This window comes from Gymnoscopelus microlampas, assembly GCF_963454915.1.
Source record: "Gymnoscopelus microlampas genome assembly, chromosome: 4".
NCBI classification, from domain to species: domain Eukaryota; kingdom Metazoa; phylum Chordata; class Actinopteri; order Myctophiformes; family Myctophidae; genus Gymnoscopelus; species Gymnoscopelus microlampas.
In genome coordinates this window covers 22611848-22754873 of record NC_139941.1, presented here as the reverse complement: position 1 = coordinate 22754873, position 143026 = coordinate 22611848, and the positions used below count along the sequence as shown (strand labels likewise).

The 143026-nt window shown below is 41.6% G+C and overlaps 4 protein-coding genes across 5 annotated transcripts; 1 reads left to right on the top strand and 3 right to left on the bottom strand.

Annotated features, from left to right (window-relative positions):
• Positions 1-21377: 21377 nt before the first annotated feature.
• Positions 21378-95500, bottom strand: commd10 (COMM domain containing 10). The gene is made up of 7 exons (XM_084054300.1): positions 95379-95500; positions 93866-93956; positions 93173-93283; positions 87479-87634; positions 83194-83304; positions 24776-24835; positions 21378-22255 (listed from the first exon to the last, which is right to left on the bottom strand). The coding sequence occupies exons 1-7, from the start codon at positions 95405-95407 to the stop codon at positions 22217-22219; spliced, it is 597 nt and encodes a 198-aa protein (XP_083910426.1). The 5' UTR covers positions 95408-95500; the 3' UTR covers positions 21378-22216.
• A 1045-nt stretch (positions 95501-96545) lies between these two features.
• Positions 96546-109719, bottom strand: ap3s1 (adaptor related protein complex 3 subunit sigma 1). The gene is made up of 6 exons (XM_084054295.1): positions 109418-109719; positions 105657-105748; positions 103901-104012; positions 102865-102936; positions 101718-101825; positions 96546-97381 (listed from the first exon to the last, which is right to left on the bottom strand). The coding sequence occupies exons 1-6, from the start codon at positions 109484-109486 to the stop codon at positions 97253-97255; spliced, it is 582 nt and encodes a 193-aa protein (XP_083910421.1). The 5' UTR covers positions 109487-109719; the 3' UTR covers positions 96546-97252.
• Positions 109720-111375: 1656 nt separating this feature from the next.
• On the top strand, positions 111376-119176 carry cdo1 (cysteine dioxygenase, type I). The gene is made up of 5 exons (XM_084055187.1): positions 111376-111579; positions 112985-113062; positions 113805-113956; positions 115131-115300; positions 118124-119176. Exons 1-5 carry the CDS (start codon positions 111410-111412, stop codon positions 118151-118153), a joined length of 600 nt encoding a protein of 199 aa, XP_083911313.1. The 5' UTR covers positions 111376-111409; the 3' UTR covers positions 118154-119176.
• Positions 119177-125821: 6645 nt separating this feature from the next.
• On the bottom strand, positions 125822-142813 carry cep78 (centrosomal protein 78). 2 transcript variants are annotated; one of them, XM_084055808.1, is made up of 16 exons: positions 142729-142813; positions 140066-140334; positions 139337-139512; positions 139155-139227; positions 138918-139021; positions 137836-138010; positions 137243-137356; positions 137020-137084; positions 136770-136875; positions 136163-136280; positions 135283-135325; positions 134586-134711; positions 134351-134428; positions 132801-132982; positions 127585-127753; positions 125822-126955 (listed from the first exon to the last, which is right to left on the bottom strand). In XM_084055808.1, exons 2-16 carry the CDS (start codon positions 140325-140327, stop codon positions 126308-126310), a joined length of 2439 nt encoding a protein of 812 aa, XP_083911934.1. In that variant the 5' UTR covers positions 140328-140334; positions 142729-142813; the 3' UTR covers positions 125822-126307. The 2 variants fall into 2 exon arrangements, with proteins under 2 accessions (XP_083911934.1, XP_083911935.1); XM_084055809.1 differs by having other exon boundaries at positions 125822-126940.
• Between the last annotated feature and the right edge of the window lie 213 nt (positions 142814-143026).

Sequence of the window (143026 nt, the reverse complement as noted above, 5' to 3'; positions counted from 1 at the left end):
CGGATTGTAATTAACCTCTGAATCAGTCATGGGTGTGTTTTGGGTGTAACATTATTGAACCAATCAGAGAGTCATCTCCCATTCCCTTTAAGAACCTTAGAACCATCTGGTACATTGCTATTTTAATAGCAGATTCGGCAAGTTGGAGGAGACATGACTGATTTTATGCTGAGGAAATGGATTTGCTCATGTGCGAATTGAAAGCGTGCAACAATCTACGAGAACAGCATTAATAATGTGATATAATGATGTCAGGAGACGGGGAAAACAAAAGCTCTGAAAACTTAAAGTGGAAACAAGAAGTGGACCATGTAGCCTACCCAATGTGTATGTGCTGCTGCTGGCATATTTTGGGCATGCAGTTCAGAACCACGTATTCCTGCTGTAATGCCTCATTTATGTCCAAGAGACAATGTGGTTAACATATAAACTTAATATTCACATGCTCATTATCAGTTAGGTTCTTTATTTAAACCATGAAACTGAGAAAAAAGCCAGCACACAGTAAATGTCCTTTTCACATAGTATTATTTTACCTCTCCACAGACAGAGCAACGGATGCGTTTCAACCTAACAGGTATTCCTTTTTATTTAAACCACCCATTAAAGAATGACAGGGACGCTGCACGCTCTGTGTGTCGGATATTGACAAACTGTTACTGCTGTCGGCTACATTGAGCAGAGATCAAGAGAAGGCAAGCCAGAAGGTATTGTGTTCACAGCATTCTTACATGAAGAGAGGTAGGCTACTTGAACATATTTTCTATCAGCAATAATGTGTAGGCTGTATATTGAAATAAACTGCGGCAGTGGCGTTCCCAGAAATTACATTTAGGGCAGGCGAGATTTTTTTCTCTACCTACCGCTCCCTCCCTCCCTACTCGGGGAAAAATGTTGGGGGGAAATGTCGGGGGAAACAAGTTAACAACAACACTACACTGACTACAAAACTGAAAAACGTTAATAAAAACAATATGCAAGTATAATCAATCAATCAATTATTCAGCGGTGGTGTCTTCATGTTGTAGTTTAATGGCTCAAGCTGCTCTCAGACTCAGAGCCCCTTTTATGCCGGGTGAGTACAGGTGATGGCCCAGACTCCCACACCTGGCACTCCTGGCACCCCATGAAGTTAAAGGCATACATTTGCATCACTATAGGCGACGTCGCTCTGCTGAATGGATACGGTAGTGATTGGCTGCGTGAATGGACGAGGAGGTCCGACGGCCACTATTCTCTTTGGATTTTTTTCACTGCCTGTTTTTCAGTCTTTTACTTTATTTTCTAGGGGAGGCTAGATTTTAGTTGGGCAGGCAGCCGCCTGCCCTGCCTCTATGGTGGGTACGCCATTGAACTGTGGGCCCTATTTTCGCCGGTGCCTTACCCGTTGGCATCACCCGCTACGAGTGAATTACGCACAAATGAACTGGCACTGTCCCTAAACGGTATCTTGCGGCCGCTATAACGGCTATTCATTATGCCGACTCCGTTATTTGCGCCTGGAGGTGTGCCCGTGGGCGTGTCCCTAAAATTGCTCTTGCCCACACACGTTTAGAAAAGCGCATAGCGAATTCTAAAACCACCCGCTGTGCCAAATTTGTTTGGTGTAGAGTGCGCCCCTGCTGGGCAGGCGCACAACGGCACAACATTCAAAGGCTCGGTCTCTCCTAATTCTCAATGAATCTCTGTGATTCAAATGTTCCTATAATCAGCAGAAGAGTCAATGTGTTGTGTCAATTCCTTGTGTCAATTGTGTTTTTTAAGATCCAGAACACAAGCAGATTGCTGTAATTTAAAGTTCTCTATAACCAGCAATGTGTGAGTGATAATTCTGTGTATCAATTATCATTTTATTCCAAGGCAACGTCGCTCTTCCATGGCCATGGCACATTGGGCGGAGAGGGAGAAGGCGTAAGATTGCACTGCGGATAATGGCTTGCGCAGTCTTCTCTTAAAGGCATTGGCATCTGGCACGGTGATTGGTTTTATTATTGTAACGCCCAAACCACACCTATGCATAACGGGTAGCGCAGGTGTTTTAGGGATAAGGCTGGTGTCTGAAGATAGCACCTTTTGCACGGGAACGCCCCCTTGCACAATGCTAAATCCCCAAATCGTGGGTTTAGCCACTCTTGGCTACAATAGGGGCATCTTTTTCTCTCACTCTTTCTCCTCACCGCTCTTGTCCCCATGCAAAGATGCACAGCAGTGGCTACTTTTAAACTGTTTTCTTATTTCTTATTAGTCATATTCCTATTAATAGGAATAATGAATTAAGTCGCTGGGCTTGAAAATGACAACTGCTTTGGTTGTAAACTAGCAATGACACTTGGGCTGCGCTTAGCGTTGTTTTGTGCTGGGTGTAAGATAGGGCCCAGGGAGTGAGGTTAAGAACAATAGTCTTCATAATGTTGAAGTAAAAGTGAATACAAAAAATAATGAGTGTCTCAGATTTCTTTTTTCAACTGCAATCCAATATGATGGACTACCATTATAAGTAGTAAGATGGACATTCACTGTTTTTTATTCTTGCATCTATATTATTGTTCAGACTAGTCTGCAAAAAGGAACCAAAGAGCAGCTGGAGCTCATGTGGGTTATTCCATATCTGACGTGAGTTGACACGCGTTAAGCCTGTTATACTTCATCCTACGACTGTGTCGTGCATCAAAGTAGACGATCTACAAGCTAACAAGTAAAGCTGCAGTGCGATGAGTTGTGAGCTTGTAGATAGGATATAAATTAAGCATTACATTCTTACTGCTCACCACTGGATCCAATAAAGAAGAAATGTCATATTTCGGAGACACATCTTATTTGTTTCTGTTTACCAGTGTCTGTTCACACATCACATTAGAATGAAATGAGAAAAGGAGATGCAACATTATTCCTATATTTTTGATCCACGATACTACCATCGTGCAGACAGTTACTACAGCAAACAGATGTGGAACCCAAGCCTGTGTATTAATTAGACTACACACTCATACTGTATAAATAAAGCGTACAACAAGCTTTAGCTGCAACTACTTTATGTTGTATTGTCATGGAATTGAACTGTCATGGAACTGTATGTCTGAACTCATCATTCAGACATACAGCTCAAAAGTTCTTAATCTGCAGCACGAGGTCATGCAATATGTAATTTTCACATACTGTAATTCTATCTGACTGGCATGCAAAACTTTTTTTTAATTCACATTTAGACCATTTATGAAGGTACAGCTGTAGAAAGAGAGCAGTAGAGTTTACAGTAGCATGCTGGGTGTTTGGTGCACTGTGAAATCCTGGCTCAGAATAGGGGTCCATTGAGTTAATTTGACACTCAGGAATTTACAGTGATACTGTAGTGTTGTCCGGCTGTAACAGGAGCACAGATGTGAGATGACAGGTTAGTAGGAGAGTACTTCCCCTCTGCTCTCCGTTCTGACCTCTGACCTGCCAGCTCATTTCTGTGCTGCATCCAGTGACAGGACACTCTCTGCTGAATGGTGCACCGCCAAAAATGTTTGACTTCATTAAAGTGAAATTTAACTCATTTCTTGGATTACTGCAGTGGCCTGCTCGTGGTGCACTTCTTCAGACACATTATGGAATTGGAAAGTCTATTTTAATAATGAAAGCGATGACCAATGTCCAATGTCAAGTGCTTGTTTGCTCATTTCTGTGAGGTAGGAACATTTTATTAACCACTTAAAGCTGCACTATGTAACTTTCCTCTTCTACCCCGGATTTGAACCCGGTTTCCTGTGTAAGTGCTGACATTGTTAACATTGAGCTAATAGAGCATGCCTGCTTGCTCAGGGGTTAAATTGAATCTTATCCATCAGGTCAAAATTTGTGTCAGGTCCTGTGTCTAGGTGAGACATGACCTTTGACACAATCTAAACGTCTCAATAGAAGAGCAGGGAGACCAAATACAACCACCGCGATTGTATACGTTATATTGTATTAACATACACTAACTCTACCATACAGTACATATTGGACAAAATTACATGGTATTCATTAAAATAAAAGTTACATAGTGCCGCTTTAAGTCCTATGTACGACAAATAGTGAAAATAGCTACAAGCTTTTCCACATTTTATTTTGCATTTGAACATAATTGTTTTTACCAAAATAGGGATGCCAGGTAAGGGTTTATGTGGTTAATATAAAATGTGTGTGTGTGTGTGTGTGTGTGTGTGTGTGTGTGTGTGTGTGTGTGTGTGTGTGTGTGTGTGTGTGTGTGTGTGTGTGTGTGTGTGTGTGTGTGTGTGTGTGTGTGTGTGTGTGTGTGTGTGTGTGTGTGTGTGTGCGTGCGTGCGTGCGTGCGTGCGTGTGCGTGTGTGTGTGTGTTATGTTGTTGTTTTTTGTTAGTTCTTTGCTGCTCTAGAATTACCCTCTGGGGACAAAAGACTTATTGAATGTAATTTAATTAATTGTAATTCAATGTATTGTAATTCAATGTTGTCAATGGAAATCACTTTAAAGTTCTCACAAGTACAGTACTGTATGGCAGTACAAGTACAAGTACTCGCGTGTGTGTGTGTGTGTGTGTGTGTGTGTGTGTGTGTGTGTGTGTGTGTGTGTGTGTGTGTGTGTGTGTGTGTGTGTGTGTGTGTGTGTGTGCGCGTGTGCGCGTGTGCGCGTGCGCTTGTGCGTTTGTGCGTGTGTGTGCGTGTGTGAATTTTTTTATTTTTTTTTAAACTTTCTCTTGGGTAATAAAATGGTTTTGTGGTTTTTAATCTTCTTCTGTTGTCCGCTTGTGACTTCAGGCTTGGTGGAAAGCTTTGGGCAGAAGCTGTTACTAATTCTCTGCCATGCCACAGAATTCTATGTTCCATCCACGCCTTCAGCTAAAGATGGGCAGTATTTGTGCTACATAGATTTGAAATACGTATTTTGTCATTTCTAATTTACAGGTGTAAAGAAATGTCTATGTAATTTGTAACAAGATACTTCTAGAACAGTAAATATAGCCTACAAAAAAATGTAAGAAACAAAAACAATCAGTAAATCACAGTTAACATTTTCCCCAAAGAGCATTGTAGCAATACATTTAGTTAATGTCAGTTATTTCAATGTGAGAACCAGCAAGTTCATAGAATTACAAAGGAAGTCTGTATATTCATTGCACGTTGTGCATGTTCCCTGAGGAAGTGCTGGGCTTCTTAGAAAATGTACCCAGTTCACATCACCTGACAAGAGTCTGATGTCCAGCTGAGTACATTAAGTCAGAGGATGCAACCGCACCCACTCCCGCGTATCCCACCAATTATGGTATTCTAATGTATTTTGCAACATACTTATTATTGTTATTATTAAACTTCACTTTCATCATTGTATATGTGGATAAAAACAATTTGAACATTAATTATGTATTTCCAGATTTTTTTAGCGTGTCGTGTTCATTACATAGTGTGAGAAGTGTACAAAATACATGTAGTTTATATTAAATATATTCTTTGGCAGTGTTATTTTGTATGTATTGGTGGTAATTGTATTTTGTTACAAGATATATTTTGATGTGTCCTATCCCTGCCTTCAGCAGGAAATTACCGAATATTTTTTTGTATGGAACGGTATTCACACAGAGCAGAAGAACTGCTTTATCATCTTCCCTAAACAAGACTACTGCTACAAATTACCAAGCAGGCCTGTGGCAGCCAGTCATATCCCTCTGTCCTACTTTTCTTCTTTTCATCCTCCCCCTCCTCTCATATCCTCCTGCCATCCACTTCCAATCCTTCCATCTCACTCTGCCATCGCAGCGAGGAAAAATAGCAGAGCTGGGCTTATAGCTCTCAAGTGCTATCGATCAAATATAAATACAGTCCACCACTTCCCCGGGCCAATCTGAACACTGGGGCGGGCAGATGGGAGCCTGCACTGACCGATCTGGCTTCAGCCAATATTGAATAATATCCCCCATCAGAGAGGGAAGCTATTATCTATTTTAACTATTATCATCTATTTCTATTCAATTGCAGAATTTTAATTTGATGGTGTGTCTATACAGCCGGTATGAAATAGCACTTAACCACTTAAACCCTATATGTCCCCCAAGGGTCTACACTAGGCCCTCTGCTTTTTTCTCTCAACATCAAATCTCTTTGCTAAAAATAACAGAAAGGCAGGAAAAAAACCAAAATATCTTTAAGAACTAATATTTATAAAGATATTTTAAGCTTTAAGGGCTACCGAAACAATTCCCTCATCTCTGTAAACAAACGGGTAGTATATAGAAATCAGTAACGGCAGTGAGTATATTATTCAGAAGACAAAACTTTCATATTTTAAACTCTTTCATTGGCTAGATTTCATTTTGCTCCTTAGATGATGGTACAGAAGTTTCCTGCATCTCTCTGTGTAATGATTCATCCTTTTTTTCTTTCTGAGTCTATTAAACTTTTAAGTCGCTGGCCCAGCTCTAGAGTGTGAAATTGATCTAAGACAAAATATATATGGGCAGAAAAAGCTAAATGAATGAATAAATAAAGTGACGGAATAGGATGGTGCCGTATAGGGGCCGTCAGGGGGTTGGCAGACACAGACAGAGATGGAGTCAGACAACCGTATATACACGGTAAATTCCTGAGCGTCAATTTTACTCTAAGAGAGACAGAGAGTGTAAAACTGAGAGACACAGAGATGGAGGCAGAGTGGCAGACATAAGCCTGATTTATACTCGTTCAATGGCGTAATGCGCCGAAAATAACAGATATATAAGCTCACAACGGGTTGCATATAAATTCAGCAATACTTAATGACGGCAGAGACAGAAATTAAAGTGAAACCGAGAGAGAGAGGGGTGAGAGACAGGGAGAGAGGAAGACAGAGTGTGACAGACTGATTTGAGATAGAAGTGAGTGAAAGAAGAATCAGACAGACAGACGGACAGACAGACAGACAGGCAGGCTGACAGACAGACAAACAGACAGAGAGACGAGAGGTCCTGTAGCCCTGAGGCTGCCATTTATGTGGCCACCCTGCTCCATCTGTGTCAGAGACTGTTTACCTGCCACACCGCTGCTGTCACGCACGCACGCACGCACGCACGCACGCACGCACGCACGCACGCACGCACGCACGCACGCACGCACGCACGCACGCACGCACACACACACACACACACACACACACACACACACACACACACACACACACACACACACACACACACACACACACACACACACACACACACCATGGTATCAAGGGCATCACAGAGTGGGGCAGTCATACACGCTGCCCACAGTGACAAAACACAACAACAGCAACGGAACAAGTAACAAAATGAATGACAGGGTAAAAGCAATGACCTCCATAGTACTGCTGTGTACTGATACCGGTGGGGTTTTTGGAAGGTGGGGCGACACTCACAGCTTTTCATACAATAACAATAATCACTGTTAAGGTCAAAACAGGAAGCGAAAACATATGTACATTAATCTAAAGGAAAATAAAAATAAAAGAAACAATTGACATAAAGTCTGTCTGTGTGTCCCACGTATATCTCGAGAACCGTCCGAACGATTGACCTCAAACTCAGCGTCACATTGACGAGGACCCGAGGGTGTGATGTGCCAAGTGAGTCGGTCGATTTGGCGTTGTCCAAAATAAATAAATACATCCACAAATCTTCAAGTTCAACAGGCCCTCTGAAAACGGGTACAACGGGTACAGTGGGCATAACAGGTATAGTAGAACCGGAGGGGCATGTCTTCCCAACTTGCATCGTTCCCGAGTAGTATATTAAGTATATATCATTCTCATGTTTACACAACACCTTTTGAAGGTTTTGTTGATGCCTCGATGCATTCTGCTCAATGGTTTGATCCGTATGAGAAAGGTCCTTATTTGTTGTCTCCCCCCCAAGTTGTAATGAGATCTGCGCCTTTGGCAGCATGGGCTGTGATTTGTCTACTTTTGAATGGATATAATGTACATACAGTACATACAGTACATACATACATACATACATACATACATACATACATACATACATACATACATACATACATACATACATACATACATACACTTCTACAGTCAGTACATAGTACACTACCGATCCGTAAACATCACCAACAGCTGTTGCCTGAACTTCACAGCCCACAGAATGACACACAAAAGAGCGATCACAACCAAATCCCACTTCGTCACGACCTGACACAACAGGCCAACGACACAGTGCTTGTCATCTCTGCAGCCGTTACACACAAAGACAGAGAGAGAGAGAGAGAGAGAGAGAGAGAGAGAGAGAGAGAGAGAGAGAGAGAGAGAGAGAGAGAGAGAGAGAGAGAGAGAGCAAAGACAAAACAAATGACACAAAGAACAAACAACATGAGCAGTGATGTAATGAGAGAGAAGAAAAGACGAAGGGAGAAGATAAAGCTGGTGAGGAGAGAACTCTGAGGAAAAGAATGGCAAAAGAGGAGGACAGACCAGTGATGGAGAGAGAGAGAAAGAGAGAGAGAAAGGGAGGGAGGGGAGAGAGAGAGAGAGAGAGAGAGAGAGAGAGAGAGTTGCGTGCTGACAGTGCTGTCATGTCTTGGCGGTGCCAGCTAGCTCAAACTCTGGAGACATCTTCGGCAGACACTCAGCAGAACCCCATACACGCAGACCAACTGACCTGACAAACACTGACAAAAAGAGGGGAGAATGACTAACAGAAAGAAAAGAACCTCCTAACCTCCTGAGACAGTACCATACATACTGTGCAAACATGTAAGGGAAATAGAAAAGAAAGTTTACATCAAAGCGAAATGGCGACAATGAGAAGGCCGGGGGGGTTTAGACCAGAAATTGCCGTACGTCTGACAAACACCAATCTCTACCAAGACTACCAGGGTCTGGTCAGCTAAATAATATCATAACACAAGAATAATACAATCACTCATTTATTCGAAAATCTGCCCATGCAGCTGGCTAAGCATATATTTTGGCAAGGAGATGTGAAGCAGCTCACAGATGATGCAGCTGAAATGGCAGAGGGGGGAGGGGGGGGGGGGGGGTTATGAATAATGAGTAAAGCCCTGGCCAGCCCTGTTTGGGGTCTGGTAGTGGAGACTACCAGGCTAAATGCCCAGCATCGCCACCCGGGCCAGAGGACCAAAAAAGAAGCAACAATTTTCTGTGCGCCTGCCCATTTATTTCAGCTCCCTGCGCTGCCAACTAGGCACTGCATGGAAACAGAGAGAGAGGAAGGAGGGAGAGACACACAGAGAGAGAGAGGGAGAGAGAGAGAGAGAGAGCGAGAGTTCAATGTTCATGTACAGTACGTGGCAAGAAGCTGAGCAGCTAAATGTGCTAATTATAGTAACACTTTAGGAGGAATGAACTAAATAAAAAATGTAACATTGCATATATCTAGATTCATCAATGTAACAGTTATCTCCACCAGGCGTAGATATTGCTACAGTAGATAGATATTTAGTATGACTTTCCGTAGCTATTTTCGCAAACTACGTCAGCATCATATTTCTTCTGCACGCTGCAAGCAGGCAAAGGGACTCAATTCCCAAATATTTTTCAATTTGGTCAATGACAACTGTATTTTATGTGAATAAATAATTGCAGAGCAATAGTCCCTCCAGGCTATGAGATACGGATTCCGTGAGCCTATGGACTAGAACTAGCTAATTGGGTGAAATCTGTGCATCCGCCTTATGGAATCCATACTAATAACTAGCCAATTACACTCCTGTACGTGCGGTTCATGGGATGTACTGTACCGGTACTAATCAAAGGCAGGCATGCAATGCCCCTCCACAAGCCAAGGCTCCGGACTGAAATGCTAACAAGTTGCATTGTAGTTGATATATGCATGTACAAAAATAATAATCAGCAAATCTCTTAGTTACAAGCTCACTGTATCGTCAAGGACATTCACCACCCCAGCCAAGAACTGTTCATCCCGCTAATACGATCACGGCCATGCAAGGAGGTCTACCGCAGTATCGAAGGCAAGACCACCAGATTTCTGAACAGCTTCCACCCGGCTACCAAGACTGTTGAACAAGGTCTGAACACTGCCTGTCACCAGGCTGGCCTGCCACACTGGCAAACTTTCCTTTGATGGACTGTTTTTCTCTATGTTGGATACCTCCCCTCGTGTGGTTGGTTCCCCTATGCGGTCAGAATCTAGTGACATTGGAGAGAGAGAGAGAGAGAGAGAGTAGTTTGATGTTTGATGTTACAGTGTAAGTATTATTTGGGCTCATGAAAGCCTTTCTGTGGATGATTTGTGAATAGAGAAGTGACTACTGTAAGCAATAAGAGTGTTAGGCTAATCATGAACATATTGCATGACTGAATAAAACCAAGAGCAAATGAAAAACAGTCCTGACTTCAGATGATTCTTTTTTCTCTCCATAATAAATGATTATACTTGATGTTGACAGGTGTCTCAGTTGAGCACATCACACAATGTTGAAGGCTATTAATCTCCAGAAACCACAGAAAAGGGTAGAACTGAAAGACACATTCACAGAGTTGAGTGTCACAAAAACAAAAAAATGGAATGGATAGAGTCAGAAAATTTGATAGATACTAACGTGGTCCATTGGCACAGAAGAGAAAAGAGGCTTTCGGAGGACAGGGAAGATGTGTCTATAAGTGGATAGGGACTTGGGGCTGGAGATGGCAGAGTCACTGGGTCTAGTGGAAGGAACTGGCTGGCTAGAACAGATAATAAAGTTGAGAAGTTGTGGAGTGTCTGTATAGGATCATAAAGCAGGAAGTTGAAAGGACAAACTTTGCAGTGGAGCAGGGTGATTCAACTAATGTTAGTGTAGTAGGTGAGAAAAATGAAACAAAAACAAAAATGAATTCAACAATAACATACGAGGGGACAATGAGTTTATGGGTGTTTTTATCCTTGGTGTGGCAAGGCATAAGTCTTTATAAAGATAACAGAAATACAGAAAAGCAAAGCCAAAAATAGATAGTCGGCTACGGATGAATAAGCATTCAGAATAGCAGACACAACAAACTGTTTTTGTCATGGGGATGAATGAGTCAGAGGGGTCGAAAGCAGAATGATGATTTAGACAACAGCCATAGAATTTTGTCCTGGAAATAAACATTGGGTACTACAGAGCATAAGCCTTAGGCGCCTGGAGGTGTTGTTCAAGTAAACATTTTTTTTGGGTGAGCTACTCCTTTAATAGACTGTTTGGTCAACACCCTTGATTACATGATGTACTATGTAGTGTAGATACATTTATTTAAAATAGGTTAAGTGCATTGACTGCACATTTATAGGTTAAAAAATAGGTTAAAGGACAACTTTTTTTTTATAAGCAAGGTTTATATTTTAACTTGTAATTAAAGTAAATAAAAGATGAGTGTTATTTTTTTTCATTTACTGCTTTCTATAGTTTTAGCAATTTTCGCAATATTTTTTACAGTCGGCGGGGGCATTCTGTCCGGTGCCTAAATATGCCTTTTTTACACAATAAAAAGTTCCTGTGGTCTTTGATGGCCAGATGTGAGTTATTGGGAGCTAGAAGAGCTACTGTAAATAATAATAATAAAGAAAACACCGGGTTATTGTGTTAAAAAAATACATATTTAGCCACCGGACAGAATGCCCCCACCCACTGTAATAAAGATCGCGAAAATTGCTAAAACTATAGAAAGCAGTACATAAAAATGTTTTAACACTCATCTTTTATTTACTTTAATTACAATCTAAAACAAAACCTTTGTTGTAAAAAAAACAAAGTTGTCCTTTAAATGCATTGTTTAGACTCTAGTTTTTATTTATTTTATCATTTATTTATCTGTTTGTTATGTTGGTTAGTATTTTTTTTGAAGAGGACCACAATGGAAATAAGCCCTCATGCTTTATTGTGTTTTCATCCTCGGTGATGCTACTGTATGTATGTTGGGAAAGTGCTCTTTTTATGTGACATCACCAAATAAAATCAATCAATCAATCAATCAAGTTGATTGAGTGTTGCTGTTTTAAAGGTAATTCACGTTTCAACATTTTGAATCTTATTCACATGTCTCATTTCCAGGGCAGCATGATCAACTTTGTCTTGAGGCCAATTTGAGGCCAATTTAAATTTCATCTGACGCACAACCCTTTCAACAAGCACTCTAAAATGACGTATTTTCAATAGAGTCCACCGTCATTTTAGCGAAGTGAAATGATAAAGGGTAAATTGACCTTCAGGCGTACAGAAAGCTATTACCACCAGAACACACCAGCATGAGTCACAATGCTGTAATTCTACGGGTGTAGCTTGTAGTTATTAGTGTCACAGGTGTCATTTAACAGCTCCACCAAAAACTTCATTCTTCTTCACCCACTTACTGTATGCCAAGTCGTTAAACTATATACTGAAAATATTCTACTCTGCGGTACATCTGGAGCACACTCCATGACTCTCACTTTTCAAATCTGGCAATAAATCAGTCTATAAATCAGTTCAGGATTATGGAGCAATAAACTGTTTGGCTGATCAATTTATTGATCTGGAATAAATTATTGAACCACGGCTCAGTATTGTGAATAAAATCTATCAAAATGAGTTTGAGAAGTCTTGCCATTGGACATGTCCTAATGCGTGTTCTCCCTCTGCGAGGTTTCTTTGTTAAACATGAATTAACCACTTGTCAAACTAATGTAGCCTATTATCAGACTCTGACAGAGCATTGTCCCTAGATAATGGTGGTGCTGATGTGAGAGGCTGCTGTCTCCTTCGGTACAATTATTGCCCCAAGAGATACTTAGGCTTTAGAAATGTGCTTGTCATCAAGACTAGCTACTGCTGGTACCATTTAGCGATGCTGCATACTCTAGAGGCCATGGTGCATATTTTGAACTAATCTAGATAGGCAATATAGCCTGCTGTAGGGGCAGAAAGTGACAAGAACAATGAAACCAATGTGGATCATGTTTGCTATAAGCACATAGAGTCCTAGATACATAATGTGTGGTGGAAAAAACGTTCCTGCAATGTAGTCTACTATAGCTGTGGTTCTCAACCTTTTTTGAGCTCTGGACCACTAGCATATTTCAAACAATCCTCAAGGACCACCCAACGTCGTCCCTGCAATAATAATATGTTTTGTATACATTGTGGCTGATACCATTGTTATTGAATTCTGATATTTAGTTGTAGATGCTATTGCACTATATGTGTATTACTGAAAACTCAATAAAAACATTGGAATAATAATGTGTTGTACTGTATATAAGAAGGTCTAATTTCTATTCATGAAATATTTAATTTAATTTAATTTAAAAATAGCATATCTGCTATTTTTGAGAATACCACTGTAACAACATACGTTCTGAAAGAACGTATGTTGCTATATATGTAGCTAAAATCTAAAATGACACAGATGCTTTACCGGTTTTAAAGGGATAATCATGCCATAGACCACTAGTGGTCTGTGGAACTACTAAAGTACATGGCCCTGAATAATGGCTGTCAGAAGGACACTGTTCACAACTGCAGTCTCTTGAGGGTATGTTTTGCATGGAGTTTGCTGCATTGTGCTTTAGCATACCTCAGGGAATCCACCTATTTCTGCAACATGCTGATCTGTGCCACAAACAATCACCTGCAATTATGCTGCGCAACACATTCATTCAGATAATGGGGTGTATATTGCTGACTACGCTTGTCTATTTTGGAGACGTCAGACAGTTGTTGTACAGTGTAATATTGTTACACCTGGCTGCACCACATAATGGAATTGAAGGATTTTTGGTCATTGGGTCATTTCACTGTTCTCTTCAAAACCATCTCAATTAGTTCCCATCCAAATTCTGAGTGGAGACAATATTACACAAGCCAGCGTGTAAAATACTGGGCAGAGGTTGGTAATACTAGCTGTCTCTGTGTTCAGCTATTTGGCTTTCAATACCCACTCAAAAGCTCATATAGACTGTAATAAAAACGTGATGCTAATATAGTGGTACTGAAGGACAGATTGTTTTTGACTCAACACAGATTTCTCTATGCTGACTGCCTCTGTGCTGTTGTCCATTATTTATTAGCTTCTCGTGGGTGGCCAGCTTGTCTCTTGTGAAGAGCTGGTGCTTATGAAAGCAGACTGGTACCATCTATTCCACTTAGGAACATTATTGTGACTCTTCACTATTGTTTATCTTTTACAGACACTCCATGCCTTGGGAAGTGGTGATTGTCAGGCACCAGAGGAGCACTAGACATACAGAAAAGCCACACACACACACACACACACACACACACACACACACACACACACACACACACACACACACACACACACACACACACACACACACACACACACACACACACACACACACACACACACACACACACACACACACACACACACACACACACACACACTGCTTGTACTTGTACAGCTATACAATACTGTACTTGTGAGGACTTTAAAGTGATTTCCATTGACAACATTGAATTACAATAAATTCAATTACATTCAATAAGGCTTTTGTCCCCAGAGGGTAATTCTAGAGCAGCAAAAAAACAAACAAAAAACACACAAAAACAACAACATAAACATCATGGGAGAAACATACTATACAACAGCAACTAAACACTATATAACAAGTATTGAAGTACAATGAGTAAAAAAGTGCAAGAAGTAGAGAATATACAACGTGCAACAATAAAGTGCAGCAATTGCCTTAGGAATGAAGGAGCTTTGAGCCTATAGTAGGGACCATGTAACTCCGCCTAGAGGGCAAACGGTGGAACTCCTGTTGCAAGGGCCCAGGACCCTTTAAGATGTGTTAACCAGCAGATCAGGGCAAACATTTTAATTGATTCAATAAAACATTCATAACCATTTTTGCTGTTTCCATAAAATATCTATAAAAACACGGTGCTTTGTTTCCAGGTATTTGAAGGTATTTTCAAAGCCAACTATGGCAGTCTGAGATGGAGTGGGTGGGTTTTTTCTAAAATCAATCAGCATGTCCTTCGTTTTGTTTATATTGATCTTTACATGAGAAGCTTCACACCAGTCAATACAATCCTCTAAGACCTTCCTGAGTGCGGACTCATTGTTGTGAAGCAGACTGACGATAACTGGAATATTTCATAAGGCTCCTTCAACTGTGTCAGCATACAGTATATACAGTAAGGGGGATACAATACATCCTGAGGAGAACCAGTGGAGTTCCTAAACTATAACCCTAACGTTAACCATCAGCACTACATGTCTAACCTTAACCTAACTCTATAATTCTACCTGTAAATCAAAGTACTAATCCTAAAACAGCCTCATGAAGAGGACCAGCAAAATGTCCTCACATTTTCCTCATGTGTCTATCAATTCAATTCAAAGAAGCTATATTGGCATGAGAAAATGAATGTTTATATTGCCAAAGCAAGTGTCAAATAAAAATATCAAAAACTAGAAAAAGTGCTACTCGGAGCACAGGTCTCCACCAGGTCAGGTAGGATAGTGTGGGGCAGCAATGTTCGGAATTCGCCAATCAGACTGGAATGTGAAAAATCAGGCGGATCGGAAGGATCCGTCTTGATCAGTTGACTATAGAAATCATGTGTACCGTGGTGTTTCATGTTGTCTGGTGTTTGGATAAAATCTGAAGGAGGAGTAATATTAAAAAAAATAGTAGTATATAAGTCGGCCTCCTGGTGGCGCTATAATAGGGCAATGTTGAAAGGGTGGCATTTGTTCGTCAACGTAGTGCAAATGTGCGTGCGAAGTTTCACCGCAATCGGACGCTGCGTTCATGATTTGCAACATTTTGTTCAAAAAGGGCCACTCTTGCAAACTTTAGATGTCAATCTTAGCCAATCAGGATTTTACACAGATCGGTGCAGTTATAGGTAAAAACAGTAATCGGCATGTTATAGCGCCACCATGAGGCTGATTTGAAAATGTTCAAGTGGCATGTCTTCCTCTGCCTAGTGGGAATGTGCGTGCAAAATTTCACGGGAATTGCAAGCTGTGTTCATGATTTGAGGCATTTTGTTCAAAACGGAGCACTTCTGCAAACTTTGGAAGCCATTTTTAGCCAATCAGGATGGAATATGAAAAATCTGAAAGACTTGTTTCGTGTAATTACTATAGAGATACTCTGTACCGATTTGCGTGACGTTTGGACAAAGTCTGTACGAGTACTGTCAAAAAATGTATTTGCAAAAAGCGGCCTCCTGGTGGCGCTATAACAGGCCCATGTGAAAAAATAGGGGCAAAGGTTCTAAATTGGCATCCAGGGAGTGTGTGTGCACAGTTTCGCTACGATCAAGCCAACAGTGCCGGAGATAACCTGTTCACAGACGGACACAAGGACGGACGGACGGACGGACGGACAGGGTGCAAAACATACTCTCTCGCCATGCCTTTCGGCCTGGCGGAGACAATAAATGTATGTACAATTACATCCTTGTAATTATCCTTGTGAGGAGATCAACAAGAGGGCACACACACACACACACACACACACACACACACACACACACACACACAACACAATTACTGTCATATACGTAGGTGTCTGTGAAGCGTCAGTGCATTCATTTTCTTGTCAGCTTATTTTGGTTTACGTGTAAGTGCATCTGTGTGTGTGTGTGTGTGTGTGTGTGTGTGTGTGTGTGTGTGTGTGTGTGTGTGTGTGTGTGTGTGTGTGTGTGTGTGTGTTTGCATCTATGTGTGCCACTTATGTATCTGTATGTGTTCTCTGCAGCCCAGCACTCTGAGTCCTTTGGGACTTCAGCCTTGTATTGACGTTAGTCCATTAGACACCAGTTAGAGCTGGATAGGGCTCAGTAACACTGACCAGCAGCCATCCTGTGAAAACCTGCTGGTTACTATTGATGCGTGTGTGTGTGTGTGTGTGTGTGTGTGTGTGTGTGTGTGTGTGTGTGTCTCTCTCTCTCTCTCTCTCTCACACACACACACACACACACACACACACACACACAAAAGAGCACGCAAACAGTTCTGACAAGTACACATGATGGAGTCAGACAGAAAGACATTTTCTCTCATTGGGACTTGGTGTACTGTGTTGTGCCTGGTCTCAGTGTGAGTCTCTCGGTGTCTTTTTGTGTTGCTGTTTGTGTGTGTGTGGGGGGGGGGGGGGCTCTGCTCGGCCTAGCCATCTGTTCACCATGCTGCGGAACACGGCGCTCTCTCTGGCTGCAGGCGTATTCACGTGGCGGAAAGGAAAAAAGTAAATTGACTAGAAAAAGAAAAAAACATCCACAAAGCGGCGATTTAGGCGTTCAAGCCAACACAAAGTGTTAGAAGTTGAAAGCTCTAGAAAAGTCTAGAAAGGTCTAGACTTTTGACAGTTTCTCACACCTGTATTAAAGAGAACTTACAGATTTTATGACAATCGGACAGACGCTCATTTACGCCCAAATCTGTACAATGCCACTCTCTTTTTCAACAAGGCCATCTACATCTGCAGGCTACTATTCAATTTCAAAAACATTTTGGGGACATGTTTCAACCACTTAATTAAAAGATATTCAACAAAAAAAACATGCAGTAATCCTGGTCACTATACTGCCTCCCCCTGGCCAGCCGGGGCGCCTGATGGAGGGGAAAGGAACTGGTTGGAATAACGTGTTCCTTCCACGCGCTACGTCCAACCAGGGAAACTCTCCCCTGTCAGGTGATAAGAAGGTCAGTTGGCTCTCATGCATTGAAGGAGGCATGAGCTCGGCCCTGGCCTCCCTAAGTTGGCAGAGGGAAAGTAGTGCCCAGGATTACATAGACAATTGGCACTGGGTGTAAATAATGGGGTTACAAAATCGTGGGATAAATAAAAAGATATTCAACAAGTTTGGTAATGTTTGGACAAACTGTGGTTGATTTATGGCCAAATGTGTGCCAGGCCCATGCATGTGTTTGTAACAGGCATGTTCACTGAAGTGTGGTTTGACTCTTTTGAATGAGGCATTGAAACCCAAGCAGCTTTTACAAAGCACCAGTGATTACATTTAAGGACTTTATGCATTAGTTTGGTTAAAAGATTAATACATTAATTTAATCACTGAATTTGAGCACATGATTAATGAATGATAAAATAGACACCAAAAGGGGTTTGATAATTATGTGGAAAATGTTGAGAACCCCTGTTCTACACCTAATAAAATATCAACAGTGTATTTTGATATGCTTGGTCCAATAAGGATCTACAGAGAATGTGGTAACAACTGGACCTATCCATCTAAAATGAGTTTTTCCAAAAATTCAAAATGGTGGAAAATCTAGTTGAGGCAAATTTGTAGAGTGAGGATAGATGGATGCCTGTAGTAAGTGTTGTGTAAATCAGACTCACAGCGTAAGAGTGTCTTGACTTTTCAGGTTTCACAATTTTGACCTTTCATTATAGCACTCCCATTAGACCCATTGGCTTCATAGTTGTTGTGCAAGTACTGCGCACAACTTCCAATCATTGGTGAAAATGTCATGTCTATCATTCACTGTCTCCCAGAAATTTACAAAACCATGGCAGAAGGAGGAAAACCCCCCACAAAATCAAGAGGGTTTCAGCCCTTCAGGATTGAACACCTAAAAGAGAAAGATTAAAAAGTATACATAAAAAGCCAGAACATGGGCATTTCATAAAGTGAGGAGCGTTTTCGATTTAAAATGGACAAGAGAAATGACATTTTCATGCTTGTCATGTGTGAGCGTGATCACTGCTTTTACCATCTTGTGGGGTCCAAATGTTCCAACTTGAGTGTGTCTGTTTGCATCTGCACTGCTGTAAGGTTCACTCTAACATATCCCAAGAGGCAAATACAAGTACTGTAGATGATGGTGTTTTGAAGGTTTCTTTCTTTCTCAGTGGCTTATCTTTCCTGTTCTGCAGTGAGGAAGGCAGCAGCCGTAAAAAGACAAATTTGAGACCAAGTCGTCCATTTTACAATGTGGGATTGTGTGTGTGTGTGTGTGTGTGTGTGTGTGTGTGTGTGTGTGTGTGTGTGTGTGTGTGTGTGTGCACCCATACCTAGTAGTATACGATTAACACAGCTGCTGCCTGCTAAGGTTAGGTACAAGCAGCAACAAATTTGAAGCCATATGGAAGTTGTTTTCCCAGATTCAGCTAAATGAGGGATGTTTCTACTAAACGCTGACTTTGTGAACATGGTGGAAGGCCCACAAAGCATGTTAATTTTCATACTTGGGATCACAGAACAACCACAGTACATCCACAACATTTTGCTAGTGACCACTGGAGTAATTAGGAATTTAGGAATGGAGTAGGCTACCTTGCTAAAGGGCACAACGGTAGAAGTGCCTGCTATACTGTACTGTACTGTCGGGATCAGACTACACAAATTCAGCCCCGAATATGAACGCCGGGAACAACAAAGATGTCTGTGTCGCCCCACAACACCACAACGAAAAGTCTAGAATGTCTTTTTTTTAATTTTCTGCCTGCTGTGAGAACTGCTATAATGTGTTCATTTCGTTGACCAATAGAATGACCAAAAGATGGCATGGTGCCCACTACCCAGGTGCACATAATAAACATGCCGAAGGCGAACAGAAAGAGGGATGCACCTGCTGCTGTCAGGGGGACCTCCCAAACAGAGGAAAAGTGTGTTCAGCTATGGCAACAACGTCCGTGCCTCTTTGAGACTTCTTTGAAGGAGTACTATGATTGACCGAAAAATAAATAGCAGAGGCAGTTCAGAAACCCAGTGAGCAGCTGGAGACCTATGCTAGGTATCATTCCCCTGTAGCACAAGCTGCAATAGTGTCCCGACTACTGTATGTAACGTTATGAGCAGCACAGCTAAGCCTGTGCGTAGCTGTGCCTAGTAGAATAAAGAACTGCGGAAATAAAATGATTTGAGGTGAAACTTGTGATTGATCAGCGTCTTAATTGTAGTGCTGCCAATGTACCGACCAAGACATGGTAATCATTTTTGTCACTTTAACAGACTGTATAGGTTACAACGGGTCTATCGTAGTCTAACAAGGTGACCTAAAATATTGTGTAGTCTGATCCCCATGTAAGCCATAACATTCAGGCTCCCAGTCCCAGTACCGTTGTAAGAAAAACATTTAAGTATACAGTAGGTGAGAGGGTGGACAGCTTTCTGAGTTGGTTAATGGTTAGCTTTAACAACTAAGAAAAGAAAAGTGTACAGTTCACCAGAACAACATTTATACACAGTAAAATCCTGTAAATGTACACGTTAAACAGTTAAATTAAGACTTTTAATTTGCAGCTTATCCAATCAAGCTTTCCAATCTGGAAAGCCTACACGTTGTTATACTTTTAAAACCGGGAAAACATCCGTGTCATTTCAGATGTTGCTATGGTACAGTATGTATGTTTTTTAATTAAAAACAATACGTTTTTTTCAATTTTTTGGGGGATTTAGAGGGCGTTTTTAAAATCGGTCTAAATGGTTTAAATGAGATAAATATAATGAACTTTTTAGATTTAGAGCTCCAAACCAAAGAATATTGGCTGAATATTAATGGGCCCAACAGAAACCTTTTATTTAATTGGTTAAACCACAACATCATCTGCTAAATGACTGTAATGTAAATAATGTAATCATCAGTAACAGGTTTATTGGAAGAGCCGTCAACAATGCTAAGCAATCATTTAGTTTAGTTATATATAAAATCTAATCTTACTAACGGCTGAACTCCATATCAAGGCTAATACTTTCCAGTGAATATAAAGTGCAGGTTTCAAGGGAATGCTGGGTAAAATTAGCTACACTGAGTGAAGCTTGAAATCATATAATAAAGTTACAGCTTCAATAGCACTGATAGATACAATCAGAGTGGAGATCCAGTTAGTGGATAATATTGAATGGTGCTGGCTTCAGTAACAGTACCAGGTAGAATGAAGAGTAGCTGGGAATCTGGGAACCTTTCTTTTCTGCTCTAAAAGGACTGAGCAACTGAGAAACAAAACAAACACACACACACACACACACACACACACACGAGAACACCAGAAGCACGCACGGACGCACGCACACACTCGCAAACAGAGAAGCACTACAACATCCACACACAACAAAGCATGCCGACAGACAGACAGTCAAAGACACACACACACACACACACACACACACACACACACACACACACACACACACACACACACACACACACACACACACACACACACACACACACACACACACACACACACACACACACACACACACACACACACACAGCTAGCATACACGTATACAGACAGATGCACAATGTAGACACACATATACTGTAGTACACATGGATGGAGAGACATGTACAAGGATGCACACGTGCACACATACACACTCAGACAAACAAACTGGAGGCGCTCTGTGCCTGCAAGAAATCCCATCTGGTGATCCAGTGGTCCAGGTTGGCGCTGATGAGAAATAATGAGCCTTCACAACATGGACGGATTTCACCTCCACCTCGAATTTTTATTGAAATCTCGCAGACATTCAATTTGTTCTCAGGCTACAAAGTGGACCGATTTATTTTCATCCTGAGTGGCATATTGACATTTCATTATGGTCTCATTGACATTTCCTTGGGCGTAGGCAAATGGTTAAGTTTCACAATTGTCAGAGAAGCGAATGCATTTCAGGCATATAGTTTCATTGGGGCCACCAATATGCAAGATGCTCCTCTATTGTAGAGCACATTAAGAAAACAGTTTCGTAAGAGTAAATTACATTTCAAATGGACAGGTGGTATATAGCAGTATACCTCTACATTAAAATCTCACTGCATCCTTCCACTGACTAATTAAAGAGACAGACTAATTTATACTCTGTCATGCGATGGTGTCCCACACTGAAAATAGCAGATTTGAATGTTCACCATGTCTCACAAGGCAACGCATTGTGAGCTTGTAGATCAGCTATTTTTTGGCGCTGGACACATGTCATATGAATCAAGTAGATATAAAGCTTCGTGATCCATCAGGAATGCTGAAATCATGCTCATATTCTTTCAGTTGAGATGTTCTCATTATGGAGACAGACGGCAGATCAAAAGGAGCTCATATTGCAGTGAAGTTGCTGCCTCGCAATTAATTATGTAGATGGCTTCTTTGTGACTTCTTTTATAAATCAGTTCCTCTAAGAATGTTTACAGTGTCACAGGACTCTTTCAGCAGCTGGCATAGCTGTCAGCAGCACAATTAGAGCATGTTATGAGTGTGTGTGTGCGTGTGTGTGCGTGTGTGTATGTATGTGTGTATGTATGTGTGTACAATGAGCACCAGGCATCAAGTTAGGGAATCCAACTGCCCTTGCACGGTCTCTAGCTGGAAGTAAACAGAAAGGTTGAGATTGCGTTAAGAGCAAAGACACACACACACACACGCACGCACGCACACACACGCACACACGCACACAGTACAGAACATGAGGGAAGGGATGTCACAGTAGCAGTCAGGCAGAAATGAGCCATTGGAGACATCTAATGTCATGCAACACAACATGCAAGTTCAACCTCCCCACCGACACACGCATGTACCAGGGCACCAGACTTTTTTTCCCCACCACAACCCCAGACCTGTCCCAAAATGCAATTTTAACCGTGACAAATGTATTAATTCATATTTTTTTATTAAAATGTGTATTATTATTTATACTGGTGAAATATGCTTTGGTAATCCTATTTTCATATCATGATTTGTGGCCACAAAAAATTTGATTGCCAGGGGGCTGTGGGGAATAGTGTCATACATGATCAAGATTTACCATGCACAAGAGTTGTAGGAATTACGGTAATGGAAAGTGCCTGCATATTGTCTTGGTGTGGCTTGCGGAGATGAAGAGATTTATTTTAGATGAGTTTGCCTGTTATTTAGATTTTATTAAAAGACCATTATTGGAGTAAAGCCTCGGTCCATCATCTTTCACAGGGGGAGTTACGTCATGGCTCCGTGAAATCAATGCCAGCATGGACAACTGGCTTTAGTGTCAAAGAAAAACCTAAACTCTTGGGAAAATTATGGCTTTTACCCAGATGCCAAAGGTGAAACACTAAAACAATCGATTTACAATGTCTCCTCCATTCACACAACGGCTCCCTTTTAAAAGTCTGTCTGTGCTAGCCTTGGTGCGACAATATCACAGCATCATGTTCCAATTAACATTATTATTTTCTCTTCAATATCACAGTCCAAATCATAACCATAACATCAACTGCTCTATGAAGGGCAGACACATTTTGGTGAACGTAGATGAGAGGCGTTGATCCATGGAAAGGAGACGGCCAAGGTTTGAAGTTAATCACTGCCAGAGCTTGTGGATCAGCAATTTTTGGCTATAGTGTCAAAGAGTTCGCGGTTTGACACTGTGTCTGTTCTCCATCTCTTTCTGCTGTGTTTATGCTCTTCTAATAGCACAGCATGTTTGTAACTAAGTTCTACCCTAGGAGTATGATACATGCAATACGGGCTGGGCTGTCTTATAGGTAACTCTATCATCAATCACCCTTATGTATGCTGATGACCTTGTCGTTCTGAGTCCATACAGTGCAGGGTTACAGCAGCTCTTGAAAGTGTGCTCAAATTATGGCAACGATCATGACATCATATACAATGCAAAAAAGAGTAGTGTCATGATAGTGAGAAGCCACAGGGACAAGAAATTGGTCTTCCAAATTTTTCACTTATGTGACAGTCGTCTTTCTACAGTATATGGCAGTAAATTAAGTACTGTGGCCACATTTTCACTGATGATCTCAATGATGATAGAGATATCTCTAGACAATGCTGCAAACTTTATGCCCAGGCTAATATGCTGCTTCGCAGGTTCAGTATGTGTACAGGTCCTGTCAAGTGTGCACTATTTAAAGCGATTTGCACTCCCCCATGGGTACAGCTTACTTGTGGTGCACATACTGTACCAGTAAGGTAGCATGTGAAGGCTTAAAGTGGCCTACAATGATGCCTTGAGGCTTCTACTTAAGGTTCCTAGATGGCATAGTGCCAGTCACCTGTTTGTAACTTGTGAACTCCATACATGTGAGGCTCTCTTAAGGCACTCTGTGTATGGATTCATGTCTCGTGTGGATGAGTCCAGGAACAGTATTATTGAGGATATAGACAATCCTGGGAAGAGCTGTCTCCGGTACTCATCCAGGCTGCATAAACACTGGAAAGTCAGCCTCTATTTATGATTTTGTGTTTTGTCTAATATATGTATGTACTCTATGGACCCCCTGAGTGTCTGGAATAACGTTTGAATTGAATTGATCAGTACTGCGTACGGTAACTTTTATTAAGCATTCTGCAAACGTGATATTTTTTGTCTGTCTCCTGGCATGAGTTTGGGCACCGCTGGTAGCAAAGCTGGTAGGTTCAAGTCTGGGATAGGTTTGTAACATGTGCAAACAAACATGTGCACACAAATAAATTGTAATTGTAAATTGTACACAAAGTGACACAGACAGGTGGACACAAACACCAATGGAAAAATAAGTAGCAGTCAGTCAGTAGCTTAGATACGCCTCTTATACGGAGACAGTATAGTGACTGAAAGCACAAACTTGAGCTTATTCACACGGCAGCCATTTTACTCTGATGTCATATTCCGGGGAAATGGCCATTGTGTCAATATGGTCAATACGACAGCACAGCTTGCCTTTGTCAGAATAGCTTATTATCTTAATATTCAATATTAGTGACAAAGACAATGATGTTGCTACTCCCCCCCTCCCCCCCCCCACACACACACACACACACACACACACACACACACACACACACACACACACATACACACACACACACACACACACACACACACACACACACACACAGTACATACTGTACCTTGTTGTAGAAGTCAAGCAGCTCCTGGTGGCTGAACTCAACAAAGACATTCTCCTGAGCCTGTAGTGAAAGAGACGGAGAAGAGGTCAAAGTAGCACAGGAGAGAGAGACAGACAGACAGACAGACATTGAACAGACAAGGAGGTCAAAATGGACCCGCACAGAGCAAAGGAGATGAGCAGAGATGAGATTGCTGTGAGCCTAACACAACACAACACACACCAGACAGCCTCCTGTCTGCTTTCACTGTCTGCTTCATGTATAAAATAAAAGTTCCGAATTTCAAATTATATTAGAACATATTGTATGTGGGTGGTAAGGAATTAGTGAGATTACCTGGTGACAGTGAGCAGAATCATTTAGCAATCTGGCATTGATAGATCTGGGCGTTTGTGAGATTACTGTAGCTCCGGACAGATATACAGTACATACAGTACAGACAGACAGACCTTCTTACAGATGGCTACCTCTTCAGTCATGCCTTAAAAATCAGCTCTGTTTGTGACTTTCCTCTACAAGATATTTTTAGCCGCCAGCTGAAAGCGCGGCTCTGTATTCACTCTGACTCTGACCCGACAGATTTCCGACATGTATTCAACACTTTTTTTTGCTATTGGCTGTCCTGGCTGTCCTTCACTACTTCACAGCCAATGGGGAGACACTACTTTAAAGCCAATGGACGGCCGTCCTAGCCAATGGACGGCCGTCGTTTACAGCACCCGCCTTGGTATGTTGTTAGCTGCTAGCATGGCCTGCTACTTGTATTGTGTAACTGCTGGTTCATAATGCAACCTGATAATAATGTCCAAAGCATGTCTGTGAACGTTTACATCCATTACTGTGTTGGCATTAGTTGGGATTAATGATTATTAGCCAAACCAACTTAATATGAGCCGTTAGCGTGTTGCTAAGCTAACGGACGTTTAGCGTTAGCATGCGGCTAACGTTAATGCTAACGTCGTCACCGTGACTGAACTAACAATGTAAACATCTCATCTACAAACTTTATGAACCTTACTGTGGTTAATGTTATCAGTGCTACCCAAGTAGTCCATTGAAAAGTATTATTTTGGTGTATTTTGTGTATTGTAACTTGGACACTGTAACTTAATGGTAGAGGGGGACGCGTTGTACGTTCAGAATGCCTCATGGGTAATGTAGTCATTTTCTGCTATTTCGGTTCTACTGTGATAGACTGTATTGGGGCAAAAAAAGCCTGCCGCTGGCGGCTATATTATGACTTGTCATATCTTGTTTATGACACATTCGCTCTTACGTTTTTTTTCACTCTTCTCACTTAACACTCAAGCTGGTGAAGATTCTTGAGAAAACCGAGAAACCAAGGGCAGCCGTCACTGTATCGCTATTAACCTCACAATGCTGTCACGCCATCGGCGGCACGGGCTGAATGGCAGGACGACACGGACTGAAGGGACGAGCCTTGCAGCAAAGTACACTCAGTGCCATCACGCTGAATGTTGGAAATGGCACAAATTAGCAAAGCTACTGGTCCAGCTGCACCACGATGAATCATCATGAGACAGGAGGGCAAGGGCACAAACAAAGGAAAGAAGGAAAAAAGAAGGAAAGCTAGAGGAAAAACAAGGAAGGAAGGAAGGAAGGAAGGAAGGAAAGCAGAAAGGAAGATAATTTACAAAATGATAACAAATTTGAGTTGTCAGGGCGTTAGAATCTAGCTCAATATTCCCCTCACCACAATTGCTTAACTGCAAGCCAGTTTGGCGCTTGGGTACTACACAGGGCTTAGAGCTGGAAGCCAACTGGCAGGCTGGCTGGTTGGATGGGTGGGTGTATGGAGCGAGGCCATGTGTCACAGCAAATTAATGGCGGAGATAATAATTAGAAGCAACGTTATCATTCATAATGGAGAGCAGAGAGGGGAAATGTTATCTCTTGTCCATGCCCCTGCTCACAGCTCCAGAGCTCAAGGAGAATGTGGGGCAAGGCCTTGAATTAAAAATGCAACTAAAGAAAAAGCTAAATTGTCTGCCACTGCAAATGCAGCCTCTGTGTAAGTCACGCACAGGACATGCCTACGTCTTTTCCAATTATTCCCTGGTGTAAATGAAAAGCCATACACACAAAAACATCACCATTTTGTACGGTTATTTTGGGACAAGTACTGTACGGCCCAATAAGCAGTATAATTGAGTATAAATGCTGTTATGTAATCATCTAGCATGAAAAATGTGTCAAAGTGAATGAAATCCGGTACATACAAATGTAATTCCATAAAGGAACTGGGTACCATGCTAAATCTGTAATCTGACATCATGGGTTGGAGACTTAGCTTATGATTTTCTTTCTCGTCCCTCTCCACCCAGTTTTCTGTTTGTTTTCACTGCAACAGTAGAGCCGCAAAAGAAACGATAAACCAAGGAGGGTAGAGCAGTGTTACATGACTGGTTATTTGGGTCATCCTAAATAGTTAATGCTCCTCCGTTTACTAGGGTCACAGCTATAACATCAGCCTAGTTATCAAGATGAAAAGACAATAAAGAAACCTCTGCCGACTGTGTGTGTGTGTGATGATGATGTATGGATGTACAATACATGTATGTTCAGATCAGTGTGTGTTTTTACAGGCGCTGAGGTGTGTACGGTATCCGTGTATGAGAGACAGGTATGCTGCAAAGGAGGATATGCAGTGTGTGTGTGTGTGTGTGTGTGTGTGTGTGTGTGTGTGTGTGTGTGTGTGTGTGTGTGTGTGTGTGTTAGGTCCATTCAATTGTTCCTCCGGCAGGCAGCATTAGTCGTAGCAGTTCTGAGGGCCTGCCAAGCAACCAGACAGGGCTCTGACAGATCTAGGCTAACACTAATGGGGATAGGCTGTATCACCACCATCATCACAGCTACAGTACATACCACCACAAACACGCACGCACGCACGCACGCACGCACGCACGCACACACACACACACACACACACACACACACACACACACACACACACACACACACACACACACACACACACACACACACACACACACACACACACACAGGATTAACTCACAAAGATAATCACAAATTCACTCACTCACTCACATACACGCTACCAATGCACATAATCATACAGTTATACAGTTATGAATACTAAGGGAGATCAAGCTCAGGGGAGACAATACACAAAACAAAATTGGCCCATTCTAATTCTAGGCGTCAAAGATTTATGAAACACAGCCCTAAATATTCTGTTACATCTCTTGGCAGGAGGTTGACAGCATCTTATTTGACAAAGTGAGTTCAGTGAGAGGATTTTCAGCAGAACTCCCCAGATCCACTGACAAGGTGGATCATTCAATTGTGCGGCATCATACCTACAGTACAGTACACAGGTCTAAATCAGCACTTATGCACCTGAGGAAATACTGAACCATTCAGAGCTCACAGGAGTCACAACTCCCTCTTTCAGTGAACTTCTATGATTATAAACGTTTTTGTTTGTGTGTGAGTTTTAGTATGGGTATGGTTGTTCAGACATGAAGTCGGGTATCAAATACAGGTTTACAATACATTACCCACTAATGCCTGGGCACAGAGGGACACGGTATATGACAGTTATTCAAGATGGCATCATCAACAGGCATTCCTCCTTCATGCCCCTCGAGAGGTTACTGAACACATGAGCTCCAGGCCTGCTGTAAATTAAACATCATCATTAACGTCAGATTTATCAGGCCCACTGTGTTCCATCAGGTAACTGGTATTCCCAAAGCACGTGGAGTGCGTGTGAGTGGGACAGGATGGACTGAGGTGGGGGTGGACATAAAAATGCACTCCTCATCAATTATTTGTGTCCGTGTCCAACAGTATAATAGTATAATAGCACAGATTTGGAACACTCATCAAAGCTGCGGCCGTCTCTTTCTCCATTCCACCCTACGCTGTCTCTCTCAGTCATTATATGATGTTCTTCTGGAGATGTAGAGCATTCTGACAATCCTCATGTGTTTTATGGAGTCTGATGGCGAGGACGGGTGAGGTGCATTATACTGTATGGTGCTAAAAGCACTCCTGGGTTATAGTTGCGTCTCTCTTTTCTATTCCTTTATCCACTCTCCCTTTTCCTCAACCTCCCGTACTTCGTTCACTTTTATCAGTAGTACAAATTCTTCCTCTCTGAGGCACTCCGCCACAGGGCAGAGTCTAAAATATACATGGCAAAGTCCATAATAGATGCATAACAAGAATGTTCTGCAAATTAGGTCCATGGGTCTCACTAGTGTCAATCAATCCTCCATGCGGTACTGTGATTGTATTGCAACTGCAAAGTGTAGTATAGCATATTACAGTACACAACCACTACAATGCATTATAGTCATAATTTAATATATTACTAAATACTTTAGAAGAGTACTATAAAATAAATATAATAAATAAAAATATGATGTCCGTCCGTCCGTGTGTGTGTGTGTGTGTGTGCATGTGTGTGTGTGTGTGTGTGTGTGTGTGTGTGTGTGTGTGTGTGTGTGTGTGTGTGTGTGTGTGTGTGTGTGTGTGTGTGTGTGTGTGTCCGTGTGTGTCCGTCTGTGAACAGCTAATCTCCCGCACCGTTGGGTGGATTGCAGCGAAACTGTGCACACACACTCCCTGGTTGCCAATTCAGAACCTCTGCCCCAAATTTTTCACATGGCCCTGTTATAGCGCCACCAGGAGGCGATTTGTGCAAAACATATTTTTTTACAGTACTCCTACAGATTTTATCCAAACATCACGCAAATCGGTACACAGTATCTCTATAGTCATGTGATCAACACGGATCTGTCCGATTTTCCATATTCCATCCTGATTGGCTAAGGTTGGCTTCCAAAGTTTGCAGGATTGGTCAGTTTTGAACTAAATGCCTCAAATCATGAACGCAGCTTGCGATTTCTGTGAAATTTCACACGCACATTCCCACTAGGCCGAGGAAGAAATGCCACTTGAACATTTTCAAATCAGCCTCATGGTGGCGCTATAAAAGGCCGATTTGCGTTTTTAACTATAACTGCACCGATCTGCTTGAAAATTTGCACACATACTCCCTAGAGGCCAAGGAAAAACATCTGCCCTGCATTTTTCACATTAGCCTTCTATAGCGCCACCAGGAGGCCGACTTATGTAAAACTTTTTTTTTTAGATTAAGCCTTAACATTTTATCTAAATTTCACGCAAATCGGTACACATGATCTCTATAGTCATGTGATCAAGCTGGATCTGTTTAATTTTTCATATTCCATCCTCATTGGCTAACATTGACATCTAAAGTTTGCAGGAGTGGCCCGTTTTGAACAAAATGCCGCACATCATGAACACAGCATCCGATTGCGATGGAACTTTGCACGCACATTCGCACTACGTTGAAGAACAAACGCCACTCAGTACACATTATCTCTATAGTCAAGTGATCAAGATGGATCTGTCAGATTTTTTATATTCCATCCTGATTGGCGAATTCCGAACATTGCTGGCAACAATAACCACAATAACCTACATAACCTGGCGGAGACCTGTGCTCCGAGGAGCACTTTTCTAGTTATTATTATTATTATTATTATAATAGTCAAGTATAGTATACCATAGTAGGCCTACAGTACAGTCTTATAGAAATCCTAAGCCCTTCTTATAGATGGCTAGGATCTACACAGCAGATCCTGTTTAAAAGCCCTATAAAGACAAGACGAGATAAAGCTTGGTGGTACATTTTCACTGATACTTTTGTCATCATTCATGCAGTATTTCATGTTTCCTCTTAAACAAATGCAAACAAACACACAAACAAACTAACTAACCAACCACTGGTAACTTTTGAACAAGATCACTGAACAGCTGGCACACCCTGACACAGTTTAACAACAGTTTGCGTGACCAGTGCCATGCCTTTATTTTATACCTACTGTACAGTAGGATTGTGTTAATGTGTGACTAAGGGGAAGCTTTTGTACTGAGTTGAGAGAAGGGTCAGGCCTTTTATACAGCTCACCTCCTTAACACAGAAACTTATGCAGTGTAAAAACATATAATAAAATAAAAGGCAAAAAGAAACATTTCCAGGAATGAGTGCTCTGCAAAAAAAGAAAAAGAATATTATGATAAGGCTGAGTTATTGGACAGTTTGGCTATCCAATTGGAGTGCTATTTGAGATGTCACCGACACCTCCTGACAAAAACCTTGACAGTAAAAAAAATGAGACGGAGAAAAGGGAGATGAGCTTAAGAGGCTGAACAGCTGGAGTTTGTCGCCCTCCCCAACTCACCACACATCTTTCATAACTTCTTTTGCACAGTTACACACACACACACACACACACACACACACACACACACACACACACACACACGCACACGCACACGCACACGCACACGCACACGCACACACACGCACATGCACACACTGAACATTTCTCTCCTCTTGTCTGACTGATCATTTTTTATCTAGCTAGTTCAAATACCAATGCCTACTTTCTGGCTAACTGTATGTTGTTCAATCTGTCAGTGCCATGCAGCCAGTCTGTCATTCTGTCAACTTAACTGTATGTATCATTTCTCCTTTTGGCATTATGTTCATCTGCCTTCCGGTCTAGCTAGGGGCCTGTCTGTCTGCTTACATGTACCTGCCTACATTTCAGTCTTTCGATATCATGACAACCTTGCAGCAGCCTTCCATCCAGCTATGCTACATTCAGCTGATTTATCAAGAGGCACTCGGTAGGAGGTTGTTTACTCAAGTTTCATTTGTCCATCAATCAGCAAGAATGTGGACAGCATGTCCTGTGGCCATCTCTGTTGGTTTGTGTCCATCTGTCCTCATTGCATCTATGAGAGGGGAGACATGCGAGATAAGAGGGGAGTCGGATTTGAACTCCGGTCCTTGCAGCTTGCACGGATCATGGTCCGTGCGTTAACTTGCTGGTTCTAAAAATAGGTTGTGAGGACCCACAGGGCTCCTTGTGGGGGTTCTACAGCAAAATGAGAAACAACTTATACCCTTAAGCCCCATTTTATTTTTAAGCTATTCGAAAAGGCTATTTTCAAAACATAATGACAAACCTTGACAAATGTTCCCTTATGGGAGTCACTGGGACCCTGGCACAAAATCTTTTCAAATCGGGGTCTGCGGCCAAATACATATCAATTTAGGGGTTCTTGCCATGAAAATGTTTGAGAACCACTGCACTAACTGACTGAGCCACCAGGCACCTCATGTCCTCATTTTAATGTGCTGTATGTGTGCCTGTAACTGTATCATCATTCACACGTTATTGGAAATAAAACATGCCATAAAATGAGCCGTATGTCTCTGAACACAGTTTAGAGTTTAGTGCAATGCTAAAGAAAAAGCAGCATGTGGAGTGCTGTATACATTTAGGATGACACAACCCATTAGTACTGGTATTTATCAAAGACAGAGATGTTGCTGAGCGGTCCCTGTGCTAGTTAGAGAGAGAGAGGGGGAGGGGGGGTAGGGTAATTGGTATGTTTTTGGTATGTTCATATCTAGAGAGAGCAAGAGAGAGAGCTGCTGTTTGTTTAACGTTACCAGCTTAGTTAAATTAAACAATTGTGACAGACATACATTTTTAGACTGTACCTGTATGTGGGTGTCACGAGTCCATGAGAGTGACATTATGTTCGAGGGGGAGCGAGCTACGAAGCTCTGTTTGCCAAAGAATTATGCGATTTGTATCCACCAAAATGTCTAAAAGAAGGTGCAGCAAGGGGCCAACGCGTCCAAATGACTTTACACAAGTTAAGGTCCTAATACACAACAACAGTTAGGCTAAAACGGCTGTTTACCCGAGGACACGTTTACTTTAACACGTTAACACGATAACGTTTGTGGGGATAACAAAATAACATCTCTAATCTGTGAATGCTCATGTGATTTATGTGACTCCTACCTCAGTTAGATAAGTCCAAGGCAGAATGTGACAAATATTGACACCCATATGACTTTGTATATTGGTTCTTTGCCAATACATTATTTTGTGAAATAAACATGTTATATTTCACTGATAGTACTGTACTTGTACTATATTAACATTAACGTTGAAGCTAAATTCCTGATTTCCATGTACTTAAAATCATAGTTTTATTTGATGGCCTTCCTGCCCTGGTATTTGGCCTGTATGACCTCAAAACATTTACAACACCAAAGGCCTTACCCCTAAAATGACAAAGTTTCAGGCCTGTCTAGGACTCTCCAAAATTGATATCAGCATCAGACTCCAAAATCTGCCATCGGTCGGGCTATCGTCATCACAGTCGGTGCAACACTCGGAACTTGGGCCGGTCTCAATAGCTTACCCGACCTTGTTAAGTTCAGACTTGCGTCTTTGGAAGTTCACACTTGCAAGTTCGCCTCCGGAGTACAAACTTCTGAGGACCTCAGAAGTTTGTACCATCTAAGCTCGTCCACCGTGGATATGTTCAGTGCAGATACAGTACTTAAGCTAAAAACGCGTCGCATGATGTTTCACAAGTTCGCGAGGACGCAAGTACAGACAAGTACGCATATAGAGAAACGGCCCTGGGTGTTTCCTTTTTTATTTAACTATGGTGTTTCCTTGGTGAGAGAGAAAAGGCAGAGAAGCCTGTGCCTCTATGATTTATTCAAAATCATTCTTGTTCTTTACTAAAGAGCTGCAGAGACAAGGATACCGATGTAACTGAACAAACACTCTATAGCAGCAATGATTGTTATGGGAATATAGAACATACATCACTTACACTCCCTTTAGCTTAGGAGTCCTTTCTATCATTAGCAGGCAGTTTGTTGTAAATTGCTGAAAGCGATTTTGGAAATACTATTATCAGGACCGTTTCTGAGACAAGACTGATGTTCTATAAACCTCCAAAAGCAACAAAATGCTGATCTAGAGCAGCTTTGTTTGCGTCATTCAGTTAATAGCACACAACCTTTGAATCAGCTTATCTTACAAAACTTGGGGAAATTTCACTAGATTCATATCACCTTAATCTAACCTTAGCTTTAACAGGAACATGCCTACTCCTTACATGTATGAATTGCAGTGAAATGTAATTGGGGACCCAATTAGACATGCGTCTGCGATCAACACTGGTTTGATGTCCAGAATGTGGCCCATGTTGCACGCACGCACGCACGCACGCACGCACGCACGCACGCACGCACGCACGCACGCACACACACACACACACACACACACACACACACACACACACACACACACACACACACACACACACACACACACACACACACACACACACACACACACACACACACAATAATACTCCAAATCCATGTTAATTGATCACCAATCCCAATTCTCAGCACTAGGGCTGCTGTATTTCAGTGCTGGTGCCTCCATCCTCAGCGTTTGTTTTGTTTTATTTAGGTTTCAGGTTGTACTGATAATATAAATCGTTTCTATTTTATTTTATATTCTCAAATTCTGTCACACACACACACACACACACACGCACACGCACACACAGACGCACACGAGCACCATGTTTAATCTTCCCATGACCCTTACTGTGAGACCTGCAACAGTTTCTGAAGAACACTGGTCTGTGGGAGCTCATCCATACATTGTGCAGTGATGTCAACACTAAAAGGATCCACAGAGAACTGGGCCCCATGGCCACCGCAGTGCCCTGTGGCCATCACACAGTGACAGACACCAAACCTCCAAACATCAGCCGCTCACCGAGGGCCTGGCGATTACAATGAACAAGAGCTGTCAAACTCAAACACTGGATGCCGTCAATCACCTATAAGGGAAATACGCATATGCAGAGGAGAGGCGAGCTAGAGAAAAGATAATAAAACAGAAGGAGAGGAGGGGAGAGCTAAAGAATAGAGAATAAAACAAAGTTCTCAGCATGTTTCCAGACTGCCATCAGATTCACAGCATCTATGAAACGGTGTGTTGGAAACTCTTCCCCTCTGCTAAGGGCCCTCCTGTGGATGTACGCATGGGCCCAATGCGTCACTGAGCCACTCTGATCTCCATTGATTGGCAAACCACCTGAGAGGGAGGCGACCTAGAACATTCCATCATTCACAACATTTCTATCATCCTGTCCTTTTTTATCTGGTTTGGATGCTGTTCTAGTTCTAAAATTTCCAATAAAAAAACACAAAAAACACAGCAGGGAGCAAATGAAAATAAATAATAAATACATAGAATAAAAATAGAGGCGTGGTACTTATGCGTGTACACCAGGGGAGACCATGAGAACTTTGACAACAATCAAAAGAAAAACAAGGCAGGCAAAAGCAGTAAACAAACCGAGGCTTTTGTTTTGCTTTGTGTAGAGATAGAAGCTGGGAGTGCGCAGGTTTTAGGCCTGACAGGAGGGGTTTATGTAACACACACACACACACACACACACAAATGCATGCATGTGTACCTTCTGTGACCTCTCACACAGTCTGCTATTTGTTTCAGAGGCTCTGCCTGCAGGTTGAAACAGAATGGAGGGGATGTGTATCCATGTCTCATCTCTGTCGAGATGAGCCCATCGGCCTGTCTCGTTCTTGTCCTCTCAGCTCCTTCCTTGTTGCTCCCTGTTTCACCCCTTCTTTCTCTCTTTCTGTTGTCCTATCACCCCCCCCCCCCCTTTCTCTCTCCCTTGCTGGCAGGGTCTCTGCCCCTTTTCCTGTATTGCAATGGCTCAGGGTCTCTTTGCATCCAGTGACACCCCCCGCGTTATAAACAGCCCATCAGCAAGCCATCCATCCATTTCCTTGGCTGTGGATCAGCATTTTAAGAGAAGGGCTGCCTGCAGTCTCTCTCTCCCTGCATCCCCACATGAATACAGAGAGCCAATTAAGAGAGGAACGGGGCATATGTCTACATGCTCTGGAAAGTCTGGGCCACAGACCCACAGATGAGGGCTGGAGGGAGAGGGAGAAAGGAGACAAGAGAAGAGAGCGAGAAGACATTAAAGAAAGAGAAAGATAGAGATCAACAGGAGAAGGGGAAGAGAAAGACAGAGAAGAGCACAGAATAGAGGGGAGGAAGGATAGTCCTTTAACTAGGCAGTTTATTAACAGTGGGCTTTTCTAAGAAAGACTATACTGAGTTTAACAACACTACTGAAAATATGCTGTAACTTAATAACTTCTTGGGTGGATAATAGTGCCTTTATAAAGTCTTTACTAAACAGACAGTGCCTTCATTTAACACATTAAAACCGGGAGAGCATCTGTAATTTTAGATTTTTGCTATTTTCAAAAATAGCAGATATACAAGCTCACAGCGCACATTGCGCTGTGAGCGCAATGTGCGCTTTTTGAAAATGTTTGAAAAATCTTGAAAGTGTGAGAACTACTGATTTAGAAGGCATTTGTTGAATCGGCCTCAGGTCTTAATGAGTTAACAGCCAACAAACACATAGATCTTACGGAGTCTCATGTGTCTCAATGTTATTAATATTGTACATGAAAAACTATGGCATGACTTTTTCCTTTTTAGCAACAGGAGGCAGTTGATCCTAAACAAATGACATCCTCGGTGGTCGTGGAATAGCACAATGACCATTTTGCCTACTGGTTTTTATCTCACATGGATGAGGACACATCGCGTCCTGTGGTTGTGGGCACGTGTGTTTCTGTGCATCTACCTCCCAGATTATAACACACCACATCCTGTGTTGTGGTCGGGAACAATGGGACCACGGCTGGGGTTCGACCACAGCATGTGGCTTCCACATCCGAATCCTGACGTCCTCTACATGACTCTATGATATGACATGCATCATTACACAACAGGACACGCGAGATCCTCATCCGACATGAGATACTATATGATATGGCTGTTAACTCATTAAGACCTGAGGCCGATTCAACAAATGCCTTCTAAATACTTGATACAGCAGCAGCACAACACATTATGGCCATGGATCACCATACAACATCATATCGTCTCCGTCAGGTGGAAACCTCATATATCCAAAACTGTTACTTTTCAGCAAATTCAAAAATAGCAAAAATAGCAGATCTACAAGCTCAAAAGGCGTTGCTTCGTGCCGTGTTCCGAGCTTGCAGTTCTTTTTTTGTGTGACGTTGTAGTATGATCTTAGTTAGAATATGGAGATATGTTTGGAGGTTTCTGCCCGACAGCAAAGATACTGTATACTCGAGATGATATGACAAAGCACAACAGATTATGGCCATTGTGTACAGTGCAACACAAAATTATAGGACACAAGACAATATAATGTCAAGACATAATACGGTACAAGAGATACAGTTAAGACAGACAGTCAGACACTGGGGTCTACACTCAGGGTCAAGTCAGTCAGTTCCCAGGTTAATGAAATTAAAAACATATAAAGAATCTCTGTGTGTTCCAACACAGAGAACATTGTGGTGTTTCCCTGCTAAGCCACAGTGTCTTCCCACGCACACACGCACTCGCACACGCACGCACAATTATATTATTATACAACTACAAAGTGAGGACTGACTACATTCACTCTTCAACTCTAATTGTACACAGCAACATCAAATGTTAACTCAAGTCAATTAAATTAAATTCACACTCTCAGAGTTAAATTAACACTTAAGACTTTTGTCTGCAACTATCCCCACTAACTCAACCTATACTCCATTATCTGACATTGGAATATAGAGCTATTTAAGACTTATTTTAACAAAACATATAACTTACAGCACTTTTAATCGACAAATTAATCGGAAGGGGGTTCTATTTCTGCATCTTTCTACCCCAAATAAGTCCTCATGAGAACAGAAAGGCAAGCGCACGCACGCGCGCGCACGCACGCACGCACGCACGCACGCACACACACACACACACACACACACACACACACACACACACACACACACACACACACACACACACACACACACACACACACACACACACACACACACACACACACACACACACACACACACATTCATTTACTCATTCACTCTTTCTCTGTCTTTGTCACCATCACACACAGTTGACTGTCCCTAGGTGGGCCAGGGTGGGATTTTCACACGCCTCTGTCCCCACAGTCCATTCAGTACTGTACACTGCCTGGCAGCGACACTCACAAAGGCTGGGATTGTCTGGGTGCACTGGGCCACTTACTGACCTAGAATGGAGGGGACATACACATGCCACTATGAGTCCACATCAACGCCCACCACACACACACACATATCCGGACAACCGGGCCTCATTTCTACATAGCAAAGGCCTACAGACCATGAAGCCTTAATTATACACTGTTGTACGACTACGTATACGCTTAACTTTTAGTACTGCTTATGCTCCCATGAACAAACTGATTTACCTATCGGACTAAATCATAGGCTAGCTATAACAGATTTACAGAATAATTTAACCACTGTTAAATACTCATTGACGTCATCAAGCATGCGTCCAACGATGTAGGCGCAAGGAAAATAAAGCCTGGGGTTAAAAAGAACATGAAACTAGCGGACGGAAATAATTAGTTTCCCCCATTACAAGCAGAAATTGCGTGGACACCGAAGATGAGTGGAAATGGTTAAACAACACTCGTTTGGTCGCCTTTGCAGCTGGAGTTGAATCTAGCTCACTTGGATTATAGCTTTAGATTCTGTAGCAGCTACAAATGACAGGCGTTGCTGTCGCTGGCTTCCATTGAAAATGAATGGAAGACTATAGCATTGTATTTGCCAGTATAAACACAGGATTAATAGTCTTGCTATAGCAGGGACACTTCGATACAGACTGGACGGGTCGGGGGGGAAACCGGCAACCTTCTGATTACCAGATGGCCTTTCGACCCACTCACCTACGGTCTCCCCATAGGGCAGTCAGTGGTGGTTAACTGACTGGCTAGCTAACTACCAAACTGTAGAAACTACACCACCACCACTATATTCACCACCTCTTCTATCGGCGCACTGTGGAAAGTGTCCCAACCAGCTGCATAACTTCCTGCTACGGCAGGTGCAGCACAACTGGCGCAAAGACCTTGCAGCGAATTGTGAGGATGGCTGAGAAGGTCATTGGAGTCTCGCTCCTCCCCATTCAGTACATCTATAAGGATAGATGTGAGAAAGACCTCTGCATCGTGATGGACTCCTCCCACCCCTCCCATGGACGTTTTGATCTCCCGCCACCCAGAGGGAGAACGTTACAGTATACCACTCCATAAGATCAAAAACAACCAGAATGTGCAACAGCTTCTCGCCAGAGGCCATACGACTGTTAAACACTTAACACCCTCCACCCAGTACATCAAGCAAAAACATATTTAACCTTTCTAAATGGCTTTTACGCTGCTTTTAATGCCTCCCTGTTGTCTTTTACTTTTACGTATTGCACTATTTTGCAATATAATTATTTTTTATTATATATATATATATCTCAAATCCTAAATTGCACTTTTCAGTATAGCACTGGTCTCCAATTAAAACGTGTTGTTTGGTGCATGTGTTCTTATAAATGCATGTACCCTGGTCCTAAGAAACCAGGGTTTCATTCTATTGTTTGTGTATTTTTATATATTATTATGGTGTAGACACGGCGATGTGAAAGTGTAGCTAACAACACTGATCCAATGAAGCATCAGGGTCTAACCTGACTGGAAACAAAACTATTACTGTTAATTTAATTTGAATTATTTACTGGAATGCATAGCAATCAGTTAAATCCAAACAATGGATAAACAGTCCAAAGAGCCATATCATCGCTGTCAGGCGTAAACCTTGTAACTGTTTATTCAATCAACCTTTTTTTCCACTACTTTGTTGAACTGTGTAGCTTGTAGATGTGCTATTTTCACTACTTTTGAAAAATGTTGAAAGTGAAAGTTAATGAGGTTAAGTCTGTCTGTGGGTTTTACAGATATTTAACCAATGAAAAGTATTAACAAGAGCTTGTGACTAAATTATTGCTACATTGGATCGACTGGAACACATTCTTTTGTCCACTTCCTGAAAAGTAATGGTTTTGGAGCTACAAGGTTTCCACCCGACAGCAACGATATCCATCTTCCTCTGTCCAGCAGCAAAACATTTAGTTCTAGTCACTCTAATTTAATGTTCCACACTTACCGTATGTTTAATTGGGATCATCTCTGTAATTTAGTTTCGTTTTTTCGTTTTAGTTTTCAATTTAGCAGTCAATTTAAAAAAGTAAAAATGAAATACACAAAACAGGGTTATCACACAGTGTGAACAAACAAATGTGAACGCATGTTGTCATACCTGGCTGCTTTCTCTGACTGCTGCCATTTGGACACAATACACACTACATACTGAATGGCGGCGTCAAAAAAGTCTCTCTATTCAGCTGAGCTGATATGCTATCAGACAGCGGTGATTCATTCTTAATCTATCTGTGCCAGAGCCTTCACTTAAAGTCTGCTGATCAAACTTACTTTGAAGCTTTAAAAAGCAGTCCAACTCAGGCTAGACTAAACTAGTCTGGAGCAGACTCACAGGGACTCAGGCACTTCTACAATCTTCTTAATGAGGTTATCCACCCTCAAAAGGATTGGTTTTTGGTATAATGAGTTAAAGCTTCTCTGCCTCGCTGCTGAATATGGATCACACCTTAAAAGATGAACACGAGGTGGGTAATGGGCTCCTCAGTGTCTTCCATGTCAAACCACCCTCTTTAAAACAACGACACCAGTGGGACCAAAAGATCATAAAATAAGGGTTATGCTCGCCATCTCTGTGCTCAAGACCTTTTGAGTTAATTACAGTCAGGGTGATTTACCATGCTTAAATTGAGGCTAAAAGTGGGTCAAAGACTTTCAGTGTGTGTGCTTCCACAGGGAGGCAGCGTGTTGGACATCTGTGCTCTTCAACGTCTTCTCTGCGTTAACTGGTGATGACACAGACTGCTGCACCACCACCACATCCGCCGCGTTGGCCTCCTAACGCTTTGCAGCTCTGAAGGCGAACGGCACTCATGTATCGGATTTTAATCGGAAACACTCGCGTGCAAGCGTGCAGGCACACGCAGAGCAAGCACACACACAGAGTACCGGCACACACACACACACACGCACACAGACACACACACACACACACACACACACACACACACACGCACACACGCACGCACGCACGCACACACGCACGCACACACGCACGCACGCACGCACGCACGCACGCACGCACGCACGCACGCACGCACGCACGCACGCACGCACGCACGCACGCACGCACGCACGCACACGCTCCATTTTCATCAGGGCCACTAAGCTTTGGAGCTTTTGCGGTGCATCTCTGATGCTTCTGAACTTCAATGGCGGGTCTTCCATGACAGATTGCCCTCCTCTTTCTCCCTCTCTGTGGAGGTGAAGCAGCCATTCAACCACATGGGGACACCCCCACCCGCCAACCCCCCTCTGGGTGAGGTAGCTCCTTTTTCCCCTTCTCTGTGGTGAATAGAGAATAGAGGGCAGTCTGGTTCTGATCAGCATGCTCTAGCCCACACGGCTACAGTGCGTCATCTGAAATGTGCTGTGGTCGCTGCTCTTTCCTTGGCCTTAAAGACTATAAGGCCATATCCATGTATGACGACAGATCCTCTGCCAATATTGCATTTCTAAGATTTATTTATTTTTGTTTCCTGGCATTGATTCATACAGTACATTCAAACCGTATTGACATTTGGAGATCATGTCCCAGCCATGAAGTGTTAGTTGTTCATTGTTGATCAAAAGTAAATCATCAACCAAGGTTGTTTCCATTAATACATAGATAGATTAGATAGATCAATTGATCTTAGGCTAGATTTTTATTTCAGTTTTTTGTATTTAACATTACTTTATTTTATTATTTTAACATTTCATTGTTATCATGACAAACCGCCGAATTTTGGAAACTTTTCTCTATTTAAAGCTCAGCGCATGAGGCACGGTTCTTAATACGCATTTATAATCCATATCACACGTGCAAGAATCCCTCCGCTTTCTTATAAAACCAATCCATATGGGATGAAGGGAGAAAGGAGTGAGCCATCAAGCGTAGCCAACACCAAACCAGCTCCCTCGCTTCCAAACCATCACCATCTTGTCTCTCATAAACTGCTTCATGACCATTTACATGTATATACTGTATATACTGCATAAGCTTGATCACTTGTTTCAGAACCTCTTGACTCTAGTCTTTAAAACTAAACTAAAAAGCATATTTTCTTTCTAAGGAATCCTGATACCTCAGCACCTGTAATCGTGATCAGTCATGAATACTTCCCTAAGAACTTGAAATACTTCTTAGCCTTGTATTCTTGACCCTTGTTTTATTACTGTCCAGTAATCTTGCATTCATGGTTCAGTCGCTCTAGATACATTAACTAGCAGTACTGGAGCAGCAATTGGAACTGTAATCTTATCTGGAACGTGTCTGAGCTCTGAGCCAGGTGGTGTCTGCTGGAGGAGAGGAAAGGCAGATGGAGATCTGGAAGGATGCTCCAGCAACATCACAAGAGGTGCTACTTTTAATCAAACACGGCAGAGTGCTGTGATTCCTTTCCACAAGGAGAAACAAGGTTCCAGTCCAGACATACAGTAACACAACACTTCTCAAAAGAGTGAGGCACACAACTGAGGAATACTGCTCTCTGAGAAGAACACTTAATAACAAATACTGGTAAGAGAAGAGAAGAGAAGAGAAGAGAAGAGAAGAGAAGAGAAGAGAAGAGGACAGGGGGTGAGTGAATTTAGTGAGGGAGTTAGAGTTGGAATGCCAAAGACTAGCAATTTCACTTCATGACAGAAGAGAGGAGGAATAGTTAATCCATTTCATAGTCACCCACCACAGCAGCCTTCATATGTGGTCTGTGGGAGTGGCAGGGGCTGGGGCTGGCCTAGATACATGCAAAATGAATAAAGCCATAATATCCTTTGATACAAGTCTTTGAAACACATACAGCTTAAAGCTGCATCTGTTCCTGGTTTTAATCTGGTTAGGGTATTTCTCTACATGCAGCCAAGTGTGATCGTCATCAGCAGGCGTGACGCATAGGGGGATATGACACCTTCAATGGAACGGGCTAATTTAGCAGAAAATAATATAATTAATCCCCAATTAATTCAATTTCTCGCACACATACTGTATGCATGTCAGCATTTACATTCCACAGCACGAGGGAAGCACCTGAGAACCAAGCCCCCCCCCCCTTTAGTGTGCATCTGAACTAGAGGGTGGGTTTTGATGCTGAGCCCATGCTATGCTCTCGTTCCGCAACAATCTGTGTCCTGTGTGGCCTATTTAGCCCGTCCCAACGTTCTGGCATCTGAAGAGCGGCAGACCTCAAACCGTGCGAAGACTCTCTCTCCCCGCGCTAGTCATTACCATGTTTGTTTATCTGCCACTCGCGCCCTCAGAGGAGCGACCCAGCCTTGTTAAGGAGGGAGAAGAAAGCTTTAAATGTGGAAATAAGGCATACATTTCAGCCTTGTCCCAGGACGATGCGCGGTGCCAAACTATTTTCCATAATGGTGACTTAACGGGGGAGCTAGTCGGCAGAGCGAGGGGCACGTCGCCCTCATTAAAGCACTCGCTCAGGAACAGATTAGTGCTTCATTAACATACAGAGAGAAGCAGGGCAAAATTACCACTCTCCATTTCACAGTCTGAAAGGCAGGCAGAGACACAAGTTAGAGATAAGTAGGGGGGGGCATTGGAGATGGACTCAATTTGGTGGGAGATAAAAATCGATGCACGGCATACAATTTGCTATCAAGGCATCCTAAATGCCCCCCAAAACACACACACATGCACACACACACACACACACACACACACACACAAAACAAGAGGTATGACTGAAATTCATTAGTGTTGTCAGGGGAGGCTAGGGGAGTTGGTCTGGCCTGGACTGGTTCTTGTTTTTAATGACCTGAGTACCACCCACATCAGGAAAGGCCGACTTCCCCTATTACTAATTAGCCCCATGCTAAAAAAGGAAGCAGGCTCGGCGGGACAGTGTGGTGAACAATAAAATGACCTGTAGGCCAGGGTAAACTCCCCAAAGGCCACTATATCTCCAGTCAGCCCCTTAGACCCGCTGTGCTTCGCTGAACCACCAATGTGCAGAGCTTTGAATGGACAACCGTGAGCAAGTACATGTTTATTCAACCCTGTTTTCTGTGATAAGGTGGTTCCGGTTGCCTTCTGTTCATTCATATTCAAAACACAAAGTTCAGGAAACAAGGTAGGCACTGGCATGGGAACATCTAATTAGCCATAACAAACTTTTTACAGTGCGCTGTTGGAGATAATAACATCATAATAATAATGTGGTCCCCACTCCTTTGAGGTATTTGTCACTGTATATTTACATATACGGTGCAATGTGTCCTCTGCATTTAACTCATCCTAAGTAAAAGGAGCAGTGGGTGTTAAGGGGGCAGCGCCCAGGGAGCAGTTGGGGTTAAGTGTCTTGCTCAGGGCGGCTTTTATGCCTTTATGGATAGGACAGTAGGCTGACAGGAAATGGGGAGAGAGAGATGGGGAGTGACACGCAGCAAAGGCCGTCAGGATTGGGACTCGAACCCGCGACACGCTGTCAGGCCACATTGTAGCCTAGGTGCCTGGACTGCTACGCCAGCGGTCCAGGTCGCTCAGGGACACTTCGACGCATAGGCCGGTGCCGGGATGCGAACCAGGGACCTTCTGTTTCCCAGGCGATCTATTCTAGATTCACCTATGGTCGCCATCTGCATTTTGTAGACAGCCTAACTGTCGCAGTCCTGTAATGTGAGTTGCCATTCACCCACATCTTTAAGAACAGAAGTTAAGAGCTACTTACTTCCACATACTGTATCATTTTTAACCTTTAGAATTGTCCTGCCTATTAATTAAACCTTCTGAAATATAAATGCAGAACCTGATCTTTGCAGGCAATTCGGCAAGGGTTACCCTGATTCATGCAGGAATCTCTATTGGATTAGATATTAACTTGTAAAGTCTCTTGTCCTCTCCACCCTTGTCCTGAGACTTACATCCACCTGACTGCCGACTCTCACTGGGCCAAAGCATAATGTAACATTTTAACCTTCATGGGGCATTAAATTGGTGAGGCTACCTTCCACTGCACTCAGCACGATAGAGTGCAACAAAGGAGATTTTCACTTTTGTAACTTCTCATCTCCTCCAACCTCTGGTATCCGACTGATCCAAGAACAGGTTTAAAAACTGTTTTAACCCATGCATGAGGCCTAATTAGTGAAATTACCTGCCACTCTGCCACTGGAATCTCCCAGATACTCCACTTTTCATCACTGTCCTCCTGCTATAGTTAAATAACATACTGGAGTTCTCTGGCTGTTAGTCAAATACCGTGCCCTCCTTTTCTCCTCAGTCTATAACTGATCTCCACTGACACCTTCTCTCTCCATTTCCTGGGCTCCTGCAGTGGGGAGGTGATTATCTAAAGGTTGGCAGGGTCATTACCTACACAGACTGGGGTGACTTTGGCCCGGAGCCCCTCAGAGTGTGAACACGGTGCTGTAGGCTAATGAGGTGTGATTCCTTCTATAGCCTATGTTAAACACAATGCACTGCCATGAACCCAGGCTCACTGTAGCCCAGTCAGCAAGAGTTATTTTACACCAGGATGAAACTTTATTTGGTCTAAGTTTCTCTGTTTTATAGGAATATGCCCCTTAATCAAATCTTGCACTTCACTTACAAGTGCGAAATCAAAGTAAATGGCATGAATCCTAGCAAACAACCGGCAGTGTCACATTATGTACTTGTGATCATTTATACTGTCAAATCTTACACTTCACTTACAAGTGCGAAATCAGAGTAAATTACATGAACCCTAGTCAACAAATGACAGGGTAAATATTTACACTAACTAGCACCCAAAGTAAGTGACATGAGCATGAAAACTTCACCATCGGCTAGTGGGCTGCCTTGCGCTATGGTTTATAAGTGGTTCCAACAGTCCTTGAATACACGCATATTTAATATTGCTCTCCTATTCCATGATCAAAGATAATAGAAGGGAAAATAATGGATGTGCAATTCAGACCAGACCTAGACTCCTGTTGATGGTGAAAGCAGTGCAACACAGTTTAATGAACTCATCCTAAGCCATGAAGCTCAGTCACACCAGGTGAAGATTAGCCTTGTTTGATGTACAGTATCTGTGGTGCAAATCAGTCACTGAGCAAGCTAAAAGTAGACGTAGTTGTCTGTAACTTGTATTACTGAATAACGATGCTTTTGGGTGTGTTTTCATGCTAAGTGCCATTATCATCTGCAATGCAGTGCAACACTCTCATCAAACAGTGCTGTGTGTCACAGCAAACAAGATGAGCCACAATAAAGTAATATCTGTGTGCACCAAAGCAATGCAGGCCTGGAGTAATAACCCTACCGTGGCAAAATAATTGCAGAGACCTAAAATCCTCATTATACTTTGTGGTGTGCCGATGCCATGCTACAAACTCACAGGCAACTTATTATGAGTAGATCGGCTATTTTCGGTGTGTGCGACACAATGTATAAATCGGGCAAAACTCCTACTGATTCCGTCCCAGCCCAAAGTAGACTATGCACTCTCTCTCTCTTGACATTCTTCAAAACTAAAACAGAAAAAATCACTGATTGTACTTTATCACTGAGGTGTGAAATATTGAAGGGAGCTGAAGCAAAGAGGATGTCAACAGTGGAACAGAAGCTTCAGGTGTCAGCTTGATTTCCCAGCTTTCCCGGCCATCCTTTAGTATCTCATGAACGCATCAAAACAGATCCAATGTCTGTCCTCCTCTGTATAACCAACCAAATACCCTCCCCCAAAACTCTATTACCTGTCTTCTGTCTCCTAACCACCAACATTCCTCCACAGGCGAGCATGCACAAATACAAGCATACGTGCAGTCGAGCACACATGCACAGACAGACACCTTATACCCATTTAACCCCATTCTGTCTTCAAACCCATCTATAGCACACCTCAACATCATTGAAAACACACACACGCGCGCGCGCACACACACACACACACACAAACCTATCTTGTCTTTATATTCAAGTTATGACAGTTTGAGAGAGAGGAATCTTGAATCCACTGCTGCCAAGACGGCGCCAGAAATACAAGAGTTGTTTTTCTGCAATGCTTTGACTAGTCTCAGAGTGAGATACGGAGGACTACTGGAGACGAAAGTGGGTGATTTCAGTTAACCCTGGTGGATATGTAATTCCAGAGCTGAGTTTGTCCATTTACCCATGTGGAGCTGCACATTACAGTTTAAAAGTCAGTTCATGTGTTGAGAAGTTGTATTCCCATGTTGTATGGGTGTAATCTAACACCTCAGCCTGCTGTAAGCACTGTAAGCACCTGTAAGCAACACTGTAAGCACCCAAACTCCACAGACGACACAGAGTATTCAATGGCATGGTTGTCTGGAGTTGGAGACATCTTATACGTGCCACAGCCGATGGTGAGACCGGCGTGCGCCTGTGGACAGAATTAGTGAAAAAGTTTCAAAGCGTCACAGATGAGGAGGAACCTCTGAAAAGTGTGTGCATGTGTAATTGTCTCCCTTTGAGTGTTTCTTCCATCGCAGCTGTGACTAAATGGATTGGGAGGTTTTGACGTAATGGCACTGAGGGGTGGGGGGGGGGTGGACTGCCTCGTCGGGAGTAATTGCCCAAAGGCGAAGGAGGACTTTTCCACCCACTGCTCTTCGTCTTCGTCTGCTCTTCCACACCGTCCTATTTCTCCACTCTGCTCTCCACGGCGATGTGTCTGCTTAAAGGCTTCAGAGCCCAGGCGTCTTATCAAGGCTTCCCAGGTCTCTGGGCCTGTCTGAAGAGGAGCTGCTGTCAACCCTGCTCTCTGCTATCACTCCCTTAGCAGCGACAATGAAGCCGACATCCACACTCAAGCAAGCATGCGCAAGCGAACACACACACACACACACACACACACACACACACACACACACACACACACACACACACACACACACACACACGCACACACGCATGCATGTTTATCAGCTCCAAACAAAAGCTTGGCGGCGACTCGAGTCATATTCCAACAGGACTTCAGCAGAAAGAAAAATTGTGCTTAATGGACATAATTGTAAAATGCTTTATGAAAAGTGTCACGAGAAGGCGGCACAGTAAATAGAGTCTGGGTGAAGCTCACAACAAACTGACAGCTTATTTAAATAAGAGGCTAAACACATCCAAATCCTAACCAGGCGGTGAGAGGGATTCACATGAATTCCATTACAGCCAAGCAGTTTATATTTAGGGGAGAAGTGATCATAAAATGGTGGCAGGCATCCAGTGATGCTCTCTTAAAGAAAACAGGTTAATGTCTTTCGAAGCCACATAAATATTGACGCAGACGGCATATCCACCCATCACCAAGTTCTTGTATGAATCGTATTTGTGTTTTCATTCTTCCTTCCCAACCATTGCTCAGCCAACGACCATTGTTGTTATTCTAACATTGTTCCAAAATGTAGAGGTATGTTTATTGTTGCATAGCGGGTTAAACCGAGTATCGGCAACACCGGGGAAAGATTTCTGAGACATGTCATAGGAAAGAAATGTGTAGTGTGATGGAAACTTTAGAACATTACATCTATTGTCATGACAATAAGGAGAGGGGAAGAGAACAGGGTGAGAAAGAGAGGCTGGGGTATGTGATAGGTTCTAGGAGGAGTTCCTTGGTCTTTGTTCATTGTTCTCAGTCTCTGCAGAGGAGATTAACACACAAGTCCAATAAACCACCTGCATTGTAGTTCTTATCAGTGATTCAGGATTAAATCACACCTGCATGCAAGTGCACGCACGCACGCACGCACGCACGCACGCACGCACACACACACACACACACACACACACACACACACACACACACACACACACACACACACACACACACACACACACACACACACACACACACACACACACACACACACACACACACACACACACACACACACACACACACAGCTTGCAGCTGTGGTGAACATTTCATGCTATGACAGGAAAATGTCCTGTTGCTATCCTGTTGGGGTTGAGGTTTGCAAAACAAGAAACCTGTAGGTGTGTGTGTGTGTGTGTGTGTGTGTGTGTGTGTGTGTGTGTGTGTGTGTGTGTGTGTGTGTGTGTGTGTGTGTGTGTGTGTCTGTGTGCGTGCGTGCGTGCGTGCGTGCGTGCGTGCGTGCGTGCGTGCGTGCGTGCGTGCGTGCGTGCGCTTGCATGCAGGTGTGATTTAATCCTGAATCACTGATAAGAACTACAATGCAGGTGGTTTATTGGACTTGTGTGTTAATCACCTTTATGTCATCACCTTTAAGCTGCACTCAAGTGAACTTATGTAGTGTAGTGTTAATAGCTTGGAATCAGAATGATACACCACCATCATCCTCATTGGACCTGCAGTAGCACAGAGAGCCATGGGAGATGTGGGCCTGTCACAATTATTACATAATCGTCTAATCGCAATTCTTTGAGATAATCGCAATTATTTTGTCAAAATCGTCATAATCGTTTCCATGTTGCAAAATGTTTTTCAAGCTGATCTGCAAGCAGATCTACAAGCTTGCACCGCGTTGTGAGCTTGCAGATTGGCTATTTTCACTATTAATGTTTTATAGTATAAAGTTATTAAATATGTCAGTCATTTCTTTGTATATTTAGGTGTCATATCTGGCATGTGCAACTTAAAAGCCTAAAAGCCAAACAGAAATGTAATTTTCAATGACAAAAAGACAATTAAATCGTTAATCGCAATTATTTGTGTGAAAATGAATCATCATGTAAAATGTCATAATCGTGACAGCCCTAGGGAGATGTGGGTCAACTAAGTATACAAGGTTGAATACGAAAGCATGAAAAACCTCCAATGTGCCAACTAGGTTATGAGTCAGTGATGTGAGACAGAACTGAATGAGGTCATAGGATTAACATATCTGTCAGCAGCTGTCAAAGTGGCACTCCCAGAGTTGACGAGACTTTCTTGTTTGTCTTGTACGTACATCCTATACCTAATCCTAACCTATAAGAAAGTTTACATCTATTAAAAAAAATACATGTTTATGCATTTACTTATACTTGCTTGTTGAATGTGGATATGTTGTGAAACGAAGTTTGAGAAAAAGCCTTTGTTCACACTGAGTTCAGCTCTATCAGCCATAAATTTAGCACAACAGAAGAATCATTTCATGTTATAGTGCCACACTACTGCTGCAGTTAGTAAATTAAGTTCTGACTTGTCTTGCCTTACATAAGCAAACGTAATCAGCACTATTTGAATGAATAACCTAGGCCTAATACATTTCAAATAGTTATAAACCGATCAAAAATATTTGGTCTACAGCACATGTTATCTCTTACTACAGAGATAAGTTAGTGGCATGATTACTGTGTCTGTCCCCACCTACTGCACTGCAAGCCATAGAAGCCATGTACACATTACACAAGTACAGGAGCCAACGTGACGACCCCAGGCGGCAACAGCAATTGGAGTTTGACATCCTGGCGGGGGTGTTGCTAGGGGACACCCTTCCTCTTCAATATAGTCTTAGAGTATACACTTAGGCAGGCCATCAGTGGACGGGAGCAGGACCTTTGCCTCACTATTTTATGATCTTTTTCATTTTCCTCCCCAATTTAGTTGTTATGCCTTGCCAATCCCCCAAATGCATAGCCATTGCCACTGCCAACCCCTACAGTTGGTTTGGGGAGGTGTAGACAACCACGTCTACTCCAATACACATAGTCACCAGCCTTTGGAGTTGCCACGTGTCACATTTGTTATTATATACACAGTATGCTGCCATTTTAACTGCTTTTGTTATTAATATTCTCTTTTTCATCTTGCACCTTATGTACATATCCGTTATATCTGCTGCTATTTTAACCTCTTCATTCCATTGCTGTTTTTAACCACGCATCATATCATGCACCTTATGTATTTATTTTACACGGCTCATACTGATATATCTGACTTAAAGTATTGTTCTGTTTCTTTCCTCCTTTCTTGAAACTGCAAATGAAGGGAGCTTGTATGACACAGGTTTTCGCCCACTTTTTTTACACCTGTAAACCAATTCTGAGACAATAAAGTTGAGTTGAGGTGAGTTGAGTCCCTTCTTTTCATCTGACAAGGAGCAGCTGGAGGGCGTAACACATTCATGAGACACACGCTAACCTTCCCAATTCTGGTCGCTGCATAACTCATTCACTGCCTGAGTAAATACATAAATAAAGTCCAGACTGCCAGCTAAGCTTACCTTTTCAACTAGTCACAGAATACTTACCTCCAGTATGATCGATCCCCCTATTGTTGCTAACCACGGAGGGTTTCTCTGAGTAAAACCAGGGATTTTTTTGTGTTATCCTTTTAGCCCAAGGGTATTACTGTACCTCCATGCTATTTAAATCAATCAATCAAAATGCTTTCCCCTACTGGCTTCCCACCCATTAACATGGTCTATCTTCTCCATGGTATTGGGCGGGTAGTTATTTTTAGCGGTGCCAACCGCTCTACACTTGACTCTGTCCGTATGAGCGTCCGCATGAGCGTCCGTATGTTATGTCAGCACGGCAAAGAAGCAACACATACAAACACACGCACACACACACACACACACTTGGAGATTGCCTATGCCATCTCTCCTCTCGGAGATTGCCTATGCCATCTCTCCTCTCATTGGCCACACGTGCCACTGGTTATCAAAGAGGGGTCCAGGGACCCCCAGCGTATGTTATGTCCGTCCGCCCGTTTAGAGCACAGGATTTTAAACAGCTATAACTCCAGGTTGAAGCATGCCACCAAGTCCAAATTTGGTATGTGGACTTACACCACCAATAGGGACGAGCATGAATTGCTGAAGTTATCAAAGCGGGGTCCAGGGACCCCCCGCGTATGTTATGTCCGTCCGCCCGTTTAGGGCACAGGATTTTAAACAGCTATAACTCCAGTTCGAAGCCTGCCACCAAGTCCTAATTTGGTATGTGGACTTACACCACCAATAGGGACGAGCATGAATTGCTGAAGTTATCAAAGAGGGGTCCAGGGACCCCCAGCGTATGTTATGTCCGTCCGCCCGTATGAGCACGGGATGAGCACAGGATTTTAAACAGCTATAACTCCAGTTTGCAGCATGCCACCAAGTCCACATTTGGTATGTGGACTTAGACCACCAATAGGGCCGAGCATGAATTGCTGAAGTTATCAAAGAGGGGTCCAGGGACCCCCAGCGTATGTTATGTCCGTCCGCCCGTATGAGCACGGGATGAGCGCGGGATTTTAAACAGCTATAACTCCAGTTCGCAGCATGCCACCAAGTCCACATTTGGTATGTGGACTTAGACCACCAATACGGGACGAGCATGAATTGCTGAAGCCCCGCCCCCTCTGTCTTCCCATTGGCTGGCCTTTAAACAGCCATAACTCAAGTTCGCAGCATGCTACGGAGTACAAATTTTGTACATGGACTAAAACCACCAATAGGGACGAACTGTAATTACTTAAGCCCCGCCCCCTCTGTCTGCCCATTGGCTGGCCTTTAAACAGCCATCATTCCAGTTTGCAGCATACTACCAAGTACAAATTTGGTAAGTGGACTCAGACCACCAATAGGGACGAACGATGAGTTAAGCCCCGCCCCAAAGGCACCGCTTCCTTCACACAGGGTGTGATTTTTAAGTGTCATTAACAGACAGACATTGGGTTAAGGCTTAAAGGAGTAGCTCACCCCAAAAAATACTTATTTTCTATCAATTACACACCCCATGAAGCCTTGAATTCATGGAGATTTTTTAGTTTTTGTCTCCGGAAAGAGTCTCCTACTGACCGATGACCCGGTCATCAAATGATTGGCTCAGGAATGCGACAGGGGGTGTGTAATTGATAGAAAATATGTAATCTTTTGGGTGAACTACTCCTTTAAAGACTATCTGGATACTGTAGGCATAGCCCAGCTCTTGGCCTGACAATCACAAAGGATAGCATGGAAATCACCTGGAGGATGTATCACGCCTACAATATCCACTGCGTTTGTGTGTTTTATGATGGCCTGTAGGAAATTGTGTGTGTGTGTGTGCGTGTGTGTGCGTGTTGGTTCAGAAGACGGTGTGTGTGTGTGTGTGTAAACTGTATGTGTGTGATGATCTGTGAAAATGTATGCGTGATTGTTTATAGTGTGCATGTATTTCAGAGAGATTATGCATGCGTATGCGTTCATGGGTATGTGTGTGTGTGTGTGTGTGTGTGTGTGTGTGTGTGTGTGTGTGTGTGTGTGTGTGTGTGTGTGTGAGTACGTACAGAATGGTGAATTTGTATCAGTGCTCAAGTGAGCCAAAGCCCTGGAAACAGAGCAGAGCTTGCCTACATAAACAATCCAGTTCTGACACTTGTACTACATGGAGAACAATGGAGATTATTTCTCCACCCACTACCACTGTTATGGCCTATCTGACAAACTGTGAGTACTGCTACTGTTCTTTATGCCTTTGGATGGTGGCGCATAGTGAGTGAGTGAGTGAGTGAGTGAGTGAGTGAGTGAGTGAGTGAGTGAGTGAGTGAGCGAGTGAGTGAGTGAGAGAGAGAGTGTGCAAGGGGGGGGGGGGTCTACAAACAGTTATGTGTACAGTAGACTAACAGTGATGAATAAAACAAACCCCATCAATATGCAAAACCAGACAATCTTAAGGTCTGGTGGTATTTTCAGTAATCTGAGTAGCAAACTCAGGCTACTGGCATTACATTTATGCCTACAATGGGATTACTACATTTGAATACATAACCAAAAGCTTTTGTTTGCACGGTTAGAAATCTGAATAGCTAATCCATCGCCATTCATATCTAAATTTACAATGCTAATATTAGTGTCAGAAAACTTGCCAACAGCTTATGCACTTTTTAAAAGCAACGGGTTGTGCTTAACGCAGCAATAACACTTAGTTGGCCTTCAACAATGCATTATTCAGGCTGTAATGAATGCAACCTTCAAGCTACCATATAACCACCAACACACAGCTGGGAGCAACTTGGATGGCTTTTAAAAGTTGCTCTTAAGATCAGGCCAGATATTCTGAAAACAGTTGGGAATAGAGAGAGAGAGAGAAAGAGAGCGAGAGAGAGATAGAGAGACAGAGACAGAGCATGTGTGAGCGTGTGCGTGTGTGTGCGCGTGAGCACGCGTGTGTATAGACTGAAGCATCATTAGAAGAAGGTCAGTGCGACACCAACATCACTACTTCATAAATAATGCAAAATGATACAGGAATTAGACTTTGTAATTACACCTCTCCATGGTATTAAGAGTGTGTGTATCTAGTATGTGCATGCAGTCTGTGTGTGTGTGTGTGTGTGTGTGTGTGTGTGTGTGTGTGTGTGTGTGTGTGTGTGTGTGTGTGTGTGTGTGTGTGTGTGTGTGTGTGTATGTATCTCTAATTATCTCCAGGAAAACAACACTAAACAGCGTTGCGTTAGTTAGGCGGCCGAGGATGTAGGAATATAGGTCCTCACAATGTCACGCTTCATTAAAATTGGTGTGTGTTTTTTATGTGAATAAACAATGCAAGAAATGAATGAGGTAGGGAGAGAGTGCGCGAGAGAGGAGTAAAAATACGGGTTGTTGCACGGCAGTGCAACGACTGAAATTAGCCCATCTACAAATACTGTGAGCTTGTAGCTGCTATTTTTGCTTTGCAACGCCGTCATACGACGTTGTATGAATTAAGCATGAGTCACCAAGCCTCATGTATGCAAAGTGATCCTGGCAGTGCTGAGTGCACATTCCAGTTGGAATCATGTTCCCTCCTTCTCAGGTCAGCCATAGTGTACGCTGCCACTTCCAATCCGGCAGACACCGCTTTAGCCTCCAACAACACATGGTATTTGGCTGCGCGGCTAATGACATTTAGCACCGAACGGGCAGGGAATGCCTGTCACTCTAATTAAAAGGCACATTCCGCTGTACAGCAAGCTGTTGAACGAACCTCAATTGCCCCCGCTGCAAATCTGGGCGTGAATTATTGAAAAGAGCAGGAGGCAGGACACCTTGATGAGGTTGGCACATATAGCTAGCTGACTGGTCAAATGGGGACAGGCTTGTGGATATAGTTAAAGCAGCACTATGTAACGTTCCTCTTTGTGAGAATGCCCGACTTATCAGCTGGAATCAGTACAGAGGCATGACATTGGTTGCAACCAGAAGGTGTATTTATTTATTTCAGCACCAGCAGCTCTTCACTCCCAGCTCTCCCACTCACAAGTCTTCCTGGAATTACCTGGCAGCAGCCTTTTATACAAAGGTGAGCTAGATTGCACCATTCAAATGAGGGTTTTTTAAAACATACATTAAATACATAAATAAACACAATAAATACATAAATACCTTTAAACCACCAAATATTAAAAATCTCCCTGAACGACACAATGATTCTTTCTTTACACTACTACAACAAACCATAAGCAACTTAAAACACATCACAATCCCCCTCTGCCATCCTGACTTGGTCCAGCCCAATTACTGGAGCAGAACAGCAAAACTTAAACATGTAACTTAGGCTTTAAATGATCACTTAAAATGACATATATTGCACCTAGTATCTATTGCACTCATTCATATTATACACATTGCACCTGCCTGGACAGGACCTCAAAATGTTCAGTTAAAATCTTTATCAATAAACAATACAATTACTGTGCAAAACACAACTGTGCAAATTAATGAAGTGCCAATATGGTGTGCAAATATACTTCAATAAATAAGGGTTACATTATATGTGCAAAAATAAGTAACAGAGGTCCTCTCTGTTACACTCTTTGAATTTGAACAGGGTTTCCTGTGCAAGTGCTGACATTTTTACAATTGAGCTAATAAAGCCTGCCTGCTTGCTCAGGGAATAAATTGCATTGAAGATCGGGCCATGATCATGCAATCTACTGGCCACTCTGCTCTCCTATCGCTCTCCTCATAGGGATGTGTCTGTCAACAGAAAGTGTCTTTTGAGCAGAGGAGCGCTTTGGATATCCAGAGCAGAGGCGGCCAGGGTGAAACACGATGTGTGGCGCTGGGAATAGGAGCGCTTTAACTTAAAAGTTGTACAGTGCAGATTTCAAAAAAACGATTTTTAGCAGCCTCTGCTGGTCATTACCGTCACTGCAGGCCGTTTGTTTATTACTGCGTTACCCAGAATTCCATTCGTTTTCACCGGAAGACGGAAGCGTTTCAAAAAGCGTTCTTTTAATTGTTTTATACGATCTGTGGATCGTTTCTCTTAGCCAGTGGAGCTTTAGTTACCGTGAGCTGTGTTTTCTTTTTCTGTTTTTTTTTTCGTTCTTCAAATCATACAATCTGTTAAAATCAGCGTGAGTTTCCTTTTTGTTATTAGCGCGGTAGTTCCTGGCCAAACAGGAAACCGGTGCAGTAGTTCCTGGCCCAACAGGAAACCGGTGCATTTCCGCTTCCATTTTCCGGCCAGATGACGTCATTTTCGCAGGACAGTCAACCCTGACCAAGTTCAATAGACAAAAAATATAAATAAAAGGCTTTCGGGGGTGAAATTCATGGAGTGGGTGTTGTGAAACATTTGCCACTCACAAAAGATATACAATTTAACTTTAGTTTTATTGAAAAAGTTACCTAGCATTACTTTAACTTTACCATAGAAATACAAGAACACAGCTAAGAACACTTTCTGTGGAAACGGCCCCTTAGGTTTTTGCTTTTTTACCCCTTTTCTCCTCAAATTAGGCGTTATGCCAATTAATTCCTCCCCACACACATTTGTGTGTTGTCACTGCTGTTGTATCCTACTGACTCACCTGCCAGTGAGGAGCCCACCGGGGGGAAGTGAAGCCTCCGTCCTACTCCCCCCAGCCCAACAGACAGGACAACACACTGAACAGTAGGGGTGCAGCAGTTAATTGCACTGATCCGTTTAATCGACTATAAAAATTCAATTAAAATAGATTTTTGGGGAAAATTGTTTATAAAGCATATTATAAAGCATTTTACAATGACTTATAAGGTCAAGGATTAGAATATATATATACTTCATAATTGCTGGACACCCAACATTTCGCTGATTGTGCCAGTATGTTAAGTAACAAATAATCCCTCTTGATTCTCTTGATTCACTTATGGACTGACTCGTTCTTTGGCAAATGAGAGTATTATAATTCTCATTGCTATAATACGTTGATTGTTATTGCGATTGTAAGTGTGTAGATCAGAAGTAGCCTGGGAATCTGCCAGTGCAAAAAAAAAATGCACTCAGCGATTTGGGTCTGGCACCGCTCCATAGAGAATTCATTTCCTGCTCCAGAAGACGGGGGTGACCAATTAGGGCCCAGTATTCAAATATGGGAGACTGTAATTGGTAGTTGGTTTGTAGGTCTAACCAATTGCGTCGAGAGTCATTGTTTTGATCCTTGTTTTGATCCCGCCCCCTTGGAAAAAAAACGTCCTCATAGAAGCACCAGCCACGCAGTGATATAGTCTGGCTACGCGAGGCTAGTTCAGAAGTGGGTTGCGCACATCCAGTTCGTCGCTGGTGCTGGACAGAGTAACAGTTTAAAGGAATAAACGCACAACAGCATTGCTCCTAAAAGTGTTTTTACTTCAAAACACAGAAAGAAGTATAGGTGGTACAGGTGATGAAGGCCATGTGTGGCCGAAACGTTGTACCACCTGAACTACTTTCTATTATTTTCTCAAATCTTTATCCCACGATTTTTGTAACCCCTATTTTTTCACCCAGTGCCAATGCCTAAGCGTGTAATCCTGGGCACTACCTTCCCTCTGCCAACCTAGGGAGGCCAGGGCCGAGCTCATGCCTCCTTCAATGCATGAGAGCCAACTGACCTTCTTATCACCTGACAGGGGAGAGTTTCCCTGGTTGGACGTAGCGCGTGGAAGGAACACGTTATTCCAACCAGTTCCCTTCCCCTCCATCAGGCGCCCCGGCTGGCCAGGGGGAGGCAGTATAGTGACCAGGATTACTGCATGTTTTTTGTGAGGGTACCTACCCTAGGAGACACGGGGAGAACATGCAAACTCCACACAGAAAGGCCCTTTCGCCAACCCCAACTAGGGTGTGGGCACTGATGACGCGGAGAAGAGAACACGCCCCCAGCGCCCACAGCGTCCCCTGCGGGAATCAAACCCAGGACCTTCTAGCTGTGAGGCGACAGCGCTACCGACTGCGCCACCGTCCCCCCACCTGAACTACTTTCTGTGTTTTAAATTATCTGCGACACGTTTCTGTGACGTGTTTTGCGTCACTTCGGTGCGCAGCCCCGTGTGCAAGCTCGTGCGCAAGCTCGTGAGTCAAGCCCATTGGTCAAAACGTTTTCGCTCATTCATGTACCGTGGCCCCAGCTGCAGTACCTAAGAATGGCCAGCATGTCCAATGCGCTTCAACACAAACACTGGGTTCTGGGGGCTTGGTTTTAGCGCCTAGTGCAGGCTGCGGTAAATAGGGCTCCTGGAGTCATACGCCATAGACATGTCATCTATGACATCAGTCATTGTCTGAGATCCAATTTGGAGACAAGTCTGAGATCCACATTGGAGCCACGCCGTTCCCATGTGGATCCGAGATCCACATAATTAGATTTTTTCATCTCTCATCTCTCATCACAATGGTCTTGTAGCCTACGACTGTAATACCATTCATCAATGTAATCGTCATAATAAACAACATTGTAAACATAGACATTAACTGGTAGTTATGGCAGTGACTTAGCAGGTTGAAGCAGTGACAGCTGCGGGAGTACGCTACGCACGCATACACAATGGGTCCGTCCCACATAAAGTAGCATTTTGCCCAATCTGGCCCAGTCTTGGCCCAATCTTTGCCCAATCTAGTTTGACACCCCTGCCTTAGATGTTGCAGTTGAATGATACACAAGACATACGCTAATGAAGAGAGTGGTAGTCGTGAGATGAGATAGAAGGTTGTGACTGGTCTTGTCCATGACAGCACTCACCTTAAACACCATTCTAGGTACAATTGCATGCACAGCAGGCAAGAGTGTTTTAATATTATACTCCTGCACCTCCCCAAAACCTGCACAAGCACAGTTTGCATAATTGAGCTTTGTTCTTGCTCTCGCTGTCAGAAGGCTCAAGACATTACCTTGCTACATCAGCAGCCCTGACAACCACGTAAGGCCCGTTGTTGTTGGTGAGGCAGACTCCCAGCATCACTTGAGGGAATAAAGATCTTTTGATCGTAGTTGTTATGTGACACACACAGTCAAACTGGCAACTATAGTGTCTTTGTCATAACAAGTGCACAGGGGACAGATGAGGACAAAAGAGACAACCGCTTCTACAAAGGTGTTACTTCCGTGAATGACTGCGCACAATGCTTTAGTTGGGAAATGGTAATGCATGCCACCCTCTCCCACCTAGACAACAAGGAGGGGAGATATGCCTCTCTCCCACCAAGGCAAAAACAAAGAGGGGAGATATGCCAGGCTGGTATTTATTGATTACAGCTCGGTCTTCAACATCATAGTCCCCACCCAGCTGGCTAGCAAACTGGATGAGTGGTCTGAACACTGTGATGTGTGCTTGGGTACTGGACTTCTTAACTGCCAGACCACAGGTAGTCAGGGTGGGCAGTCACACCTCCAACACCCTCACCCTCAGCACCGGAGCCCCGCAGGGATGTGTACTGAGCCCTCTGCTGTACTCTCTGCTCTGCTACAACCCAAATCGTACATGGACAGTACGAAAGAAAAGGGGGGGGGGAGAATCGTGCATGGACAATACAAAAGAGGGGGGGGGGCAAATCAAATGGATGTCAGTGGAACTGTAATCATTCCTGTACAGATTGTTCAAACCATTATTGCACAATGTATACATGTTATGCCTTATTGCTATAAACCCAGACACCCAGCCCATTGCTGCTATAGGACTAGGCATTATCTTATCATTATCTTTTTTTTTTAAAATATCTATCTTTATCTTAATATTTTGTTGTATTATTGTTATTGTTATGTTAGCAGGTGTATGTGCTCCTGATAAATCTACACTGTCTGTCTACGTGAATGTCTGCTGAATGTGTGTGTGTGTGTGTGTGTGTGTGTGTGTGTGTGTGTGTGTGTGTGTGTGTGTGTGTGTGTGTGTGTGTGTGTGTCTGTGTCTGTGTCTGTGTGTGTGTGTGTGTGTGTGTGTGTGTGTGTGTGTGTGTGTGTGTGTTTTGTTTTGTGTTGTTTGAAGCCCGCTGGTGACAGACACTGAGGTGGGAGTGTTGGCCCTGGGCCCTGAGCCCCTGACCTAGCTAATTGGTTTTCAATGTTTAAAAAGACCACACCATCAATGAGCAGACTGGTGGTTTGACTGCTTTAACTTTGGGCTTTCGGCACTCTGTATTATTTAAACCCGAAGAGAAACTTTCGGAACCACATGCTTCTCTCAGGCACGCGCACACAGATAGAAACGCATATGGGACGTGTCAGGGCGCTCTCATGCAGAGACATGCTTTTCTGAATTGTGTGCGCACTCACACACACACACGCACACGCACGCTCCCTCCTAACAGACAGAACTAGGCACACTGTGTATTCACAGGGTTGCAAAACACAGCAAAGAGAATATGAAACCAGAGGGCGTTCTAACACTGAATGGGTGAATGAGAGAGAAGACGGTGTGTTTATTGATGCATGCATGAGCAAGGATAACAAAAAAGTTAGACTGACATAAATGACAGCATACTGTATGTGTGGTGTTGAGTGTCTTATTGTGAACCCAGAGCAGAGAGACTGTGCAGAACTATTATGACAGCATGCAACTACAAACAATGACAAACAAGTCAAAGGTCATTTATGGAAACGGGCTGTATTAGATTCAATTTAAACTATACAGTATAGAACAAAACGCTGCTGTGCAGTCTGCCGTCTCCAATTTCACAACAAATTCCCTCAAAACTTCAAACATCTTTACAAAACAATCTTCCCCTTTTACGTCAAGATCTACCCTCTGAAGCCACAACAATATCCACAACAAAGGCAACAAAACAAGTGCCTTTCCCTTATTGCATTTATCCACCGGCAATCATCTTTCATCATGGGGGGTTTTGTTTTGACCAAACAAATATCTGCGTTGTGACCTAGCTTATCTGTGCTACCTTGCTATCAAGCCTGCCTCAGAGGCTTCATGGGGATCAGATGCAATCATGGATATGAGATGTGGGCTTTATTATACAATACATCTATCTGCTCCAATCTCCACTCCCCTTTGCCTGTTTTATTGAAATCCATCTCTGATTAGTCTAGAACCATGTCCTAAAAAAAGGAAACGAACACGAGCGCGAGAATTTCACGGGACCGCGCCCGCCTGCCTCTCCGCCCCTCAACTACTCCACACGTCCCAAATAATCGCCCGCCTCTCATTGAAAATTAATTACATAGGCGCGTCAGCCGCTCCCCATCTGAAACTACCCTTAATTTTCAAGACACCCCTCCTCGAGTTCGAAAAAAACACAACAATGTTTTTTTTTAATATCCCATATGTCTCTCATTAATAAAATGGAATGTTACAAACTTCTATTTTGGGGAAAAAAATAGTTTTTCTTGCAATTATTTAGACCTACCCCAATGTTTGAAAAAGAGCCACATTAGGCCAGTCCGAATAGGGGAAAAGTGACAAAAAAGCCCATAACTTAAGAATGCTCACTCTTATCTTCATCAAATTTGCTGAGGTATGAGCCAGGTGTCTACTCTACATCACCAAAGAGGCCTGCAGTTGGACCGTGGTATGGTGGCATGGATCACAGACCATCTAATCTCTCCAAACAGATTAGCAGAATCTGCACTACTGCCATGAGCACGTAATGTTTGTTGTTAGTAGGAATAAACACAGAAGCACCCGGGAGGAAGGGGACTAAGGAAGGGGAGGAGCCAAACTAAGTTCCTGTTTCAGACAAAAAGGGAGGTGGTTTTATTTTTTACTGAATGGGTTCCCAGATTGCAGACTAACTAACAGTAGACCACAATACGTGACATCTGAGGGCCTCTGGTGCTAAACTATATCGGATCCGAGCGGACACAAGTAGCTAGGGAACAAACACACTCAAATCCTCTGTATTAACTTGTCCATTTGTAACTCCAACAGTGTACAAATGTGACAACTTAGGCTACATTCTCAGAGTCAAATTAACACTGAGTATTTTCCACCAGAGGGAGCTTCCACATACTTTGCACCATGCAGATTCAAAAGCTGTATGGGAAAGGACAGTTTTTTTTATACTCTGCAGCAGTTATGCGGAATGGGTTACAAGCTCCAAGTCCATTCGCTCTATTGTTAACTTTAAGTCCTCCATAAAGTACCGGCAGAATAGCAGCTGGACCAAATAAAGTGAGTTGTAACAGGTTCCATTTACCCATGTTTTCTTTGTTATTTTAGTTGTCTTGCACATTGGAAATTGTACAAATGTATTTATTATTGATATGTACAAATTTACAGTAAGTTTATGCATATGCATTTTGTTAATAAAGATGTCAACCAATCAATCAATCAAAGACTGTGTATTGTAGAGTACGTGGCTCTAAAATCTAAATACAAACTCAGGCACATACACATGTCAAAAGCATGCCAGAATACATACAGATATACACATGTATAGAGAAAGTTTCTTTTTTCCTGCCAGGTGCCAGTCAAACATGCATCGCAACGTGTTGCTTTTAGACCTCAGGCATCTCTGTCTCTCTCTATTCATCGGTGTCTGTCTCTCTCTCTAGTCATGTTCCTGTCATTGCCGTTCCCTCTGTCTGTCTCTGGGTATGATCTGGGATTGGGCGAACGATGAGGCCGGTCTCTATTATTAGCCGCGTAATGGAGGACTAGTGTGGCGAAGGCTCTGACAAGGAGATGATACGAATACTGCTTACTCCTCCGTTCTTCGTGGCTCACCTCCTATATCACTTGGGAGAAAACAGTCGCAGTGCAGAAGCGGGATCGTCGCCAGCTAATGGTGTGACAACGCCATCGCTGCCACAGCGAGCAACGCCTACCATTACTCAACTTGCAGATGTTAATGGTGGAAATGCAACTCAATTCTAAAATAAATGTTGTAGTAGTGGAAGAATTAGTGACACTGTTCAATGCATTGCGCCATGCAAGCAATGGATGATGAGTGAGTGCTGAGTGTTGAATATTGTTTCGTATGAAGAATAACAATTCTTTTGTATTAATGGAAAGGGTGGCGCTTCCAAATAGCACAGTTTTTTCACCTCTCATCACAACTTTCTTGTAGCCTAAAGCTTGGCTCAGACAAAGACTTTTAACTCTCTTAAACATGCACATACTACAAGATAAAAAATGTTTTAAAAAAAAGAATGGGGCATCACACACAACAGGATTGTATAAAGATTATCGGGCTTGCCCGATACGCAGCACACCACACGTGTGCTGCGTTTTTTATTTTCTTGGCCATATTATCCACATACAGTATATGGTGAGTATCCATTGCATCAGCCAATTTGCCGTGCTGGGAGGTAGCTTACCACAAAAACATTCCTGACATATCAGAACCATGTACATCCTTTCACAATGACTGAACTCATTCAATCCGGGAAAGCATCTATGTCACAATCATTTTAATCACTTTAACCTGTGCAAATCTTTGAATACATATATATTTTTTAAGCGAACATTTTTGAGATGGGGGTCGGCGTCCAAATACATATAATATTGGAGGTCCTTGACATGAAAAAGAAGCCACTGGTATAGAAACATACGTATTTCAGAAAACTGTTACTGCAGGGATGCCAGGTGGACAGCGGTTGAAAGATCTACCCCAGATTTGAATCACACACTGAGGGCCTCTAAACAACGCAGAGCCAAAAGCAATTTCACTTACAGCCATAAGGGGCACCACAAATGAACCAAATGTCACAGTTTGTGGCAGAAGCAGGATTCTTTTCACCAAATTAGGTACAAATGGTCTCCTGAGTCATGTGACAATGACCTTCAAACAAGGTTTTGATGCTGAATACCATTTGGCTGTAATTACCTTCAAGAATGAGTCAGCAGGGACTATTTCTTAAAAGAAAACACCATAAATCATCAACTCAACATCCAATCATCCCCAAATTGGAATCGTACAGTATATTGAGCTGGGGACTCTATAGAGCAGACCTCCAAACGCACGTTCTCTTCTGTCTATAGGGGGCACCACAAATATCACGCCGTCTGTTGTACTATTTGTTTCAAACCCTAACCCCATGGCTGACATAGCTGTAGGTAGCCTGGCGGTGATCTGCACTCTGAGGAGCACACTTTTCTAGTTTAGGAGGAAAAGTGGTACTCAAACTTTAACATGGTGGTAATTTGTTCCCCATTATGTTGTGACTCTTTCAAGATAAGCTAAAAAGTGCAGTTTCAAGTGCCCCCACAGAGCATTACTGATTTTGTAGACTGAGTTTTTTTGAGTTTTATCTGTGGCTTTATTCCGTAGTAGTGCTGTCATGTCTGAAATAAAAATGTACCCTTATGCCCAGAGAATACCACTTGGTGCTTTCATCGACTCATTTTTTTTTTTTTTTACCGTCTCTCAGTCCTCCACGGAACTAGTTTCAGGCCTCTTACCTGTTGAGATTGAGTTTATGATTTGACAGCAGCAGAAACAGCACACAGTGATCCTGCAGTAGCTTTCAAACTCAAACTCTACTTTACTGTCACATCACAAGTACAGAGGAGTGGGAGTGGAGTTCTTTTGTGCAAGCTTCTTATGGCTTTCTTGGAGCATTTGGCTTTGGAACAGTTTGGGAGACTCTGATGAACACCCAGACCAAAAATAAAAGATATTCACAACAATTTATCAAGATGCCACCTGCTCTGTACAGTGTGTGTGTTTGTGTGTGTGTGCGTGCGTGCGTGAGTGCGTGAGTGCGTGCGTGCGTGCGTGCGTGCGTGCGGTCTGTGTTTGCTTGCTTGCATGTGCTTGTATACAGTGTACATGCTTTTAGCTCCATTTAGGTCGGCATTTGTTGGTGAAAGTTTGCATTTATATACAGTTTTGGACACATCCGATGTGCATTTAAGCGTATTCTGCAGACGGAGCCTAAAAAGCATCATGTCTACTGTAGGTTGCTTCCTGTATCTATAATTCATGGAGCAGGTTCCAAACAAAGGACTGAGTGTTCGGCTCGCATCAGACAGCTACCGGGAAAGTGACAATAAAAACACCGATCCCTCCTATAGCGGGCTAGCTCAGACCCGCAACCACTGACAGGTATTACAAGGTGTGAATCACACACACACACACACACACACACACACACACACACACACACACACACACACACACACACACACACACACACACACACACACACACACACACACACACACACACACACACACACACACACACACACACACACACGCACACACACAGTTGATAGGTAAGACAGTTGCATGGACAATTCCTACTTTAAGCCTCCCTTTTCTTACACGTCCATTTGTCTCTCTCTCAGACACTGAATATTGCCAGACAGACAGTAAGATTGTGTGTGTGCGCCTGTATGTCTGTGAATTGATGGATCTCTGGCCTACATTATAAGGATCCTGCTAGACAAGCTCAGTTTAGTATATCCTTGTGCTTGTTGATAGGCAGGCTGTCTATAGACATCCACTTAACCCATTAAGACCTGGAACTGTGTCATTTTTAGATTTGAGCTAAAAAGCATTATTTTACACTTTGGGCTATTCAAAAATCATGAAAATGTGTGCAAATCTTCTGAATATATATATTTTTAAAGTGAACATTTTTAACTCAAATCTTTGCTTCTGGGGGTCTCTGGAACAAAATATTTTGATGGGGGTCCACGGCCAAATACATGTCATTTTGGGGGTCCTTGACATGAAAAAGATTGAGCACCACTGATATAGAAACATACGTTTTTCAGAAAACTGTTGAGATTTAGGAGACATGTAGAACCGGCTTCAGGTCTCAATGGGTTAAGAGGACTGTACAGAACAATGCAGCTGTTAGCTAACGGCATTAGTTGTAATAAACTGTCGAGATGTGTTTGACAGTAGGGCTCTATCAGCTTGCAAAAGATGTTCATATTTGTAACGTTTCTATTACAAATTTACATAATAGTACCCAACATGGTACACTTGTCAATTGTTGTCTTTTATAAACAGAGCACTTCTATGACTCATTTTTTTGCTCTCACCGGCATCACATGGGCTTTTTCTTTTCATGTGACAGACAGCACATTAATTCTATTCATTCACTGTAATGTAAGAGGAATTTAAGAAATCCATCATAAGTGCTAGATTGCATCTGGTGTCATTTGCCTTGATTTCTACTCCTCCATTACTGTCATTGTTGGGACACGTGTCCTCTTATTAAAATACTGCAAGGGGTTGATGGCATCAGACACACGTGGCCCTTTTAACAACATAATGTGTCACACGCTACCGTGTGCTCAACGTGATGTCTGTCTTTAACTCTCACCCGAAATGAACCAGATGGAAGGAGGGCTGAATGGTGACGAGGGTGGGGAGAGTGAGAAACAGGTTAGTAAATTAGTAAAGTAGAGCAAAGCCAACAATTTAAATAAGAGAAATTAGTGATTGCAGAGATGTGGAGATAAAGAAAAGCAGAAAGAACGGCTTTCCATGAAAGATACAGTACGTAGCTTGCGTGCTATTTCAGGCAGAGACACTCAAGTTTATCATTCACTGGTCTTCCTCTCTCTTGCTGTCAGTAACACTGAAGCTTGTATCCGCTTGTTTGCTCCCACCAACACCCAAGCACCACCAGTGGGCTCTGCTTTCCCTTAGGGTTCTGTTTCCCCTGGGAGGGTTGTTATATATATCTCTGCTGTCGGGCAGAAACCAGCTAACTCCAAAATGTAAAAATTTCAGGAAATTACTAAAACAAAGTTAGGAGGTTTTGGTCATCATTGATAAGTACAGCTAAATGGACCTCCAAGCTCACAATGAGGTTGGAGGTCAAAAGGGGTGGAGCCTGTAGTCAGCAAAACCAGCTAAGTCCACCCCCCTTTGGTGGATGGAGTTAGCTGGTTTAGCAGAAAGTATGAGGATCCAATGGAGTTAGCTGGTTTTGTCAGAAGCACTTTTTAATACTTTTCATTGGTCCAATATTTTTTTAATCAACACACAGACGTAAAAGGTGTTCCATAGCACTGATTTATGGGGAAAAAATGCAAAAACAGAAAAATTAGGTTTCTGCCCGACAGCAACGAATTATGTATATTATTCTGATAGTAATAATTGCTAAAGACAAAGTGTTCTCTCTCCTGAGTCCTGATTGGATTACATTGCTATCCCGACCTGAAAATGTATTTTCTGTTTACTAAAGAGCTGGAGATGGGGAGAGCCCTGTTACCACTGAACAAACACTTTATTACTACGGGAATATAGAGCTATTTAACATTAATTGTAACAAAATAATATTACTTACACTCCCTTTAATTCTTTGTAATGACCTAATTACGGGGCCAGGCTTCCAGCATGGACCCGTATTGTTATTCGCATTATTCCATTTCTTCTTCTTCTGCCACTTTTGGCAGTTCTGGCTGAACCGTGCAGTCGCTTTTTATGAAACTCGGCCATATGATAGATGGTCATGAAAAACGATCAAGAAATAATTCTCATAATCTTTCGTCAAAAGGTGGCGCTATAGCACTCAATTGAAAAATGCCAACTTTGAACAGGTACAACTCATGCCCTGTTTCACCTACAGCCATGAAACTTCGATGCACACATGCGTCCCCTCATGCTGAACAACTTTCACACTCTGACTTTTGACCTCTGACCTTTAGATCTCCCACCATTTTGAATTATATGAAAAACAGTTAAAACCTATCTCCTCCTGGGATTTTTGAGTAATCTGCACGAAACTTTTTACACATGAACTTTGGACCTATGCCAAAAAACGTTTGCAAAATATTTTCCATAAGTGAAAAAATGAAGCTTTAATGAGCCAATGAATATTGCAGTTTTATGACAATTATTCATCTGCCCCTAACACATACATGCAGACTTACCATTCTTTGAAACTTTGCAGAAATGTAAAGGGCCATTCCAAATATCACTGAAACCAATCTTACTCCAATTGGTCAAACGGGGGCGCTATAGCATTTTTTTGAAAATTGAAACTTTAAACAGGCAAAAGTCCTGCCTCGTTTGGCCGACAGCCATTAGACCTGCTTACACATGTGCCTTGACTAATGAGGAACACATCTATCACGTTGACCAGTAAGCACCGCCCTTAGATTGTCCGCAATCTTGAGCAGTTTGAAAAACACTTAAACCCAGGATTTTTCAGCTATTTGCGTGAAACTGTATGATCAGTGTGATCTCTTTTTTCAGAGGTTTGTCTGTTGGTCCAATAGCGTCCCACTTAAGTGTATGTCTCTCAACCTCAAGGTCACAGGTTCAAGCCTCACTTGGTGCAGACTTAATCTAAGTTGCATTTCACACAACATGACTATCAATGAATACATTTGCAATTGTTAAAGATAACATGAAATACTTAATTGAGTGTTTTTTACATACTTCATTGTGAAAATAGCTTATCTACAATCTCACAACTTTTCAGATAGCAATGAGAGTATGTTTTTTCAATGTATAACATACTTCATTGTGAAAATAGCCGATGTACAATCTGACAACTTTTAATGGTTTGTGAGCTTGTAGATCGGCTACTTTCACTAGTTTTGGTTCTGAGGAGATGTACAATTTCTTCATTGGTAAATGGTTTGTGAACGAGTGATCTTTGTGTTAGTGAAACAGGGGCTTGGGTCATGACAGAAGGCAAGAGTTTGTGATCCTCAACAGACAATATCAGCCTGGACAAAGCTATAGCACTATAGGTAGTGTTGCAGCTACCTAAGAGTGCCTCACGATCGCAAGGTTGCCGGTTCAAGCCTCACTTGATGCAGACTCATTTAAGTTGAATTGCAAAAAACATCACTCAATCTATTCCGTTTCCATGGCTCTCTCTCTGTCTCTTCAATCTATTCCGTTTCTATCTTCAATATATTCCGTTTCCATGTCTCTCTCTCTGTCTCTTCAATCTATTCCGTTTCTATCTTCAATCTATTCCGTTTCCATGTCTCTCTCTTCAATCCTCTCTCTCTCTCTCTCTCTCTCTCTCTCTCGCTCTCTCGCTCGCTCTCTCTCGCTCTCTCTCTCTCTCTCTCTCTCTCTCTCTCTCTGAGGGTCGGCCATAGCTGAGTGGTTAGTGAGCCCGCCTAGGGAGCCAGAGGCTCTGGTTGACCCAGGTACGATTCCAGGCCAGGTCAACAAATGTGTCGATGAAATTAATTTTGTCCCTGAGCAAGACTCTTAACCCCTAATTGCTCACAGGCCCTCATTGGAAACAAGACCGCAAGGACTTTCATGAACTGACCTGTTAAAGGAATTATCATTTCTCTTTCTCTCTCCTGGCCCCGTATTATCGCTGCTTGCAGCTATATTTTATTCATTGATTTCTGGGGAAAGGCATATGTTTCTTTATTATTTATAATGTACATGTTTAATTTAGAGTTTTTAACAACATAACTTCATTAACAACATTGCAATAAGCATTTTGTGGAAATGTAGCATTTGATTTGTTTCATTAGGGTAGAACGTTCCCTCAGTCAGTCATCCGTCTATCTAAGTCAGTGTCATCTATTAAATCACTTAAGCCAAGGACTTCTAATAGTCTTCATTTATACTATCTTCTTATTCCCTCTCTTTATATACACTTATGCCTTTTTTGCCTTTTAATTGTTTGTACTTGATGTTTACTTTATCTTTTTCCTTTTCATCTTTTTGTTTTTGAAAGCACTTTGTAGCCTTGCTTCGAAAAGCACTATACAAAAACAGTGTATTACTATTATTAATATAAATGCCAACCAAATCTTAACACAAGTACCATTAGTAACCTCTGAGTGTGTGTGTGTGTGTGTGTGTGTGTGTGTGTGTGTGTGTGTGTGTGTGTGTGTGTGTGTGTGTGTGTGTGTGTGTGTGTGTGTGTGTGTGTGTGTGTGTGTGTGTGTGCGCGCGCTCATGCATGTGATTGAGATTTGCAACTTCTTCACCTTGTATCTTCATGGCTTTTCCATCAGAGAGCATTCCTTGCCATTTTGCGTAACCGTATTTTTTAAACAGAAAATAAAGTGTCAAACCTATGAGCCTTTAAATCAAGAGGTTTGACACTGAAGAGCGGGAAGAAGAATGGAGACAATCCTCCCACGCGCCAAGCTAAACAGGCAGAATAACACGGGCAGTGTGTGAGCCTGAGCCATAACAAGATGATTATGGTGGTGGCCTCTAGCTAGCGTTGTCTGATACAAAGATAAAGAAGGCGGCGTGTCATATACCAGCCACCGCTGCCAAGGAGAGGAGAGCTGTGTCTGCCTGCCTTCTAATGGAGTTTGGGAGAACAGACAATGTGTTGCAGCTGAATAGCACAGAGCTGTATGGCAGAGTGAAGCTGCAAATAGAAGGCGTGTAGTATGAGCAAAATGAGAGAGCAACAAGTGGACCCACGCTACAGGAGTTGTCGAACTGATGAAGCACAAAATTCGCAGCCCCTGTCAAACTTTCAGGATCAGAGTATCCTGGAAGCAGTCAGGGAAACAAGACTGAGGTGGAGGTTTTCATAGTAATGTAATGTGAAATTCGAAATGGCAGAGAAATCCGATGCTCTATGCAAATGTCACAGACAATTATGATTTGTTTAGTTATTTTAGTACTTGCATTTAAGCCTGGTTTTCTAGGGGTTAAAGGTAGGCATTATTTAATAGTTAAAAGATTCTACACTGTTTAAAGGTCTTAATAGTTTAAATCTAAATAGTGAAATATCTGAAACATTTTGATACTAGTACAGTCAAGAGACACACAGGTAATGTCACATTTAAGCCTGTCATTGCGTCTCAATCACTAACTACCAGAACCACCAGGTTAAAAACCTTGTTGCAGACTCCGAGATAACTGCTTTCATAATACTTTCCCAGACACTTTAGGCAAAGCGTGTGCTTAGGAGGAGTTGCATCTGAGAAAGCCTCTGGGAAAAGTGGTGATACAGGACTTTTGCCCCAATGTTTTAAAGGTATGTGGCAACTTAATTAGCACTAAAGCTGGCTGAAGTCTTGTAGAGTGTTTCTGCCCTAACTAAGTAGCAACGTGCCAGGTTCCTGGATAAGTGGCATTCAAGAGCTTTCGGCCAAGACGCCCATTTTGAAACAGTGTGCATTTTAATGTATGGGTTGGCACTGGCACTAGTGTGTGTGTGTGTGTGTGTGTGTGTGTGTGTGTGTGTGTGTGTGTGTGTGTGTGTGTGTGTGTGTGTGTGTGTGTGTGTGTGTGTGTGTGTGTGTGTGTGTGTGTGTGTGTGTGCAAGTAAGTGGGCATGGGAGAGGGGGGCGGGTGATGGTTGCATTCATAACTGTAGCAGTCCTCTTCTCCAGTATGTGGCAACCCTAGAAGATTGCCAAGGTAGCCAGTCTGTGCCCTATGGTATGTAGACACTGTGGCATCCATTCCACACTGAGCGAGAAAATGGGTAGGGGGGCATGTGTGAGTGACATGTGTGTGAGTGAGTGAGAGAAAAATAGAGAGAGAGAGACCTCCAGTTTACAGTAGTGTTTATGGAAGATAAAACCTGACCTGACACAGCATAAGCCCCTCAACAGATACATTGCATCCAACAGAATGCCACAAATATAATGAATATACACGACAACAGATTGAATCTATTCTTAAGGAGATGCAGTTAGCAGCTTTGGCTGAGGCCAGAATTTAGGAATTTTGTTTACTGGTGGCTATGGTGCTATGTGCTCCTGTGGAGCAACTCACACAGGAGAAGGATACAGTATTCTTAAAATACAGGCTGCAATATGTTTGCTGAAATGTTGCTGACAATTTCTTAATAGAGGTGGAGAAAGCACCCCATGCTCTATCACTGAAGGTCTGTTGACAATAGCAGGGACAGGGTAAAAGATAATTTACAATTATGTGACCGATTATGTGACTAATAAACAACCTATGTTCAGTTCGAAGAAGACTAATGACCTGAGGGTGGCGATAGAGGAGAGGTCATGGGGTTAGTCAATTAGTTAGGGTTCATCTTCCAGGAACCATGAATGCACTCCAAGTTTCAAGGCATTCTGCCCATTAGGTTTTGACTGAGATAACTTTATGATAACTTAAATGATGTGCTAGTGCACGAGTTCCCAAATTTTTCAGCCCACGACCCCAAAATAATGCGGCCATTGACTCGCGACCCCACCTAACCGTGGAGGTAATTTATGCACATAAACTTGGACGTTCGGTGCGCATTTGTAGTATGACTTTTTGACCCAAAATAATTTTGCGACCCCACCGTCAGTGTCCCGCGACCCCAAGTGGGGTCACAACCCCAACTTTGGGAACCCCTGTGCTAGTGGAAAGCTTGGCCTAAGGGTGGCACTAGAGCAGCAGTTCCCAACCTTTTTGGATCAGGGCCCACTTGAAAATCTCGAAAGCGTTAGCAGCCCAGTGAGCCCACCCACCTGACCCCTTAACATGGTAGTCAAGTGCATTCTCAGAGCATGTTTATTTGAATAATTAATCAAATCGTATCAGATTTTTATAAACATGTCACACCGATTGTGTTTAGGGTTGGACCAATGGAACCACACACACTTAAAGTTCATATTTATCAGTATCACAGTGATAACATATACTTGCTGAACGCATTAAGTTTCATAGCAATCTACCCATTTGCATCAGTCAACGAATTACAATCGCACACAATATAATCATTATGAAAAGCGAGAGGCTGATTGGAGTATCCCTCTCACTACCATTATATACCATCATCACAGGACAATACAAGCAGAGAAAGACAATTCTGCAAAGCATGAAATGTGGGATGTCTTAAACAAAAGATACCTTTGGCATTAACCCAGCAGAACATCTCATGAATAAATGCCCACAGCACATGAGAATATGTCTCCATTAACGCAGATATTTGTTTACGCATTTCCTTTTTATGGTGCTGGAGAATGCATTTTCCTTTCATTTGAAGCTAACAGCTGACCTGCGGAGGAATGAAATGAATGGATGTGATTTGGCTCTACTGAGCTGTAATCAGTGAGCCTTGTTTCAGCTGAAATACATTTCACTCGCCTGCATAGTTCAGGCAAGAGGCAATGCAATGCCAAGCTACCAAATATCAGCAAAAAATATCTGGTCTGAAAAATAAAATAAAACATACATCATGCATACTGTACGTTAAACACCTCAGTCTTAAGAACACTTTTACCATTGCTATGGCCTACATTAAAGAGGATGGGTGTGTGGGGGGGGGGAATTAATCATTACTCACAAACAGGGTGTGAAACAGAATGAGCTAAATAAAAGCAGATCACAGGATCAGGACATTTGAGCATAAAAACAGGGGGAGATGTTAACTCAATGGGATTTGAATGGGGGAGGGGAGGACTTGCACTTGGATTTGCCAGGCTGATGGCATCCCTATCTGGGTGTCAAACATGTACCGTGGGTGTGCTAAACAACATCCAAACATCCCCAAATCCCCCAGGCGCCTTTTGAAAGGCAAAGGAATCTAGGAGAGAAGGGACTGAAGAAAACAAGGAAGGGGGACAGAGAAAGAGAGAGAGAGATGGAGAGAAGAGAAGAGAGTGAGAGAGAGAGAGAGGGGAGAGAGTTTCAATAGGTAGGCTATCCTTGGAGCAAATAAAAGCCATGACATCATTGTATGGCACAGAATGAGGAGAGGGGATGCAAAGACCTAGAGAGAAGGAAGAGAGGAAGAGAGAGAGAGGGGGCAAAGACAGAGAGAGAGAGAGAGAGAGAGAGAGAGAGAGAGAGAGAGAGAGAGAGAGAGAGAGAGAGAGAAGAGAGAGAGAGAGAGAGAGAGAGTGCAGAGGACCAACAACCAGCCATTCTGCCTCCCGGGGCCCATCCCAAGGAATGGATAAGAGCTGAACAATACCCTCTCAATGAATGGGATCCAAAATCCCACAGGAGAGAGGGAGAAAAAGAGAGAGGGAGAGAGACCCTTAAATAGATGGGTGCACAATGCAACAAAGCATCTCGGGCCATGTACAGCAAAGGCGAACTGAGAATTTGAAACAGAGCAGTCTTTGTCCTGTCAGACCAGTGGGTGGCACCATGTGAGGGATTTAACCACCCGCCTCGTTCACAACGGAGCTCCCCCGATATATTGATCTGGTCATGTAATTCCACGGGTGAAAAAAAGCAAGAAAAAAAAGATTTGATCTGCCTTGGAAGCCTTGTTTATCGGGGCTGCATGACAGAGGCCTACGAAGAGAAGAAAGGAGAATGAGAAGGGCTTTATGTAACTTCGCAGCGAGGCTTTGCTCTCGTGTTCAAAGATTCCCCGGCTGTTTGTGATGCTGGCTCGGCAGAGACACGTGAGGCAGAGTGGAGCAGTGTTTGGGGAGGCGCTGATCACAGCACCTCCTCGCACAAGTCAAAATGTGGAGTTTAATTGCAGTCTTCATCTCCTGGTGTTGGTAAATGAGGTCGCAGCCTTCGCTGGGAGGGCTCAACAGGCACACGTGTGTGTGTGTGTGTGTGTGTGTGTGTGTGTGTGTGTGTGTGTGTGTGTGTGTGTGTGTGTGTGTGTGTGTGTGTGTGTGTGTGTGTGTGTGTGTGTGTGTGTGTGTGCACATGGTATGTGTGCGCACACGCATGCATGTGTGCATCTGTGTGCTCAAACAAAGAGCTTCTGCTCCTCAGTGATTACAGCACAGGAGCCGAAAGCCAGAACAGAGAAAATAAATTAGAATAACAAGAAAAGAAGTCTTTCATGTCTGATGCTTTGATAACAAAAAAAGAAAAGCAGGTCTCTGCTAACTGGAATTAGTTGCCTTCAAAGTCTACACTATATGGCTGGGGACAAGTTGACATGGAAATCGCACCCAACCAAATGGAACATTCTCTCATGAATAAGTCACAAATGAGGGAAAAGGAGGATGGCGTTTATATTTGGTGTTGTATATTTTTAGAATCTGTGGAAAAGACACCAGGAGGAGAAACAATGCGGAGGTGGAGGGATGCAAATGGAACAGTGCCAAACAAGTTTTACTTTACACACTGATCCGCTGGAATGTGATCTTACAGATAATTCAGTGACACATTTAGATGAACACCACCGACAGTGCTGCCATCTGTCACAGCGGCGGGTACAGTATATGGGACTCAGGTCAGCAGACAAGGTGGTGCCTAAAGCCAGATAAAGTTATAGTTCACACCAGCATGAATGACACAGCCATAACACAAACATACAGTACTGTACAAACTCCGGCTAAGACTACACTGGACGGTCTGTTCTTTATGTTGGCAACGTGAACACATTTCTCTGAACAGGAGGGACATGACTGTCACTGAATATCATTAGAGAGATCTGGTGCCACACCATTGATAGCAACTCTCGCACGCCAACCTGTACACATTGACAGGTTTGCATTATATCCATCTGGGTATCAAAGTGACTTGACCAACCCCCCCCCCCAAGTCACTCTCCAATTGACTGCCATAGGAGCAAGCTGTCTTCACGTCTCCATTTATGCGTTCCTACTAACAATAATGCCTGTTCTACTTAAGATCAAAGGAACAGAAATGACTCTCTCTTCTTCCTTCCATTCAAAAAATAATAATTCTGAGCCAATTTGCTCTTGATTGCAATTCAAAACTCGAAAGAGCCTCATCAACTGTTATCAAGCTTGTCTGAGACTATCAACTGAAGACGTTCTTTGATGTCTGGCCCGGCATATATAGACGGGCAACATTAGCCCAGTAGTCATTATCTTGGGCTTTGGAGGCTAGCATGTCTATATAATAAATACTGATATTGATGTACTGCATTATGAATGCCAGTGTCCCTTGGGGACGGAGCAGCCGCTCGGTTTTATGTCGTAGGACAGAGGAGCGAGAGGGGGCAAGACAGTAAACTGCACAGCAAAGAGAGAGAGAGAAATATAGCAGGCAATTGGAGGACTCTCAAACAGAATGACACTGACTGAGAGTAAAGGACATAAAGAGAGGGGAACTGAGAGAATCAACAATCCATCCAGTGCTTCAAGGTGCTCGTCCATTTTGTACACACAGAGGAGATTGTGAGTAAAGACCACATGCTATGCATTTTGGATATTTTTGGTGCACGACACGACGTGCAACCAAGTATAAATCAGGCATAAGTTTGCCTGTACACAAGTGTAGGGGTTCACATCAGCTGCCATAATTATTTGCCAAACCGGGTGGCACTTATGCAAGATGGATGCTTGTAGGAATTAGTTCCTCATTGGCTACAACTCATTATGCCTTGTCATCAGTCCTCAAGGTTGAGTCCTCTCTGCTGCATGCCAGTATCATACAGGCTTCTTTCAGACACAGGCTGCACATCATTAAACATTCAGGACACTAAAAGTCACTGAAGGCAAGCAGATGTGAAAATATTCACTTAAGTCTTTGTACTGCAGAGTCTGAGGATATAGCAATTTTGTTCTGCTTCCCACTTGTAATTCCTCAAATTCTCAGTCTTCTTGACATTCTTGAGTATTGATTTTAAACTGATCACGCAGGGGTGCCTGGTAGCTTAGCCAGTTGGTGCACAGAGCATATGGTCCTTGTGAGTGCAATGATCCAGGTTTGAGTCCCCAAAATTGTTTTCGATTAGTATTGGTCAAATAGTTGAAACCCCTTTTTTAATCGGTTGCAACGGTTACTGAGAAATGTTCACTGGAAGCTTGTAAGCATGTTGTAGCCATAGACTACAAACAAGACAAATAACGGCGTAGCTCTCGGACTTCATTTGGCCAGTCTGTGACGTCTGTGAACTATGACATCTGTATTATGTTGTCAGAAATCTCCATATTTGGGCATAGTTTCATCCCAATCTGACCTTCATTGACCCTCCATTTTAATTGTGGAGAGACCTCTTGCTTCAATAGACATACATGGGGCATAGTCATACATTACATGCATTAGGAGGCATGGCTCTCCCTACAAAATATGACGGCTGCGATGACGCATCACTCCAATGAACAGCAGTGGCCAGTGACAAAGATGCATAATTTAGGAAGACTAGACCGGTGCCCGTTGTGCACCAGCCTACTCAGGGACGATGCAAGTTGTGAATGCATGCCCCACCCGGTTTAGTAATACAAGTTGTACACGTTGTCAGAGTACCCGTTGTACCAGTCTGTCTGTCTGTGTCCCTTTTATACCCATATATGGAGATCTCTATTTCTGTCTGTCTGGCTGCCTGTCTTTTATGGCAACAAATGGACATCCCCGATATCATCAGTACATGCCCATACATGGGCATGCCCATATATGGGCATATCGGTCGGATATACCACAACAAGAACAACGCAGCAATGGTGGTGATATCTGATGGTTTACGGGCGAAAAGAAAAGGCTTCCATTTGTAACTCAGAGTGTACAAATGGAACCCAATGGACCCTTACAGATACATTTGGTACCATTTGTAAACCCCAGAGTTAAATTACCACTAGAAAATGTATGCTAGAGGAGTCCCTGTGCACATTTTCTATCTGTTTTATGTGCCTGCAAACAAAACAAGCCCCCAAGTAGGTATTTGAGTCAACAAACTGCTTTCTATTTACTCCCAACGGCTCATCTTGTTCAGCGGGAGCTCCTCCTCGGTCGTCCCAAGCAGGAGAGCTGTCAGCCGGGGAGGAGAAAAACACAGGTGTGTGTGTGTCTTTGACAGCTTGTCTATAAACGATCATGTAGTCGTGATAGAACATGCAGTTGCTCCATGTTTATTAATTTCACAACTACAACTTCCAAATTAAAACTTTACGCTAAAGACACTTTTGTCCCAGCAACCAAAATCACATGAATGAAGCGTCGTGGAGAATATATTCGCCTCCAGTGTGAACGCACCTTAATGTATGTAGCATGAGGAATCTAAGTGGATGATATTATTGATTAAAATTGGTTGGTACCTGCTGATGTACAGTAGTTTTACAGGAAGTAATCAAGATCGGATCTTTTGGGCATATATTGTTAAATATGTGCCCAATATGGAGGATATGCTCTAAAAGGGTTAAAGACACATTCTTCATTTTAGCTTGACTCAATGCATGCCCACAAAAACCAATATAAGAAAAGACAGGTGCACTGTTTAAAGGGCATAAGGCGGCTGGCACAGTCTGTGTTGTTGTTCTGCTTGGGAAAGCAGACCATACAACTGGAAACGGCTGCAATCTGCTAATTTGTGGGCAAAGTAAAGTTTCTGCCATTCCATCTGACAGGTGCAGCAAACAGAAACACTGTCTCAAAATTCTACACAGCACACAGTTTGATGCTTCGTCTGTGGATATGGTATCTTGCTACGCTCTGCGTGTCATTGTGAATGCATCCTGTGCTAATGGAATGCCCCCATACTGTACACAGTAAAATCATCTGTGTTCATTTAATACTGAGAGTGTAAGAATGGACCCAAATGGACCTGCATAGCCTATGTAATGGGTATATGATGTCCCATACTGAACAGTGAAGTCCCTCTGCCCTATTTGTCCTGCACCTCCTCCCTTATGCCTCTCTTCCTCTTCTTAGGACCACAATGGAAACAAGCCCTTTTTTTATGTATTATCCTTTTAGTAATTATTGTACTTGCTGTACTGTTTGCAGTTTGTTAATAAAGTATTCAATCAATCAATTATTCATCAATTTGACCCCTTCAGGTTCCTCATATCCATGCTCTTTTTCTACTGCATATCACCCTCCTCAGTAGACGCTGATAGGAAGGATACGGGAGCCTAGCTCAGTAGCTAATCCTTAAGCCTGATTCATGCTTTGTCGTACAACTGCATCATCAATACTGCGCCGAAAATAGCTGACCTACAAGCTCATGCGTTGTGAGCTTGTGTATCTGCGACTTTCGGCGAAAGTGGAAGAGGAGTAGAGGACTATATTCTAAACCAGGAGACAGGGTCCCATGTGACGCAGACATGTTGCATAGTTCTGCACTTAAAAGAGGGCTGTCTCACTTCTGTTGCCAAGGGTTAATATAGGTCATTCTCATCCCATTAAGGGCTGGGGTTGAGGATATTTACTGTTCTGTGTGCACTCACTGCAGCGTTCCCTCACAGCATTTCTCAGTTTTTCCAAGTGTGAAAAGGCACAAAATGGTGCAACGGCAGAAAAACAAAATGCACCATGACTCTTCATTGAAACCAATATAAAAATGAATTCCGGGGGAGCAGCAGCTCCCGTAAGCCTATTGCATGGTTGGGAAAACGCAGGTGTATTGATCCTTTAATTTCCATTCTGTATTCTTGGTTCAGACCACCTGGGGTGGAAAATGAAAAATTTGAAAAGGAAGAGAAATTAAATTGTAACGGCAAAATGGAAATGTGTTCTGCTAAAGAAGCAAGCGTGCAAGCCTCACATTGCATGGTCTCCTTAAAATCTCCTCCAAGGGGGGGCGCTCGGGTGGTGCAGGAGTCAAGTTCCTGCCCACCCCAACACAGAGACTAGAGGTTGAATCCTCCCCAATGTCTCCAGCTTGGCCAACAAATACAACTGGCACGTTCGGGGGAAGGAAGTCAGGCGTGGGGGGGGGGGGGGCAATCTCTGTTGCTGCACTAGTGACTCCTACATGTTGGTCAGGGAATAGCGTGTACCACCGCACGCGTTGCATGCTCCCAGTTTAACTCTTTACTGGAAAGTGAAAAGAAGCGGGCTGGTGGTATCACATGTAACGGAGGAGACATGTGCTCACCTACACCCTCCTCAAGACCAACCCGTAAGGATCAGCAGCGATAAAGGACTACAGTACAAGTAGACTTGGTCATTGACATTGACACTAATGCTGCGCTCACACTACAGGATAATTGGGGAGATTTGCGGTCAGAAACGCCCCTCCCGACAATAGGGGTGGCATTCCCGGTTTCGAGGCTGATTGAAACAGACGAAATGGCCAGATTATCCTGTAGTGTGAGGGGTTCAAAGATCCAAACGTAAACCTCGCGACTGAGAGAGACAATTTTACAATGAGACAGACGTGAAGTGAATGAGAAGACTTTTGATATGTTGCAAGAACACAACTGTCTATACAATGTGTGTGTCTTCCCAGACGCATCACAACCGTTCGTCCTTTGCAACGCAAGTTTAACCAGCTCCATTGTTTACTTCTGCTTCCACATGTGATCACTTGAGATGAGGTGCTACGTTGCTCAGCTAGGCACGATAATCTTAATAATACCCTGTAGTGTGTGATGCGCCATTAGTTTAAAATATTGTGTGTATGTCTATGATTATAGAGAAGATAATCTTATAAGATTATCAGAATCAGAAGCTTTATTGTCACATCACTGGTTTACAGAAGTAAAAAAGTGGGTGAAATTCGTTTTCGTGCATGGTTCCCATCGAATCGTTATTTCCATAGAAAAAAATAAATGGAAGAAGAAGAAGGGGGAGGGCAAGGGGGAAAGGAGATCAAAGTTATCTATATATTTACACATGGTCCCTGAGATAAGATATAAATGTGCGTGAGCAATGCATAGCAGCAGATGTACTGTATACTGTGCATGATATACTTATGGACGTTAGTTAAGGTGCTAGAAAAACACACAATAAAAAAGACAAAAGTCAGTGCGTTGTGCATGGGATTAGGGTGACAAAAATATCAGTGGGTGTCGACCGCATAATCCACATAAATTATCCTTATGTTCATGATGCATGCAACCCATTTCCACATAAATTATCCTTATGTTCATGATGCAACCCATTTTCAAAATCGGTTAGGATTTTAAAACTCCTGTAGTGTGGGCCCGGCTTAAATTGGGAGAAAAATGTGACAAAAGAGCAAAAGAATAGAAAAAGATAAATAAATAATAATACATCTCCTCCAACATGCTGTAGTGATAGGTACCAAACCATGTAATGAAGGAGGTATGAAGCGCCTTGTCTCTCAGCCTCCTGAGGGAGAGTGTTAATGAAGCAGGAGCATGGTCAGATGGGAGAGACTCCATCTTTCTGCTTGGGTTCCACACAATCAATAATACACAGATGGCACCTTGTCGCCTTGCTCTCCTTCTCGTTCCCTTTCCTTATTCTTTTTTTCAACTTAATCTTTGGTTGCCCTCATGCCTCCTTTTCCCTCTCTTTCCTTCCTCCCCCTTTTCCGCTCTTATCCAACTTAGCGGAGATGGTGTGATGACTCTGCATTGTAATGAGACTGACGCTGGCAGTTGCTATTATGGACTTATTTACTTCTCAGTCGTCACAATATTTTGGCATTCTGGAAATAACAGTGCATCATGCACCGTGCAATTCACAAACAGTTTTGACAGAAAGCAAACTTAACTAATCATGAAACTCAGATGGAAAGGAAAACCCCTCAGTAAATTCTAACTCTGAATACAAAGTTAAATCAGGTCGCCCCCCCCCCCCCCCCCCCCCCCCCAGTTCTTATTACGTCTACTAGCTCTGAGAGACCCAGTTCCTCCTGTGAGGCAACAATGACCCCTGCTGTTTAACAGAGGTACTGTAGCGTGCCTCCACTGTGTTTGGTAAAATTGTTGGTGAACTGTAGCTGCTCTCACTGCACCATTAACCAGACTTTCTGGAGCCCCCACCAGCTATATCCAGCTACGCCCACCAAGGGGATCATGTAGGTGGATTTAAATAAATTAATTCCTCTGTCATTAGCCTGAGGAGATCATAGTGGGAAAAACAACCAAGAATATCCTCCCACTGACATGCGCAAAGAGATAAAGAAAAAAAACATAGGGTTTTCTCTAGCTTAAGCCTACAGGCCCAAACATAAGGACGGCATTCATCTAAATGTGTCATTCCTAATTCTATTGCATGTCTGAGTTGGCCCCGTCTGTGGGCAAAGTGCTAAACGTTGTAGACAGTCATCTACAGTATAGTTGGCGATGAAAATCTTCCAGTCGCTCAAAGGCCTGAGATAACTCTCTGCATTATCTATGCAAAAGAACTGCCATCATGGTTGCTATTTATAATCCGTTATGATGATGCCGGGGTACGAATACAATACAACAGTAGTATTCACAGATTGGCAATATACATTTTTTATAAATAAAATTGACAAAATGTTTGTGATGTGACTACGTGTTGTGAGCATGTAGATCAGCTATTTATTAGCTATGATTTAAATAATTTAGACGATTTTTGTGGTTAAGTTGTTGAACATTTGCCTTAGCAGATCTACAAGCTCACAACGCACCCGTTGTGAGCTTGTAGAGCTGCTATTTTTGGTGTTGAGGAAAAAAGGAGCAGACATACAGTAGTACACTGTCTAATAAAAACAACAATATGAAGTAGAATTATTATTATGATTTAACCTTTTATACTTTGGCAATTCAAAAATAGCAGATATACAAGCTCAGAGCTTGTAGATCTGCTATTTTTGAAAAATCTTGAACATTTTTGCAAAGCTTTGAATATACATTTTTTAAGCGAACATTTGTAACTCAAATATTTGCTTCTGGGGGTCCCTGGAACAAAATATTTGTGATGGGGCCAAATACATATCATTTTGGGGGTCCTTGACATGAAAAGGTTTGAGAACCACTGGTATACAGCCCTTCAAACACACACACACAACACATAGTCCAATACTGACTAATGCCCAGCAGAGGGTAGAGGGCCTTGGGGCTTTGGATAATAGGACAGGACTCTGGACCAGTGTTCACCTCCACATCAACAGATACACCACTGGGATCAGTAGGAGGGGTTGGACTGCAGGATGCAGTGAAGGATGGAGAAAGAGGTGGACTGGAGCGCTCTGTCCAGGAAGCATAAACACTGAAGACATCTCTGGATAGAGTTGATAACAACTAAGCGTCTGCCAACTCCATTCTGCCCAGATCTGTGTGTGTGTGTGTGTGTGTGTGTGTGTGTGTGTGTGTGTGTGTGTGTGTGTGTGTGTGTGTGTGTGTGTGTGTGTGTGTGTGTGTGTGTGTGTGTGTGTGTGTGTGCGCTCACGCACATGCATGTTGGTGTGTGTGTGCGCTCACGCACATGCATATGTGTGTGTGTGTGTGTGTGTGTGTGTGTGTGTGTGTGTGTGTGTGTGTGGTGCGTGCGCGACTATACTTGTGAGGACCACATGTCCCCACAAGTTAAGTAGATTATGAGAGATAGATGTCATAGGACCATTTTCCTGGTCCTCACAAGACAAATGGTTGTTTTATCATACAAAAACATATTTAGAGATAACTCTCTAAATATGTTGTGAGCTTGTAGAACTGCTATTTTTCAGTTTTAGGTTAGGGATAAAAATGGCAAAAAAAATCTAAAATGTTGTTCAAAACACTGCTGCCCTAAAATGTTGATGACCTCAAAAGTATGGCAATACAAACCTGTGTGTGTGTGTGTGTGTGTGTGTGTGTGTGTGTGTGTGTGTGTGTGTGTGTGTGTGTGTGTGTGTGTGTGTGTACCTCAGAATCTTCAGTGCGAAGTCCCAGCTGGAGGACGGCGCTGGGAGACTTCAGCTTGGCTCGGCTAGACTGGGCCATCTGCAGGTTCAACTGCCAACCAACATGCTCCAGCTGGATCACATAGACACGCACGCACACGCACACGCACGCACACAAACACACACGCATTTGTATTACATACTTGTGAGGACATCAACATCTTGGGATGCCGATTTTATGAAAAAGTGTATTTCCATTTTTAACCCTAACCCTATATAGCTTAAGGAACCGAATAGAACAGGGCGCCACTACTCCATTGAACTTCAATGGACACGGCCGCCATGTTCTATTCGGCGCGTTCTTGATAGCGATGCGCTGTGAGCTTGTTGATCAGCTATTATCAACTAAGTATAAATCTGGCAAAAACTCAACCCTAACCTATAAAAGTCTAATCCTAACTCTAAACCCAACCCCCTGTTTTTTGAACCATGAAAACTATTTATCAAATTCTACTATACTTGTGGGGACATTTGGCCCCACAAGTATAGTGTACACACACAGACCCACACGCACACAAAAGTGTGAAATAACATTAGTAACTAGTCCCCTCCTAAATCATATTTAAATAAACAACACATATGATGGTTCAATTAGTAAGCTGCCCACAAATTGCAAATAACATAACATGCAGGTCTAACCGGCTGAAGGTGGATTTTAACTACAAGATTTCTTAAGCTATAGCCCCAACAGCCATTGTCCAAAATAATTACTCAAAGTGAACACAAGGCAGAGGCATTGCTGAGGAATATACTGCAGTAACAACTTCACGTCTAAACTTGTGAATCGGCACAGGAAAGCTTTAATTGCTGCTTCACTCTTTCACTGCCAGACTTATTTATGGCTGCGTGCACCCACTGCCAGCGATTTTCTTACCTATTCAAGTAGTCACAGAATATTTATCTCCAGTATGATCGATCCCCTGATGGTTGCTAATCACGGAGGGTTTCACTGTGCTTCCACGAAAAAGAAATGTCATGGCAACCTCTCGTTCGCTTGTTATACGCCGTTGAAAATAGCATGTCTCACCAAAAATACATAGTACAGGATTTTTAAGTAATAAGTTAAGCAGGAAGTGAATGGAGCAGTAAATCTTTGGATCGAGTTATCTCCTGGTTCTTTGTGAAAAAATGAAAATAAATAAAATAAAAAATAAAAAATAAATAAAAGTCGTCATAAGTCGTCCTTGGCAGTGAGGGCGTTATGACGATGTCTCGTCATAAGTCGTCCTTGGCAGTGAAGGCGTTATGACAATGTCTCGTCATAAGTCGTCCTTGGCAGTGAATGAGTTAATGTGGCTAAGATCTGTGTACAAGTATTTCTTGCCGATTTACTGACTGGCAAGCTGATTTACCATGTGCTTCCTCATCAGTCAGCTGCAGCGCTGATAGATTAGAAGCACTGAGCCGAGGTAAGGCAGCTAAGTGTTTTATGATGCGAGAGAGGCCGTATTAATAAACCATGCATGAGTTATAGACACAGAATGTTTCCCCAGCATCGGTAGACAGGTGTGACTACCAGGGAGGGATTGGAACACATTATTCACAACAACAACTTTAGCTGTGGCTTGAAGACCTCAGAACTGCAGCTGTCATGGTTTTTCTGATTTTGAACTTGAAATGACAGTTTGGCTTTGATGCCGAGTAGATTTGATGACATTAGAAATTGCTTCGATGCAATGCTTAATTACGTTGCTTAATTTAGAAATGCGTGGCTGTCGAACAGAAAAACAATTATTACCACGTCTAGCAAATGGTATTGGCAAAGTTTAGATTTTTGCTCACAAAATGGATTTTATGAGAAAGAGAGAAACAGTGAAAATGGGAGGCAGTTTGTCTATGGCATGCTAATGTTGTCGAGTGTTTGAACTCCTTCCACAAGAAGGATACAGTATGTGGCCATGACTAAGGCATCTCTGTGGGATTTTATGATTCACAATTATGTAACACAATACAAACTTATTCGCAATGAGTATCTCCCCCTTACTACCTAGACAATTCCTTTTGTACTAGTAAGTAAGTACGTAATTCTTGAGGGTAAATTCACAACTTGAAAAGATAGGGTCTGACGTGAAATTATTCCTAATGGACCCTTCGCTAAGCCCCACCCACTCCACTCTGTGACTGGTGGTGCGGAGTTAGTCACACCCAGGCCTGGCAGCGCCTGGCAAACTTTGCTTCTCACCCATTGACTTGCATGTTAAATGACGGCTTTTCCCCTTAAAAATAATCGATCATTTCAGCAGCAAGAGCTTCAAAATCTCTTCTAAATCTAGTCAACAAGGCCTGCAGTAGGCTATGCACTGGACAAATGTGCATGACATTATTTCAATAAACTAAAAACACGGGAAATGTTAGAGGGAGTAATAGCCATGGATACACGACGGTCGACTGTCTCGACCGTCATGGATGAACTTCAACCTGGTGTTTGCACTGTCTCCATTTACGGCCCGTACATCTACAGAAACGTTCATATTTCAAATATAAAGTGCTTATCCCATGGCCACGGATGTTACATTTACTGTATGTACGGGTTCTCAAAAGTACCCGTATAATCCGTGTTTGTTCAATAAAAAGCATTTTAATCTGATCGGTGGCCATTTTCTCCATATGCGTTCAACTAAGCGACCCTATCGGTTGGTAGGTGTATTGCACTCTGATACATTATAACTCTATGAGAACATGGCCACCGATCGGATTAAAATGCTTTTTATTGAACAACACAGAATATACGGGTACTTTTGAGAGTCCCGTGCATAATTTTAACATCCGTGGCCATAGCATAAGCAATTTATATTTTGAAATCTGAACGTTTATATAGATGTACGGACCGTAAATGGAGAAAGTGCAAACACCAGGTTGAAGTTGATCCATGATTGTAACAGGAGTTTTCATGTACCGCAGGGTAAGACTACAGTAGCAGTTAATAAATAGACGAACACATGAATGAATATACTTTAACGTGCGCAATTCGAAACAGGCAGCGCTGGGATTCTGAATTGTGTTACGATTACGGTGATTAGTATCATTGACACCACCTGGGCGAGTGAGTCGTGTAACTTTCCCAACATTAAGCTGTGTTCAACAACTCAGGCACAGCCATAGCCTTCCAGTTTAAGCGCAGAATTCAGCTTGGGAAAAGAACCCTCCAGTTGTGGATAAGTGGAATCTGTTGCTGGTTCATAGTCACCATAGCGTTATCGTGGTATTCCTGTTCTTGCTATTATGTTGCAAATGATTGTGTGTGTGTGCGGGCGAAATAACATTGACAGCTATGGCAGGTGACGAAAGTTTGCCAGACCTGTGCCAGGCTAACAACGGTTGCTAAGCTGGCATTGGACAATCGCTTTTGGGGTGGGGTTTAGCGAAGGGTCCATTGCCCTCAGGGCAAGTATTTCTCCAATCTACTTGCCCCATCTAAATTTCTACTTGCCCTGTCAAGGGGGTTCTGTTGCCAGCGAAGTGGCACTCACATTATCTAAAATCCACTGCCTGTTGATTGTGTGTAAAACACAATAAAAAAAAAGGGTATTATCTAATATATTACAATCAATTATTATATGTAATTGTTAGGGATGTCCGATTTTATCGGCCTCCCGATATTATCGGCCGATATTAGCATAAAAATTGATATCGGGAAAATATCGGTATCGGTTTTTGAAAAAAAAAAAAATTTTTTTTTTTTTTTTTTTTTTTTTTTTGCTTTATAAATAAGTTACAGGAGTTCTTACTGTATATGGTGTGTGTGATATGAAATTTGAGCTTACCCTAATCACAATAATCCCCGCATATATCGGTATCGGTTGATATCGGTATCGGTAATTAAGAGTTGGACAATATCGGTATATCGGTTATCGGTAAAAAAGCCAATATCGGACAACCCTAGTAATTGTAGGTGAGAATTGGTTCCAAATTCCATCAATTAACTTATTTGTAGCATGGACAGGAAAAAGCATTATGGCAGACATTTAAAGACATGCCAGACATGCTCAACAGAGCTCCAGAATAACTTTTCCTCTGGTAGTACTGGTGCAGTACTGTTGCTTTAACTGAGACTCAGCATTGCCTGCAAATGACATGATTTGAGAACTTGTAGATCTACAAGTTCTTACGACTTACTATGGATAACTATAGCAATTTCGTTCACCATTGTATTTCTTTCTATAGTTGGTGTGAACTCTGCCACTTGACTATTGAACGATTTTTAAAACTATATTTTTTGTTTTACAGTGTATGCTTATCAGCCTCACCTTCTTTGGGGCAAAGATGTTCTGCCTTAGCCTCTCCACCATCTCAGGGCCAGCAGTGGCCCAAGTCTGGGAGAACACCTCTGCCTTGTCTGGACTCAGATGGACTGCCTCTAGCTGCTGTTGAAGAGATGCCGGCTTCACATTATGATACACTGCCTGGAGACAATACAGATGAGGAGAGGAGAGGAGAGCAGAGGAGAGGAGAGGAGAGTGTATTATCACTGGTAAGACAGAATAAAGCAGTTCAATGGGAGGACACATCTGATGCCAATAAGATCAATAATCTAATTGTTGTTATCTTTTTTTGTAATAAAAAATATTACATGATTGGTCTATAATAGTATTTGGCAAGAATATGACAGGCCTTGCTCTTTTTTGCTGTTCTTGTAATCTGCTACTAAAGCCATCATGTTAAAGATTTAAAAAGGGAATCCATTTCTCTCTAGGCCGGGGCTCTTATTAAAGTATACTGCTGATATGCAATCTACTTCAGTTTGGGATATCATGGGTAATTTTAATACTACAAGATAAGACCCTTATATACTGACGTTATTAAACTAGATCACTGTTGGACTTTTCCTGTCTTGAAACCAATTACAACATATGTGGATAGCTGCCACTGGGGCAAATTGTTTTGGTCTTTGTAAAAGATACTTCTCACAAACAGGATATTATTTGCATCATAACTCAATTAAATTTAGGCTAATCCTTAAAGTAAATGTGGAGGAATGGTTTGTCTCTGGTTCTCTGTAGGTTCTTGCCATGAGCTTATCAAGTTATGTTCCTTTCTGACTGTGTAAAATGATTGAGTGTTCTGTCTTTTGTTTAGTTCAGAGTAGGCTACATACTGATAGTTCTCTTCTGCATGTAATAATGGCTATTCTTAATAAGATCAATGCCCTCAACAGAGTGAGGTGAATTTCCTGCTTAAAGTTAGGTAAACTCGGAAAAACAGGGTTATACTCTAGAGATATTCAGCCATTTGCTAATATTGACTGTGTGGCACACATTAAATGGTTCATAAAGTATGGTTCATAGACCTGCTAGGTCTACTAACTGGATTGTTATTTTATTATTTCCCTTTATTTTGTTCTTTCTAGAATAGAATGTAAAAATCCTTTAAAACATTTTTGACTGTGGCAACTGGCAAGTGTGTCGGGGAAACACTCAGCTCCTCAGAACTGCAGTCAAACCTTCAAAATACAATACAAAACACAACAGTGACCCCAGGTGGCCACTGGCCTCATCAGAGTTCAATACACCCTTTTCCTTACAGCAGCCTAATTACAGGGCCAGAGCTCAGCTCTGGACCTGTTTTGTTATTGGCAGTATTCTGTCACTTCTTCTTTTTCTTCTTCTGCCACTTTTCGCAGTTCTGGCTGAACCGTGCTGTCGCTTTTTACGAAACTCGGCCATATGGTAGATGGTCATGAAAAACGATCAAAAAATAATTCTCACAATCTTTCGTCCAAAGGTGGCGCTATAGCACTCAATTGAAAATGCCAACTTTGAACAGGTACAACTCATGCCCTGTTTGACCTACAGCCATGAAACTTGGATACACATATGCGTCTCCTCATGCTGAACAACTTTCACCCTCTGACTTTTGACCTCTGACCTTTAGATCTCCCACCATTTTGAATTATATGAAAAACAGTCATTGGCTCCTAACTTCTGCATTTTTTCACTTATGGAAATTCCGCCGCCTAGAAGTTGTCGGCAGAGGTCCAAAGTTCAAGTGTTAAACGTTTCGTGCAGATTGCTCCAAAATCCTAGGATTCCATAGATTTTAACTATTGCAGTTTTATGAAAATTATTCATCTGCGCCTAAAACATACATGCAGACTCACATTTCTTTGAAACTTTGCAGAAATGTACAGGGTCATTCCAAATATCACTGAAACCAATCTTACTCCAATTGGCCAAAGGGGGACGCTATAGCAATTTTTTGAAAATGCAGACTTTAAACAGGCATAAGTCATGCCTCGTTCGGCCGAAAGTCGTGAAACTTGCTTACACATGTGCCTTGACTCATGAGGAACACACGTATCGATTTGACCATTAAGCTCCGCCCTTAGATTTTCCGCAATTTTGAGCAGTTTGAAAAATACTTGTTTTTGCCAGTTCTGGCTTAACCGTGCATGCGCTTTTTACGAAACTCGGCCATATGGTAGATGCTCATGAAAAACTACCAAGAAATAATTTTCACACTCATTCGTCAAAGGGTGGCGCTATAGCACTCAATTGAAAGTGCCAACTTTGAACAGGTACAACTCATGCCCTGTTTGACCTACAACCATGAAACTTCGATACACACATGCATCTCTTCATGCCCGACAACTTTTGTGGTCTGACTTTTGACCTCTGACCTTTAGATCGCCCACCATTTTGAATTACATGAAAAACAGCCATTGGCTCCTAACTTCTGCATTTTTTCACTTATGGAAATTCCGCCGCCTAGAAGTTGTCGGCAGAGGTCCAAAGTTCAAGTGTTAAACGTTTCGTGCAGATTGCTCCAAAATCCCAGGATTCCATAGATCTTAACTATTGCAGTTTTATGAAAATTATTCATCTTCCCCTAACACATACATGCAAGACTCACATTTCTTTGAAACGTTGCAGTAATGTAGAGAGTCATTCCAAATATCACTGAAACCAATCTCACTCCCAATTGGCCAAAGGGGGGCGCTATAGCAATTTTTTGAAAATGCAAACTTTAAACAGGCAAAAGTCATGCCTCGTTTGGCCGAAAGTCGTGAAACTTGCTTACACTTGTGCCTTGACTCATGAGGAACACATCTATCGCTTTGACCAGTAAGCTCCGCCCTTAGATTGTCCGCAATTTTGAGCAGTTTGAAAAACACTTAAACCCAGGATTTTTCAGCTATTTGCTTGAAACTGTATCATCTGTGTGATCTCCTTTTTCACAGTTCCTTGTCTGTTGGTCCAATGGCGTCTCCCTTAAATGAGTGCCTCACAATCACAAGGTCGTCAGTTCAAGCCTCACTTGCAGACTTCATTTAAGTTGAATTGCAAACAACATGACTGTATCAATGAATACATGTGCAAATGGTAAAGATAACCTGAAATGCATATTTGAGAGTACATTTTTCATGTATGACATACTTCATTCTGAAAATAGCCGATCTACAATCTCAATCTATTCCGTTTCCATGGTGCTCTCTCTCTCTCTCTCTCTCTCTCTCTCTCTCTCTCTCTCTCTCTCTCTCTCTCTCTCTCTCTCTCTCTCTCTCTCTCTCTCTCTCTCTCTCTCTCTCTCTCTCTCTCTCTCTCTCTCTCTCTCTCTCTCTCTCTCTCTCTCTCTTCTCTCTCTCTCTCTCTCTCTCTCTCTCTCTCTCTCTCTACTTCCTAAATTTTTATCCCACGATTTTGTAACCCCTATTTTTTTCACCCTGGTGCCAATGCCTAAGCGTGTAATCCTGGGCACTACCTTCCCTCTGCCAACCTAGGGAGGCCAGGGCCGAGCTCATGCCTCCTTCAGTGCATGAGAGCCAACTGACCTTCTTGTCACCTGACAGGGGAGAGTTTCCCTGGTTGGACGTAGCGCGTGGAAGGAACACGTTATTCCAACCAGGTTCCCTTCCGCTCCATCAGGCGCCCCGGCTGGCCAGGGGAGGCAGTATAGTGACCAGGATTACTGCATGTTTTTTGTGAGGGGTACCTACCTTAGGAGACACGGGAGAACATGCAAACTCCACACAGAGAGGCTCTCTCTCTCTCTCTCTCTCTCTCTCTCTCTCTCTCTCTCTCTCTCTCTCTCTCTCTCTCTCTCTCTCTCTCTCCTCTCTCTCTCTCTCTCTCTCTCTCTCCTCTCTCTCTCTCTCTCTCTCTCTCTCTCTCTCTCTCTCTCTCTCTCTCTCTCTCTCTCTCTCTCTCTCTCTCTCTCTCTCTCTCTCTCTCTCTCTCTCTCTCTCTCTCTCCCTCCCTTGATGGCTGTGTTGTAACTAGTAAGCCACTAGTAAGCTGTCAAACACACACATTTCCTCTTCTAATTATTGCTGTGTGCTGAGGTTATGCTGCGTTCACACGGGCAGCTACAAAGCTACAGGCTACCATTCTTTTTCAATGGACGCCAGCGACATGAGGAAACAAAGATACATCAGACGTTTGTAGCTACTACAAAAGCTACAACAAAAACGTTAAGCTGGTTTCAACTTCAGCTACAAAGCTACAAATATGCTGTGTAGCTTTGTATCGTTTGTATGTACCAGTCTGAACGCAGCATTAGGTTAGGGTTGGGGTTACGTTAAGCCCACCACACCAGCAGTATTACCACTGAGACCTCTCTGAAGAACAGGCCAAAGCTTAACAATAAAATAATGAATAGATATAAGATGCCGCCCCCTTCAGCAGTAGTGGACAAAGATGGTTCAATTATGAAGACCTCAATTATAGCCACTAGAGGCGACATGGTACACAAATCCTACAAATGGTCTCCTAAGTGGGCACCGGCGTCCTATGTTCACTGGTACGTCCTATGTTTACTGGTACTATATCACGCGAGAGTGTGTTGCTGGGACAGAGAAAGGTCAATAACAAAGTACATTTTCTCCTGATTTGTCTCTCTGAAAAAAAGCCATTATAGTATGAAAATCTTGGGAATGTTGTGTCTTATGACGACCGGGTCCAAATTCTAGTTCAGTGATCATGGAGCTAAAGAACGGTTCAGAAGCTGTGTTCACGTTCACTCTTTTGGAATGAATAGACTCCAACCTGCTTCCGGTCTCCTAAAAAGGCGTCTGCCTACTTCGCGCAGATACGGGAAGTAAACCGGAGATGGTGAGTCTTGCTATTTTTTGTCTTGGTAGTGGATGAGGAGGTTGAGTGGTGGTCTGGGACCAGGAAGGTCCCTGATTCGATCCAGGCTCCACCGACAATTGCTCTGTTGGAAGTGTCCTTTTCTCTTTTTTTTTTTACGTTTTGTTTATTCATTTTTGTTTTTTTACATACTCACAAGTAATATAGTCATTACTGAGGCAAATAAACAGAGTATCTCCAGTCAAGAAAATGATTAAGTAACAGGATAGACAAATATCAAGTAAGAAAAAAGATAAATTGAATAAGGTATAAACAACAACAAAACAAAACAACAACAGACAACAAAACAAATACACAACGTAAAATCTCCAAAAACATGTACGTGTATAGAAAACAGTCTATGGTCTATAAACGCTACATTGAGTTAAGCACAGGTATGGTCATTGAAAGCAGTTATACATGTCAGTGAGGTGATAAGCAGGTATACACCAAGGGTTCATTACACATCAGATTGACTACATCCATATATGCAGGTTACAGGCTCATTCAGGTTCCGTTGGGGGATCAAGTGTAAGATTGTCAACGTGCGATAGAAAAGGCTGCCATGCCTTATAGAATTTTGAGATAGAGCCACGCAATGTGTACTTAATTTTTTCTAATTTTAAAAAGTATGTTGGAAGTGTCCTTGAGCAAGACACTGAACCCCTAACTGCTCCCGATGAGCAAGTTGGTAATATACCTCGCATGGTTCGAACATCAGAGTGTGTGTGTGTGTGTGTGTGTGTGTGTGTGTGTGTGTGTGTGTGTGTGTGTGTGTGTGTGTGTGTGTGTGTGTGTGTGTGTGTGTGTGTGTGTGTGTAGCACATTGCAAAACGCTTCAGATAAAAGCGCTATAGAAATGCAGTCCCTCCTTACCTGTTCCAGGATAAAGGCTGACGTCTCCAGGACTAGATTCAGAGCTTGCTTATCCAAAGATAGAGCAGTCTGCAGTTTATTCTCTTCATCCTCACTGAACACACGCTCACCCTGGAAGGACATTTCAAATAAAGTTTTAAATACATTTTTAAATGATTTGCTTTTGGCATGACCAGCTCAAAATGTCAATTATGAGAATAACATTTTAAAGCATACATTTATTTTTAAACTTATTTTTCTTTAGTTAAAGGTTGGGTAAGTGATTTTCTTTGGTTAGAACAGGAGTCTCTCTCCAGCTCCTTATGAAACAGAAAATGCATTTTCAGATCGGGGTACCAATTTTATCCAATCAGGATAGAGAACTCAGTCAGGATACAGATTAAACAAGTGAAATTGAAAGTGATGACACAAAGAAATGAGCAGACAAAATTGGAACTGGAACACTATGAAAAATTAAGCTGATAAATGTGAGCTCTCTCTTGATTTGACTGAAATTTTGTCCTGAACATATGTATTTACTCTTTATTAAAGAGCTGGAGAGACAGGGAGACACCTGTTACTGAACAAACACTAACACTGCCAAACAATATCACTTACCCTACCTTTAAAATAATACATTTTGTCTGGTTTATAATAATCATGAAAATACCATTTCTGCAACAGTTGTGTTTTTGAAGACACAGAATAACACACCTTCAGATGAAGCTTCTGAATGATGCGGGAGATGAGTCTGGAGAGCTTGTTCACGTCAATCGTGTTGATGAACGTCACTGCTTCTTTTATACTGTATGGATAATGAATCCAAACGCCACAGATAATACCACTGCCTAGAGACACATATTATATATTGTATTAATAGTATGTAATACATAATAATGTATTGCCACTCTGGTATGATGTTAATTATGCTACTCTGGGGTCCAGGCTCAAGTCAAACCCCGGAGTTTGATTGATAGAATACTTTATTAACAGTTTGCAAATAGTACAGTGGTACAAATCGTTAAATTCTGTTTTAAGCTTAGAAGACTTTTCTAGGACCAGTTACAAATTGCAGACAGGTGCTCTTTTATGGCGTTTTTTGAAGGAGGGTTTTGATGTCAGTAGAACAAATTTAACCCCATGTTTTTACCGAATCTGGGTTGAGCGAGATCAGTGGAGCTCCCACTGATGTTGTGCCTGTGTGTGTCTTTCACGTTATTGAAGAAGTTTGACAGGTACATGTCCCTGTCCTCTTCAGTATCTTTTAGACCAGGCCCATTGCAAGTTGCTGTACTCCGTCTTCTACCCTGAGCCATCCCACCCTAGCATAATGAGCAGGGGTTAGGTTAGCCATGGTTCACATGACGCTTGTTACAGTCATGTTTCAGGGTTAGGGTTAGGTGAGTTCTAGGTGTGAGGCCAAGTAGTAACCTGACCAGTTTGTTTTGAGAGGTCTGAAGCTTGTTTTGAATGCCTTAATTCACTGACCAACGAGGAGATCCTCTGCTTAAGAACCCCCCCCAGCCCCAACTGTTTACTGTACTTATATTTTTGATACTAGTGTTTTATTGCTACTAGTGCTGTCTAGGATATAGTATTGTATATTATTGTAATTTGTATGTCTTTAAATGTCTATGAATTGAATACACAGGACCTCAATGGAAACAAGACTGTACTCGTGGTGTTTGTATTTCTGTCTAATAAAGTATTCAATCAATTCAATCAATCAATCAATCCCTTGGTTGACTTTCCTGATTACTTGTGTTGCCATTTTTTCACTGGAAAGATTGTCATCTAAAATACATCCCAGGTAGGTGATTTCTTCTCTCCTCATAAAATTGTCACCAACTTTGACCGTCAAGTCTTTGGCCTTGCAGAGGTTAATTCTGGACACAGTTTTGCCCAGGTGTAATGAATCTGATAGTTTGTTATCAGTGAGCCAGGTGTAGATTTTATCGAGTTCAGACTCAAAGCTATGGGCTTTTTCAGAGCGATGGTCCCAACCACAATAAGGGCAGGCTCAATGTCCCAACAAACTATAGCCTAAAAGCCGATAACAGGAGCAGAGAAAATAAAAACATAGCCAAGAAAAACACTAGTCTCTAACTCTCTATCTATCACTATGGAGGATGCATGGATGCTACACTGTGCAGCCCTGCCAGTCCATAGCTAAGGGTGCTGTCATTGACGAGGCGCTAGCTGTAGATACGATTCAATTTCAGCCTACCTTTGTGTTTCTTTAATAACAGCTGCCATTATTGCCACTTATTGTCTTCCGTTACTTTAAAACAATGTTTGATTTGGTCAGAGCATCATCATAAAGCTACCATGTATCCCTTCCTGTTGCTGTCACAAGACTATGCACGTGAGCGTCAAAGCTGCGTAAAACATACGCTCATTCATGTCACGTCTACTGTAGACTGAAATCTACTCGCTCTGTATTCTGCTGGCTGGCAGATCCGGTCTAGAGCGGATACGGAAACGAGTTGTGTGCGTGTGTGTACCTAAGTATAGTTTACCGGATATAGTAACGTTCTCAAGACCGGATCTGAACACTAAGCAGTAAATGTAAAGCTTGGGGACGCGAGTGTATGTCCACTGTATTATAATGAGCAACATATATCCATATATTCGTTGTGTGAATTGAAATCTGGGGGTAAAAAGATTATAGTTCACTTTTTATCAACTAGTAGTAGGGGACCATGGCGAGGCAGTCATTCTGGCGTCATGGTTGCACATAGATAAATCTATGGTTGCACATTATTTTTAACTCTATGGGTTGCACACACTCTGCGCATGAGCCTTTTTACACTTGTCAAGCCAAGAAAGTTGCGCGCCACTTAAGCAGCAACGACTTTTAGACAGTGGTGGAACTTGAAGTAATCAAATTTTTTACTTAAGTAAAAGTATCAATAATACAATGCAGAAATACTCTGTTACAAGTAAGCCTACAAGTCTGGTATTCAGAATTTACTTGAGTAAAAGTATTGGTATCAAAATGTACTTTTTAAAAGTACTCATTATGCAGAAATCTTCCATTTCATGTTTTGAAAATAGCAGATCTACAAGCTCTGTAGTTGTTAGCTTGTAGAGCGGCTATTTTCAAATAGCCGAAGTCTATATAGGGCTTGGTAAGTGCAGTACTTTAGTACATGTACTAGTTACTTTGCACCACTGCTTTTAGACATAATCATGATACTACCTAAAATACCAAATCGTACAGTAGGCCTATGTCTACTGCATGATCAGACAAGACACATTATTCTGTTTATTGGTTCTTGAGAAAGAAAAAAAAACACTTAAAATATTGATCAAACTTTTTACACCTTTGTTAAACATCAATGGTTCACCTGATCCAATAAACAAGACACTAGACCTCACACACACAAACATTCAATACTTTATTATGTTGCAAAAGGAGGAACACGTGCACAGATTAAAATCAAGAGAAAATAATTTTATAAGACATAAATTCTTTTAAAATATTTGTTTTGCATACAGATAAGAAAGGAAAAAAATACAATTTCAGCATATATAATTTCATCAAACAGCATATTTGCTAGAACACAATTTTCTGCGTCGTTGGTATACTTTTCACAAACCACTTGTAAGGGATGACTTTCCAACACTGTAAGCAGACCCGTTTCAAATTGCTAGTTGAAATGGATTCACTTACACGCCAGGCCCCCCCTTCCCTGGCAATCATTGTTCTTGCCTGGCGCATCAGAACCAACCTGTCCAGAAATTCACACCCTAAACACTCTTAAGTAACTGAAAGGATTTCCATTCAAAACTGAGCCAGGTCTGCACTGTAGCAGCTCAACGTTAAGGGCATGCCTCCAGCTGAGGCACGAGGAATGTACCACTGAAAAATAAATACTAATATTTTTCTCTCAAACTGAAAAAAAGACACATGTAAGACATTCATTTCAAAACAGGAAGAAAAGAGAGAGATAACGCCCAAAAGGGAGGAGTTTTACTTCACACAGTACCATTGAGATTAAATACTTTTGACAAAACTTTGTCTTTGCAGGTTTTGGTAAACAGATTGCATCGCAGTAAACATTGGCTGACGTCTGCAGGTTCAGAATCTTGCTGCCACTATTTGAAGGAGGGTAAGTTTGGCACTTTTATGCTGATGTCACCAATGTTGATGTTTCTGGGCATTTCCGGGAGATTCATGTTCTTAACGGCTGATACAGCACGAGCAGGTGCTCCTGCAATACCGGCCTATACAGACACACACACACAAAACAAAACAAAACACACAAACAGGGTTACTAACCTGACAATAGTCAAACAAACATGCAGTACATCACACTTAAGTTACGTATGTCATGAATCACACAAGGCAGATGTGACGTTCACATTGGACAGACGCACACACACAACACATCATCAAACATACCAAACAGATAACAATCAACAACTGACATAATGCAAAAGCATTGACAACTACTAGAAGAGACAATGTGCAAATGTACATTCAGATGCCTATGTAGCTTTGTATGCACATGCATTATTTGGCTTCTATAATGGTTTGCATCACAACCAGAGCCAATTATGAATCAAGTACATTATTATTGTTGGCGTATTCAGGAGTAGTGGACCTTTATCAAAAGGCATATGGAACATTTCTTGGAACCCACTGGACTCTTGAGGACCAATAGGGTAAAAATGGAGAGAACCGGGTAAAGCAGAAAAAATGGGTTTGAGTGTGGAAAGGGAAATGATGTTTTAGATAGACAGCATAGAATGTTTGTATAGATTCAGAAAACCTCAATGGAAAAAAGATAAGGAAAGATATTTAGGCTTACGTTCTTCGTTGATTAGAACATTAATTGAAGTTGATACCTCTAGTGGGGTGGAATGGGTCACTAACCCTACTGGAATGAAAATCTTCTACAATTCAGATGTCTACAGTACACATAAGTTTACTGCAGGGACACAAATAACTATGTTTAGGTGCTAACAATGAGAAGTTTGAATGCCTAAAACTGCGCTACAACAGGACATCTATTCTGAGGGACAATGGAGGTAGCTCACTCTAACACAGTGAATCTCAATGTATTACACGCATATAGGATTTCCAATGAAGCCCATTGGTATTAATTCGTTTTTCTGTACAGTTAAACACAATTTGAGATGTTTTCTTTACTTAAAGAAAACGTAACTTACGTTGCCGAGAATAAGAGGAGACATTTGAGAATCACTGCAGTTAGAGATCTCCCACATGAATCTTTAGCAGACAGACCCAAAAATTATAAGTAGCCTAATCCAGGGAGCTGTACTGTATGATTGTTTCCGGTGTTCTCCTTAAACACAAGAATGTAACGTAAAGACTAATTAGAAGTGTGTATACAGAGCGCCTGCTGGCCTAGCGGTCCGGGCGCATACCACATAAGCTCTAATGCCTGACAGCGCATGGGTTCGAATCCCAATCCCAACGACCTTTGCTGCGTGTCATTCCCTGTCTCTCTCTTCCTGACTCATGTCCTATCTTCACTGTGTACTAATAAAAGGCAGAAAAGCCCCAAAAAATATCTTGAAAAAAGTGTGTATACCACAACCAGTTTCGTGGTATCTCTGGCAGTGGAAATTATATTTCCAAATGATGTTACAACCAATTGTTGGACTATACAATGACCAAAAAAAAGAAAACAGGCACATGATCTTCATTTATTTGCATGAGTTATTTTCTCCCTGGTGCATTTCAATGGGCTCTCTGTGTTTTGGGCATTCCTTCACTGAATCCTGTATCTAGTGAGTGGAGTTAGACAGAGAGACCACTGTGGTGTGGATGTTGATCCAGCACATGGGCTCAATGTTCAAGTGTCAGACTAAGGTTACTGGGTTTCCCTTTTGCTTCTTGGCGGTATAGTGCCACAAGATTTTCCGGTAAAGCGCAGAGTGACTCATGGCTGTATAAACAATCACACCATGTTAACACCTGTAACACATTGGAACAGGACGCTGGTTCTCTCCTATACAGGTATATAAAGTCAGAGCACCTATAGATTATGTATGGCTGCTTGATATAAATAAGGCTCTGTAATCCTTGATCCTATGCTGGTTTAGGATCACATTGCTCATGTGGTTCTAAAGCGGGGAGCTTCACAATTTCTTCTCAGGTTAGAGATGACCTGTTCTTAATGCTGCCACCCTTAGATGTACATTATGCAGCTTATCAGAGTCAGTAAAACAGCTCAATAAAAATCACTGCCTCAGACATAATAATGTGCAACTTTTGTGAAATCACACACAAAAGATTGTTCATCTTTAATTGTTGGCTTATAGCTATAATACAATTAATTATATAAAGAAAAACATCACAACAGGGAAAATCTTGTGTTTTTAACTATGGTACAGCAATGCCAATGCATAGCACAGGAATAAGTAAGTAAAAACAACTGCAGCAAGCTGACTCAATACATTGCTGGTAATAGCGTTCAGATTTTTCTCAATTGCTACAACAAGGCACAACTTTGGAAACAAAGTGGGTTCAACACCGTAAATAGGTCTACCTAGTTAGTAATACATATGTCTAGTTGTTGTACCATTTAAGTACTGTATGTGTTTTCTTCTAACCCCCGATCATTATTTTTTAATGTTTGATGGAACAAAAGCATTGGGATACATTTTTGGGTCTGACCTGAAAGATTCCTAATATGTTAGTGACATTGTTTTGCTATTACGTGGTAGGATAAACAGTAAGGCTCAGGGGGAGGGGGTAAACTTAGTTGAAGTTACAGTACTCGGTTGTAAATTTAGCAGTACCTGTGTCTACCTGTCCTGTCTGGTAGACTGAAAGATAAACGTCTGCAAAAAGAGAGAAGAATGGAAAGAACTAGAAAGGGTCAGGAAAAAAGAGAGGAATGAGGAATGTTAAAAAAAGCAGATCAAAATAATCACAGTTTTTCTCCACAGAAGTAGTGATGGAACCTACCATAAACCGCACCTATAGCAAAGATAAGTGATCTTAACCCTCTTCAACCGCAATAGGAACTATAAAAGGTATCTATATTTACAAATATATATATATATATATCACAAATATCAGTCCTCACCAAATGGGAAGAACAGCCGTATTTAGTATTCTACATGGCACGATTGCCCTAAAATTGGTCAACGTCAACTTGGAATTAGCATCAGTGAGTTGTAAAGCACATGTTGCGGTCTAGGGTAGGTTCAAGAGGGAAGAGACAGAGCAGTTCTGATGTTTGTAGAACAATAAAAGCCTTGGCTTACACCATGTCGATCAGAGAGGAGATTCTGTTTATATAAAAAAAAGACAGTACAGCTCAGATGATTAATTACTGCTCCACTACTCTGCAGTCTACAGTTGAAAACTGAGCAGATGCGTTGGTCATAAATGAGCCAGTTATAAAATCAAAGACACATCATTCTCACGAGTTGACCCTTATGTTCAGCACTTTGACATTAGACAGGCCAAGCAAATTAACCCTGAAAGAAACAATTACACGTTTTATGACTGTGGCTTTTGTTCGATACATAGGATAGTGAGAAAGCGGTATTAACCCCCAAAACTATTAGTGGTTATACTATATAGTTTGCCATTTCCATACTAAGGCCACAATTCAAGAATGCTAACATTGTTAGTAAATAGCAAAAAAAGAAAGAAACAAACAAAAAGAGCCAAATCATCAGCACAGCTACGTTTTTTGGTTTTCAAAATCCATAGTATGAAAAATAGAAATGACTTCATGAAATTGTCTCTGGCTGTAACAGTGTTTCTGAGCACTGGATGAACAAATGGTAATGAATTCAAAAGACTTATCCACTAACAGAAGCTGTATGGAAAGCAAAGCGACGCCCTTCATTAGAGTATATACAGTACTGCATATCTAATGCATGGTCCACAGCGAGATATCAGCTCATTGATGTTAAAAATCACATTTGTGGTCTGATTGACTATGAAACTGAAGGCTTATCGAATTAATATAATCTTTATTACCATAAAATTACCATCTTTACTACCAATTACCAAATTACCATCTACAAAAGAAACGTATAACCCACTTCCAAGCCCTTAACACTGCATGTCAAAGTGAGATGGACATTGGACAATGTGTAAAATATAAGACGGTGATTGGGAGACTTTTGATCGAAATTCCAGAGAGGCATTGGATAACATATGGGCGAATGCACCCACCACAGAAATTACAACTTGGTGATTTGATACTGTATGTACAGTATATACACTGAGCAGAACACAGTACAATCCTGAGTGTTACTTTATCCATTTGTAACTCAGACTGTACAAATGTAACCAAATGGTCCATTTGGTTCAATTTGTTTACTCTCAACAATGAGGACTTTCCAGTGTTTAAGGAAGACAATAGCATTGGATATTGTGTGTTCTGTGCTGAGAGCAGTCAGCAGTGCAATAGCAAGAGGTAGGGTCAGAGAAAGGCACAAACAGTTCAGGTGCATCCACACGGGCACTGGAGAATAGCATGCAGGATGCAGCATTCACACATGCCTGCATATACAATACCATGAGGTCATACATACATATATGATGGACCGCCGTGGCCACACTTACCTCCGATTTCTCCATCTTGTTCTGGGCGTCCACCTGTGTTATGATTTCATTCATGTTAGTCTCCAACACCATGCCACCCATCACCATCTCTGCCAGAATGTTGTGGACCTGCCAAATCAGCAAAGAAGGTGTGTTCTAATGTAATTCAAAATATACTTTTTAGAAGGAAAAAAAGCAATCATGTATACACAAACCATTGCACAGTTCATGTTTCGTTTTTATTAGCATTAAACTTATATCTTGTAAACTTGCAATGTTATGGTTGTAACATAGATACAACCTAATGCATCAGAGTGCCGTGGAGTAATATTCTCTGTTACCAGATAACTCACATTATCAGAATATTATTCTGATAATGTGAGTTATCTGGTAACAAAAGCCAGGCCTGAACTTTGTTTTTGGGAAAGTGGATTATTTTTAGCTTTATACCAAATATAGACACATTACTTGCTACACTCCAACCGGGTTCCTGAATCCTCCAATAACATATTATATTGTCGCTGTCGGGCGGAAACCTTGTATGTCCAAAACCTTTCAATTCAATCTTTATTTTAGTTTTTTATATTTATTAAACAAACGAAAGAACCTGCGCTCCAATGGATCCGTCGTTATTATTTAGTCACAAGCTCTTGTACGTTTCATTGGTTAAATATCTATAAAACCTACAGACTTAACCGCATGTCATTATCATTTTTTTAAACTTTTGAAACCATGTCATTATAATTTTTTTTTAAATCTTTCACAATGTGTAAAAACAAATAACAGAAATTACAGATCTACAAGCTCCTAACACATTGTGAGTTTACATCAGCTATTTTCTTTCCTTCTGTGCGACACTGTCATACGACAAAGTATAAAGTAAGGCATTAATTTAGGAAAAAACATAAAAGGTTGAAATATGGAGATACAAGGTTTCTGCCTGTCAGCGATGATATACAGTATAACAACATCATATACGGTCAGGTGAGTTCTTATTTAGTTCTTATTATATATGTAAGAACATTTTTACACAACAAATAGACAATCCCAACAACAACCAAAACCACACAAACAATCACTGGTGTGGCATAACCTGTGAAAATATCATGGGTCAAAGGTCAGAAAAACATTTTGCAACCGATCACAAAAATGTAATGGAATTTCCTACCTTGTCTACATGGAAAATTAAGTCAAGTTCACAGACATTCTCGAAACATTTGTCCAGCGTTTCCACAAATACCTGTAAATGGATAAACTGCATGTAAGTCATTGTTTTGATCACAAATGTGAATCCATGTACAGTAGACTTTACAAAGTGTTAATGTACTTTTTTTTTATCAGCTATAATATTTTACAATTCACTCATTGTCAATTCCCCATTGAGCACTGCATTGACAGTCCCTGTTGCTGCCAGGCTCCACTGTAGGTCTGGGGTGAACAACCACATGCCTCCTCCGTTACATGTGGAGTCACCAGACGCTTTTCATCACCTGACAGGAGCTTCACAGAAAAAGCACTTTCACTTAACAGGTATCCCAACCAATTGGTAGGAGGCAAACACTGCCAACTATGTTCGTTGGAGCTTCCGGCCAATCCACAGGGACCGCTGCCTCTGAATCAAACCTGGGCTTCTGTGTTTTATGCCATCCAGATGACTATCATCGTGTTAATATAGTTAAAAGGTGGTCAGGTGTAAGTGATATTTTTTGGTTTCAAATAACTGTTATATAGCTCTATATTCTGACTGTAATCGCTTGCTATAGAGTGTTTGTTCATTAACAGGGGTTTCCATGTCTCTCCAGCTCTTTAATTAACAGAAAATACAAATCAGGTCAGGATACCAATGTCATCCAATTAGGAGAGAGAACTCTTGCAGGATACAGGATAAACAACTGAAATTGGAAGTGTTTACTCAAAAAACAAGCAGACACAATTTCAAATGGACGATAAAATTGAAGGTGATATGTGGCTTTTCTCCCCCGGTTAAATTAAACTGGCAAACCACCTGGACATTTTCTATTAAAGAGCTGTTACTGAACAAACACTCTATAGCAATGATTATTATCAGTATATAGAGCTTTAATTTTTTAACAATAAACTTTTTGTTTTAACCAAACAATATCACTTACACCACCTTACAGAAAGATGCTTATGGTCATAGTACTCGTCATAGTAATATATACAATAACTGCTGGAACTCTTACCTGGATTAGGTCTAATATTCCCAGTTCGCTCTCCGAGGAGTCTACACAAAACACAAAGTACAGCGTGGCGTAGTGTCTGTAGATCAACTTGTTCTCAGAGCCACCAATTAACCTACAGTAATAGATAAGAGAGAGTAACAGGTAAAAGCATATTGTTAGAGACAGAACTTCACCTAAACAAAAGTTTTGCTATAGCACTATAAACTATCAAGTCAACTTAAGCTGTTCCCTAAAGTAAGTAGAATGTAAGAAGCCGTGAAAATGAATCCCCCAAACAATAACCCATTAGGCCTGTCACAATTATTACATAATCACTTAATCGCAATTATTTGAGATATTCAAAATTATTCATCATAATATCATAATTGTTTCTATGTTGAAAAATGTGATGTGACTCGTTGTGAGCTTGTAGATCGGCTATTTACACTATTTTGTAATACATTTTTAGTATAAAATGATAAAATATGGACTATATTTGCCATTGTACATTATTTATTGGTATTGGTCATTGTCAGTCATTTCTCTGTATATTTAAGTTAATCGTATCTGCCCTGTGCAAGCCTAAAAGCCAAACAGAAATGTAAGCTTTATGTTATGAAAAACACAATTAAATCGTTAGTTGCAATTATTTGTATGACAATGAATTGTCAAGTAAGATTTCTTGATCGTGACAGCCTGATATCAGGAGTGTTCTACTACGCAGCACATTACCCAACATAAGCAGCGTGTTTTATAGCCATGGCACAGACAAAAACATCCATAGATAGGCCTAAACAACAGAATGTTTTAGGTCACAGCGTATTCACGTGTAAAGATAGGGCACATGATATGGTAACAGGGGCAGCTGCTGTTATGGGTATGGAGACATCACCCCTGACTAACCTAGTCAGGTACGATAAGACCACACTGACCTTAGTCTTATCACAAAGTCCCCTTGCAGAAGGCGCTTTCCCACAGAACAGACACATGCACGCAAACAAACAAGCAGAACACCAAACATGCAAACAGGAAGACTCAAAGAAGAAGACAAAGTTCTTTCAGCACCCCATGTAGCTTTCTGAAGGTGGTTTTAAAGAAACCAATACTTGGTATTGGTGATACTTCTAAAAGGCAGAATGCGTGTCATACAATGATGAAGTCGCTGACATTTTTCACTTGGACCAAGTACATGTCACTAGCTATAATTTGTGTTTCTTTACTTTGTATTGCCAAATAATATGCTGTGACGTTATGTTGTAAATTAAATGTTTTAGACTGAGTTTGTAGTACTAACACCTAATTAATTACTACAGTGTATCAGGTGTTGTGTCAGCTGTCTTTGATATAATCATGTAATGTCCTGTAATGAAAGAGTGGCAAAGAAAGCATAGAACAGGGAGAGAGGGAGAAAGAGAGACGGCGTGAGAGAGGAGGGATAGTTTAGCCTGTAATCTAACACCTGGGACCATATTCATTAATGATAAATGAATATCAAACTACCACTACCATTGATCATCACTGAGAAAGCCATTTTCTTTAATGAATACCTTACCTTTCTTTAATACTTTTTAAAACTCTTTGATGCTGCTTCACAGAAAAGAAAAAGTCTACTGTAGGAAATAATGTCATTACATTCAGAGCACACTGGAAATTGCAGCCTAAACATCTCTCTTAAGATTTTAGACGGGCTGAAGCACTAAAGAAAACTTAGCTTGTTCAGTGATGATGAGGATGCATCGGACAGGTCTGCTAAAACATACAGATCCCCAACACTTACATTCCGCCTTCTAGGAAGTTGCAGACGTTCTCGTCTCTCTTCGAGACCAGGTGGAATGTTTCCCTGATGATTTGCTGTTCCGTGTCTTCACTCTGTGGAATGGATGAGGAAAATAGGCAGGAGAAGGCATGATACAATATACACCTCATTAGACACGGTGGAGCATTTTATCCCCCCTGGCCAGAATGAGAAGAATGGAACAATAAACACAGACAAAAGGATGTCATAGAATCCAACCAATGTACAGTAGAAACAGTGTGCCAACATGTGACAGCAACTTGGCTTTGGCCTCTGAGGGCCGAAAATTAAGCTCTGCCTTCAGCCAGGGTTTGTTTTAATAGGGGGAAAGCCATATCCTTTGTTATCCTTCCCATTACCCTTGTCGTATTTAAACAAACCGTCCACTGGCTGTAGAGTCAGTGGCTATGTGTGCAAACTAACCTAGCATTACAGGTTGTCGTGATTGTTTGCACACAACCTCTAATGATCCTCCTGGGGCAGGTTGGCAAGCTGTTAGAATAAATAGGCCTAGGGGGCAAGGTAGACTGAAATAATTTGATTTCTCAAACTACTCAGACACCATACATACTACTCACACACACACACACACACACACACACACACACACACACACACACACACACACACACACACACACACACACACACACACACACACACACACACACACACACACACACCTCACTTTGACCATAGATTTATCAGGCAAGCTGCTGTCAGATAATTTGTACAAAGCCTATCAAGAAAACATTACACAGGAGATTGAAAACATTACACAGGGAATTGAGTACAGTATAATACATCTGTTTAAAATCATGTACTGTGCATCTGCATTTAATTATCCAACAATGAGCCAGCTACAATAAAGGTGTTATGTTGCCTCGGAGTCAGTAATGAGTACATTGAGAGAGTGAGTGTGTGTGTGTGTGTGTGTGTGTGTGTGTGTGTGTGTGTGTGTGTGTGTGTGTGTGTGTGTGTGTGTGTGTGTGTGTGTGTGTGTGTGTGTGTGTGTGTGTGTGTGTGTGTGTGTGCGCGCGCGCGCGCGTGCGAGAGATTCGGGAGACTAGATGCAGCTAGCTAAATCAAGGGCTTAGATTTAGACTTGAATAATTTAACCTGCAAAGCACACAATAAGCCTTGATTCTGTCTCTACTCTCTACACATACATTACACACACATGCGAACACAACCACGGACTTACAATCGTAATATAAACCCGTAAAAGAGATTTAATCGATTACAAAATAATTGATAATTTAATAAAAAATGATTGATTAATAATCTATCCCTATTTTGGGCATATCGTTATAGGCGAAAAGCTTAAAAGAATTTCTAAAATAGTTAGACCGTTATGCGATAAAGTGACAAAGTATAAAAATATAAATAAATAATAAAGTATAGCTATAATCCGATGTATGGGCTGTCAAGGGTTGGTATTGCAACTCTAGATTCCAGATATTGAAAATAGGATCTAAGAGTTGCTTGCAGCTACCAGTAGCCTATCTGGACTGTAATACATGTGTGAATTATGATATCCATCTGCAAGTAAGCCTGTAAATCAGGTTTCAACACAAAGCCCCCAGATGGTGGGTAGGTAGATGTACTTAAAATTCAATTAATTTCTATATTGACATTGTCAGTGTAATTGAGTTGGGTACATTTCACAGCTGGGTACATTTCCTGTCAGCTACTGATATTGGTACTGCTACAAGAAATGAAGTTCACCCATTGAGAATGTTTATGCTTTCATCATGTGTGCAATGGTCTATCTATATCTAGCCCTGAAACATGACTGTCATTCCATGACAGTCATGGTGCCAGTTGCCCCTGGGTTTTCGCGGATTTCTTTTTGTTTAGATTGCCAACTCTCACATGTACATAAACGTTCAGATTTCAAATATAAAGTGCTTACCACAGAGCCACGGATGTTACCTCGCGATGCGGACCACATTAAGCACCCTTATCTCCCGTATTGTTCAATAAAAAGCATTTTAATCCGATCGCCGGCCATTTTCTCCAAATTTTCTCCGATACTTTCAACCATGCGACACCTAATGGTTGGGAGGTGTATTGCACTCTGATACATTAAAAAAAAAAAAAACCTGAAAAAAGGAAATGGCCGGCGACGGGCTTAAAATGCTTTTTATTGAACAATACGGGAGATACGGGTACTTAATGTGGTCCGCATCGCGAGGTAACATCCGTGGCTCTGTGGTAAGCACTTTATATTTGAAATCTGAACGTTTATGTACATGTGAGAGTTGGCAATCTAAACAAAAAGAAATCCGCGAAAACCCAGGGGCAACTGGCACCATGACGCTTGTGTATACAAGCGTCATGTGAACCATGGCTAATCTATATCTATCTATATGTTCTGCTGGGGAAAAAAGAAAAGAAAAAAGAATGATGCTAAGTTCTTCTTAGTTACTCGTGATCATAGTCTACTCCTGTCTCTCTGCATTTGATGTATGCGTTTACCTTGCCCTTGCTTATTGTAAGTCGCTCTGGTTAAGAGCCTCTACTAAATGCTTAAATTATAAATTGTATTAACTGACTATTTTGTCAGTAGAGAATATTATACCAGGACAAAGATAAAGTCACTCCCTGTGGTACTGCCTGTAAGGACACCGGGGCAACCTTGGATATAAATCCAATTACAAAAATAAGCCAACGCAGCTTGCGAGGCAAAATCCATTATGTAACATAAGATTAATTCACTTTCTACACGACAGGTAAATACTAGGATCCGCGGATCGTTGAATCAATGTGGAACCACGAGTCAATCACGAGGGCATCATTAGGTCATGTGACATAAACAGACTGAACTGACTTCACTGATTTCAGTGGTGGAAAGTAATTAAGTACAAGTACTCAAGTACTGTACTTAAGTACAATTTTTAGGTATTTCTACTTTACTGGAGTATTACCAATTTTCAATACTTTTACTTCTACTACATTACATCTCAGAGGCAAATATAGTACTTTAACTACTTTCACTCCACTACAATTATTGGACATTTTTACTATAGTTACTTTGTAGATTTAAAATATTATTACAAAACATACATTAACCACTTCAGCCCTATATAGACTTAGATAGAATGAAAACATGAAATGGGAGATTTCTGCATAATGAGTACTTTCACTTTTGGTATTTCAGTACATTTTGATGCCAATGTTGTACTTTTACACAAGTACATTCTGAATACCAGACTTGCACTTGTAACAGAGTATTTCTGTATTGTATTAGTAGTATTGATACTTTTACTTAAGTAAACAATGTGAGTACTTCTTCCACCACTGACTGATTTGCATGATGGCTCTCAACTTCATATTGGCAAAATTCTACTGAGCAGAGCAACATAAAAACGTCTGCACTCTGCACGCACCGTCTAGGAAATAATATAGGCCAGCTTTGTCTTGCACATGTTTAATAATTCATCGCAGAATGGACAGTGCGGTGGAGACTGACATCTTATACAATAGTATCAATGACGCCATGCAAATGCACACCATGGATGCAATAAAGTTCTAACCATGCAAATATGTCTCAGATTGCTTCTTTGTTTTATAAAAGCTTGTACAGTTGATTACACAATGTACTGTGAAAAGTAGCTTAACAGACCAACACCACAGAACGTTTTAACTAATCTAATATCGGCTTATCAATCACGCCGTGTAACATCATTCGCATGAACGTGCGTGGATCGGATGAAACACATTTAATCTCATGTTACTCACATAGTACTCGTAGAATTTAGAAAGCCTTGGTTTCCCATGGTTGTTGAATATTAGAATGGCTTTTATCATGATGATGGTTGTAGTCGGATGGAGGCGGGGAAGCACAAAGGGATCAGTCTATTAAAGACTGGTGTCTGCCAACCCCCGTGATGAACCCACAATCTATCTGGAATTCGGTACCAGATCTGGATTTGAGGATTAATATGACGGTCAGTTAGCTCCAAGCTACAGGCTACACAGGCTACAGGCTACTACTGCTCCATCCTCTGTCTACGGAAACACTCCACCACGTCAAACGACCATTCATTTCCACCAGCTACAGCTGCCATACTGGAACAAACTGAACGACTGTGAAGAATGCGAAGCTTCCTGAATAGAGTGATCAATAAATTATAGATAGTCAAGATAGTAATACTGTGTGTTTTATATATATATATAGATATATGTATAGATATAGATATAGATATATAGATATATAGATATATAGATATATAGATATAGATATAGATATAGATATATAGATATGCCCAGATATATATAGATATATATGCCCAGATGGTTTTGATGCCCAGTTGCCCTGGTGCCCACATGTCCCTAGTGCCCAGGTGGTTTTGGTGCCCACTTGTCCTGGTGCCAACCTCTTCAGGTGCCCAGTTATCTCCACCCCTAAAGTGCCCACTCGTCCAGGTGCCCACATGTCCCTATTGCTCAGATGTTTTTTGTGCCCAGTTGTCCCCAGTGCCCAGGTGGTTTTGGTGCCCACCTGTCCTGTTACCGATTAAAGACACTTTGATACTACAGTGAAAGATGTCCCAATGGAAATCAGCCACAAGGTGGAGCAAAAGTACATCTGGTACTGATGATGTGGCAGCCCAGACCAAAACTTGGCACCAACTTTTCAAATGTACAACAGAACTTGTGGGCTAGGCTTGACTATCTTCCTCATTTGGGGGAGAATTTCCCATTGGAAAGGATTCTTGATTCACTGACAGATGATTCTTTCTTCTTTTTATTTTTTTCATTACATAATATTGCCATTCAGGGCAGTTAGTTACCATTAGTCACTACTAGACTCTCTGATCCCTTGCTGTGCTACTCTGACAGTTTTCAAACAAAACTCCACTCAACCAACAGTCACTTATCATTTTTATGGATACACACTTTATGGATAAACACATCCTCTTCCACAGAAATATAGAAATGTATTACTATTTATTTCCCTGCAACAATAAGGAAACAACATTAATATTTCATATTTATATTTATATTTAACATGTTTTCAGATGCAAGATATAGCACTATGATAGGCCTACTACTACTACTAAGAAATCGAGAAGCTTTCCTTAGTCCATGGTAGGCCTAATGTGAGTTTTAAAGATTCTTAATAGAAACTTTTTAATATGTTAGTTCGACTATCTATCTGTAATCAAACATTAATAAGAGTTGATTCTTAACTCTTATTTCTATTTTCTATGGTCTTTCTTTCATTGTTGAAACTGCTACCATTGTTTGTGTGGCCCTGGGCCAACATCTTATAGGCTAGGGCAGGCTACTCTATTGTCCATTCAGTGTATGAAGGAGCACAAAAAGAAGCAGCAGCTCTATTGTGAGTGAAATGCCAAAGTAATAGAATCCCACAGAAGGGAATGTTGTAGTGACAACGTGGTGGAAGGAGTTGGGCACAAAGAGGATTAGTCCAAGTTCTCAATGTGTGAGATAAACAACCCCTTTCATTTAAAACATAACAGAAAAATTGGGTAAAATATTGGCTATGATTAGGTATATGGAATTAATGACCAACATTACATACAATATTGTGCATTAATAAGTCAACGTTTATTAGAATAGTATTGTTTGGTGGGCGAGCCAATAATGGTACAGTCCAACACAAGTTCGCCCCCAAATTGCTGCGCTATAAAAGTATACCGCGCTCTCCAGGGTGCATTCACTGCTTTTTACCAAGAGGACAAAACACATCAGAACACCACAGTCATGGAGCAAACCGAAGTGATGAAGCCAGAGACTCTGGACGACCTGATCAAGATGTTGCATGCTATTTTTGAAAGTGACAATGTAAACGTGGAAGAGGTTCAGCACGTAATGGAATCATATGAGAGCAAGCCACAGGAATGGAAGAAATACGCCAATTCCGACCAGTACAGGTATTAACACATTTAATTTGAATTTAGGTCTACAATCAGCCCACATTGCATGGGTGACTGGTTATCAAATTCACTTGTTTTGGTTGGATCTCTCATTGTAGACTAGACTATAGACTGTAGCCTATATATGTTTTGTGTATGTATAGGTCTATCTATTATTCGTATCATGAAAATGAATTAAATAAGTTTTGTCTAGTCATAGACTATGCAAACGCAAACTATTGCGCGCATCCCACTAAAACCGTTGAAGAAAATTCTTGAAATATACACGTCTTCTGTTCATTCATCTGTGTCCATATGAGAATGTTTTTTAATCATGTGTGAACGTAATATTGGTGTTTAACTTCAGATCTGTCGTTGTAAAGCAGCTATTCCAACTATCACTCTCTTGGTGCGACTTGTTTACATGATTGATATTCCAAGCCATGCCCAGCAAATTCTGTTTTTCTGTTTACTTACTTTCCACAACCCCACAACACCAAATCCCACCAGTTCGGTCGTGGTGTTTATGCAAATTATAATTTTCTGTAAACTGTGGTAGGCTACTTTGCAAAGTGTTTTTATAAAATCCTGGAGGAAAAAAAAATCATCAAAAGTGTTTTGATGAGAGAGGAGGAGTACAGTGGAAGGTGGGTGGCTGACAGACTGAATGGATCATCCAATCAGCATTTAGAGACGGACACACACCCCGCTGATGTGCTGGGATTATTGGTTATTGCCCTCCAGGGAGCTGCAGCTGCCTCGAAAATATTTGCCTGTACTAGACGAAAGTGATGTGATGATAGAAACACGCAAATGCAGCAGGCGATGCAGGGAACCCCGCCAATGAAAATGAAGTAATGCAAGTAAAATGTCCATTTGGCTTGGGGCTTTAGTAGATGCAGGAATTAAAAGTTTGTAATAGATATTTGGAGATTTCCTTTTGGTTGTTGTGATTTTCTATAGATAATTCCTGATAATCTGAGCCAGTATCTTTACACATGACTTGTAGAGTTATTACATGTCATGTAGTGTGTTAGATTCATTTTGTAAAATAGAGATGTGGAATTCTGCATGCCTCACACACAGTTGTGGGGAAGCAATATCCTGGTGGTTCTGGTAAAGACTTAGAGTTAGGCGGCTACCTGAACAACATGTTCCAAAGAGGCAGAGCTATATCTTAAGTGTTCTTTGAGATTTAAGTGATTTTATGTTTAGTTAATGTGACTTAAGATTCTCACTCATCACAATTCATTATAATGCATTAAGCTTGAAATAGCCTACCTGTTACATCTTGAAGTAGGCTACATGGATATATGGACGTCCCTGTGCCTTAAATTGTATTTCTCCTTTTCTAGCTGTTTTCCTTACCAGCTGTAAGCTGTATACTGTATGCTGCATTTATAGAAATCTTTGTGTTTTGCAGGTACACAAGGAACTTGGTGGATGAAGGGAATGGGAAGTTCAATCTCATGATTCTGTGCTGGGGAGAGGGTCATGGCAGGTGAGATGTTGACACAAAACCCAAATTAAAATTATTTGAACAGATTATATTGGTCACCTGTAGTTCTTCATTGTCTATTGTTGTTATTAAGACATAAAATAGTAATAACTGCAAAATGCCTGCAAATGATCATGTCTTGTGCCCTCACTGCAGCAAAGAATGGTTCTGAATATGAGCATGGTTGATAACATTCCAGTTGCATATGTGCACGGCCTGGCATGGCATGTTTTAAAAAAGGCCAGCCAGCCAGCCATAAAATGACCCAGGTTTCCTGTGTGCCAGACTGTAATAAAACCATGTTTCCATAATCTTGAAAACAGACTTTAGACTGATATCCAATGCTATCATGCATGTCTTAATATAACAATGTTTAAATGTAGTCTTTGGGTCCAACTTACTTTGATTCAAAACAATTACACTTGATACTAACAAAAGAAAACAGGCAAATAAAGCACTAGAAATAAGAGTTTCAATGTTTATATATGTTTAATTGACAGCAACAATGCCTGTTTGGCAGATGAGATGAGACAAGATAAACCTTTATTAATCCCCAGGGGGAAACTCAGGTAAAGCACAAGCTCTGACACTGTATCGCTGTGTGTGTGTGTGTGTGTGTGTGTGTGTGTGTGTGTGTGTGTGTGTGTGTGTGTGTGTGTGTGTGTGTGTGTGTGTGTGTGTGTGTGTGTGTGTGTGTGTGTGTGTGTGTGTGTGTGTGTGTGTGTGTGAGTTGTACACTTTGCAGTAGTATCCATGACCACACAGACTCCCACTGTTTCATGAAGCTGCTGCAGGGCCAATTGAAGGAGACGCTTTTTGAGTGGCCCGAGGATGAATCCACCATGGTGCAGAAATCACAGAGAATCCTACAGGAAAACAGTGTGGCTTACATCAACGGTGAGAAACTAAAACATTTTTGTTTTGTTTTCCACACTGTCACTGGCACCACCAATAGCTGAGAATGTAATGCAATTGACATAAACAATAATTGCGTCACAGCCTAACCTGTTTGGTGAGGGGGGGTGATATAATGCAACACTTGTTTCAATTGTTGTTTTTCAATTAGCTTTGGATCAGGACTATCATAGATGTATTTTATTGAGTATGACTTTATCGTATCAATGATAGTCTTGGTCTCTACCCCCTAATAGTGACTGGCAATCGTGCGGCAAGCCCATACTTCTCCGTACATGTACAAAAAAAAACATATAAAGTGCTGACCCTGTAGCCACGGATGTTAACTCGACATTCGGAACCTGTGTGTACTGTATTAGTATGTATTTTTCAATAGATATGAGTTTTAATCCCGTCTGTGTCAGATTCTGTCGGAAGTTCCCTATATTCCTCAATGGGCGCATCAGGTGGAAAAGTCAGACTTGGTAAAATACATCTATGATAGTCTTGATCCAAGGCTATTTTTCAATATAAAGTTGTTCAGATGCAAATTAAATCTCAATGACACCTTTGAAACGTGCTGCAGATCATGCAAGAATTCTGAATTGGTTCTGATTTGGCCATAGGAAACAACTGGAAGCTTTTAAGTGTCTCTACTGTACAAGGAAGCAAACATGCTTAGAGATACATGTTATTAAAACAGGAACTGACTCCAGTCCAGTCAGGCTTCTAGCAATGAATACTCGGTAGCTCCCTGTATCACTGACGTTCTCAGCAACTACTCTATCCAATGCATTGAAAGTTATTTAGGTTCCGATGACCAACTATTTAGCCCAAAGCTGACAGCGCCCTAGTGTTATGTTTGGTGTGTCTTTGGTAAAGGCACAAGACTGTTGACCGGAAGCCCCTAACCCCCATCTCACAGCTGTTTGACATGTCAATACTTCACATTCCTGTAGCATACAGTGTATAAATGTGTGATGTGTGTATCTTTGTGTGTGTGTATGTGTGTGTGTGTGTGTGTGTGTGTGTGTGTGTGTGTGTGTGTGTGTGTGTGTGTGTGTGTGTGTGTGTGTGTGTGTGTGTGTGTGTGTGTGTGTGTGTGTGTGTGTGTGTGTGTGTGTGTGTGTGTGTGTGTGTGTGTGTGTGTGTGTGTGTGTGTGTGTGTGTGTATTAGACTCCATTGGCTTGCACCGGGTGGAAAATGCCAGCCATACAGATTGCGCCGCCAGTTTGCACCTGTACAGCCCCCCGTTTCAGAACTGCCAGACCTTTGACCAGCGGACAGGACACAAGAACACCGTCAAGATGACCTTCTGGAGCAAATTTGGAGAAAGGACTCCATTTGTAAGAAACCTTTGTGAAATTTTACCAGTCACACACATTCTCTCTCCTTCAAAACTCAAGGGGACAATTTGGGATTACCCACTGTCATAGTAGAGATAGGTTTCATAAGCGCCCTACTTCCGTGTTCGTCCGTCTTCCTTATGTATGTAAGGACATATAGAGAACTCACAATATGTTAATATCGTAATAAGAAGTCCAAGATATCCAATATTTATCACAATATATTAAAAATTGTGGGTGAAAAGCCAAAGTAATAGAATCCCACAGAAGAAAATGTTGTAGTGACTATGTGGTGGAAAGCATTGGGCACAAAGAGGATTAGTCCAAGTTCTTAATGTGTGAGATAAACAACCACTTTGATTTAAAACATAACCAAACATGTGGGTAAAATATCTGCTATGATTAGGTATATGGAAATGATTATTAACAACATTTATTAAAGTATTGTGCATTCATATCTCAAAGTTTATTCAAATTTTATTGTTCGGTCGGTGACCACCTTTTGTGATAATGGTACAGTCCCACCAGTTCGCCCCCCAAATTGCTGCGCTATAAAAGTACCATGGTCACCAGGGTGCATTGCTGTTTACCAAGAGGACAAAATACATCAGAACGGCACAGTCATGGAGCAAACGAAGTGATGAAACCAGAAACTGTGCAACTTTACAAGTGGCTCCTCATGTTGGATATATTTCCTGCAGTGTCTGCCAGGTGTTTTGCTTTTGTCTGTAACCTCACGTCACCAGGCTGTCCACACAGTAGAAGGCCTGGTTTTCGTTCCGAATTGACCAGTGTGATTTTCTTCCTGTATCCGGCAATTTGCATGCACACATACATACTCATGCAATGTCCGTATCCACTCGAGGCCCAGGCCAGATCAGCAACCTGCAAAGCGAATTGATCCCAGTCTATTTGTGACACTGAACAGGGATTGCCCGTGAAGAGCGTTCACAACATCTGCTAAGGTTTCATACAGGAGAGATATTCTAAAGACCAGCGAATCTGCGCGAACACCCCACACACAAACAAAAATAAAATAATAACAATAATACCTATCATAGATACCGCTGCGGGCCCATGATAATATAGCAATGTTTTCGTTATAGTTACATTCCTTTAATAATCAACGTATGTTCATATTGAACAATCGCGCCACAGATACCTTCATTAATGTATTACTTCCTCTTCCACTTTTAACATGGAAGCACAATTTATACCTATGAGATTAGCCCTAACCTTACACCAGTTCAATTCAAATTACTTTAGAAAAACTGTCATATTCTAAGCCATCCTAAGCATATTCAGAGTGCATAAAAAAGCCAATTTTTAAATGTGTCAATAAAAAATGTAATTTAAACATACGTGGGTTTCATGGCTGAGTACAGAATAGATATGATATAATGTATAATCAAATGTCAGTCTATATCTTTAAGGGGACAAGTGATGCAATTGATGATATCCCTAACAAATCATAAACTCTTTTTACATAGCCACTTGACAAGTCTCTCTGTTCAAAAGTCCATAGTGTGGAGAGAGCAGGCTAAAGGCTGAGACAGACTAAGAGCACTTAAGATTTGATCAATTCACCTATATCACCTGTCATTTATTCATGCACTCAAATAACTATGAGCACGTATTTGAGAGCTTGATGTACTTTGTAGCGCACAACACAGGCATGAAACTAAATATAAATCTGACTATATGACTGTGAGCTTATCTTGATAGTTTCAGACAGTAATAAAGGCAAAGTATTTTTTAAAGCTGTAAAACATTATGCCACAGCTTTCATTGGCCAACATAAAATGGTACAATTCTCAGCCATCCGCAGAGTTTAAAGTTAATGTTTAGAGGTAAGCTAAGATAGGAAGCTGGAGTTGAGTCTATTCACTCGATCAACTTGGCATTGATAAAGCAAAAACATCTCAGCTATTCTAAACTTTAAAATAGCTTACTTCCTCCAAGCTAACGCCAAATCTTTAATCTAACTCAATATATGAACTTCAGCATAAAAAGGCTTTATAATGCCGGACATTTGTGGTTATTATGAAGTCTTTCCAGCCTCATTAAGCACGGCTCTATAAGCAATTTTGGCAGCCCCCCTAGAGTATTTTAAGACACAGTGAACATTTACAGGACAAATGGAAAGTTTCCATTTTATACTCATGCTGGGAATCTGTTTCCAGTTGTTGCCAGATGTTTCAACTGGAACACTGCATTCCACAAGGCAAATTACTTAATAAATGGAGCATTTTTTATCTTATTTTTTATACTGTAGGATGTTAGGTCTTTTCTTTTTGTATGCTTGGACTAAGGTGCTCCTTTGCAGTTGAAAACGCCTACTGTAGATTCTCCTATGGCCAACTTGACAACAGCACTGGCCTTATCAGAAATCTACCAATTGCATAAGTATACCTTGACCACATTTCTAGTACGCGCATCCTATTACAACACACAAGAGATAAGATAAGATAGTATTAGTACATAATGAACTCCACCTACCTGCTTACCTCAACACACACCTCTAGGCTCTAATAGTGTTATTGAAGTTCAGATATATATACAAAAATCACACCCAGTGTGAAGTGGGCGGTGCACTTCAATGACACTATTAGAGCCTAGAGGTGTGTGTTGAGGTAAGCAGGTGGAGTTCATTATGTACTAATACTATCTTATCTTATTTGTTTTTTGTTTTTGTTTTTCAATGTACACTTGATGTGTGGCATAAAGAACTGGAATACATGTGCATGCAAATTAGTACAGTAAATTTACAGGGTCATGGTGCTATAGGTGCTAACTCAGTTTTTTTATTTACTATTTCCATAGGCGAACACAGTGTCACAGGAGAACAACTAACCCAACTGAAGGAAGCAGAAGATGGCAGTTGCATCTAAAGTGACAATGTTGTAAAAATCGAGAGTAAGGGAAACTGCAGAGGAGGCGAAATGTGGACCTGTACTATGACTAAGCAACCCATTTAAAATCAGGAGCGGGCCAGTTCAAAAGGACATGCCAGTAATTAGAATGGCTTTATCACTGCCCAGTGCGAGCTTGGCAAATACTGATGAGCACAGGACGAATGCATGAATAGGCTCGGCCACGGATTGAATCTGCCCTTTGTTTGTTAGGCCAGAGGAGACCCTTTCCCAATAACAACATTCCTGTGTGTCCATGACCTGTACAACCACACTTCTGTACTGTTACGGCCTGTAGTTGAAGGGAAGGGTGTTAGCATTTCAGAGGGGAAATGTTACTTAAAGTATTTCTCTTCAGTCACATAAAAGCCACATTTAGAGAAGAAAGAAACATTCTTTGATAAACAGTCTATGGAGCACTTTTATAGCCTTATTTACTGTTGATTCATGCCACTCGAAATTTGTCTTAACACCTGTTGAAGATTGTGATGAAATGTAACAGCGGATGTATTTATACAGTCTAATTAGAAAATGAGCTTCTTTTTTGCATTATTTTGACAAAAAGTTAAAGCTTTATAGATGTGTTATTTTTTGTAAATGCTATGCCTGTAATTTATTTGCCAACTATTCTGTTCATAGGGCTTTGACAAGGAGTGTTTTAATCGGCAGGCTACTTTAATGTCACTCCAAAATGTGTTTAAATGCAACTGTTAGGAGACTGTTAGAGAGTCTGGGGAGGAGAGATTTAGTTTTATATGCAGACAATGTCTTTAGGGCACAGCTCTTACTTTTGCTCAGGATTTTGGCCCTTTGTTTCAATTATAGCTGTATTTATATACTTTGTAGTTTTGCAACATAGCACCTACTATACCTACTGTAATTTGCATGCATGATTTCTATGATATGTCGAATGACAAATCTGGCCCTGACTGTAGACCATTAAACACTTTTACCTATGTAATAACCAATGTTTCCGGATGTTTTCTTTATTTATATACTGCAGTATATAGATCAAAAATATTCTTTCTAGAAACCAGCTACTATATTTGATGGTTTTAAAAATAATTATTTATTTTAGTAAGTAAGTACACAGAACAGTACCCAACATCGATTAGAATCTGTATGAACTAAACTTAATAATAATAATAATAATAAACTTAAATTAGTTCTAGATCTTTGAGTAGTTTATTGATGTAGATGCAATGCAATCATTGTAGACTAATCAATGTAGATTAATCATTTAAACTAGTAGTTCACCCAAAAAAAATCTTATTTTCTATCAATTACACACCCCATGAAGACTTGAGTTCATGCATTTATTTGTCACATTCCTAAGCCAATAATTTGATGACCGGATGTATTTCCGGTAGGAGACACAAAGAGTCTACTTTGTGTCTCCTACCGAATACAGTAGCATCTTGCCGCCGGTAATCAAATGATTGGCTTAGGAATGCGACAAAAACAAAAATAATTCATGAATTCAAGGCTTCATGGGATGTGCAATTGATAGAACATTTGTATTTTTTTGTACTCTTTAATGATGGTGGATTAATGATACTATAAAGGTACCATAATGATGGCAATGCAGACAAACAAGATATTTATAAGCATGGCATCATAGATATATATAAAGGCTAGATGACTCACCCGCGCTGCTGGCCAATGGAGTACGACGTCGCCACATGGCGGCCATCTTGGGACGGTCATTCATAACATTATGTCTATGGTGCATATACTTTGAAATAACCATAGCGTGCTCAATTTTCATCCGATTTTCAAACGGTTTGGTGTTTTGTAAACACCAATGATGTAGTTATGATATTATTGTATAAAAAAAAAAACATGATTATAATTATAAGTATGCAGTATCATAACTACATCTTTGGTGTTTACAAAACACCAAACCGTTTGAAAATCGGATGAAAATTGAGCACGCTATGGTTATTTATAAGTATATGCACCATAGACATAATGTTATGAGTGACCGTCGCAAGATGGCCGCGGTTGAGCTACGCTTGCGCCGCCCCCTTGAGCCATCTAGCCTTTATATATATCTATGCATGGCACCACTTAATGTCATGTGGTCGTATTGGTTGACCAATGGAGTGTGTTTGTGAGGAGGAGGGACCTCCTGGGATTACATGGAAAAACGTACGTGCAAGAATTCTTGTTTATACAGCATATGTTATCTTGACTAATCAATACATTATGGTTAATGATGTACTAATAGCAGTATTATGGTACAAGTTATTAACCGATTATGTTTGTTCACCTTGCACTTGCTTGGCAAGTAAACAAATATCACATAACCATTAGCTAATAGTGTGTGTATACTGTATGTGTAAGAGGATGAAAAAGAAAAAGACAGACAAATGTGTGTACAAAGCCCTTAATTGCCACGCTCGAGTCAATAGAGGGGTCAGCAAGTTTGGCCTCGGGCCAAGTTATAATTTTTTCCTAAGCCATTCGATGGTGGGCCAGAATACCATCGATACGATACGATATTTGGATACGATATTTGGCTCACAACTTCGATACGATACGCACTTTTTTTATTATGAAAATATATGGAGGAGAAAAAAAGAAAATGCAAACAAATAATTCTGTTTTTGCATTATTCAGACATGCAAACTTGTAGCTTTTCAGCTACAATAGCCGTTTTGAATCCAAATAGTATGACACCTGACCCGAAAAAAAACATGTTGTCACTCTTTTCACTTCGGGGCCGTTTGCATGCCTGATTATTATGATTGTAAAAAAAAAAAAAAATGTTTTTTTTTTTTTTTCAAAAACGATATCTTTTTTTTCCCAAAACGATACATATCGTCGCGAAAACGTATCGCGATATATCGCGGGACGATATATCGGCACACCCCTAAATAATAACTATATTGCTATAAAAGTCAATTAATAAAGAGGTGTGTGGTATAACTACACATAGAAATGCGTGTGGAATCAACCAGGTGCATACATAAAGGCTTGTGTAATCATTTTGTGTAGGCCCCATCCTTGAATGTGGCACTTGTAGGATATTTAGTTAATCAAAAAGCATTGTATCTGGGTACAGTCCTACTCGAACAAAAAGCTTCAAGGTGTCTCTTAGAACAGAGAGAAACAATGTATTGTTTAAGGCATTGAAACACAGTTTTGGTTCGGATTTTGTGAGAGATGTTTTTCATCAGAAAGTTATAAAAAGTTGCATTCATTCTACCTAGTGTGATTTGCCGGGCCAGATTTTATCGCTGGCAGGGCCAGTTCTGGCCTACGGGCCACCTGTTGCCTACCACTGCAATAGACTATGGATAGAGCAATTAAACTTTATACTTTACGTTCCTCCAGCCAATTACACTTAAATGAGGGTGATGCAAACATCCAAAAATCAGGAGTTGGGTACACTCCCAATATGTTAGTCCAAGGGCCAAATATCACAATGAATGAGTTCCGTCTAATGAGTGTCTTTCAGAATTAACTTCAAGTGCAAAAATGTGTTAAATAAGTGAAAACATTTAAATAATGAAATCTGTTTTTATAAACACCGGTGTCACCTAATGATGCAACCCAATGATCTAATAGTACTGCAGCAACCACATGCAGGAATCTGGCAACTTGTGTTTTAAAATCAGATGAAATCAACTAATACACTGTTTACTTAAATAAAATACCTTTTAACATGCCGTTAGTATGCCATTCAAAATGAAACATTGTGTACTGTACTGTATACTGAAGTGTAATTCAAGTAAAGCTACTCCACACTGCACTGTCTGGCCTTGTCCCTTTTCCTGGGACATTAGTATTACCTGCAGCTAAGAGATAAGGGGTCCAGTTTATTTTGCACAAGAAAACAAATATGCGTCATCAGATCATTGCCAGTTCCCCTTGATGAAAGAACAGTGTCATATAAACCTTTTTCAGGTTTTCTCCATGCCAGCTCAGTTGTGGGGTGGCCCATGGCCAGTATTATACAACAGTCATGATGGCACAGCATTGGATTACTTCTAAATTTCCCCATTTTATAAGAGGCGATGGTGATAATATGCCACTTAATATGGCACTGGGAGCCACGTTTTAAATCACTGGGTAAGCAGTAAACAACTCAAAGTAAGCAATTTTGCCCAGATTCTGTTAATGTGATAGACAAATGCTTAAGGCCCAAACCACACTGGTGCAAAATGCCTTTTTCAGCATGTGCCCATCAGTTAAATTCCCGGTCCCGGCCGAGCAGACTGTTTCCTGTGTGTCATTCTTTTGCTCTCTGTACTTTTGTGTGTCTCTCTTACCGTCGCTATTTAAGTAAAGCAGAAATGATTTTTTCCCCCTCATCAAAAAGCTAAAAAACGTATAAAATGCCCCCCAGTGCATTATGTCAAGACAAATAGCATGGCTTCAAAACACCAAAACAAAAAAGTTAAATCATAAAATACTGTGTCATTGCTGTAGTCCCTCCACAGTAACAAATCCAAATAGACTGTGACATTTATGACAGCTAAGTTTGTTATAGATGTATGGAGAAATGCTCATGTAATGCCATTTAAGACATTTTATCATTTAAATCAATCCCAGGCACCAAAGCCATGAAATATTTTTCATACCTGGTGGTACATTTCAGCTGTGAATTTCAGATGGGAAAAGGCATGGAACTTGGGTAATACACGCGTCTTCAGAGAACTACTGAGATAATTACATCCGTTCAAATGACAAGCTCAGTTAAGTGATAGCTAAATTGTTCTACACTGTTTGTTCCTACTGTACTATAATTTCCCATTTGATTTTATTTGTTTGATACCTCAACATGGTAGTGTTATCCTCTTAGGCATTACCCAGGCTTTTCTGGGCAACATATGGACACAATTCACTGCAACAGGCCATAAAACTCAGCCACAGGATCAAAAATCTACTGAAAGATTCTACGTGGCTGCCTTATATAATTAAAGCACTGCAGGCTTTATTGTTCCTTGGATACCGTCATGAAGCAAAGTGATAAAAAGTTGTTCATGCTTTCATCGTCAGCTAAACAGGTTTAATGTAAACAGTTCTGCTTGTATTTTGCAAAATTCAACCTGGCCTGGTTTTTTTTTTTTAGCCCACTCTTCCTCACAGAATGTGATGTTGCCCCCACCCCCACCAGTATCATATCTTTAAGACAACCAGCTGTGACAATAGCCATAAAACATAATCGAAAGATTTATGATCTTTTCTTAAGCCCTTCCTTTGTTCTGGTTGTGGTAAAGATTGCTATGAACTACAAAGTAAAGTTCTAGGATATTGAAGTGGAAGTGGAAGTGCATGACTTTTGTGCCCACTCTAATAATAGAAAATGAACAGATATAAGCATTACCCAATGTCACTTTTGCCCTATTCCGGCAGGGTCTCTCTTAAGTCTGAACCTCATCCAATAACCATTTTACCTTATGATTTATTATCCCCGCCAGGAGGCTGGAACGGCCGAAGGCGAGGGATTATGTTTTCACTCCTGTGTCTGTAAACAGCTAATCTCCAGCACCGTTGGACCGTTTGGCGTTCAACTTTGCACATGCGTATTTTGTATTTCCATTTTCAGGCCTTCATTTAACTTTGAATAGAGGTTTGGTGTTCATGAATACCACAATTTTCAAAAACAAAAACATAATTTTACCCTTGTCTAACCAAGCACATACAGGAAGATCTTAACTTGAGTTAAATGTGCATACAAACTCTCTGGAGCAGGTGAAAGGAAGGTGGGAGGAGGAATTGGGGACTGCTAGCAGGAGTAACTTGGCAGTCAGCAGTTAAATTGGTGCATTCATCCTCATTGTGTATCAGACATGGTCTGTTACAGTTTAAAGTATTGCATAGGCTTCATCTATCCAGAAACAAGTTGGCTAGAATGTATCCAGGTTTAGACCCAATATGCCTGAGGTGTGGTCAGGAGTGGACCTGGCTACTCTTTGTCATATGTTTTGGGGCTATTGAAGGTTATCCAAGTTTTGGTCAGAAGAAATATTTCATACATTCTCATAAATGTGCGGTACTATTGTGGACCCCAATCCTTTAACTGCGATATTTGGTGTGGTTCCAGTTTCACCTGAGACATTGGTGCCCCCAGGCCATAGCATTCTTTTCATTACTAGCCAGAAAATGTATCTTGTTAAGTAGGAAGAAGGCTGTGCCACCTACCCATAAACGATGGGTGGAGGAGGTGACTGATGACATACCTAAAAATGTAACGTTTAATAAACAATATCCAAGAAGAAAAGCAGACGTTTTTAAGGGTCTGGAAACCATTTCTGTCTTATTTTGAATCTGAAGTACCTCAATGGTTAAACTTCATGAATTAATCATTGTATTTTGGCTACTGAAGAAGTCTCAGTTTCTTTTTACCCCTAGGCAATGTGAAGTGTTGTACGTGGTTTGTGTAGATTTGTGTAACTGGGAGGGATTGTGAAGCGGGTGGAGAGGGTGGGAAGGGGTTTATGTAGGATGAATGTGGTGTTATGTACTGTCAAAGATTTTTTTTTTTAAATCACACAAACACAAGCTAGTTTGGTCAGAAGTCCCATGAGCTGGGGTTCCTGATGGCATAGCACACTGCTCTCCTTGTGAGTCGTGACTACCATATTTTGAATCCAGCTCATCAAGTTAGCATCCAAGCCCATTGAGCCTGGCCTTCAACTATAAACATTTATTATTTTTTACCCTCATCTAACCACCCACACGATTTAGAGTTCCCTCTCTAATTCCATTCTCTAATCTACTCCTAATTGCTCAAACATGGGAATGAGTAGAAATCTCCTTCCTCTTACATAATTACTTCGAGTAATTCTAATTTTAGCCATACTTCAGTTGCACATATTGCATTTTCCCCACTTTCAACACAACTATATAGCACAGTAGCTATTCAGTAATGATGTAACTCTTCCCCTTTTGCAACAACTGAATTCTGTAATAACTGTAGAGCTGGAAAATCTATTAACATGCTGAGCAAACTGGTAAAATGATTACTAGCAGCACTGTCAGCATTCTTAAGTGAATCAGAAGTAGACACTGGAGATGACCATGGTTCATGATCTAAACTTGTTGCTACCGTTGTAAATAGTTTTGGTTTTTTACTGGCTGGTGTTTTGTCTTCTGTGCGAATGGAAAACATGTGCATTCTCCACCGGAACACTTCATCAGAGGTCCGACTGACAGCCACAAATCTTGCCTCGTTCCCATTACCTCGTGTCACTCTGGGACACAACGGCACCATAAAAGACCGTAAACAAGAATATGCAGTAAACAAGAAAACGCAGTAAACATAAACACGGATCCCCCTTGGGGATACTCTGTTACTATTCTTAAACAATTAAATGTGATTGGAGGCTGCAAACTGCTACCTTTGAACAAACTGGGTTAGTATTAAATGTGAAACCTCCTATAGATCAGACACACTCAGACACACACACACGATGATTCAAGAGTCCATGATGTTCCCTGTTACTTCCATCTCTACAGGCCAAAAAACACTGTCTATCCAACAGACATTCCTGGTTACAGCTCATCTCTGAAAGCTCAAAACAACATGTAACATTTCGCAGTACAATGGGTCCCATTAGACTAAATAGAAGTTAACACACACCTTCATCAAACAATATAATGTTAAAGCGTTTATTGCAAAAATATATTTTGGGGAAGGTGGGAGTTATAAAATAGGAATAGAAATAGAAAATAACGAAAATAATTTGCCATTAATGTCTCAACAAAAAATACATTTAAACAAACTCCCATAAAAACTAATTGTAAAACTTGTACCTAACATGAAACTAAATTAGCGTTATTCTCAGTAAGAGTAGTATTTTATTTTTACAAAAAAAAAACTTTGGCTAGGATCTATCAAATCCTATTTCACTGTTGGGTTGGCCTTTACTTAAAACCTCATGACCACTGACCACTCGGCCTTTAGAACGTCCAAAAACAAAACAAGGAAAAACAAAAAGGGAAATGCGTTGATGGGATGGAACTATTACATCAACCTTGGTTGTTGACTCCACTAACATCACTACAGGGAACCTTAGTCAGGAGAAAAGGAGGCGGGGAAGAGTTGACATCAGGTTGGTTAATATTTCTCCTGGTCAGCTAATCAGAAGGATCTGTCATCATCTGACTGTCCACCCAGACTGCCCAGAGATCTGACCTGTGCCATAGTGTCCAGCCCCACGTAGGCTTTCACCTCTGACCCCTCCGACCCTGAACAACCTGCTGTCCGTCGCCTTCTACCTCCACTCCCCTTTGACCCCGAGGAGGCCACGGACTCTGCCTTCTCACTCATGATGTCACTTACGCTTGACCTCACGGACAAATCACTGAGGGACCCGTCGCTGTGGATGGAGCTGTAAACATTGCTGTGCTTGAGGCTATATCCATGGGAACCGTCGCTATGGTGGGAGTTGCTGTTACTGTGGCCAAGGGAGACTGGTTTAGACACCTTTCCATGAGAGCTACTTACAAGGAAACTTTTGTTGCTATGGGATCCACTGCCGTAAGATCGGTGGCTACGGAAGCTGCGCTCTGACCCAGAGTCATGCTGCACTTCAGGTTTTGAGTACTCATCTGGCTCCTGTCCACCATCCTCCAGATCCACATGGGGGTCTATAGCAGGTCCACTAGGCTGGCTGAGAGGCAGTTCAGTTGGTCTATCTGCAGACAAGAACCCCCTGGGCGAGGCTGGTGGTCTGTGGTCAAGGCTGCCAGCTGGGTTCCTTGAGGCAGCAAGCTGGGGATTACCAAGCTGGGTGTAAGATATAGAGCTGTGATGAGACCATTTTCAAGCCTTTATTTAACAGCGATAGCAGAGATAGACAAGAAATGTGGAGTGCGAGTAGGGAAATGATGCAACAAATGACACAAAATCAAACAGGGACTCGCTGACCTTGGACATCATGACTATTTGCCCTGTTTGTTGACTAGGAATCATACCATTTACTCGGCTTTTGTTCTTTTAAGTCATTCTAGATAAAAGCATCTGCTAACTTGTAAAGTTCCATAACCACTTGGCTGTTGGGGCTCCACAAACATAATTTTAATTTATTATTTGTCATACGACAAATAGCTATTTTGATGAAGAACCTAAAACTGATGACCAGCCTTTCAAGATTCATGATTCTGTTGTATAATCAAAATAATACTTCTGAGGTGTTATATTGTGAGATATTGGCACTGATATGATGACAGCAGAACATCAGTGTCAATATTATAGCACTCCTCTTCGTGTATTATTGCCTAAGTACATACTGGCAGTATTAATACTTTACCAGTTGTTACTTGTACTGAGCTAAGAGATTACGTCAACCAATAGCGATAAGACATAAATGATCTCTATGACAATTGCTTGTTTGCTTAACATTCCAATAGACTTACTGTATATGCTGCATCTGTTTCTGCCTCAACATTCTGAAAACCTCCTTCACCTACAGGCGCTGATGCTTCACATCCCAGACGTTGCCCAGTGGAAGAGGAGAGCTGAGGTCTCCCCAGAGAGCTGAAGTCTGACTGGTCTATCCCAGCAACCGCGGCTAGCTGACCTAGGCTAGATGGAACAAAGAATCAATTGGATGTTGAATTGGACGTCCCAGTTTACCGATTATGGAAAATGGTCACTGAAACTACTCATTATTTAAGACTTTTTAAGGCCTATAATTCAGATCTTTAGATTTTACTTAAACCCTGCATTTACAACTCATGTTAAGGAGTAGTTCACCCAAAACATTACTTATTTTCTATCTATTACACTCCCCATGAAGCATTTTTTAGTTTTTGTCGCATTCCTAAACCAATAATTTGATGACCTGCAGACTCTCCGGTAGGAGACTCAAAGGAGACTCTTTGAGTCTTCTACCGGATACATTAGCATCTTTCCGCCGGTCATCAAATTATTGGCTTAGGAATGCGACAAAAACAAACAAATCTCCACAAATTCAATACTTCATGGGGTGTGTAGAAAAAAAGTATTTTTTTGGGTGAACTACTCCTTTAAAGACTTTGTGCACATGTGCATTATGACATCTCTGTGCTCAAGCCATAGATACCAACTGACCCAACCCAGACTGAAACACAAGACAAAACAAAACTCTAATAGCAAATACAGTATATACAAGACCTACTGGAAAGTGCAGTTGATGGACAATTAATATCAATCTCTAGGCTATCAATCTCTGATTTTGGGGGAGTCCCCAGATGACAGTAAAGTAATCTCTCAAGAACAGATTCCGACCTGCGGTGGAATCTGTCGGAGCGGTTCGTCCTAACCAGTGCGCATTGGCTAAAAGTGGGCGTGCCTTCAGATCAGGAAGTGGGCCGCGCTTTACCCAATCAAATGTAGTGGGCGGGATTCACGTGTCCATCCACCATGATCCACCCTCCCCCCCTCGAAACTAGCCGAAACTAATTTAACAATAGCGTCCTCGGAGCGGACAAAACCACGGAAAGATATTAACATTTTAAATTACTCTTTCATCATAGAAACAAGTGAGCTTATAACCAAAACCATCCATGTTCTCTGGGAGAAGTGGTGTTAGTGTTCCGTGTAGAAATATTGTTAGTGGGAATGAAAACATGGTCGCACCAACCGGAAGTGATGCGCTATAGGCAGACATGAAACCGGTGTTTCCCTGCGCTCTAGTCTAACATTATACTCCTGCCAGACTCCACAGAATATCAGAAAAGCAGAGGTCGCTGTTTTTCATTTTCTGTGGGGTCTGGCTACGCGAGACTAACAGTAAAGTGACCCCCCCCAACACTTATCAGGGTTGGGGGGTCCTCAGTTCAAAAATATGCTTATTTTGGGGGGTTGTGGCCTTAAAAGGTTGAGAACCACTGCCCTAGAACAAGGTCCTGCAAGGCCCTGTATAGTTCAATGGCCATGGGTATATATTGATCCAGACATGGATATGAATTGATCCAGAAATGGATCTGTATTGATCCAGACAAAAGGGAAAGTTTCATTGGAACATTTTGCTTAATCACTGTCACATTCTGGAAAAAATATTTTTGACCTGAGAATTAAAAAAAAGGTCAAATATGCTTATTTTACAGGAAGAGCGAGATCTCGCTGTCTCTCTTATTTTATGTATACAAGGCTTTGCATGGGTTTGTCCCCCCAATACACTCAATTCCGACACATTTCATACATATTTTATTTCTGCTGCTACGTGATGTCTTTATTTGTACAAGAGACTGAGACTTTATTTTTTGAGTACACTCTTTATGTATATTGGATATTGTCTGTTTTGAAATTTGACTCCCCCCCTCTATTCTTCATTTAAATGGAACTACAATTCATGGGTAGCTTGTACAAAAACCTGTAAACATGTGATATGACAAATGAAGTGAAGTTGAAGTTTAAATGAAGGCTGGCAGTGGCATTGATGGCACCAGGGCCACCACTAGAGGGGACTGTTAGGCGTCATGTTTGGAAATAATGTGCTGTCAGTATATAACTAAGGGAAGTAAACTTTGGAATGGCCAACCACTTGTAATAAGGGAATTGCCCTACAGTACATGTCCCATTTTACTTTTAAGACCCATCTAAAAGAATGGCTCAAGGCAAGCCAAAACTGTGATCAATTTTAACATGTAATACATGTTTTACAATGTATTTTGTTTTGTATTTGTGTATTTGTATATATACACATGTATGTGTTTGTATATGATTATTCCACTAATATTTCTGTTTTTGTTACCTGCCTAGGGACTAGTAAAGTAGCATTTTTGATTAACTCTGGCATGTTTACATCTTATATTTGATGTTCATTAATGTGCTCTGTCCCTGAAATAAATACATATATATAAATAAATAAATAAATAAATAAAGGGTATTGAACAGCACCCAGGGAGCTCAGTGTGTTACTCAAGGACACTTTGTCATGATGTCAAAAGGAGCTGGATCCTTCGGATTCTGAGGTGCCCACTCTCTCTCCTGAGCCCCTGGCCTGCTGCCCAATAAAAGGAGAAAGTGAAAGTGTCTCAAAACAAAACTGTACTGATGTTAATGCTACTGCTGGGAAATATATATTTAGGAGGAGAGCTGACCTGGCTTACAACACCAATGTTATTAGCTTACAAAACACAGACAGCAGAAAATATCCATGGAAATTCCAAACTGTTACAAAACTGGAACACTATGATCAGAATGAAAATGACAGTAACCGTTCCAAACACCAAACTTGCAGCCATGCTGTCAAAATAAGAGGGGGATTGTGGGGTGTGTTGGTTCACACTGGGATCAACAGGTTTACTGTTCAAGTAAGATCAAATCTGCCCATCCAACTTGATTACCAGTGTTATTTATTTATTTATTTTCAAAAAAAATATCCCACAATTTTGCAACCCCATTTTTTTCACCCAGTGCCAATTGTCTAAGTAATCCTGGGCGCTACACTCCCTCTGCCAGCCTAGGGAGAGGCCAGAGCTGAGCTCATGCCTCCTTCAATGCATGAGAGCTAAAAAGCCTTCATCACCTGACAGGGGGGAGTTTCCCCGGTTGGACGTAGTGCGTGGAAGGAACACGTTATTCCAACCAGTTCTTTTTCCCTCGTTTCCCTTCCATCAGGCGCCACGGCTGACCAGGGGGAGGCAGTATAGATACAGTACATGTTTTTGTGAGGGTACCTCACAAAACATGCAACAGAACATGCAAACTCCACACAGAAACGCCCTTTCTCCAACCCCACCTAGGGTATGGGCACTGATGACGCGGAGGAGAGGACACGCCCCCAGCGCCCACAGCGTCCCCGGATGGAATCTAACCCAGGACCTTCTAGCTGTGAGGCGACAGCGCTACCAACTGCGCCACCGTGCCCCTATTACGATTACCAGTGTTATGACCGAATCCAGCTTTGTTGGATCTCCAAAAATGGTAATCTAATAAAGAGTCAAATTGATACATTTACACAATGGTGTAGCTAGGTTGCTGTAAACACATACAAAAATTGTCTGATAGTTAAATATGCATTTAATTATCCTTTGTAAATCTATACTTGACCCAGAGCCAAACATAATGACCTCTGGGAGGACACCATGAGCTCAATGTCCATCAGTATTCAAGTTGGCTCTTGTTGCTCATTAGAAAAGGTCACTTTCATTTTCATTTCACCTCTGTCCACTGTATTCCAGTTTGGGCCGGTTGATATGCCAACCGGCACACTGTCTGGGTAAGTAACAAAATAACATCTGTGTTTCCGAGAATGGTCCGCAGTGCCCATTACATCGTTTCTCCATCAGTTGAGTTTCGTTTTGAGACTGACAAAAACCCTTTAATTTTGTCTGAGTCTGGATCAGGTGATGTTGTTGGACACTGAACTAAATTTTAAAAATGAGAAAGGGGAGACCTATGTTAGTCCTGTGGGGACATTTCTGTTTCAGCTTCACCCAGCTGATGGCTGCTCAGGGAGAGCAGTTGGGGGTTAAGTGTCTTGCTCATGGATACATAGCCGGGGCTGGGAGGCAAACCAGAGACCTTCTGTTTCCCAGACGGCCTCTCTAGCCATTCAGCTATAGCCGCCCAGTTATGCACGGCATTGCAGGAACTTATCGAATGGCATTTCAGCTGAGGCTGTTTAGAGAATGAAAAAGGTGTTCTAGGCCCGGACCGCTGGCGTAGAGGTCCGCGCACCTAGGCTTTAATGTAGTCTGACAGCGCATCGTGGGTTCAATCCCATTCCCGACAATCTATGCTGCATCTCTCTCCAAGTTTCCTGTCAATCTTTACTTTCCACTATAAATAAAGGCAGAAAAGCCCCCAAGAATATCTTTAAAAATAAAAAGGGGTTCTCACTAGCACATGCCAGACACAGAAATAGGGATGCATGGATTAAAGCAAAATAAAATCTCACGACTGATAAAAATGTTTGTTTCCAGGTCATTTCATAATATGCAATTCGTGAAACGGCAAGAAAGGAACACACACACACACACACACACACACACACACACACACACACACACACACACACACACACACACACACACACACACACACACACACACACACACACACACACACACACACACACACACACACACACACACACACACACACGTTGTGTTTCATAAACAATTAGCACAATATGTATAATTATGATGTTTTGGTAGATCTACAACCAACCAGTTGAAGAAATTGCAGATTGATGCTAAAGTCAACAAAATGCCAGACGCCAGAGGGTTAACCTTTGCTTTTATGAAATATCTGAGATCATTAGGATTTTCTGGAGGATTGAACCACTTGTTTGACCAGTTTGACCACTTCAAGTACTCTTTAAGCTTAAAATAGCGAATAACCGGAAATAGACAATCTACAAGCTTAGAACACGCGCAGTGCAATGCGTGGTAAGCTTGTAGATAGTCTATTTTCGGTGCATGACATGCTTCCATAGAAGACATGCTGACTTCTATGGAATCCAAATGACTGAAATCAGTCGTGGCGACTGAGAACTTGAATCCATGGGGATGTGCCTAGAGGTGAACCTAGGGTTCTTTTCCATTCTAGAGGGGTAGGTACTGTTGCAAGTATTGAAGCAACTGGTCAGTTTAAGGTTTTGAGGAAAAATGAATTTCTATTGTCTTATACATGTACCTACCCAGCATCCTTCAGGAGGTCCAGGAAGGCGTGAAACTTGGTAAATGAGTTCTCAATACTATCGAGGACTGCCTCGTCCTCAAGGGCACTGGAGGCAGATGCCGCTGACCGAGAGTTAGGGGCCACAAGCGCCTCAGACATAGAAAGGTTGACGCTGCGAAGACGTGCATTCTCCATCTCATACTGAACAGGAAAGAAGAAAAGATTGCAAATGTACACTTCAATACTTAAGCCATGCAATACATGCCAGTCTGGGATGTTTCTATCTGATCTATCCATCTAGGATCTACCTGGAATAGCTCAAATCTGTTATGATTGGCTCCTGGCATCAAGCAAACTACTGCAATGAAAATAATATAATAATGAATCAGGAACTGTTGGTTTTGTAGCTTGACATTGTTGTCCTCTGAAAAGTACTTGTGCAGATGTAATGTACAAATATAAAATGCTAAAAATAGTGTTGGCACCTTGTAATGGTAGGCAAGAGCTCTGTCCAAGTGTTTTTTTTATTAGACCTATACAACAGTATGCTGTGTTCAATAGGATATTCAAATAATGTAATATTTGAACATTTGGCAGCAGGACTTAAATTGGAGTGAATGTTTAAACACCCAACCCTATTAGTCTCCTGGTTATCACAATATCTTCGAGTTAGGATAAAATCAGCAGTAGAAAACTGCTTGCCATAAGTTATTCATGCCTACATCATTGGCTCGATTTCAACAAACACATTTAAGTACATTACCTCTGTACATTTTTGCACTATGTATTAGCATAATTTCACTTTCATGATATGATTACATACTTACAATACATAGCATAATATGTGATAATAGACTGAAAAATGTACACTTTAGAAGTTTTCTGTCATTTGACTAATAATGCTACAGTAGCTCTACTTGTTGGTCACTATTTTGATGAGGTCCCTCACATAGGAAGGCCTGTCAAACATGGTCAGAAAGGATTCTTTAGATCACACTCATGACTCAAAATTATCTGTTGTTTACAAGATAAGCAGAGGCGTCTCATACATTATGTGGCGTGCCTGTTTGACCAACACTCAGGGGACACTCAGTGTTGTTTACAGCAGAACATTATGACAACACTGAGAAACACACCGTGAACTTAAAACAGGATCTTTTGTTAAAAAGATAAGCATAGAATGTCATTGAGATGTGTGTCATTTTTCTTTGACACTTGGATGACACATGTATGACAGTCATGGCAACAATAGGGCAGTTTCTGTGTCACCAAAAGAGTGTATTGAATGGTTTTAATAAATTCACTACTCAGTGCTAAATACATTTGGTGCGGTTATGATGCATTTCCACCATGACAACATAAGACTCCTTTCAGAATACTGGCTGAAGCTGAACACAATTTAAACTCATGAATTAAAAACCTAATGGTTATAATGTAAATCAAGCTCACCACACTTAAATACTTGAATTTGTCTGACGCTATCAACTGGTCCTCAATTTAATACCAACCACTAAGAGCAGCTAACACAGCTGCAGTAGCAATGTGAAAACTCTGGAAGAGTATCAGTACCTCCATGACCCTGGACTCAGCTTTCAGCCTGGCTCTGCGCTCTTCTGCCAGTCTCATATGACAATCCTCTAGCTCCATCTGCAGGAGTCAGAGACACACACACACACCATGTGAATGCTTGAAACGGGTCAAAACCTGTGTTTGTGTGTGCGTGCGTGCTCAAGTTTAATTTAAAACAGTGGAAAAGTCAATGGCAAGATCCCAAATAACAGCCATATTCACCCATAGATCTTACCTGCATACGTCGAAGGCTGACAGCAGATGGAGTCGGCTCAACTTCAACCACCACCTCCTCTACCTCCTCCTCTTCCTCCTCTTCGTCCAACTCGGATTCCAAGGTAACTTTCACAGAGGCTGCACCCTGTTGAAGACCATATTGTAATGTTTTACTGTATAGTAGTGTTTTACTGTATAGTGGTGTTTTACTGTGGAGAAAGACTATGGACACTATAGAGAATGATACAAATAACTAAACTCAACACAATTACATGGATTAAAGCAAAATAAAAATGTCTGTAATGACCAAGTCCTAATGTGCGATTTGTGAAACAGTATTAAAGGAGCCCTCCAAACTAGCGTTGATTCCTAACCAATTAACACAATATGTAAAATGATGATGTTTTAGTAATACTGTTCCTGCTGTTCTAGATACTGCCAACCAGCTGAAGAAATCTCAATGCATCGGCAAGATATTGAGAGCTTGTAGATCGGCTATTTTCGCTGTGCAACATGCTTTCATATAAGACATGCTGGCTTCTATGGAATCCAAATGACTGAAATCATTCGAGGCAACTGAGAACTTTAATCCATGCAATAAGTAGTGGCGGCAGATCTGGATGTCAGACCCTATTCATGTTCATGTATAGGCAATAGTGGACATTCTGTTCACAACTCGGATAAAGCAAAGTAGAACAAAAAAGGCTTTTCCATACCTGAAAGCTCTGCTCCACCATGGTAAGACCAGGAGGCAGACCTCTGAAACAAAACTATATTTCAGACTACTTTATTTTACTTCAGCACATACACGCTCCACTGGAGATTTGGAAGTTAATTGTCTTTCTAATTTAAATTATGACAGGTTTTTGGCATGGGAATTTGACAAGGAAGACTTTCGCACACCTTCATAATATAAAACGAAAAGTACGTCAGTGAAGACCAAGCTAGGGTCGATAAACTTGGAAGAAAAAGCTCCCGCACAGTGTCTTCAAATGCAAGAGATCAGAATTTGTTTACTGGGAAACTAAAAGTTTTGGTCCTGAAACCCTCATGTGGTTGTCTTAGGTTAAGACAACCTGATGAAGGCCTCAGGACCAAAATGTTGTGTTTCCCAGAAAACAAATCCTGATTTTTTGCATTTGAAGTTTGTGTTGTATTTTTTCTGGCATGGGAATGTTGCCATACATTGGATAGGTCAACATTACTGTATGTCATTTGCAAATTAAGTAAAACAAAAAGTAAGTAAATCATTTTTAAGGTTAGGATTAGAGATCCAAAAAGGGTCATCTTTAGTACATTGCATAAATAAACACATTTATCAACAGTTGATCATAAAATGTTCACAATACTGTATGTTATCCAACCTTCCCAATGGTGTTGCAGTACGTAACGCAAGTAACGCAAGTCTCGCGTTTTTTAAATTATTATTATATAATTATTATAATGATGTGTTTTACTTTTCTTTTCTTGATGTTTTTGCTTCATTTAGATCAGCCTGAATTTAACAGGATGCAGCAAATATATGAATTCCTTTGACTGAACTGAACAAGTGGTGTGTGAACTCTGATCCACTCTGATCTGTGTATATGTCCTCACCTCTGGCGTTCGGAACGTGCAGCAGTGCGCCAAGGCACACGACTTGAGCGACAAGGGGGCCTCTGTTGCTGGACAACTCCTGGACTCCACCTGCCAGCTGAGGTCCCTCTCCGAGGAGCTAGAACAGAACAGAGACACTATTTTCAAAATGTTGTTTTTCAAAAATTCTAGAAAGAGCTTATAATGTACATACAGTATTTCACTGTCCAGTAACATGAGTTTAAAGGCTAATTTATACTTCATCACACGACTCTTTCAACAAGTGTCGTTCAAAATAGTTTTTGACAGATTCTCAGCTGAGGAGTGTGGAAGTGACCCAATAAGTAGTTGCTCAAAAGGGCAACAAAGTACTTAACATTTTGTCAAAGTCTACCAAAAGGGCACCTCACTACAAATGGCTTAAATCATGAAGCAGTTATAACTGTAATTACACTGTTGTGTTTTATGATTTTGCATTATGACTGTTCATACTGTGACTACACACATTATAGCTATCTAATTTTGATGAACACAATCCTATGAATACAATCCTATGATGATCCCATGAATAGAATTGGACAATTATGTACAGTTATGTGTATATGTTGAATGTACAGTGTATATGTACCTATCCTGAATGTAGCTTTCCCTCTGGCTGTATTGGACAACTGTCTTCTTTTAGGGCCAGGAGGCTTCGGTGACTCTTTGTGGGTGGGTGGTTTGATCCAGTTGTACTGCAATAAAGAACAGTCAACATTCACGCTATGAAAAAACTAAAACTGTGAATCGGTGTATGTCTACAAGAACACATTTACATGAACAGACCTCCTCATTTCACGTACATAATGTTTGCTTGAACATTGACCACAAAACATTACCTCTGATGACTGTCCATCAGCGTTCATCAGGATCTTCTCTATTGTAGTTTTTATAAGCACCTTGTCTGTAGGAGGCAGGAGAACAAAACAACACGTGTAAAATAGACAAACAATCTACAGGAATGGTTTGTTGACCATTATTTGAAATGGACTGGACACATTGTATTAGCTTGAGCATCCTGAGAAAAGAAACCGCTATGAATTCTGGTGTGTGGCTCCTCACCGACTAAAGGGTTACTTCTGATATCCAGCACACAAAGAGTAGAATTTGTCTTCAAGGACTCCAATAGACACTGAGCTCCCTTGTTGGACAGACCACACTTCTGCAGGTCCACAGCTGTTGGATAAATACATAATTAAATAAATAATAAACAGGGGACACCTTTGCTCCTTGCTTATTGTATTTCTTTTGACTACTTCACTATGGCTATTATAATGACTGCACTACTGTAATGTAGCATTACTAAATTCTCAGCATTCCCCCAAATTGCATCTAAGGATCACCTCAGGCTATCAAATAGGGCTATGGCACCCTGCAAGTCTTACGTCTGCTGTCTGAAAGCATGGCCATGAGCTTTAAGTATTAACCAGTTTTATGTTGGGAATGTCAAGGCACCATATGCCAAGGCAGAATATTTAACCGACCGGTGGCAATAGCGTTTTTAGATTCTGAAAGAAACTGCAAAATGTACACACACACACACACACACACACACACACACACACACACACACACACACACACACACACACACACACACACACACACACACACACACACACACACACACACACACACACACACACACACACACACCTTTAACCCAAAGGTCCTCAGCCAGTTCGAGTGCAAGGGCTGCAGCCCCCCGGTCCCCAATGAGAAGGTTACAGTTGAGGGTGACTCGGCGGAGACCTGCCATTCCCTCAAATTGTGGTTGGCGATACCTCAGCGACTGAACCCATCCTTCACCATGCCGCCGCATTCCCTGGTGCTGCAGGTGGGAATGTGATTGCAAAAACATTAGGGACAGCACCAAAACACCACATCAAATGAAGAGATTGGAATCTGGGGGGAAATTCCTGTACACGAAAAGTTTGACTAATGCCACATGTGTCAATGTTAATCAAAAATAATTATGATAAAGTTGTTAATTGAAAAGCATGAGTCTACATTTAGTACTACTCTCTTCTGTTTTTAAAAAGGCGCTGTAAGTGATATTTGTTTGTTAAAATAACTGTTAAATAGCTCTGTATTCCTAATCATCGCTATAGAGTGTTTGTTCAGTTAACAGGGGTCTCCAGGTCTCTCCAGTTACATTTTCAGGTCAGGATACCAAATTCATCCAATCAGGAAAGAGAGCTCATACAGATATAGGATAAACAAGTGAAATTGGAAGTGATTGTCCAAAACATTTTCAGACAAAATTGGAACTGAAACACTGTCAAAGCAAAGTTGATACATGGTTTCTCTCTCCTGACTGGATGAAATGAGTGTCCCACCAGAAAATGTTTTTTCTGTTTAATAAAGAGCTGGAGAGACAGGGTGACTTGTTACTGAGCAAACACAATAGCAATAATTACTATCAGAATATACATTTAAATATTTTAACAAAACACTTTTAGTTTTAACCCAAAGATATCACTTACAGCACCTTTAAGTGACAGCTTCTGAGAACTCAGATTAAGTATCCACATTCAAACATGCCACTAGATGGCGACAGTAACTGCAGTAACCATTCTTATCACTATGGCATTCACAGAAAGAGGCTGTGATTTCTTTCCACACAGCATACTCTCAGCATACACTATGCTGCCTTGGAGAAACTGAACTATTGCAAAATAGTTCAAACAAAAAGTAATTAAAAAAAACGTTTTAGCTTTAGTTGCAAAATATTATACCTTGATTATGTTGGCCATGTGCTCAGCTCCTCTCCAGGTGAGATTACATCCCGTAAAATCCACTGTCTTAATACTTGCAGAGTACTTCACACTTTGGCAAATCGCTAAAAGTTAGACAGCGAACAAACTTGCATTACAGTCTAACAATAAGTCACTGGTTAGACTTGCATAGTTATAGTTAAAGGTGGAACAATGAAGAGAAAAGTTATACAAAGTACAAACTCTAAATACACATACCCTCTAACCCATCATCACCAATTGGACAGTTAGCCAGAGACAGGTTTTCCAAGGAGTTACTTTTTCCCAAACCCTAGACAGAATATAAAGGAATAGAACAGAGAAGAAAGAGACTGTGATAAATCAGCGCGGTGTCAGTCAAGCTTTATTGCTAGTCTACTTAGCCTAAGCCTATGTTGTACCTTTGTTAAAGTGATGAGGTCCCTTTCTCTCAGTGGAAGTCCATTAAGCTGCAGAGTCTTAAGGCTGGGAGAGACAGCTAGACAATCTCTTAGTGCCTTACACAACTTCAGTATGGTGTCCTTGCAGCAGATAGCAGGGATCTTCTTCCTGTAGCTGGACTTGTAGCACCTGCTATCTGAGAGGAAGAGATGACCAAGTAAGTCACAAATCTTTTCTGGTCTGGCTATCCTTTACCAGTGATTCTCAACCTGTGGGTCGGGGCCCACTGGTGGGCTACGAGGGTATTACAAGTGTCTCCCAAATAATTACCAAAACACTAAAGACTTAAATGATAATATAACGTTAATATGAAACAAAAATGAACATCGTTTTTTTTTTACATGGGAAAATGAGTTTATGATACTGATAAATAGGAATACAGTTAGATCCATTGATCCAAGCCAGAACACAATCGATTGATTGATCATTAAAATAAACATGGACTCTTTGACACTCTAATGTCTCTATTATGTCAAATGGACCTGACTACCTACACCATGGACTTGTTTGCGACGCCACCGTGGCACAAAATTGCAGTGTCCTTGTTCTAAACTGCACTGTTGTACATACATGGATATGTATTCTTTGTCCCCCCAAAAAAATAAACAGAACTGAAAATAAACATGCTCAGAAAATGCACGTGGACAATTGTTAGGTTTCTTGTCATTCCTTTATCTCCACCTTACTACCTATGTCTCCAGCGTTTAGAGCAGCTTGGTACGTGCTGTGGATTGCAATGTGGTGCAGGTGTTTGTTGATAGAGATAGAGCCGAGTATGGGGAGCCAGTCTGTCGCTTTCACTCGGTCTCCACTGAGGTCCAGTATGCCTTTGGCCAGATTCATAGTTACAGCTGGAAGCGGTGCTGAGTCCTGCCTGGCACAGGCGTAGTCATAATACGCTTTGAAGTCCTGGGCACCACGCCGCCGAATCTGTGCACTGTCTTGGATCATTTTAGATCTATAGCAGAAAGGAATACAGACAAGCCCACAAATTGTGAACATACAGCAATGTATTACTTTTCTTTGTAAACTTGATATTTGTTATTTATCAGTAAAAGCTGAATGAACTACATACATACATACATACATACATACATACATACATACATACGCTGTGACGTGCGCGCGCGCGCACGCACGCACGCACGCACGCACACACACACTCCACCTCCGATGCTGACCAGGACTGCCCACTCTCCATCAACAGGGCTGATGTCTACCGCTCTTTCAAGCGGATCAACCCGCGGAAGGCGGCTGGTCCAGATGGCATCCCGGGACGTGTCCTGAAGGCTTGTGCTTACCAGTTGGTGGAGGTATTCACTGACATTTTCAACCTGTCCCTCTCCCTCAGCTCCGTCCCCACCTGCTTTAAAACCAGCACCATCATTCCCATTCCCAAGCAGCAGAAGGTGACCAGCCTAAATGACTGGCGCCCTATAGCCCTTACTCCCATAGTCAGTAAGTGCTTTGAGAGCCTGGTTAAAGGACTCATATGCCCCATGCTTCCCCCCACCCTCGACCCCTTGCAGTTCGCATATCGAACCAACAGGAGCACAGAAGATGCCATCGCCCACGTCCTCCACACGGCCCTCTCCCATCTAGAGGGCAGGGGCACCTACGTGAGGATGCTGTTTGTGGACTACAGCTCTGCATTTAACACCATAGTGCCCTCCAGGCTAGATGGCAAGCTCCGGGACCTGGGCCTGAACACATCACTGTGCGACTGGATATTGGACTTCCTGACAGACCGCCCCCAGTCGGTGAGAGTGGCTGGTCGGACCTCCTCCACACTGAGTCTGAGTATAGGGGCACCTCCTATACTCCCTGTACACCTATGACTGCGTAGCGACACAGACATCAAACCATGTCGTGAAGTTCGCTGACGACACAGCAGTGGTGGGTCTGATTTCTGGCGGAGACGAGTCGGCCTACAGGGAGGAGGTGGCCACCTTGGAGCAGTGGTGCATGGAAAATCACCTCTCTCTAAATGTCAAGAAGACCAAGGAGATTGTGGTGGACTACAGGAAGCAGAAGGACGAGCTCCAACCTGTAAAAATCAATGGCTCAGAGGTGGAGAGGGTGGACACCTTTAAGTATCTGGGAGTGAACATAGAGAAGGACCTGACCTGGGACTGCCATGTCACTGCAGTCGTAAAAAAGGCCCAACAGCGCCTGTACGGGCTCAGGCGCCTGAAGCAATTCGGCCTAGGTCCCAACACCATCAGGGACTTCTACAGAGGCACGATAGAGAGCCTCCTAACAAGCAGCTTTACATCCTGGTACGGCAGTTGCACGGACAGAAACCGCAAGGCGCTGAGGAGGGTTGTCCGTACTGCCGAGAAAATCACCGGGTGTGAGCTGCCCAGTATGGAGGACCTCTACACCCAGCGCTGCCTCAATAAATCACTAAGGATCATTAAAGACCACACCCCCATAAAATACTTTTTTCCCCGCTAAGATCAAGAAGGGTAAGGGGATACAAGATCCTCTCAGCACGTACCAGCAGGCTGAGGAACAGTTTCTTCCCACAGGCCATCAGGCTGTTAAATGACAGTGGAAATGTGCAATAACTGTACTCCGCACTATGCACTTTCCTTAAACTGAATTACCTGTGTTTGTTTGTTTGTTTATTTATTGCCTATGAGCGTTTTTAGATTGTCTATCATGTTTTATTGTTTTATTATTGGAGCTTCCGAGCGTAAGTTTTTCACATGTATGTACCTAACCTGTGCATCTAAGTGACAATAAAAGTGAATCTGAATCTGAAAAAACACACACACACACACACACACACACACACACACACACACACACCTCTATGAACTGAACTGAACTGAACTGTACTATTTGTTAACTGTTAATAATGTATTCAATCAATACAAAAATACTACATACCTGATTGATTGATTGATTGATTGATTGATTGATTGAATACTTTATTAGAAGTTTGCAGAAAAAAGCACATGAAAGTACAGTTCAATACAAGGTCAGCTAAACCCATCCATTGGGGTCCTTTGTACTCAATTCATAGTGATATTAAATGACAGGTGGATATACACTACTATGCAGAACATCATATAAGCAGTTTTAAAAAAAAAGAAAAGCAATTCGACACAATACTTTCACAGCAGTATCACAAGTAACGTTTATAAATGTGTTGTTCTACTAATAATGAACGCAAACACAAGGATGAAGGATCCTGTTTGTTTAGAGAGATAGATACAGGACTAACATTACACTGTCAGATACACCTGCCAGCTGATTAAACTTCAATTCAAACGATACGACTCCATAATCATTTCATGACCTGCATACCTGTTACATAGACTAGAGCACCTAGAATGATAGTTACCTGCTGCAGTTGGATCATGAACTGTTTAGATTAATGTTCCCTTGGTTTCCTAACTGCCCATAATCTCCTGGAGACCCGGTTGTTGTTGTCGTCGTTGTGTTAATGAAGAGAAGAGAGGCGCTGTTCTGAGAGTAGCGACTGGCTCCCCCTGGTGCTGTGGAGGAGCAGTGGTCTAGTGCATGGGGTCTTCAACAGGGGGTCCGTGACCCCTAGGGGCCCAGGGGTCCTCCGAGTTACTACAGGGGGGCCGTCAAATATTTGTGTGATAGGAACTTTTTTTTTTTTTTTTTTTACATTA

Bases quoted from the DNA above. Each gene is read 5' to 3' on its own strand.
- commd10 (XM_084054300.1), bottom strand. From the start codon at position 95,407: ATGGCAGCTGTTATTAAAGAAACACAAAG. The intron at 87,635-93,172 runs GTAAGGAGGGAC...TATTGTCTCCAG, and splicing joins CAGCCTTTATCCTGGAACAG to GCAGTGTATCATAATGTGAA. The intron at 24,836-83,193 runs GTACACACACAC...CTTTCACTACAG, and splicing joins TTCGCACTGAAGATTCTGAG to GCTCAGGAGAATGTCTTTGT.
- ap3s1 (XM_084054295.1), bottom strand. From the start codon at position 109,486: ATGATAAAAGCCATTCTAATATTCAACAACCATGGGAAACCAAGGCTT. The intron at 105,749-109,417 runs GTGAGTAACATG...TCCATTCCACAG, and splicing joins CTAAATTCTACGAGTACTAT to AGTGAAGACACGGAACAGCA. The intron at 102,937-103,900 runs GTAAGAGTTCCA...ATCCATTTACAG, and splicing joins GAATATTAGACCTAATCCAG to GTATTTGTGGAAACGCTGGA.
- cdo1 (XM_084055187.1), top strand. From the start codon at position 111,410: ATGGAGCAAACCGAAGTGATGAAGCCAGAGACTCTGGACGACCTGATC. The intron at 111,580-112,984 runs GTATTAACACAT...TGTGTTTTGCAG, and splicing joins GCCAATTCCGACCAGTACAG to GTACACAAGGAACTTGGTGG. The intron at 115,301-118,123 runs GTAAGAAACCTT...CTATTTCCATAG, and splicing joins TTGGAGAAAGGACTCCATTT to GCGAACACAGTGTCACAGGA.
- cep78 (XM_084055808.1), bottom strand. From the start codon at position 140,327: ATGATCCAAGACAGTGCACAGATTCGGCGGCGTGGTGCCCAGGACTTC. The intron at 135,326-136,162 runs GTGAGGACATAT...GTTTTGTTTCAG, and splicing joins GCACGTTCCGAACGCCAGAG to AGGTCTGCCTCCTGGTCTTA. The intron at 132,983-134,350 runs GTACTGATACTC...TTTCCTGTTCAG, and splicing joins CTGAGTCCAGGGTCATGGAG to TATGAGATGGAGAATGCACG.